General features: G+C 42.9%; 14 protein-coding genes across 19 annotated transcripts; 7 read left to right on the forward strand and 7 right to left on the reverse strand.

Moving 5' to 3' along the window:
* Positions 1 to 9257: 9257 nt before the first annotated feature.
* tnfsf14 (TNF superfamily member 14) lies at positions 9258 to 16328 on the reverse strand (the record flags this gene model as incomplete). Its single annotated transcript, XM_079233596.1, has 6 exons — positions 9258 to 9299; positions 14460 to 14593; positions 14728 to 14805; positions 14888 to 14921; positions 15930 to 16024; positions 16130 to 16328. 6 exons carry the CDS (start codon positions 16326 to 16328, stop codon positions 9258 to 9260), a joined length of 582 nt encoding a protein of 193 aa, XP_079089722.1.
* A 2782-nt stretch (positions 16329 to 19110) lies between these two features.
* On the forward strand, positions 19111 to 20879 carry tmed1a (transmembrane p24 trafficking protein 1a; the record flags this gene model as incomplete). Its single annotated transcript, XM_079233278.1, has 4 exons — positions 19111 to 19287; positions 20105 to 20202; positions 20366 to 20555; positions 20661 to 20879. The coding sequence occupies 4 exons, from the start codon at positions 19111 to 19113 to the stop codon at positions 20877 to 20879; spliced, it is 684 nt and encodes a 227-aa protein (XP_079089404.1).
* A 4715-nt stretch (positions 20880 to 25594) lies between these two features.
* On the reverse strand, positions 25595 to 50401 carry dnm2a (dynamin 2a; the record flags this gene model as incomplete). 6 transcript variants are annotated; one of them, XM_079233210.1, is made up of 22 exons in its annotated part: positions 25595 to 25712; positions 26030 to 26293; positions 26601 to 26824; positions 27733 to 27897; positions 28085 to 28196; positions 28410 to 28519; positions 30172 to 30282; positions 32469 to 32480; positions 33479 to 33530; positions 33881 to 33934; positions 35289 to 35359; positions 36089 to 36175; positions 38551 to 38689; positions 39298 to 39365; positions 39492 to 39627; positions 40521 to 40663; positions 40762 to 40922; positions 41003 to 41101; positions 41780 to 41983; positions 43020 to 43169; positions 43395 to 43468; positions 50241 to 50401. In XM_079233210.1, 22 exons carry the CDS (start codon positions 50399 to 50401, stop codon positions 25640 to 25642), a joined length of 2670 nt encoding a protein of 889 aa, XP_079089336.1. In that variant the 3' UTR covers positions 25595 to 25639. The 6 variants fall into 6 exon arrangements, with proteins under 6 accessions (XP_079089336.1, XP_079089341.1, XP_079089338.1 ...); XM_079233215.1 differs by lacking the exons at positions 33881 to 33934; positions 38551 to 38689 and adding an exon at positions 37766 to 37904; XM_079233212.1 differs by lacking the exons at positions 32469 to 32480; positions 33881 to 33934 and adding an exon at positions 32233 to 32265.
* Positions 50402 to 50939: 538 nt separating this feature from the next.
* On the forward strand, positions 50940 to 54531 carry qtrt1 (queuine tRNA-ribosyltransferase 1; the record flags this gene model as incomplete). Its single annotated transcript, XM_079233597.1, has 9 exons — positions 50940 to 51227; positions 51332 to 51400; positions 51520 to 51658; positions 51770 to 51964; positions 52385 to 52523; positions 52643 to 52718; positions 52814 to 52923; positions 53547 to 53631; positions 54379 to 54531. The coding sequence occupies 9 exons, from the start codon at positions 50940 to 50942 to the stop codon at positions 54529 to 54531; spliced, it is 1254 nt and encodes a 417-aa protein (XP_079089723.1).
* A 2063-nt stretch (positions 54532 to 56594) lies between these two features.
* On the forward strand, positions 56595 to 87601 carry kcnt2b (potassium sodium-activated channel subfamily T member 2b; the record flags this gene model as incomplete). The annotated part of the gene is made up of 28 exons (XM_079233598.1): positions 56595 to 56683; positions 66989 to 67068; positions 67858 to 67960; positions 69072 to 69120; positions 69532 to 69591; positions 70293 to 70367; positions 70547 to 70630; positions 71034 to 71128; positions 71603 to 71783; positions 74296 to 74460; positions 75162 to 75298; positions 75898 to 75961; positions 76978 to 77086; positions 80200 to 80308; positions 81675 to 81827; positions 81901 to 82154; positions 82556 to 82856; positions 82964 to 83069; positions 83149 to 83321; positions 83774 to 83845; positions 84035 to 84169; positions 84262 to 84373; positions 85084 to 85185; positions 85290 to 85373; positions 85441 to 85569; positions 86242 to 86587; positions 87309 to 87393; positions 87493 to 87601. The coding sequence occupies 28 exons, from the start codon at positions 56595 to 56597 to the stop codon at positions 87599 to 87601; spliced, it is 3561 nt and encodes a 1186-aa protein (XP_079089724.1).
* Positions 87602 to 91475: 3874 nt separating this feature from the next.
* LOC306749874 (C-signal-like) lies at positions 91476 to 97150 on the forward strand (the record flags this gene model as incomplete). Its single annotated transcript, XM_079233218.1, has 6 exons — positions 91476 to 91619; positions 93707 to 93761; positions 93931 to 94118; positions 94210 to 94371; positions 96141 to 96251; positions 97029 to 97150. The coding sequence occupies 6 exons, from the start codon at positions 91476 to 91478 to the stop codon at positions 97140 to 97142; spliced, it is 774 nt and encodes a 257-aa protein (XP_079089344.1). The 3' UTR covers positions 97143 to 97150.
* Positions 97151 to 104629: 7479 nt separating this feature from the next.
* On the forward strand, positions 104630 to 107957 carry LOC306749823 (C-signal-like; the record flags this gene model as incomplete). The annotated part of the gene is made up of 6 exons (XM_079233156.1): positions 104630 to 104773; positions 106204 to 106258; positions 106421 to 106608; positions 106700 to 106861; positions 106959 to 107069; positions 107844 to 107957. 6 exons carry the CDS (start codon positions 104630 to 104632, stop codon positions 107955 to 107957), a joined length of 774 nt encoding a protein of 257 aa, XP_079089282.1.
* A 139-nt stretch (positions 107958 to 108096) lies between these two features.
* LOC306750204 (E3 ubiquitin-protein ligase TRIM35-like) lies at positions 108097 to 110210 on the reverse strand (the record flags this gene model as incomplete). Its single annotated transcript, XM_079233599.1, has 5 exons — positions 108097 to 108675; positions 108817 to 108935; positions 109045 to 109067; positions 109139 to 109369; positions 110205 to 110210. 5 exons carry the CDS (start codon positions 110208 to 110210, stop codon positions 108116 to 108118), a joined length of 939 nt encoding a protein of 312 aa, XP_079089725.1. The 3' UTR covers positions 108097 to 108115.
* Positions 110211 to 111147: 937 nt separating this feature from the next.
* On the forward strand, positions 111148 to 113851 carry LOC306750406 (C-signal-like; the record flags this gene model as incomplete). Its single annotated transcript, XM_079233822.1, has 6 exons — positions 111148 to 111291; positions 111963 to 112017; positions 112180 to 112367; positions 112459 to 112620; positions 112718 to 112828; positions 113602 to 113851. The coding sequence occupies 6 exons, from the start codon at positions 111148 to 111150 to the stop codon at positions 113713 to 113715; spliced, it is 774 nt and encodes a 257-aa protein (XP_079089948.1). The 3' UTR covers positions 113716 to 113851.
* On the reverse strand, positions 113851 to 116355 carry LOC306750403 (E3 ubiquitin-protein ligase TRIM35-like; the record flags this gene model as incomplete). Its single annotated transcript, XM_079233819.1, has 6 exons — positions 113851 to 114433; positions 114574 to 114692; positions 114794 to 114816; positions 114888 to 115118; positions 115486 to 115581; positions 115810 to 116355. 6 exons carry the CDS (start codon positions 116353 to 116355, stop codon positions 113874 to 113876), a joined length of 1575 nt encoding a protein of 524 aa, XP_079089945.1. The 3' UTR covers positions 113851 to 113873.
* A 700-nt stretch (positions 116356 to 117055) lies between these two features.
* Positions 117056 to 120189, reverse strand: gipc1 (GIPC PDZ domain containing family, member 1; the record flags this gene model as incomplete). The annotated part of the gene is made up of 6 exons (XM_079232768.1): positions 117056 to 118717; positions 118812 to 118893; positions 118999 to 119111; positions 119231 to 119411; positions 119595 to 119780; positions 119890 to 120189. 6 exons carry the CDS (start codon positions 120187 to 120189, stop codon positions 118566 to 118568), a joined length of 1014 nt encoding a protein of 337 aa, XP_079088894.1. The 3' UTR covers positions 117056 to 118565.
* A 4368-nt stretch (positions 120190 to 124557) lies between these two features.
* dnajb1a (DnaJ heat shock protein family (Hsp40) member B1a) lies at positions 124558 to 126559 on the reverse strand (the record flags this gene model as incomplete). Its single annotated transcript, XM_079233639.1, has 3 exons — positions 124558 to 124788; positions 124914 to 125497; positions 126349 to 126559. The coding sequence occupies 3 exons, from the start codon at positions 126557 to 126559 to the stop codon at positions 124558 to 124560; spliced, it is 1026 nt and encodes a 341-aa protein (XP_079089765.1).
* Positions 126560 to 129773: 3214 nt separating this feature from the next.
* On the forward strand, positions 129774 to 135481 carry tecra (trans-2,3-enoyl-CoA reductase a). Its single transcript, XM_079233297.1, has 11 exons — positions 129774 to 130080; positions 130793 to 130844; positions 130952 to 130996; positions 131113 to 131216; positions 132560 to 132675; positions 132865 to 132970; positions 133113 to 133185; positions 133274 to 133317; positions 133427 to 133484; positions 133588 to 133676; positions 134177 to 135481. The coding sequence occupies exons 1-11, from the start codon at positions 129913 to 129915 to the stop codon at positions 134348 to 134350; spliced, it is 1029 nt and encodes a 342-aa protein (XP_079089423.1). The 5' UTR covers positions 129774 to 129912; the 3' UTR covers positions 134351 to 135481.
* Positions 135482 to 135780: 299 nt separating this feature from the next.
* samd1a (sterile alpha motif domain containing 1a) lies at positions 135781 to 143165 on the reverse strand. Its single transcript, XM_079233601.1, has 7 exons — positions 142766 to 143165; positions 139850 to 140225; positions 139394 to 139533; positions 139211 to 139289; positions 137966 to 138047; positions 137544 to 137658; positions 135781 to 136814 (listed from the first exon to the last, which is right to left on the reverse strand). Exons 1-7 carry the CDS (start codon positions 143126 to 143128, stop codon positions 136668 to 136670), a joined length of 1302 nt encoding a protein of 433 aa, XP_079089727.1. The 5' UTR covers positions 143129 to 143165; the 3' UTR covers positions 135781 to 136667.
* Between the last annotated feature and the right edge of the window lie 123 nt (positions 143166 to 143288).

Here is a 143288-nt window from a genome sequence, read left to right on the forward strand (position 1 = left end):
TGCTGTTTAACTGTCTGCCAATAAACCAGACAAATATAGACTAATAGACAATGACAAAACACAAGATGAACACAGACTTTGCACCGGGAAGCTATTTTTAAATTCTTAAAACCTTATCAAATGCCACAAATTTAATTTCTTAAGTAAATCAATCAATCAGCTGAATATGCTATTTGATTCCTCTGTGATTTTCTTCTACATTTGGAAGATCAGATCAAAGATGTCCAACTTTAAACTAACTTCAGGCCTGATGCCTTGCTCACTGTGTGTCGCAGACTGTGTGTAAGAGGTTTCCTGCCACCTGGTGTAAAGACAGAAGCACAGCTGCTTCTCAAAGGTTTCTCAGCATTTTGAAACTATGTTGTTGTTTGTCACACATAAGTTAGGGCTGCAACTGACAATTCTTTTCATTTTGGTTTATAAAATGGCAGAAGACAAGAAAAAAAAACATGTATCAGTTTCTGAGTTACATTTGACGCATTTTCACAAAATGTTTCTGCCATTATGAGGATACTTTGGCCATTATGAAACGTCTAGACATGGGCATTTGGTATTGGAGTGGAAAACAATGTTATTAAATGGCAATCTGAGAATTAAAGGGAATTACACCTTTCAATTAGAAACGAGTAAAGTTTAAATTCAAACTGGCAAATGCAAATAAAAAAGCACTGACTGAAGAAATTGAAAACTAGAATATATAGAATGGCATTCGTTTTCTCTTTAAATCTTCTTATCTGATTCTTTCATTTGTATCTCATGAGCTGTAAAATAGAAGGTGAGGCAAAGACCTTGAAGTCACTAATGTTCAGAGTTTGTCAGTCTCACAATCTTGGATTTACAGTTATTGTAACTCACCTTTTACAAAACGGTAAAGTCCATTCTTCCAGTGCAAAACTATTGCATTTGATTGCTATTGCTAATGTACAAGCAAAACGAGCACAACATAACCAAATATTTTTTTATTTTGGTGTACAGCTGATGGTGTATTGATAGAAAATGAAAAAGAGGAAGGGAAGTTAAGTGAAAAAGGCCACTTTGATATAATACAAGTACGTTTTGAGACAAACTAAAGACACATGTTCATGCAACAATAACATATGGGATGACAGAGTGGTGGTTGATTTTTCATGTACTTTTACGCCCCTTTTGGCAACATGTGTCTTTACCATAGCTGTATTTTTACCTGCGTCTTTTGTCTTTGGGGAAACTCTCGCTATGACAGTAAAACACCAGGTTCACATGTGTTTTAGCATCATACAGTGTGACAGTTGTACATTATGGTAAAGAGTGATACAGAATATTGGGATTAGTTTTGAACCATTTATGATGTGACTTTGTCTGTGTGTCTGTTTTTTTGCATTTACATCCACTAGATGGCTGTACATCATCATTTATAGGGCAGAAAGTCAGAGGAAGTAAACAGACTGTTCATCAGCAGTACTCACTGAGGATTGGAGGTAAAATGGCTGGAGTCCCAATGATTCCCCGCTCTACTGATCTAATTTCACTTTGTGATGTGTATTAAAGGACATAAGGTGTAGTAATGCATTGAATATCAGTTTTGTTTATTGCGGTCACTCTCAGTCAATGAGACTCTACATGTCGGTGTCATTGCCCTCATTCACGGCGGTGTCATTGCCCTCATTCTGAGTTAATTTTCCATCCTCCTTTGACATTATGTGTCACTGTTTCTATTAACCATTATCCTCACCCACTCCAATGTATGTATGAAAATATTGTTTTTAATTATGAATTTCTCTGGATTTCCTCTGTGCCTCTCAATGAAACTATTATTCATACAGGGATATGTCATTTGATCTAGTTTCTGTTGCAAAAGTATTCACCCGAAAATGCAGCAATTGAGCCACAAACATTGCTGAAACAATGTTATTTCCCTCGCCATTAATTAAGCTCACTTTTGTCATCACAGGCCAACAAATACTCAACAAATGTGCACGTGACTCTCAATAATTCACTGACTGCTGCTTTTCCTTTCCGATTCAAATGATGTGTTCTGTCTGCTTTTATTTAACTCAAATGCAACCCTGCTATTCTGCAGTGCCCATAAAGGCCTACAGCCACCGTGAATAAAGTCAGTAACAAGTCTGGGCAGGATTTTGTTATTGTGCTACTTGAACGTAATGGTATCCACTACCACAGGTACCATTGAGTTCTCTTTTCCATGTGATGACACATACCTGAACTAAAGCCCATCCTGTTTTGCTGTCATGAAACTTTCCCCAAGCAAAGTGCAAACGGTGAAAGTAAAACCACATTTACTGACCTTGACCACAGTTCAGGGGCAGGTGCGAATTTTCAAGAAGTAATTGTAAACAACATGTCATGACATTGGATGAGTTCCAGCATTTATTTTGATTGTGACATTTAGTTTGAGATTATGTAATTTTCCCATACTTTGTCTACAGTTCTCGCCTATATCCGCCTTTCACCAAAAGGTTTTAAAGGACTTTTTTTCTTTTTCAAAATCCCTGCTGTAAAGCTTCAATAATCAATGCCGAATTAATACAATTGATTCTGGTTGTATAGTTCAAATAAACCCTAATCACATACATATATATTTCCCTGCTCCATGGAAGTTTTAAGTATGTTAAACACTATTATCTACCACGTTTTATAAAGAGACACGTAGAGGAAAAAAGGGGAAGTAGGGCCCAAAAACAGCAAGCCAATGCACTTTCAATGTTGGCAAAAAAAACATATCGAAGGATGATACATCCACAACCACCATGCAACCACTCTTGATAAACTCTCATAAAAAAGGAACTGAATGATTCATTCTGGAATGAATTTACATCAAAGTGCTTCACTTCTCCTCCTAGAGTTGTGAGTTTCATTCCCCTGGCTTTTTGTGTGAATTGTGGTGAGTAGGAGTAAAGGGCCGGCCCCAAGATGCACAACCATTATCTGGCCCTTCTGTGTTTTCCTTGAGTAACATAGAGGGGAAAGTACCATCTAGATCCTCTTTGGTCTATAGATACTCGGGGCACTGCAGAACACCGTCAGACATCAAAACGTCCTCATCACATGCACATGCTCAGCTCAGGAAGCGAACAAACGCACTGCTTTGGTGCACAGCAGAGGAAACTCAGAACCTGTACAATCGTCTGCTCGTAACATCTGTCTTCCTCTGCAGTCGGACTGACGATGCCACAGCCTACCCAGCATTCCCTTATCCCTCTCCTCCTGTTGTGGCTCGCCATCCTGTCCGTTGTCCAGGTTGTGTTCATCATCTTTTTCTTCACAGCTGGACACCACGGCCTGGTAAGACCTCTTTAAATAATATCCTCAGATTTAATTGACAGAATGTCTTATGGGCGTTAATGGTCAGTTACAAACTCGTACATCAGTGTTACCGTAGCACAGCAGGACATTTGAATGAAGAAACAGAGTACATGATGACTTACAGTTGTGGCATGTTAAAACACCTTTGCAGTGCAGCTGCTCTTTCTTGTGGTTTTGGTAGCACATCTGGTGAGAAAGGCACCTCTGCATGTGGTCTGCAGCTGGTTACAGAGGCACCTATTATGACTCCCGAACAGTGGAACCTTTAGCATAACGTTCAAGGAGAAATGTTTATGTTTTAGATCAGTACACCATCACACACCAGAGGTAAAACAATGCAACACAACAAATGCAACCATAATGGAGCACAACTGGTCAAATTTAAAGGAAATATAAGTCTAGCATTGTTTAATGTTAGTGTAAATATTTGACAAGTTTGACGCTTTGCATTCAAAAATTGTATTTAGCATTGTCAAATTTAGCATTGCCCTTTAGTGAAATTGAAAAGGTTTGTATTGCACCGGGAGTTGGTCAACTTTCATCCACTGCCACTTTTATTATTCAGGATACCCTTGAACCATTTATCATGATCTATTTATTGTTCTGAGCATGTTTTGTGCTTTTATTTCCTTCTCCAGTCTCAGAAGAGTAGCGCTGTAGCACCAGAGCGCCCAATGCACTTCCAGGCAAACAACACACCTTCGGTAAGACAACCGCAGCTTCAGAGTGTGTGCTCCTCCTGTTGACCTCACTGTGGTGATTAAAATGTCATGCTATTGTTATTCTTTGTCATATGGTTTAGCAAATCACACTATTCCTGACGCACACATCTTGCAGACATGCTGTTCCTCAAATCACTTTACTTCTTGAGTTGCTTACGTCAGACAGTCTAACCGCTCCCCTCACTTGTTGGAGGAAGCACAGTTACGGGCTTACCACATTCGGAGAAATGCCACTGAACTTAAACAGTTGTCTGTTCTTGTTCCTTCTGGAGATAGAGTGTGATTTATTATGTTGTCACTTTAAAGATGGAGGTACTCTTCTCCACTTAAAAAAAAAAAAAACTCGCTGCTCTGTGTCACACACTTAATGTTGATGTTTTGAAATAACTGGATCTCTTCCTCTTTCAACAGCCCCCCTCTGAGCATGGGCTTCTGTTGGGCAAAGGTCAAATGCTCACCTTTCAGGCTACTCAAGGTAAAGCTATTTCAAGTACTTCCATATTCAGATGTATGACAAAGGCTACAACAATCTGTACACAATGCGTCAGATCACTATTCACAAGCTGTTGGAAATACAGACAACGGCCTGGTGAGAGGGAATGAGTAACTCCAGCAAATACGATTGCATCACATGTCATTTCCTCAATACACAGAACACAGAAATACACATTTGCTTGATGGGAAACTCACTACAGGATATTCAGAATGAAGTTTTAAGAAAACAAACCCACAGCTAACTGAAACTTTTCTCTCACCCACAGTCCACGGGCAAATGAAATGGTCGTCAAAGAATCCAGCTAAAGGCCTGGTTTCAGAAGAAGAAGGAGGAAGAGTTCTGAAAATAATGAAGGATGGATATTTCTTACTCAATCTTCAGGTGACACTGTCTTCATGTAATACAACAGGGGGATCGCAGCACACAGTCAGTATGAAGAGTGACAACAAAGTTATCCTGCAGGGTTGGATTAACACGCTCACATGCTGCACAGGCCTCCTCGGCAAGGTAGAGGAGCTGCCTGCTCAAAGCTCCCTGGAGGTCCACCTGCCAACCACTGAAGAACTCATTGAGGAATCTCTTACCCACCTGGACATCATCTACATGGACAAGCCTTAGATGAAGCTCTGATATATATTTATTCGAGATGGTGTGGTTAAGGGCAAAAGTGTACTTATTGTCTTTGCCTTTGGATCACCCAATCAGCAAATCCCTTCTTCCTGCATTCAGAGAGGTGACTGAAGAATGCATTTTACCCACATGCGTGGTAGAAACCCCTCCCCTTTAAATTATTTTTGACGTCCAATAATGTCAGCAAAGTAAAGCAGCTTCAGGATCAGTCTATGGTTGATGTCACTAAATATCTTATTCTCTGCTGTTGTGCTTCAGGAAAAACTTTTTCAAACTCAGCTGTGTTGTATGACAAAAGGAACATGATATATGTTGTTTGTTTGGGGGGATTTTTGTATCAGAAAAGCAAATTGCTCATTGCTCCACAAATGGCTGTGACCGAGGAGCACACTGTTAGTCAGTGAAACAGCACTTGATTGTTTTATTGTTAGGAGTCACTGGAATGTACAGTTTTTTCTTTATTATTTATTGAAATTATATCTAGCTAGAATTGTAAAAACTAGACAACATGGTTTGTTAGTATTTAAGAACAAAATATAGATAGGATTTATTTGTTTAGACATGGTGTTATGGAACATTATGGTGTTTACACAATCTGAAATAATTGTAAGAAACTGAATTGAACAATGTGTTTGTTATATTATATTATATTTTCATTTTAATATGAAAAGTGAAAGGACTTGACAGAACTAACCTCCAAATATCCTTCACCATCTGTATAACACATTATAATACGGGTAGATTAAATCAAGCATTCTGATTGGTTGAGGTGAGTCACAGAGCCATAAAGTACTGTACAGCCTGTTTACATTACATTTAGCTGACGCTTTTATCCAAAGCAACTTACATTTTTACTCTATACACTGCAACGGGGAGCAATTAGGGGTTAGGTGTCTTGCTCAAGGACACAACGACCTGGACTAGGGGGGCCGGGGCTCGAACCTCCAACCCTAACCATTTAGCCACAGTTGTTTACATGTAGAGCGTAGACCCATATCAGTGCGCACTTAAAATAACAGGTAGATTTAAATTGCGCGACCGTTAGTTGTCATTTCAAGCTTGACAGTTACCAAACATGTTTTGTGTAAACTTTGATATTTTGGGGGGAATGACTTTTGATGAGAATGTCAGCGGTGAATAATGTATTTGTGGTCCCTGTTCCTGCTGTACAGTCAAACGTTGATACGGCTCACAATCAGGAGAGCGGAGCAGATAACGCTCTGAGAGCAGACTAGTTAGCGGGGAGCGAGTGCATCAAACCGGAAACTAAGAGGAGGAATGAAAAGGGTTTGATCACAAAATCGTGATCATTTCCAGTGAGAGATAATTATGTCGGTAATTTCCCAACGCGAGGCAAGTTCTCTAAACATCATGGAGGAGAAAAATGACGGAGAAAAGACGGACAGAAGCAGCAAGAGCACTTCTTTACATCGATGGCTGAGTGTCATCCTCCACCCTGCTTTCAACCGGCCTTTCAACCTGCAGTCAGTTTTATAGTCCCGTATGTGCGGCAACGCCATACACATACGGGACGCACCTACACACATATTTTCTCTGTCGCTGAAATGCGATACACAACGTTTGGTGGCTACAACTATTTTGTGCTGAAAGGAAGCTTACTATTACTATTTATAAAGTCACAGGTAACCGTATTATAAACTCGAGGCAATACTGTATCGACAATAATGTACAGTTCAAGGGTTTGCCGGCCCTCCGCTGCATGTTGGGCCTAACAACACCCTTGAACAGTACATTATTGACGATACAGTACTGCCTCTCGTACCTTATTGCTTAATTATGACACATGAAATCTTGACTCGTGGTGGTTTATGTGTAAAGTTTCATTTCATGTTGTTGAAGGAAATGTTTGGTTTTGTCGAAGGTTTTCACTTATGTTTTACGCAGCAAGGAGCTGCTCGCAAACTCCGACGTTTAGTGTGAACATGCACATTAAAAAAAGCATTGCATTTATTCTGGGAACATTTAAACAATTGTGTCTTTACATCCGACAACAGCAACATACTGTAACTCCTGCTATGAAAACAGCTCCCTAATTAAAAACTATATTTTTGTCATACTGTTTACTACATTTTATGTGTTTAAAAGCCCCAATATGAAGCTCAACAAAGCAAATGAAATATCAATGAAATATCAAAGATGCGCTTTTGACTGTGAGTCATTTTCGAGACCCTGGAATGAAGTGAAAGTGAGAGGTTGTGAGTTAACAGCGGGACCCCGCAGATAATTAGTCACTAATAGAAAGAAACAGAGGGACCCTCCCTGCCATATGCTGTCGAAGAATATTCCCTCCAGAGTCTGACAGAGCAAAATAAACAGAAATCGGCACCTTACACAAACATCCAGCATCCTATCTGACAAAGCAATAAAGATGCAGTACACAAAAAGTCACTGGAACATGATGCTCGTCATCACCGGCAAGACAAACATTTTCCAAGTTTCTGAGGTTTCATCTAAAAACCGTTCCAATCCTCAGCCACAGAGTCCCATATCTGTAACTGCATTAGCTGTTGCCACCACAGCTTTCGATTACTGAGGAGGAAAGGTCCAAGTAGCTGAATTCAAATGTACATAACAGACCCATTTACCACCCACTCGGTGTCATTTATTAAAGGTCTCTGCATGGGTTGGTTGGTCGGTTCCCGCCTTTGCTTTCCACTCCCCGACGTCGAGTCGTCTATCCGCACAGAGACTTCTGTGAAAACCCTCATTTCCATCGTCAGCCACCCAAACAACACTGACAGCGTGTTTGTGGTGTGTGGTGCCAGTGTGTGGTGCCAGTCATGTTTTCAATGTGCAATCTGTGAATAACATGCTCTTTCAAGCTTGTTAGTAAAATATGTCACATATTATAATAATATATTTGCCAGAATTTAAGACATGTTTTTTTTTTGGAGAGAACAACATCATAAATCCAGCTACTGGACTTTTCCCTTGATCAAATATGGCATTTTATTTTGGGGTTATTTGGCTTAAATTTACATTACTAATTTATGTTGTTACAATACACTGTGGAAGATATATATATATATATATATATATATATATATATATATCTTATATATATTTTAGACGGAATGATTCCAGATTGTTATTGTTGCCTTGAAGAGTCAAGTTGTATTATTACTTTGAGTAATTATTATGTTATTAATTATAACACTTATAACACCCTTTAGAGTAAAATGTAGTTCCTAACATTGTGTCCAGGGGACAGGTGACAGGATGGAGAGTAACAAGTGCAACAGTTGAATGTAGTTGCTTGTTGACTGTCTTAAAAAGGCCAGAAGGACTGGGGAACACTACCAAAGAAAGTGGGGTTACAATATCACACGTGTCACCAGCAAAGTGCGTAATTTATTTTTCAAAGTGGTCCCTCACTGTAAGACATTTCAAGCCAGTTCAACTTGCAAACAAAAGTTTACCTGCTGCCTTGAGAAATCTAGTTGACTCAACTTGAAATTTCCTTTGATTCAACTGATAAATTAAAGTTTATAAGGTTGATGGAACTACAACGTGCTAGTTGTCTCAACATTATGAGTCAAGTTGTCAGAGTTGAGTGAACCATTTGTCCCTTGTTGTTTGAACTTGATCCACCAAGTTAAAACAAAGAGTGTTTTTACATTGTCAGTTTGAGAAAACTTTCCTGAGCTAGTCAAACAAACGCACATTTGTGCTTTTATGTAACTCACAGTTACAAGTTAAAATTACTTTACCATGTGTATACAACTTGCCATTTCAAGTTAAGAGGACTTACATTCCAAATTTGTTTCAACTTGCATATAAATGTTATTTTGACTGACTTTAATTTAAAGTTTGCTTGCTTTATAAAACAGAAATGACCAATAATTCTTACAAGGAACAGGTGGAAACACTGAGGGCAGCACAGGTGAAAGGAATGCACAATCAGGGAACAGGGCAGACAGACAATCACGGACAATCACAAGGGAGGAAGTGCAGGAACACAGAGGACACACAAGACAAGGACTTCACAATAAGACAGGACACCAGACAAACCAACATCGTGACACTTCTCTGCTACTACGTCGAAGACTTCCAAAGTGAATCATGCAGAATGCCTTCGCGTCTCATTAACAGTCCAACCTGCATTCATCCAGGGTTTCTCCATGAACCTGAAGACATATAAAGACATTCACATCTTAACTGACATCTCCAAAATAGTACTAGTTCAATGTTTTGAGAGTCCTCATTAAAAATCCCTAAAACAAAAAAGGTGAAGGAGACTCCATTGAAAAGGTATTTTGCAATTATGCAAAATCTCTATAAAAATGAGTACGGCTATGGGTAAAAAACTAATAAACACAAAACATGTTACATTGTTGCATTACAACCATTGAGTGTAGTACATGTGTAAATACAGTGTCTTACATACATCCTACATCTGGATTATGTCGGAGGAATCCTCTGAAAAATAGCATGGAAGACCAAGCAGGGCAGCTGTTCTTCGGCTCTGGTTTGTATCCTACAAAAACAGACAAGAGTAGATGAATGCAACACCAAAGGTATTTAAGTACAGAGAAGGCCTAAACACCACCGATGATGTCCATGATGCTGTTTATAATGATGGATTATTCTTCATTGTCCATTGACGAGAATGCACAAAACTTACATTTCCACATCACGTACTGGACAGTCTTGATGATATCTGTAAACAGAACAAAAACAAATGAATTGCACGATAAATTCAAATTTGTGTTTCAGAAAAATAAAACTCACATCTAATATTTTTATTTCATATATATATATACATATATTTATATATATGTATATATATGAAATAAAAATATTAGATGTGAGTTTTATTTATATATATAGTGCATAGGGGCATACAACTAAATATCAACACATAAATACATACATTTTGCCTACTGTCAGGTCAAAATAAAATACAAAGAGCAAGCAAAGCATGGGTAATGACTTAGCCGGTCAATATGAATCCCTCAGCCGTATGACTATACATTCAGACTGCTTAAAGTTCGTGTTAGCTAGCTAGCTAGCTAGCACGCGCTAGCTAGCTAGCTAGCTAACCGAACAAGATAGTTGGAGGGGGAAGGGTGTTGAGTGAAACACGTAATTTAAATGAAGCATGAAATAATGAAGGAAAATTGTGGTCACTTTAAAAAATGAACCAGCTTATACTTCTACATTAATTACGTTTTATCAACTGCAAGAGGGATAAAATAGGTCAACCATTTGTCTTAGAAGAAGTTCTAGCTAAACATTAAAGCCACAAAGTTAGCCTTTCCAGACCATTGACAAGCATGAGTTACATAACTGTTACATTACTAACGTTACACATGCTATTAATTAAGTAAGTTTAAGTTTAACTCACCTTCATGTGCCCAAGCAAAGCGAAAAGAATCCTCAGCGCGCTCCCTCCGCCGGTGGAAATAGTCCTTTCTTGTTTACCACAAAATCAAAATGCCTAAATTTTCATTGGAATTTAATTTAAGTATATGACTTATCTGCAGTGTTTAACCAGTAGATTATGGCCAGGCTTCAACCTGGCCATGGTTTAAAAAAGATAGTTTACCTAAAACACAAACATGACAGCATTTTTTTTTTAAACCCCACTCCCGCCTTTTCCAGTCTTTTCTTCTTCTTTTTTTCTGATAACTTAAAGAGTCAAGGCATTATTGTAAGTTTAACTAAGTTTTAACTTGAACAGTTAAGTTCAAATCTAAAACTTTGCTGAGCTCTTTGAGTTAAAGAGAAGAAGTAAGTGGACATAACTAAACAGGGCTGTGATGATTTACAGTGGTGCAATGTTCTCTACGTTAGTGATTCTTAACCATAGGGCCGCGGCCCCCCATTGGGCCGCGAGCGCCACCTAGAGCAGTGGTTCTCAAATCGGGGTGCGTGTACCCCTGGAAGTAACCCCAGGGGTTACGTGAGATTAAAATAATCTAAATAAAAATGTGCATCTATTCAAAAGTCCTTTTAAAATAGTTATTTAATAAATATTCAATGACATATAAGTGTAAATTCATAAACTGAATTGTATTGATTCTATATTAAATCAGACACTGATGGCACAGCAATGTCTGTGTATTACATCTTTTTTTCAACCAAACATGCTTTGCGCTGGTTAGGGGCTTGGCTGAACAAATATTTCACACGGGGTACATAACCGAAAGAAGGTTGAGAACCACTGACCTAGAGGGCCGCCAAAAACGTTATAGAGAAGTATTTAAAACGAAAACATGAAGACGAAAGTGCTGCTGAACAACCCCCCAAACGTCTAAATGTTTGTGCAAGTATAATCCTGACTTCACGACGTAGGGCTTTGTGAATAGAGGTAACGAGGCAGAGCCCTAAGCCTGTGTGGAGTGAGGGCTAACGCTAGCCTCGCTCGCTAACGCAGCGCTGAAGGCTTCAAAGCTAAAGCGATATCTAAAGACCAAACATCCAATGCTCGTGGCAAAGCCGGTGGGATTCTTCCAGATAAAGGACAATGTACTATAAATGAAGAAAAGGTTTGTCTGTCACTGACTGGCAACTCCAAATGTGCTGTGAAAGGCATCTGTCACATTTGAAGAGCAACTTCTGGTTCTGCAAACATAAAGACTGCTGAAGCATATATTCACATCATAAGGCTATATTTTAATTTGTAAATGGTATTTACAGTTTATTTAATTAGAAAATTATTATTTTGAATTGTGTGCACACTTGTCTGCACACTAATAGTTGCCCAATAATTGTGAACACACAGATATTCTCTTAAGAAAGTACAAACCTCACTTTTACTGTCTTAAACATTTAAGGTTTATTAACATGTTGTTAACCGAGAGCACTGTAGTTGTTCAATAATACAATTAATCCTAAAAAAAAATACTTTCCTAATAATTGTGCAGTGTATTTATCTTATTACCACACATTATTTATCAAATTTTTAAAAAAAATCTCCGTTTTTCTGAGAGTCTACCTTGAAAAATCAAATTATTAGTTATTTGTATGTTAATACACCTGACTTGAGCCTTTAAATGAGTTATTGTATTAGCTTGATTTGTTCCATGACTTGTTGTCTGTGCAGGTTTACATACACATGATCAATAAATGTCTTTGTGATGATCACATTGCATCATGTCATTTATTTTTTGCTTGTTGAACTGTAGGTAGATTTGAGTTAGTTATTCAATACAAATAGAGTGAGATCAATTAGTTAATAATCCAATACAGTGTTAATATTTGAGTGGGCCCCATATTTGAATGGTTTAAGAACCCCTGCTCTACAGGCCAACACAAGGGGACAGTATTTAGCTGTGGACTGTGTGCTGCATGACCTCCTTTCCGTTAGCGTCACACATTGTTCATTGTAGAGTCAAGGCTTCCAAGTGACGAATAGGTAGTGGTAGAACAAATGTTGAGTGTCTCCACAGATTGATATGTGATAACACAGACGTGCATTAACAATAGAACATGTTGGTTTCATCCATGGGAGTGTGAATAATTAGCTGGTTATCGTAATCAAATACAGAGTGTTGTCATCCCACATAAGTCCTTTATAAAAGTCATCTGTAGACTAAAGTTTAATCATGAGAGAAAACTCAACTGCATGAATCCCAACCACAGCTGACACGGTTCCCCCTCCTCTGCTACTACAGTCTCTCACACCGCACAGGTCCGCCAGCGCTGGAAGATGATGACTTACACACACATCAAGAGGCATTCATGAAATGAGACTTGCTTTAATAGATCATATGTTGACTTATGAATTCAGACTATATGTAGCAAAAGCCTTAACCGTAATTAGTCTCAACTCAGAGCGTTTTACCAATTTGAACAAAACTCGTAGTGCATGACTGAGGGAAAACAAATTAACCATCCACCTATACACACACGCACACACACACACACACGCACAGTCCTGCTAAATGTTCACCATCCACCGCTGTCTGGAAAGTGAGTCAGGCAATCTGCTGCTGATGTCCCCCCCCCCCCCCCCCCACACACACACACACACACACACACACACACACACACACCACTTCCTCTCCAGTTGACTAACATACAACTCTGCGGGTGTTTTCAAGAGCAGCTTCTTCGAATAGGGAAAGCGCAACTAGACACAAAAGAGAGATTCTTTCGTTTGTGCAAGGAAACATGCTTGTCACCAAGGGGATGGAGTGGAAATAATCATCTAAAGCATTACAGTAGAAAGGTATGCTGATCTAAATGTGTGGAAAACACATATTGGTGGCTCTCAACCCTCAAACTCAAGTACATTTGTCATATAAGTTATACTGCTATACTGAAAAAGCAATATTATGTGTCACAGTACTAGACTTTCTCTGCAGTGAAGTCGTGTGGTTGGACTGAGTGGTGAAACGTGTGCTACTGAGACATCGAAGCGTCGGCTCCTGCATGGCCTCATCTGACGCTGCAGGAAGAGAGTTCTCTTCAGCTACACGATGGCCTTGTTAAAAAAAATAAAAATAAGGCTTGAGAAAACCAACAAACAAGACTCTTTAAAAACATTATCTGTATATTTCAGTATTTTGTCAACATTATTGTACATAAATACAGCAGAAATAAAGCAATTATATAATTTATTCTACCACTGAAGCAATCAATAAATAGAGTGCATTATGTATTACAGCAAGAACGAAAATAAATGCAGACAGTTTATGTTTTTCATTTTAGCATGAAACATACGTTTATACTTAAAAGACAAAGAACAATGTACAAAGGTTTTAAAGGAGTCATTGGTCAACATTCAGACAAACACGATTTAAGTATAAAGGAAACATATAAAAATCCCTGATAAGAAAACATTCATTTTATAATGTAAAACATACTTTAAAATGTGAAGTTCAACCCCCCAATAGGAAAGCCCCCCGCATTGCCCTGGCCTTCATATCATGCAATGAGGTTTTTACACCCAACCCATCTTTCCGGTTATGGGCCTATTTTTTCTTCATAAAGAGAATCATTAAGAAGAATCAATCAAGCCTCATAACATTTATAGTTCACTTATATTTACTTACTTTCGGACTCATGGTGAAATATCAATGTGATATTTATATCATATATGCACCAAAGATGTTCTCATAAGCTTTGAATCGCGCAATGTGTGAGGTGTGGCTCACTTTCACAAAAAGAGCATCGTCTTTGGTGAGGTAAAACACTCCGGCCAGGTAACTGTTGGATTGGATGTTATTGGATCTCTTGGAGAATCTCCTGGACATCAGGAGGGGAATACTTTCCCCATAGTACCGTTCAGTTTTCCGATTAATAGAGTGGTAAAATACATCAATGTCAACGAAGGAAACCTTGGAATAGACATGGTAATAACCGCCCTTCTGAATAACGAGACTATTGTTTTGGTAACCCATTTCAAAGAGGAGAGGGTCGGCATTCATGCTCCATGCCATGATTTGTTTTCCGTGCACTACATCTTGTCCATCTGAGGAAAAAACAGCAACAATGTAAAGTCTGATTAATAATTATATTCATACAACGTCACCATAATGTATTCAGAATTTTAAAACAGGGTTTTAAATAATGAATAAATTATAGGAATATGATCACTGCTCTCACCTGTCAGATGAGCAACCGGTTTGGAAGGAGGAGGAATACCACGACTGGGAGTTTTAGGGGGAGAAGTAACGACTGGACCTGTGTGAGGACCAGACAAAGTGTCATTAATGTGGCTTAAGTAACTGAAGCGATATTTATAAGAATAAGTGCTGAGACATACCTGCGATGTGCTTAGAGAACGATGCTGAGGCGGCCTGCAATGGAAGGAAAAATGGTTTTACTCTTGGTTGACGTGCAATGACTGTAGTAGCTGACATGTGACTGAGCTCTAAGAATAGGATGTAAAAAAACTCAGAGCACATTAAATCATCAAATCTGAAATTAGTTTTTTTTGCGACTTATCTTTCTGCAGAACAATGTAGGACAGGCATGTCTTTCTGGTAATGAGCTGAACATAGATGACGATCATGCTACAGGAAATAGACCACTTTCTATTTTCCCTGTCCCTTGTTTGTACTCTTTGTACATAACCTTGTCCGTGCCCCTCTCCCCGGTGACTGCTGCCATCACACAGAGCATCAGAAGACGACAAGAAACTGAGTCAGCGAAAACTCTGACCATTCAACATTATGAGGAAACACGCACGCACGCCGCTGACACCCGGGTTCCTGTGAAGTTTTCAATAAAAAGGGCCGCACTTCTCCATACCCTCTTCCCCATAATAGTGAAATGATTTCTCCGTCAGCAGTTTAAGGAAAACAATCATTCATATGATTCAGTTTTGTTTCTAATCACGAGAGTCCTTTGCGTCACGAAACACGAACAACATTGCACACATACATGTTGAATAAAGAGTTGTATAAAGTGTAGCCCTTTTTTCTCCCAATATATTCTAATGATATTGCTTTTGTAAAATCTTACCATAACTCTATCATAACACGAGGGGGATATCTGCAACCGCAACTGTAACTCTTGGACAGCGGAAGTTTCCACTTTGGTTTCAGTGCGTTTGAGTTCCCCCACACGTAGCATGTGACTGCATACAGTATATTCAAAAGTGTGAACAATGGTAACTGATCTCACGTTTCAACTTTGTATTGCATATTTAATAAATGAAACTCACAATGTTGACATTAACTTAAAATAATTCCATTTGTGATTAAAAAAATACATTACAATATAAATACATAAGACTGAAGTGTTTAGAGGAAAATCAAGACGTTGCTGAGAAAAGGAGGATAATTCCCATTATGAATACTTACAAATACCAAAAAACTAAACCGCAAGAGTTTTGTGTCGAGGGTGAAAACAGTAAAAGAAAAATGAGTTAAGGAAAGGTGTTCCATCTGAATGAGATCTTATTTAGAGAAATGAGGTTCAGAAGAAAATTAATCAACGAAGCCGCAGTGTGACACTCAGCTGATAAGACATCCTAAAATACTCAGAGATTATAGGTTGATACTCACAGAGCCTGGACGGTAGAGGCGGTAGATGAAGCAGGCTTCTATGACCATGCCGCACAACGCCACGCTCACCAGCAGGATCAGCAGGGTCTGCGCCACCCCGACACTCCGTCTCCCCGGACTCAGCCTGGGTGGCACTTCAGGCCTGGTGGTGTAGGTGTCCACCACACACACAGAGGGATATCCACCCGTCGACATACCTACAGTGCTCTCTCACTCTGTCACTGAAAAACTAATCTGTGTGGAGAAGTTGTCAAGAGGGTGTTGCTTCAAAGGGGCCGCGGAAGACAAAGGGACTTGAGTGACGGAGAGGGGGTGACAAAGTAGCAAAAAGGGTGGGCTCACTTGTGGTTGGTTCAAGTGGAGATAGCTCACGTCACGGAGAATCAGATAAAGAACAGACAGAGATCTTGAGATGCATCACCAAAAGCACCTTAATGAGGCCGAGATACACCTGTCTGCACCGGACTGCAGACACTAAAATGATTCAGCTTTTATTTCCCCCGACGTAGCTGCAGAAGCTGCCAATCGATAAGTCACGAAGCCTCACGGCAGAAGGCTACGGTCGCTAAGTGGGAAGCCAAGCACAATGCATTTTAACCTGCGCTTCACACCCTCCCACTTTACTGTAAGAGCAATGTTAAAATATCTAAATTCACACTTCCTCTCTTGCACTCACTCTCTCTCTCTCTGGCTTGTGGTTGAGTCTGACAACAGATATTGACCTGAATAACGTTGAACATCAGGGTCTTATCCACTTGTCATGATGTTATCCACAGCAATAAATCTCTGTGCCGTGTCACAGAGGTGAGAACACAGCTGCAAGGCATGAAAATAAATAAATATCGAGGCCACTCACCAGACTCAGCAGGGGTGAGGTGAAGTGGCATGTTCAGACCAGGTATGTCATTGAAGATGCATTTTAAATGTTATTCATGGTCCTCTGGGTCACATCTATGAGGCAGTTTCATGTCTCAGCAGGAGTGAAGGCTTTGAAATGCTGCAGACTTTAGTAATGGATGGCCTTTGTTAGCATTGTTTCTCTGACCAGTGCGAGGGCACAAGGCAAAATAAACTCAATTAAAAACCTGATTAAGCATGATGTGATGTAAGGATGTGGAAAGCCATTCCAGCAGTGTGGTGGTGCACTGACGAGGACTGTTCCCTCCCTTCTGGCCTTCAAGCACATCTATTAAGTTGACTGTCTAATATTTCATTTAAATATTGCAACTGCCAGACGCTCTATCACAAAGGGAAATAAGAAACTATATAATTAGTAAGAACTGCAAGACTAGCATACAATATATTATATTATATAATATTATTACTATATTTTATAATTTTCAAATGCCAAAACTAGAGATTATATATATATAAAAAAAGATAGGCTCACTCTGTTATGGTGGTAGGGAGGTTGAATTGAACAAAAGGTGTGACAAAGCTGGTTCCAAGGAACAAAACGAAGGAAGACTGAATAAATCAAAGACAAAAAAAAACAATTACAAAACTAACAGATTAAACCAGTCCCCGGTTTTAGAAAGTAGGTTTAACAAACAATAAGTCTAACCCTGAAGTCTGAGTTATCTAAACCCGAGATAGGAAAACGTTTTTGGTTCCAGAACAGCTGATCAGAGTGTGTTCAACCAACTCTGAGTCTGTTCACTCCGAGTTAAGCTTGTGTGTGACACACACACACACACACACACACACACACACACACACACACACACACACACACACACACAAACAATCTGATCCAGTAATAATGTGATTGGTGATTTAAAAGTCAAAATACATTAAATACACAAAGAGAACAGGGTGATTAGACACAAGTCTCGATCACAAAGACATGAAGATAAATCAGACATGACGCATCAGGAGAGTGGATTTTTGAGTTAAGTACACCCGGATGCTGAATATGCCATTTTTATGCAACCACAGATGTTACAATTAAATTTCATGAACTGAAAACACATTGTAAAAAGTTGTTAGACTACCAGGTCACGGTAGCGACCTGTCAGACACCTCCTCAAGCCTAACACAAGCAAAACTGCTGCACGATTCATGATGACAATGCATCAAATAATGCGGGAAGCTAATTCCTTTAACTCCCCGTTAGGAAATGACCAAGTCACTGTGAATTTGCCCCCTCCTGATTTGTCAGTTGGCACTTGCTCGATTTTTTTTTGGTTTTAATACAACTTTCTCGACTGTAGCACACTTTTTTTCAACAACAGCAAAATGTGTAATAATTTAGTAAAATAAAAAACTCCTGGACAACCCTCTATCTTAGAAAAGGACAATTACAAGGACCAGTGGGCCATATGGCAACCTGCAGATTTTTTTTGTGACAGGAATTACTTCAGGCATTAAAACATAATAAATCATAGGTTCAGTCTGCATCCGTTCAGAATGTGTATTCCACCCTACTGAGTTTTCAGCAAGTTCTTCTCTTACCCATATCAGCTTCTTCTTAACACATCCATGATGTCAAGACTCTGTGGTGGGCTTTTTGTCTTTTACCATCAGCTCCCCCTACAGGATAGAAGAGGACATTACAAGCATGTTTGTTAGAAGCAAATAATAATGTAGGAAAACATATTTATATTCAACCAATACAAAAAATATGAAAAGTAATAAAAACAAAAGTAGTATCAAAAGTAAATCAAAATGTACCTTAACTAAGGAGCCTTCATACCCGAGGCCTCATCATGGATCACCAGGCTCATCATGTAATGTATTGCTGCACCTCGTCACTCCAACTCAGTTTTGCATGTGGCTGCAGTCCAGACTGCAGAGCGCTGGAGGCAGATAGTGGCTCCGCTCATTCAGCTCGGATCAAGTAACTCAATTGTGAGGCTTTTTTTTTTTCTCCAACTGTCGGAGTATGACAGTCAGCAATTGTGAACGTGTGACATAGAACAGAGTTGCTCAAAGTTGTTGAAAGTGGATTACATGGACTACGCACCGCGGACTGAGGATGATGAATGTGTCTGGAGAGCGCTGTTTGCTGGCATGTTTAATCCTGACTGTAGACTTGACTTTGGGTTTGGGGCCAAACAAAGATATGGAGTTTACATTTCTATTATCTGCTGCCACCACCGATTGTTTTTACCAAACTACAGCGAGGAACGACACCTTAGAAGTTGAATACCAGGTAAATATTGTTTTCTTTCTGTCCGTGTGTGTGTTTAAAGTTTGGAATAACTTCATTAATGATTTGAATAATGTCTAACTGAAAAACAAGTTAACGAGCCTTGGACTTTGGTCTTGCATGAGATAAGACAACTATCTACTGCTGTTGTTGAAGACACTTAACAATCCTGAGATAGAGAAAAGGGGAAGAAAAAGAATCCAAAACACATGTAAATGTACTTGACATGCTTTCTGAACAAGCACTTGGACTAGGACTTAACATGGTGACATCTTAAATGCATCCAAAATATATAGCCACCGTAATTAATATTGAATAAAAAGCATAAATACATATAGTCAAAGCACTGACCTGTCACTTTATGGCCGTGACCTGTTCTTTGCTTCACACCCTGAGACTGTACACATACTACAACAGCAGCTGCAGGGTACGTTGGCGTGAAGGGATTTCTGAGTGTGTAGTCAGGGAAGAGCCTGGCAGGATCACCGGATCATCTTCCTTGGAACAGATGCTCCTCAGGCTGCAGCATAACGCGTAGGTCCTGTTCGCCCATCTCGACTAACGTCATGACCTTGAGAAGGTCAACGAATCCCCATCAGGACTATCACTGTGTCGGACGCTGAGCTCTTCGTCCACGAGAGGGCAAAGCAAGAGACAGAATTTCCCTACACAAATAGCTCAACTGTCCACTTATTATCACTGTGGCATACTTTGTTGCTGCTCATACTTTAATTTGAATATCAGATAGAAGTCGATCAGCTCGCTGGGGAAAATGTGTGAGTTCTTGGATCAGGTATCAACCCCTCTGTGTCTTCTGCAGGTGATAGCTGGGTCGGGTCTGGATGTTGGCTTCGTCCTCATCTCGCCCAGCGGATACCGGCTGGTCTCTGACTTCAGGAGATCTGAAGCCATTCACATGTGGGTCACTTAAAAGCTTATGATGTGATGCTAAAAAACTCTAAGCACTTTCATCCAGTATTTTTTATTTGTTTTTGCTATCATGGTGGATGGTTTTCAACCATTTTTTTAGAAGCAAATGTCATCCGTTTCCAAAAGTTCACTCCTCATTTCTTTCCTGCAGGGTGGATCCCACAGAGGACGGAGACTACCGGCTGTGTTTCGACAACAGCTTCAGTAAACTGTCGGAGAAGATGGTATTCTTCCAGGTGATCCTAAATAGACTGAGCAGCAGCACATATGGAGGCCAAAATGAGTGGGAGGGCGTGGCCATGCCAGAGAGCCTGGTGGAGTACCAACTGGAGGACATCAGGGTGAGAGTCACTGCATCTGCTCTATGATTACCTTGATTCATCTTTTTTGATGTAACACACTAACGCACTGACTTTCATCCCCCCCATCTGTTCTGCGTCCTCCAGGTGACGTTGGACTCAGTGCACCAGCACCTGGAGAGGAGCCGTCAGATCCTGACAGTGCTGCGGACTCTGGAGGCGAGGGACCGCTACCTGCTGGAGGACAACCTGTGGCGGGTCTCCTTCTGGTCCTGCCTCAACATGTTCGTCATGCTCACCGTCGCCGTCACTCAAATCTACACCTTGCGCCGCCTCTTTGATGGCGGCAGGCGGGTGTGCACGTAGTCGCAACACAACTTTAAACGCCAGCCGCGGGAGCGCGCAGCACCTGCACGGGCTGACACCTGAAAGTTGAACCCGTAACCCTGAAGTGACTTTGAGCCTCGTGAGCTGGATTTAAAGGGACAGTTCACTCTTTTGGAAAATGGATTTAAAATGGATGTTTTGGGAAATTATAAATTATAGTCACATTGATGGAAATCCTATGCAGTCCTGTAATATGCACATACAGAAACAACTGATGAGCATACATAATATACATAAATAGAGTGAAGCAGGGATGACCTGTTTTTGTAGATCCCGGAAATTAGCGTCAGTTCCCTTGATTTAAAGATGAGCGTTGGATTTTGGATTATTGCAGAAAATAAACTGTGTGGCTAAGTTAATGTCTTCATCTTGTGTTAACCCAAACCCATTGACTTCGAGATGAAGGAAGCGAAAGTGCAATACTAGTAACTTTTTTCTGGGCTCCATGGGTTTTAGGGCTCAATACACACGTTTAACACTTTTATTAGCTAATAATGTCATTTGGTTAGCTATAAAATCACAGCTGTTGTTACTGGAATGTTTTATTCAGTTTCAGACTACATTTCACATGGACATTTATATATTTTAGGCTGCGTTTCATCGAAACAATAGTCAAAACAAACAAAAAATAATACCAGAAACCTCCAAATAGCCCACTTTTTTTTACTAAGCCCCAGGCTGTTTAAAAAAAGATCATACCTATATCTTCACTGTGATAAAACAAAACAAAAATACATTATAAAAAGTCAACAATCTCCCTGATCAGTTCGCCCATCTGGAGCTTAAATATGCAGAAATCACAAGGCATGCAGCTGGCAAGCTAGTTTTGGCTGAAACATTAATTTCTTTGCCATTATTTAGATGCATTGCAGTCATTTGGTTACAGTGGTAAAAACATAAATAATGCAATATGTAGTGTGCTTTTCGATCACTATACTGTAGTTTCATTATTGAAACCTTCGTTTATTTCTGCGTTTATTTTCATCAACATTACCTGTCATAAAGCATATTAAGTGGTCATGCTCCGCCACTAGGAAAGCATTTGTCTTAATACATGCTACAATTATAATTAAAAAAATCTGATCTTGAACCATCTTTATGACTAGGCACTGTACAGCATGTGATTAAAAGTGCACTTGTATTTTATCTCATTGTGTTTTGTTAAAATAAATGATTGACTGGGAGATTGTGTGGTATAAAGTAGGAAACATTAGATTTATGTGTTAAACTACATTTCACGCTATACAAACTTAGTTCTGTGGCAATACTCAAACATTTAGTGGTCAGAACTGTTTCAAACAACATTCACTAGAGAGAAAATACTTATCAATACTTACTAAGTTGGATGTCTCAATAACTAAAGTTAGCATGTTATGCTGACAGTACAGATTACTGTGGTTCTTTTCTGAGCTTTTCTTTTCTAATTAAATGAAAATAAGATATATAGTCCTTCTGTAGTCCTGCTGCTGTCATGGATTGGAGTCATTTCAAGGCCACCTCAGGCTGATCAAGGTCACCACTGGTTTCGACGGGGAGCCGGACGCCTGTTCAGGAACAATCAACCAACATTAATCTCTTGACCTTGAGACGTGAACTTTGACACGTAACACTGCAGGATCCAGTCTCTGCAACAGAACAGGCATTTGTAATGAGGGAATCTGTTAGCCAGAGGCCTTAAAGATCACCCTCTACTAATTAGAGAACATAACTTGTCAAATTAATTTCTGATTTATTAATGAATGCTCTTCCTCAAAAAAAGATGACTTCTGACAATTAGTTTTGCACAGACCGTCTCAAAAGATGTTTGTAAAAATCTTTATAATCAAGGTAGATTGTGCCTATACAATCATCCATATCCCCTTTGAAGTTTGAATGTTTTTTGTGTCTTACAACTGTAAATAGAATAGATCTACTTTCACTGCCTGCTAAGTGTAAAACACACACATTAAATCTACTTTTACGCAATGCTGTGAGACAAAACATTAAAACTTAAAAGGAGGTTGAATTAATTTACAGGCAGTGTAACGGTCAATGAATACAAAAGAGACACTTGACTAGGATTTTGTTGTTCGTCACTTTACATTTTGTGAACATGTATGTGTTGAGCGTGAAGAACAGTGACCATTGTTGAGCCTCTGTAAGGCTGCCAGCAGAGGGTTGCTATAGGAACATCTGCAAGCTTATGTCGGTCCATATTTGTTTAGATGGAGCGAGGGAGGAGAGGAAACCACTACGCCATTTGGAAAAAGAGAGAGAAAGAAGAGCAAGTGGATCACACAGGACAAAAGGAGACACCAACCACCAGAGCCAGTCCCTTTATTGTACACAACACCTCTTTATTTACTCTCCATCCTAAATCAGTTCATGTTGTTTATTCAAATCAATTAATTGCTACAGAGGCACTTGACAAGGGTTTGCCAAACAAAAAGAAAAAAGAGATTTTTACAGGTTTGGTTCCAACCCCTTCCACCAGATCCAGACAGGGGAGGGGAGGGAAAGCGGAAAGGAGGCAGGGCACATCCATTAGGAAGAAAGGCAGAATGACCACAACCTAATGAACGACAGGACATTATGGTCTGGGCTTCTCAAAGGCAGGCTGCAGTGACAGGCACAAGGGGAATTCAACAAACTTTGGCCAATAAGACATTTATCACATGTACTAACGTTTGAAGGGTTTGTGGAAGATTTCATGTGAAGGGTCTTCAATCTAAAAGACTGTTTTATAGGCTTACTCTAATCCTTCTGGCACTGTCACTGAAAGCCAGACCTGTAGAGAAATACAGGGGAAGAAAAAGCACACTCGGTCTCAAGAGGCTGTCAATTTGGACAGTTTAGAATTCTTTACAGTTTCTTTTGTCTTTGTTCCTGGCTAATTAAAGTGATCTCCTCAATGGCGAGAACAGAGGAAAGTCTAGACAGCTTCTGTAGACAGAGTGTGACTTCATATACACCACAACTCCCACCACCTGCTGCTCACAACCACTACCAATCAAACCTAAAATAGAAAACATTCTAGTAGCCCAACATCACTCCCCACATGACCATGTTTCCCATCAATTGGTTTTAAAATGGTCAAATACCATCAAAGAGCAATCAAAAGAAATTCATTATCAAATAATCACAGCTGTGTAGATGATGTTCAGACCCCAGGTGCCCTCCAAACATACAACACATTTAGACAGCAAATCCCTGTAGCAGAACCCCAAAATAAAAGTCCAGGAGAAGCTGGGGAGCTGAGTTGTACAAAGCTGATACAATTGCAACCAAAAACATGAAATGACAAATGCCCTGATTATAAATAACGCATCAGGAGATGACCGATCTCTTTTCCCCCACATCCAAGGCTAATCTATGAAATGGCAGTTAGTGCTTCCTGTAATCTGACCACTACAGTTGCTTTTTAACACGATGGTCGTCTTTGATTAGAATCAATAGCATGTTTTTGTCATCAACCCTGCAATAAATGAGATACAAGTGCTAACTCCCCAGTATAGGCCAGCTATATACAATATTTTTAATGCATGGAAGCAGAACTGATAGCAATATTAAATGTCCTTGACAACTGAGCCAAGAAAGAGATGTGCCAGCTCCTAAACGCTTAATACCATCTTTATACACTAAATCACGCCCTCGTGTACGACACATCCCACCACTTCACCGAGTTTGATCCTCTCCGAGAGGAAGCTGTACTGTGTGCTCTGCTCTATAAGAATCAGTTAATCCAGGAATGAACAAAGTCTACTCGAAGGCTGAAGGTCTCATTGGGGTTCAACGGAGACTAAAGGGATTATAATTCAAGGCTTTAAAAACTCAGAATTACTGGAGAGAAAGCATCTCACAAAGTGCAGACAGCCTTCCGCCTGTCCCTCTCCCTCTGCCGGGTTTCTGTGCATAGTGCTCTGGTCACGGAATAAAACATTCCTGTTATGAGTGGCTTGTTGTAAAGCTACATGGCTAGAAGTGCGTGGATTATAGCGGTCAATCTGGTTGAATCATTGTGGAAGGATAATTCACAGCGGGGGCTTTAGGCTACTCTCACAGTGTGATTCAACCCTGCACTGCGATTTCATTTTCTTTGCTTTTTCTGCGATTAGGATTTCACTTTTAAAGCTACATTTATGACGGTCATTATAAAACACAAATCCACTCAAATAAAATTACACAAGGGGGGGAAAAAGGTAAGTGACAGCACCAAAATAACCACAGAGATAATAAGCTATTGTTTTTCATTATGAATCAGTTATTAAATGAAAACCCAGTAAAACATTAACAACAGGTTAAGTGTGTGTATTGCAGAGAGCTCTAGACATGGGCCAATCGAAAAAGGTGGGAGGGGGGAGGAAAGCCAGCCTGCAACAGTTAAGAAGTTATTTAACGAGCTTCTGCTGGGAACCTTGCCAGAAGAAATAAACCAGTTATTATAATAAAAAAAGATCGAACTGAATTTGATACATCATCTCCGACCGATAGAAGCTAGATGCATCCCACAGATCAGCTGGGTTTGACTTTGTATTACGCAATTTCCACAGCAAGGGGCTTTCTGTCATTCATGTGCACTGATAAAGATGGTATTAGCAGCTTATTACATTGCTTGAAGAGACATGTTAATATGGCTGGACGATGCTCATTATGCACCGCTATCAGTCAGCCCCTCCCCTCGAGCCCCCGCCTCTGGCCTTTAAGTGTGCAGAATATACACACCCACACACAAACGCAAACACACACACTTGGCCACAGGTCTAGTCTAGGAGAGAGGGCTCGGCAGGGCGGATAATGGTGGGCCGATGTGAAGGAGCACCGGGGGGTCTTCGGCTGCAACGGGGAGAGAAGATACAGAACAAGGAGTGAGAAGTGCTCACGGAGAGACAGTGGAGAAACCAGAACAACCCGACAGAGAGAAAAAGGGGAAGGGGAGGAAAGTGGCAGTGAGAAGAGCATGACTGCCTGGAAATCATTGTAAATATCAAGCTGGGATAACTGGTGAGCCTGAGAAATGACAAACCATGCCTGTGACTCTTAAAAAAGAGAGGATGATGAAATGTTAGTGACATAACGTAAATAATGCAGCACAAAAAATTCTTAACATACACACAAATTATTTGCAAGCGCATTAGAGCAGGAAGACCTACCTGGGTACACCGGGCGGGACGCGGGCTGGCCGGGAGGGGATCAGTGGGGGTGCGCTGAAGGGATCCTGGTGGCTGTTGAAAGCGTTGATGGGTGGTCCTGGGCGAGAGGGGATTGGTGGTGCACCAAAGGCGGGAGAGGGGTTGAGTGGAACCCCAAAGGCAGGGGAAGGGTTCAAGGGTTGTCCTGGTGTCGGGCCCCGAGCCGCAGGCGGGCGGCTGGGGACCGGGGCAGCTGCAGGCGGCGGCTTGCGCTGAGCGGTTGGGCTGAAAGGGGGATAGGATTAAATTTAACTGACATTGTAATAATCACCTAAAATACCCCATTAATTCTCCTCTAGAGGTGGATGTGAGGGCATATTTTAGTGTGATGCTCCTAAGTAATATAAGATAGACTGTATAATGTGTGATTGCAAGATTGCAATCTTCTTTTTAAATTCAGCAAGGCAGGCATGATACTACCAGGTGAATGCGGTCTAATCTCATACAATTAGACAATGCTCACTGTGTGTTCATAGATGTTCCAGCTGTTATACCTGAAGCTCAACTAAATGCTAGTTAACCCTTATCTCACCTGGCTTCTGGGATCCAACTGTTATTTATGGGCGGTGGTACTGGGGTAGAGATGGTACCGGTGCTGATGTCGCCAATAATGAGCAGTGCCTCCTTAAGTGCATGATACATGCGCAACAGTTCGTCTCTGCGCTGGGCCTGGTCAGCCGATTCCTCCATGAGGCTGTTCTGGTCCCCAGACGAGTAGAGGTAGGCCAGCAGCTCCGAGTGGATGAAGTCCTTTGCCTGAATGGAAGTGAATAGTATCAAAACACAGAGGGTTGCAACTTACACTTCTAATAATAAGGAGAACGCATGTGTAGACGTGGGACAGCAGTAGCCAAAAGTGAAATGATCAGAAGGTTCTCGAATTGGAAAATATTGTTGAAAGAAGTGAAAGACGACGCTTAATCAATGTATCGATTGGAGATATCTAATGCTTAAATAAAATGTTAGAAAACCATGAGAAAGAAGTAGCCCAGTGGACTAAAAGTGCTGTTATTATGTGTGTGTGGCTGCTGGAAGCCATCAAATGAGCTCACCACAATAATAAAACCTAATAAATGGAAGGAGGACAAGTTGTGAGCATCGACCATAAATCCTGTTAATTAGTGTCTTCAAGTTTACGACCTTGTGTTCATGAAATACACGGCCGCTGTTGCTACTTAAATGAACAAGAAAGCGAAACGCTACTCTGCACAGCTCTTTGGTGCAATGACATTTAGGTCTAATTAAATAGCACTTTATTTGATCTCAGCTCAGATGACTGGTTTATGCCTTGAATACTTTTTTTTAAAGACACTTCATGTGGTATGTAGTATGTAGGATGAGCACCAAGAGAAGTACAATATGCACCCTTTAGGCCATAAATACAGCATTACAAAACTGGATACAGCTTTGTGTTTACAGCGTTTAGGTAGAGATGTAGCTACTCCCAGCATTCAGCACAGCACTCAAAGGGCTCGACACCTGTGTTGATCTTTACTCTCTCACTGTGCAAAGAGGTGCTCAATAGACGTACCCGTGAGTTAAATACAGCACACTGTTCAGGTAATAGACACAGAAGAGCCCTTTAATTTGGTTCCCGGATGTGCAGACACTCTGTCTGCACATCTGTTTGGCTTGTGTCTGCAGCTGAGGACTGTTGGACTCACACTGTTGATCATGAGATGCATGATGGTCTTGGGCACGAGGTCTCTAGTGGATTTGTTGATGATGCCAATGTACGAATCCACCAGGTTGCGGATGGTTTCCACCTGCCGCTCCAACTGAGGATCCATGGAGAATGTGTCCGCAGGGGCAGCATCTTCATTCTCCGTCTGTCAACAACAACACAAGCACACACAAACAAAGATGAGGTATGAATACACAATAAACACATCTTCATGGTTGCTCTCTGTAGAAATGATGAGCCAAAAGCAAAACACAGAGAAATACAGAGGTGCATGTATTATAGGACCAATGTAATATTAACAAATGTATAGAAACAACCACCCACTCACATACCTGGTCCTTCTCCGGATAAACTCCTGCCCTGAGGAAGGACGCTTTCCAGCTGTCCACATCCTCTTGAGAATCACAGGCCAGTTCTACCTGGCGAAGATCCTTGTACACGTTCCTGTACCGATAAACAAATTACAAGTGCCTGTGAGTGTGTAGGCTTAGCCAGTAAATACACATTTTAATACTCAGCTTCCAGTTTATTTGACCAATGACTGGGGATTTCTTCTATTCTTATTTAACTGTTTTTGTGGCAGGAGATTCCAAACTTTGGAATGGCAGTGTACATGCACACAAAAGGTAAAGCACATGCATTCCCACATGTTTTCACCTCTGTTCAGTGTTGAAGATTGCAAAGATGTGCTTTGTCGACATAAAGCCTTTCTCCAAATCTCTGAGCTTCAGGTTATCCAGGGGCAGCATATACTTCTTTTCTTTCTCCTAGCAAGAGACAGGCAGAAGAAATATGTACTTACAGCAGAACTGAAACCTGGAATACACAACATCCAACTTAAAAAAGTGAGTATTTGTATATGGTTTGATAATGGAGATGAACACAGTTCTCCATCAATGAGTAGACTTGATGGAATGCATATCGTCTGGTGTGGCCCATCACCAGAATGGTGAGATGGAGCAATGCATGATGGGGGAGAGGAGGAGGAAGAAAAGGAGGAGCATGAGGGAGTTCTAGGGGGATGGGGTGCCAGCGTTCACTGTTGAGCAGAGACATCTGGAAGCATTTACGTCTGCACTAACAGAGAGCGGCGCAAGCCCAACAGTTACGTCACTCACTGTTCCACACAATACCCCGCCCCCACCACACTCAGACCCACACATTCACACACGGCAAAAAACGTAACTGCATGTGAAAAGACAAACAAACATACATAAGCCTGAACTAATTGAATAAACGCATATTATGGGTTTTGGGTGCATAAAACATGCACTCATAGATACAACCAACTGGCCAAACTCTAAAAGATACAGAAGGAGTCATGTGTACAAGCGCCTACACACATGCACATTTGTACACACACAAAATCTCCCCCCCCCCCCCCCCCCCCGGCCCCTGTAACCCAGTACGATTTCCTGCAAATTCCAAAGTCAGATCCCGGCTGGAACATTTCAGCCCGCCTGCCACGTCAGTTTGCCTCCACCATCCTCCCGCTCTCGTTGCTTTTTCCCTAAAGGCGACCAACATAAAATGCACCGTTTCCAGTTGGCATTTTGGACACACCGAGGCCACAGAGATGGAGTTCATCCTCAGCCGTTGTATCTGTTAACTTTTTATTTTGCTAAAAGAATTATAAGATTGAGGCCTTGGGAAGAAGATCAAGTGGTGAGTAAAGCAAGTACGATGCTATTTGCACTCATCTCCATTGTAGACAGATGTTCTATTTAGTTAAATCAGTCTTTTAAATTTAGTTAAATTAGATCATTTGATTTCAGATCACGTAAACCATATTCATCTGTGCACTTAAAGTCACTTAAGAGTCCTTAAATGCAACATTTGAAAAGATCTATAATATAAATGAACTGTAGTGCAGAGTTTGCCGAGTGCGCACATGCTGTAGTTATTTAACCAGGAGGGAATGCAGTCCAGTCGTGTCTGGATTCATTTCAGTTGAAAGAAATGGCAGAAAAGGTTATAATTTTTCATGTTAAGCTCTATTTGATATACTATATGCTTAATAAGATTTAAAGTATTGTGGCGTTGTGGGTCCTGATTTCTCAGACTTTTCTCATATGCGTTATTGTTTCACTGGGGTAGTAATGTTTGCTTTCTGTGCCCTCTGTCCTACTGTCCTAGAGCAGCGACCTGCAGCCGCAATGACCTCGGGGTCCTTCCTCCCATCAGAGTCCTCCTCACCCCCCCGCCTGCCCAGTGTTCAGACTACCTGTTCATCCAGCTACAGCTGAACAGTAGTCTGCACATTGGTTAGGCTGGGCTGGGACGCACACACCTCCAGCCACCTTTGGCGATGACACCAAATCTCCACATACAGTATCTTCATCTTTATGTGTCATCTTATTTTAGCTATCCATGTTCCCCATATCCAGTGAAATGCAGCATTGGAACAGAAATGTCTCACCTCGTCATCTTTGTACCAGGACAGGGACTCTGCAGTCAGGATAAACCAGTACTCCTTGGAGCCTCCTTTCATGATGCTGATATTGAGGGTTAGCCAGCCTTTCCTGATCACCTGCACCGCGAGGAGAAGATGAAAAGGGTGGTAGGGAAAGAGGGAGACCAGGAGGACGGAGGAAAACAGCTTCGTCAATCAGGCTTATGTGACATGAGGGCCCTATAGGTGTTACTGGGATGTGAGTGACACTAATAAAAGCTTACCTACGTACCTGCTAGGTCACTCTAAATCTGGTTGTCTTGTATCTAATAGTATTATTAGTCAAATATATGCACTAAAACACAACAGTATAGATATGAATGTGAATCTTATTGAATGAATGAGATCCAAAAGGACTGTAATACATGCACAGGAATACATAATGTGTGCAATATGGCTAATTGTATGCAAAAGGATCAAATGGTTTAGTTGAAAACACTGAATAAGGATGTTTTTCACTCAACAGAAAAATAAATCCTTCAACATACAAACGGGACCAGATGGTGTCCAAACTATGCTAACATCGACACAGACAAAGACCATAAGTCGACGGTGGTTTGTCAGTGTCAGCGGGTCAGTAAAAGCTAGCCTGTTAGTGAAAAAAATAAAGCAGGGTTAGTGGGGTTAACTGGATGCGGATATACATGCCGATCTATTGGCGTTCATAGAGGGACAGACATCGAGACAGCGAAGTGAAAGTCTAAAGTGGAGAGATGGAGAGGGAGGAAATGCATCAGACTGAGGAAGAGTTGAGTAAATCACTGAGGAAAATAAGGATTCTTTTTAGAGGAGCCCTCTTAGCTACTATGTCTCTCCACTTTGTTTCTAAATTTCAAGTACAATGGTGGAAATCACTATGGATGGGACGTGTGCTCTTATTCTAAGTAAAGCAAAGAGGGAATGTCCATTACAAAGTCTGCTTTAGACCTCTTGTCTGCGCCCCCTCTCCCTCCAGCAGAGGACTGGAGTAGGTTATGGGGGGAAAAAGGTTAATTAGTACAAAAGCGCCAACATAAACATGGGTGAGGAAGCACGTGCATAGAGGCGTAACTTTAGTTTGCCTTGGTGGGGAAATAACTTAAACTTTTTAGAAACAAAGAGTTTTAAATCCCATATGTTAAAGTCAGTTGGAAATTGTATACGGTTATATAATGTTATAAAATATAAGTGGACACAAGAAAGAAGAAACAATGAGCTCTCAGCATGTCACATGAGACGCTACTACATTATTTGCCGTAGAAATGTTCAATCCATATTTTGTCAATTTAAGTGTTGCAAGTGGTTCATTAAAGATGTACGGTTACAGCTGAGATTACAGGATTCAAAAGGAAGGAAATAAGAATAATTAGAAAGAAACATGCCAATTTAAATTAGTCGAGATTGTCAGTAGATTATAAAAATGAAGGGATCTTAACAAGGAATGCTTTTCTTGAAACATTGGAAAACACCCCAACGCCATGACCAGTCACCACACAAAACGTTTTGATGAACTCTGAATATAGAAATAATAATTATAGACAGGTGGTCTTTTGGATACGCAAGACCTTTAAGTAGGAAAGTTTTTTAACATGCATTTAAAAAATAAATAATCAAAACCTTTACTGTGTTGCTGATTGAAATGGCTCCCGCTCCCTCCCCGTTTTGTCCCCATTGTCGTTTAGGATGATTCTCACAAGGCAAACTTTGTAGTCACAATGCATGAGGCAGCAGCAGAGGTATAAACGCAAAGACATGAGAACTGACGCCATTCCTCGGTCAGTGGTGGAAGAGTCTTTGTTGTTGTTTTAGGAAAACACACAGCATTGCAAAGTGCCAACATCTTTTGTGGGGGTAAAACAAGTCATGTCTTCTTTAAAATATTTGGTGGAGAAAAGGTGAAATGTTAGTAGGAACCCAAATGTGTGGAAATTAAAGACAATTACTGTCTACGAGCAAACCTGCCATGTGTTACTGTTGAGTCAGTTCCAAATTACTGGTAACTGACTAATGCCATGATTGATATCAATTTGATCAGTCTGGAGACTCTACCTTCTCCTCCTGGACTTCTCCCAGTCCGACAAGCTGCAGAGGGGTGGAACAACTCATTATGCTGATGTATCAACTCACGGATTTGTAGGAATCTGTTTCTGCTGTTATCGCACATCATTTGGTATTTTCCACCCTAACCACACTGGCTGACCTATGTGTGATGGCCTCAGTGCATCTGCATGGTCTACCCCTGCTGCCCTCTAGTAGGGTCCGGTTTAAATCTGCGGGGTACTTACCAGAATCTCACCCTGCAGTAATGGGAAGGGGGTGGGGTTGAAGCAAATGGGTGCAGTGTAAAACCAAAGCAGAAAGAAATGGGAAAGCAAGCAAGCAAAGATGAGGGAAAGATATGAGAGGAGGATGAGAAATAAAGAAGAGAGCAGAGAATGAAAATTCAAGAAAAAGTTGAAAGAAAAAGGGTGAAATAGGGGAGATGACAGGTTTGGAGGAAGGAAAAACAGCAGGAAACAGAAAGTAATAACCCATGAGACAACCAGAGAGAGAGAGAGAAAAATAGAGAGAGAGAGAAAAATAGAGAGAGAGACAGAGAGAGAGAGAAAGAGAGAGAGAGCAAGAAAGAGTTACATGCAATTAGAATTACTTCAAGTAGACCACAGTTTGGTTATGTTATATTGTTGCTCAGTTGATAGGTGCAAGGTCCATGCACAGTCTGAATTTCAATACAAAAGATGCTTGTGAGTTAATGGGAAGGTAACAAACCAACAGCATTCGGTAATTAACGGTTGCTTTGCTGTCGAGCAACATGCCTGGGTCACATGCAAACAGCAATTAATTATCAGCCATGGAAACAAACGCTTGTTTCAGAAAAGCAGGGAGGCAGATTCTTCTTTAAGCTCATTAAGGCAACTCTCCCCTCACTGAAACTGTCTCTCTGATGCTGATGAGCAGTATTATAATCACATTTCAGGATCTTACAAAACACACATTGAAATACAAACACACTTTGCGAGGTATCAGTTTGTATGAAACATTAAAGGGAGAAGGACCAGCTTTAAAACAGTGTGGACAGCGTATAAGGATATGAAATCAATGGGACCGGGTACAATTATGTACAGGGGAGTTGCTGTTCAGTTAGGTCAAAATAGATTAATGGCCTAGTGCTAAATCATTGCTGGAGTGAGATATATTCACATGGTTGACTTATAGGCTGGTAATGGGAGGCATTAGTCGAGGGAGATTAAATCTGGGACTAGTGAAAAGGCCTGCGCTGAGGGATAAAACATACCTGGTTGGGTATGGCCCTCTTCTTATTTGCAGCAGTGTTCCTCTGCTGGGCACTGTCATTACACAAAGATGGACAGAAAAGACAATACATATTGATGGCAACACACCAAACAACCTGTTGAAAATATACACAATACATATTCATGTATCACTTCTATTACAATAATATTATTTTCATTTACAATATTATGATACTTGTGTTTTAAAGCCTTTAGTCTCTTGTGTAAATGAACTGTCTGGTTTTAGTGCAAATCCTTTTTGAAGCAAATATATAACCCTACACACATACATGAAGGTGAAAGTGGCTTATGGAGGGATTTGGACAACATGGAGGGTCAAACTGTCTCTCATACACACACACACACACTGCACACTCAACCCTACATCCTTTCTGTGAGCCCACCTGTTGTTGCCGTACCCTGGGGAGCTACCATCTTCCAGCCTTCTGTAGTCAAGACTGAAAGTGATGTCATGAGAACCGTTAAACAGCCCCAGCTGACCTCCGATACATTACAGCAATCTTGCCATGCGTAGGCATGAACTCTCACACACGCAAACACGCACACACACACATCAGGGGGCTTGCTTTGTTACTCTGTCAACGGGTTGACCGACAGAGGAGGGGCGCTCCACTCAACTACATGCTACTGCTACACAAAGGGACGATGTTAATTTAACCCAAACTCTAAACCGCTGAGTGATGCACCGCAAAAAAACAGTAGCCGCGTTTCCATTCAATTGTCAAGTGAATTTAAGCAAACTTTTAAAATGTCATAAGAGAAATGTAAATTAGACAAGTTTCCTGGTTTGATGATAAACATGCTACAGATGAGTATAGGCTGCAATCCTATACTAGTAATCCGCCAGTAAACAGAGTAGAAAAAGAACTGGAAACAAAACAAGTCACCGTGGCCATTTAACCTTCTACGAGAGAAAAATTGAGATCTTTGATCTTTAGGAAGTTGTAATTTTTCGTGTTGCTCGTATCGGCCATATTTTATGCTGCCTGAAGACAATATAAAATACACGTCCAGAAAAATGCCGACAGCAGACACATCTGGCCAGTCATGCAAGTTAAATGTTCGCAGCGCCAGAAATTACTCGACAAAGGCGTTTCCATAAGCAGGCTGGAGAATCCATTAACGCATCAACTATTTTTCGACAAAAAACACCTGTGAGCGTGAAAACTTTTTTGTGCAACAAAAGAAATGTTATCAAATGTAATCGTTTCCATACAGCTTTTCTACTATGATACTTCAAAATGCACATCACAATATGGACATGTTTAACATGGTGAGTGCTTTGTAGTGAGTCTCCAGTGCACAACAGCAGCCACAAGCAAATCCAGTGAAATGTCAACACTGCTCTGTCCATTGTTACATTGCATTGTTGCATTCTTCAGCAGACAGGAAGTTTATCTATCAAGTAATCGAGCATGCTTCATTGACTTTGTTTGGAGGGGGGAGCGGTGTGTTGCATGCAGGGCAGAGGTGGGCAATTAATGCGACCTTGATCACTGTGGCATCCACCTCCCCCACTGGGAGACACATGCTCTGGTGTTGCTGGATCACTAATTGGCATGCTACATCACACTGAGGTGCCGCAGTTTACACCATGTGGCTAACAATAAGCAACGCTTCGATTCAGTAGCAGTGATGTGGCGGTGATTCTGTTAAGTTTCTGAAACGGCAGCAATTTTACAAATCTTTTCCTTCACAATGGAGATCACAATGCCTGTGCTTAGACTGGGGTCACGGACATCAAGCTGTAAGTTGGGCTTGAAAAGGTGGTGCCGGGGGGGATGTACATACTTGGCAAAGCCTATGAAGTCCTCATGATTGGTGTTGATGTAGGACAGCTCAATGTCAATCAGCAGCAGCACCTTGATAAGAGGCAGAAAATCATGATTAGGATGGAGAAGTCTCAATTAAACCCCACTTACAGAAGGCACACATGACAAAATGATAGGTTTCACTTCTGATACTTCACACTGGCATAAAAACAACTGTGAGAGAGATCACATCTGAAGATACATTTATACATTGCTTTGTAGTCAGACTGATATGATCATATGATGCTGCAAGTTGCAGATGTGATGGAGTTGACAATATGACACACAGGTTTCAATTTATGAACAAATCTAATCTGACTCACTTTGCTAGTGAGAGCTGCAACAAAAATCTCAAACTCTCATTAGTCATGTTATTAATAGAGTTGGGCCTAATGTGGTTCCCAAGGCTTCTCCAGCCTGACAAGAATAGAGTTCTGAAAACAACACTTCATTTATCATTGAGTGATCTTTTGTTTGAATTTCTAAAAACTTCCGTTCTGTCACCGGTGTCAATCGAGGTAACACTGACTAACACTAGAATACCTCATACAATAACAGCTTTTCCACCGTGATAAAGAATGGGGCATCCGGGGTTTACTTTTTTTGTTGATTTAAAAGAAGTTTTGAGTGGACCACTTCACCATGTCCCATTTGTGTGATAACTTGGGAGGGGTCACCAGCCTCTCAACATAATATTGGAGTATTTTTTCTACGAAAATGATAAGCATTCAAAGCCGGACCTGAGCGCACTTTGCATGCAGTCTATTTAAATCAACTCACCTGGTCCTTAGTCTTCCCTTCTCTTTCTCTGACGTGGGTTGTGACAATCCTCTCAGTCTCCTCTCTCAGTCTGGGATAGGAATTGAGCTGAAAGGCAACACAACACACAGCTGCAGCACTGAACAGGGATACACGCTAACACACACACACTTACATGTGAGCTTAGTAAGACTTACCAATAAGTATCAGAGAGAAACAGGAGTGAGAAGTGAGAATAAGTGGAGAACAAAGAAAAGGGAAATAGGTAGTCAAGTGACATGTCAGTGTCACACATATCAACAACTACAAACCAACATACACATGAAAACAGACTGAATACACAGCGATTGTCTGTTCTAAAAGGTGATACGGTGTTCACCATCAGCCAGGGAGGACCTCATGAATCAATGTAGTAATGCTAGTTGTTTGCCAATCATGCAATTTAGAAAAATATTTTAAACCCATAGAGTAATGTCCAAATTTACAATACATTCAGAACAATCATCTCTAGCTGATGGAGAGTATTCATATTAGTGAAGACTGGATAAGAAGGTAAAGTGACAGAATGGGGAGAGGCAGAGGGAAGGCTGGCTGGACTACTGCGTGTATATGGAATAATTTCATGATGTGTGTTGAATAATTTCATGATGTGCAGCCCCTTCCTCTGTCCACAAGATGGCAGCGGAGCATTGTTGCTATGGAAACACTCAGGCTGCCAGAGCACCCAGACACTTTTAGTATCACCCCCCCTCCCCATTTCACATCACTCCCCTTCCATTCGGTTCAGCCCATAGTGGAACGTCATCTGCCATGTGGGTCATCGAGGGAGCGTCTCCGGCTCTGTTCTCCCCAGACGGACAGAGAGAGAGGAAGTAATGTGGAGGTGTGTGGGGGGGGGGGGGAGGATGCTGTAATGAGCTGAAGTCAAATTTTAAGTTGTGCTTAAAATTTCTGATGTGAATTGTAAGTCAGTGCTAATTCTGAATGGTATGGAGACTCCCAGAGGTTGGATAAAAATAGGGATGGGACGATACACACGTTCGACGCAGTGGACACGGATGGAGATTACACTGATTTCACTAGGGTGACCATTTCACTGGGATGACAATGACAGACATTTGGAGAGGAATTAGAGATGCACCGAGTTACATTTTTTGACCAAACTCTGAACTGCCGATTCAGATTTTCTTTCTAAGAATTGATTAATATACAACAATTTATTTCATAATTCAATTGTATGTTCATGATAGAACCTTGACTTTAAAAAAGAATATATATCTAAAAGCTGCACCAAGTTATACGAGCTAACCTCAAGTTCACTCAAACAAACCTCAAAGTTGTTTCAAATGTTTTTAAGGTTGTTACTCCAAGATTTATTTGGGACATTACAAGCAATATTTCTTCTTTACTCACGCTAAAGAACTTCAATACCAGCGGCATGACGTGTGTGTGCGCATGTGTATGAACCGTGTGCTGTAGTGTGCTGCTGTGTGTGTGTGTGTGTGTGTCGTTTCGGTCGGTAAATTAAACAGTCTAAAATAAAAATTGGATATATGTCACTGACCAGGCAGTCAACGGTCATGGCCGACCAGCTGACAACCAGACGGTTTTGACCGGTGTCTGATTGATCGGTGCATCTCTAAGAGGAATGTCTTCTCTTTTCATGCCATCTTTACCAGCAAGTGTGTCCCTGGTTACCTTAACGGCACACTTCATGACGAGTGCGGTGAGTTCGGACACCACAAAGTCCACACATTTGAGGCTGGGCTCTTTGAGTTTGAGGATCTGCTTTTTGACTATCGCCTCGAAAGCCAGGTCAGGGGTGAAGAGCCCCGTTCTGAAAGGTCATGGGGTCAGATTGCATGTTGTTGTGGTGGTAGAGAGAGAAAAAGGGATAGGCAGAAAAAAGGGAAAAGAGAACAGCCAGGAAAGAGAAAGGAGAAATAAAAAGAGGAGTATTTGTTTAGTTAGTCATTTCTAGCTGTTGAGACAAATCAAGCATTGGAGAAGGACAAGCCACAGGTCTTTCACATCCTGACAAGCCAGTTCCTCTCAAACTCGGTCAATATTGTAAAGATGGACACGTCACCTCCAACTCAAGACCAAATTACAGCTTAAGACCTTCCCCTTGTTTTGCTGGCTGTGTACTGAGCCATGAGACCTGCAGCTTGTCCAGGCGAGACCAGAGATGCTCAGACAGTCCCCGAAACATCTCATATCCACGACGACACGTCACCCGTCACAACACTCCACAACACGACAGCGCTGCCTGCACACAGGGCCAAGGGGCCGGGCTGGGCAGAGGGCAAACCACACAGAAAGTTTTTTTTTTTTTTTAAAGACAAGAACTGAACTGATCTTTATCCGGGTATTGTTGGAATCTGCTGGCTAATATTCTGAGTCAGTGTACCCTCTGCCACACCCATGGTCGCCTCCAGCCCCATGCCTGGGCTGGGTCGGGAGATGCTGGACACCGGCAGTACCTTGTTGGTGCACTGCCTGACTGTGTTGATGAGCTCCTGAATGACCAGATCGATACATTTGAGACAGGGCGTTTTCAGCTTAACGATCTGCTTTTTCACGATGACCTCAAACGCCAGGTCAGGAGTGAACAGCCCCGTTCTGAGGATGCACAGAGAGACAGAGGCACAGCGGCAGACCGATGGGACAGTTAACAGACATGTAGGTCAACAAAACGAATGAATAGACAGATGATTGATTGACTGAAGAGATCTGAGGTTATGATAGAGAAACATAGAAACAGAAAATGCGTATACTGACAGTTACAACAGGGGGTGGAAAGATAAAACCGCAAAAAATAATAAAAATATGTAAATGTAATAACGCAGACAACCACAAATGCGATATGACAGACAGGAGCGTATCAGTGAACACATGGCAACATTATCGCAGCAGGGGATTAAGGTACATGTAACACAAAACCTCATAATAATTTAATGCCTCAGTAGACCGACACACACATTGAGTGGGTGGTGTTGCAGGGAGGAGAAAGGGGATTGGAAAAACAGCGAGGGACAGTAGAAACAAAGAAATACATTTCACATCCAACAGAAGAGGTACTGTTAGTCTGTGATGGAAAGGCTTGATTATGAATTACAGTAGACAGCTTGCATGAAGGAAAAGCGAAGCATGGGGGCACAGCAGTATTTTGTGTTGAAGCAGAATACAGGTGTTTATTGAGCTGTCTTTTTTGATTCCGCTCCACTTGCCTGACACCATGGACGTTCTTGATTGCGTGACTGATTTCTCGCCTCAGCTCCTTCTCATCAAACACAATCTGGGAGATGCGAGAAGATTCAAGAGATGCTTTAACAAATCCATTCTTTGCGAAGACCAAACATCATGACCATGACAACCATAACAATAACACTTAACATATCACTCCTGTTCATGGAGCACTAACCTTGACCAGTTCGAAGGGAAAGCGTTCATGGAAGAGGCGATTGATTTTGGCGCCACCCGAAAGCTCGTTTGTGTCCACCTGGTCCCCAGAGCCCTCAATGCACTTCTCAAAGTCCACACCAAACTGCTGCACCATCCTAATGAGGGTCAAGCACAAACATGGCACCGGTGTTAATGATCTCCTTGCAAGTACAGCGCGAGTCTTCCTGGAGATCCACTGCAAACATTACTCTTCATTAAAGTTACTATGAGGATTTTAACTGGTTATGAAACAGACTCAATGCAATGCTTGGGTTAGGGGCCAGAGGTGGGTCGCAAGAGATTTCATTAGGGTCTACAAATACATTTTCAGAATCCATATGCTTTTAAAACTACAGTACACCTTTGTGTCACTCTTTGTCCGTGTAGCTCTGATAAGTGTTGCCTAATTATAACATTGAATCTAATATGAAAGGTTAGCATACATTGTGTTAGTTTTACTGAGAGGAAAATACAAAAGCCTGGGAACTCGGCCTGAATACATTTAATTGGTCTAATTTATAAAAGAGTGTATGTTTTCAATAGCACGTGCATAAAACAAAGCTGTGACTTATCAAACATATATTTCAATTGTATTATTCAAGATAATATGATGTGGAAATGGCAATTCTTGCAAAAATTGCCTATGGTGAATTGGGTTGCGATGGGTTGTCATTTTCTAAAAGCGGGTCCCCAGAAACAACATAAACATTAAATACATTAATTTGTTTTAGCTTCATTAGTTTTTTTTTTTTATTATTATTACTAGTCAGCAAGTTATGCAAAGTAATTCATGTTCATATCACAACCTCTATGTACAAATCTAATACTATTATGTGAAAGAATGGATAAATGACGATATGAATTACATAATATCTGCTCTCGGGAGCAGCAGCCCCGTGCAGTGGGCATTCAATATGGCTGCCATAAGTTACATCACACAGGAGCTATCGACTATAAACATTTATTGTATGCTGCATTGTTACAAAAAGCAATATTCAGATGCACTCACTGCAACAAGGCCTTGGTCTTGCGTGTTGGGTCGTCTGGACGGAAGTTCTTGTACTCCTCCACCTCCTTCTCTAGCGAGAGGAGCTGGCTCTGCAGCTTACTGCGCAGACCAGGGAGAGTGTCTCTGATGTGGTTGGTCAATTGCTAGAGACGGACAGAGGTAGTACTGTTTTAGAGAATCAATGGTATGTCAGGGAGGAAATTACATTTTAGAATTTAAAAACAAACAATTGACAGCAGACCTGGTTGAGTAGCTTTTGTAGATGCGGTGTGCCCATACGCTCTGCCAGATGTCTGTAGCCAGGGTGGGACAGGAAGAACTTCCTCTCTGCAGCCAGAGCAGCACGAATGTCCTTCTTCCCATCAATGTCTTTCTGACTGCGGTTCACCACACCAATATAGCCTGCACACAAATAACACAAAGAGTCACTCTAGAATCTACATCAAAGTCTGTGAATGTGTTTTTGTGTGCATCATCCCCACCTCGACGCAGTGGCAGGAGTTTATTTTCTAGGATGTCCTTTGCATCCGTCCCTTCATCCATCAGGTCCAGTTTTGTTATTACACCAATGGTACGCAGACCTGCACAACATAAGGTGAAACCACATCAGTCCAGACACCCTTCCAGGATAATACAGAGAATACAGAATCATTTTGTCAGCGTCTTTGACCTTTTCTAGGGCTACAAAAATGTAGCAGATACAGAAATACAGACCAAATAGCTGTGGCAGAATTAATAAGAGGTAATGGATAAATATGCAATGTTTAATGTTATTTTTCTCACGGGATAGCAAAAGAAAACTAGAAATGCCACGGGCCAACCAGTCAAATAACAGTTCCCCTTCATCATTTTATCTTATTAGACATTTGTGTGAAATTATTATGGATTCTTGGCCAAAAACGTGTTTTGTGAGGTCACAGTGACTTTTGACCACCAAATTATAATCATGTCAACCTTAAAAGTGGATGTTTGTGCCAGATTTAATAAGAATTTCCCTCTAGGTGTTCTTGAGATATTGCTTTAATGAGAACGGGATGGCCATAAAGTTAAAGGGACCTTTAAACACCAAAAATCGAATCAGTTCATCCCGTCTGAGTGGACTTATATGCCAAATATGAAGAAACTCCCTCGAGGCGTTCCTGCGATACCGGGACGGATGGACAGACAACCAGTAAACATGGTTCTCCAGAACATCGAGTTGCATTGTGTTCGTCGGCCTGATCGTTGACCTCCGAATTACTAGCGCGCTACACGCTTACCCTGAGGGTCCACCTCCTTGGCGATCTTTAGAGCATCCGAGTTGGCCAGGTCCGTGTTGGCAGGTGTGACGGCCAGAATCAGACAGCTCTCCTTGGTGATGAACTGCATCAGCATCTCTCTGATCTGGTGCTCTATGTCGACAGGCTGGTCTCCGACGGCAACCTTAGTCATTCCCGGAAGGTCGATCAGGGTCAGGTTCAGCACTGAGCCACATGGACACAAGTAATACAAATGAGAATTGCAAATAAGATACTTTTCTATCAGCTGAGGTTACACATATCTGCAATTACTGTCAATCATTCAAGTAATATGATTCCATGTCTATTCCTTTTCTTAAAGCATTTGATCTAGTTTGATTTGAAATAATTTACTCGATACGTGTTTTGACTGAAAACCCAGAGAGTGATGGATGCGAGACAAACTAGTATTTGATTATTCAAAAGCTTTCTTAATAATAAAAAAAGGGCCATTTCCGTGCTAGGAAAACACACAGCTTATTCATAGTGTTGTTTGTACGTTATTTTTCATGGCAAGATAAATACAGTCTTGTGTTTTTTCAAGCACGTGTCAACTTCATTCTTCTCCCTTTTCATACAAACATCCAACAGACATCTACACCATCTGCCTCAATCTAACATTTTAATGGGTGTCTGGGGTGGTAGAGGAAGCTTTCATCTCGTGTACGAGACATTTGAGTAGGCAGACATTTGTTGTTGTAAACCTAACTGCAATTTGTTTTTTACTTCATGAAAACATTAATGCCTTCTGAGGTTATATTACTTCGAAATCAATTAAACACAAAATTATCAAATTTGATGTTGAATATCCCTCGACGTAAAAAACACATTAGATTAACACAAAAGCGACTTTCTTTTATCATGGTATAATAAATATGATATGTATTGGGATAAATACGAATTTCTCAAGAAATTCAACTGAGAAATTATTTATGGGTAAAATAACCAGATGTGAATGTCTGTTTGGTTTGTCTTATGAGGTTAAATTAAATACCAATATACGTCACCATATTGATTTGATACAATCCCATTATAATGTATACAACCAGAGATATATAAACAAACAAATACCACGGTATTAACAGTATGGCCAAATCTGTTTGGTTGACAAATTCATATCATCTCACGGTATATCTCGTCATATAACGTGCAAATGTACTTTACATAGAAGCAAACCGTGTTAAGAGTACTTGTGTTTGTCAATAAGACGTGAGTCCGTTACCATTTGGGGAGTAGACCCTCAGGTTAATTGGGATGGTAGAGATGCCTTTGTTGGAGCCTGTTATCCTTTCGGTCTCCGACTCAATTTCCAACCGCACTTCATCAAAATCCACAAACTTCTTCCCTTTGCAGTGCAGGAATTCAGCATATTCTACACACAGGGGCAGAAAGACATATACACAGGGGGAGGGTGGCGGGAGCGGAAAGGACAAAGAGAAAGACAGAGCCAGGAAGAAAGAGAAAAATAGAATATTAAATTATGGAGGCAGCAAATAGACAGTGAGCTTAGCTTGAGGCACTGTGGCAGTGAGGCCATGTGCAGGGCAGCGATGAAAGGAGAAGGGGATGCGTTTGTGCGCTGGACTGGGACACTCACCGGCTTTATTGTTGACCAGCTGCAAAATGAGAGGCCTACGGGTAACAATGCCTGATCCACGTGGAAGAAAGTCCCTGAGGAAGACAGACAGAATAAACATAAACACAGAGTAGCAAGGATGAAAAGAAGGGACATCAAACAGGAAACAGGGGAGGTTCAGGATCGAGAGAGAGACAGAGCAACAGAAAGAGAGAAGGAACGCTCAATTATTCATTACGCTCAATGTCCATTTCCTTGCAGCGTGGCCTCTGGTAAATTGATGGACGCAGGGGAATTTCACGCCTCCCAACTGGTCTCACAACAAATCAAATGTGACAAAGTCATTTTCTCTCATCATTAGGCCTTAAGAGATCAATTAATTAATTCCCACTCTCACTGTTATGGGGGAAAGCCACCCTGAAATAGAAGTCACAGATGTTATATTGAAACGGGCTGCAATTAAAATATCATTTAAGGACAAAACCTAGAGCTGCTCCACAGACAGGGAAAAATGGAACAACTCCTCCGGCACTATAGCAGCATCCGTGCTGATTTTACTGGGATATGAATACATTTTGCAATATACTTGTTTTAATGCAATGTTTCAAACATAATCTCGCAGACCGCAGATTTAGAATGTCAACATTTAGCCGTTTAAATTGTCGTAAACTTGGATTTATGTCGAATGTCAGACGATGACGTGATCATAAAGTAAGGATTTTGTTGCCGCAGCGCTGAAGCTCGGGAATGACTGCTGTGCTGATTAACATATATTGATGGATTGGGATTCAATAACTACTTCATACTCGCTCAGTTGTTTGACAACTAAACCACAAAATTATAGTGAATTTGGCTGCATTAAAACCCAGTATAGGTAGCCAGAGAGAACAGGAGGGATTGTCTGACTTTCTGTTCTCTAACTTTCTCTGTAATCACACATTGAAACGTCAATATAGCCGATCGTACAGCACAGCTGTGGTCATTGACCTGTGTTTATGTTGATTTTGTCAGACGACGTCCCGACCATGAAATGATGGATTTGGTCACCTGGGCTGTCTGTCCCATTCTTTACCAGATGTTGGCAGTGATGAGCAAGTTTTGCTGTTTGCCAACTAAAAAGAGGGCGAAGGAGAAGAGGTTTGCCCGATTTCATGACGCTCTGGTACGTCTATGAAAACAACCTGGAAACACTAATTTACAATTTGGGGGGAATGTTGTTTAGGTTTGTCAAAACATAGTCTGGTCAAAATCGTTGCAAAAACTACATATAAATTCAGTTTCAGGGTATATTTCCCCTTCGCGGGTGAGATTTTGTGATGTGGTGTTTTTCAAATTGATACACTTGTTCCCTGCTGCTCAATTTACTGCCTATTAAAAAGACAGGCAACACTTTTGGTTTCGGCTGGCCACTGGTCGCTTTTGTGTGAGCCCTGACCCTGGCTGTGTCAATACATGACACCTACAATAACGCCTTAACTAAACCAGCCTCGGGCCTGGGACTTGACATTCTCTTTCTAGAAACTTGCATCAGTGCCTTGCAAAGGTATTCACCCCCATTATTGTTTATCCAATTTTGTTGCATTACAACCTGGAAGATGAATAGATTTTTATTTGGATGACTTTTTGGGGAGAGTGAATGCTTTTGCAAGGCTCTATAATTACACACAGTAATGCATTGCGCAATGCATGAAATAACTGCAAACAAAAATGGTCAAATGCTATTTGCGCAACAATGCATTAATGAAACACTAATCTAGAAGGAAAAAATAGGAACTTTCTCACAATTGGCTTGTCTGTTTCCCTTAACGTGACAGGGTACCTGAAGAATTTCTAACTACATGAGTCATGACCAAAGTTGCCTAGACAGCCCTCAGATGACGCTCCTCTACCCAGTCTTCTGTACTCCCCTCACAATTATGACGGCCCCTCTGCTGCTCCGCAAACATACTACATCTGGAGGTAATCACCAGCCCTGGAACAATCATAGCAGAGCTTGTCACTAACTCATATTCTCCAATCCCTCCCTACTGCCAGACCTACAGGCATGAGGGGACTATTGCGGTGCTCAGCCTGCCTGCTGACTTCAGAGTGTTAGCAATGTGTCCGCCACAGAACGGGAGAAATGAGAGTAGGTGGGCTACTCTCAGACTGCAGTTCTGTGGGGAAACAGTGGGAACATTCTGGATGTTCCTTACATCAGCAAAAATCCACAGGTCTGTGCTTCAGCACTGGTGCTGTGTCCTGCACATAATGTGGAGCATGCAGGCATTTGTTCACACGACGGACAGTATAGAAAGCCCTGGATGAGGAATGTCAGCGAGGGAGACAGATAAATAACAATGCGACTATCAGCTGAGGGAAAGGAAATAATTAACAGACTGGATGTGATGAATGACGCTAAGATGCTGTCGAGCGTTCACAGCAGGAATGACCTCCTCAAGAAACTGCTAATGTACTGATGGATGTCTCCAGTTACAAGCAACTCTCACTGGATTCAAACACTGTCTCTTTGGCTCAACGGGTGGCCACTTGTGAAAGATTCACAGTAATAAAATGACGTATCAATCATGTTTACGTGAAAATACACAAACAATTTTTTTGTTCACAAATGCTCTTCTGAGAAGACGAAACACAAGTGCAGAATCGAACCAGTCAATCTTCAGAGACAGAATTGGATAAACGGCATATTGAAAAGAAGCAAGAGGTCAGGATTTCATTATTGATGCGCTGTAAATGATAGACGAGGCTGAGCAGATTGTGTATCATTTCATGCATTATGGATGGCCAAGCAAAGAGCATCAGTCTGTGAGCCTCCCTCACTCCCTCCTTCCCTCCCTCTACGACAAGCGAGGGAGCAAGAGAGAGTAGGGCAGGACAGATCGGAGAGCCAACTCCCCTCCCCCTGCCTGCAGGCCCCCACAGCCGCTTACAAACAGGGAGAGCAACTCTGAGGTTCTATAGTCCACAGCAGATCCAAGGCTTGTTTTCAAACATGGAAACCGGTGTGTGAAACTGAGGTCCTACTAAGCTCTCACGGGAGGGACAAGTACACAAAAACATGGTTGTGGTTTGGTTGGACTTATCGCATGGGTCTCTGGTGTGGCAACAGATATACAATTATGGCTACACGCATTCAGGCACCACAGTGTATCACTGTGGGTACCAAGAAGCCGCACTTGGCAGCCCATCGTTTTCCAGCACTACCTTAATCCAACTGCTTGGTGGGAAATCCCTTTGCTCTCTGCTGTTTGGATGTCTGTGCGTCTTCCTCACAGGGACGTCCACTGTGCTACACACGAGCATCTACAAATTTAAAATACTGTATATATATATCCATGCTGACGCCAAGTCTACTGCTATAAATCAAGAAATACATAGAACACCAACAGTCATCAAATAGGTTTTAATGATGCCAACAAGGTCAATTTCGGCCACATTCAATTATTTATAGAAGACAAACATATTGTTTTAATGAAGATTTAGTACAGTATTAAAAGGACAACTGTTACAATGCTTTAAAAACGCCTGGTTTCTCAGTTGTCTACTTGCCACAGATCTGATAACAACCTTCTCCACCCAGACCAGCTTGCTGTGATAGATATGACGTCTTTACTCCCTACTGGGCTAATGACGTCACAGCACAGCCAAAAATTGACGCATAGGGATGGGTATCGTTTTTTTTTTTTTTCCGATACCGGTGCTAAACCGATACTTTTAAAACGATACCGGTGCCTGAACCGATACTTTTTTATTGCCAAGGCAATTTTTTTTCTTCAAATTGAACAATATTATTAACTGTTTAAAGTATACTATACATATAAATAAATAAGTACATACAAAACACACTTCAAACTACAGCTTCAAACCTTTTAACTTCAAACTATAAAAATATATATTTAAAAAAAGAACAGACACAAGCATCAGGTGGCCTGATGGGACCGTGTGCAACAGAACTCAGACACTGTTGGATCCTAAAACTGCTGTTTTACTGGACTACACGTCATCATTAATATCAACTGGAGAGATTTGTTCCATCAAGCCGAGGACGGACGTTCAAAAGCTCGTGCTCGTGTCTCCAGCGATCTCTGTGTGCGCGCACTGTGTGTGAGAGCGCTGGAAGCCACGCCCCCTCGAGCCCCGCTCTGCATGCAGGCAGACAGAGAGCAGAGCAGCGAGTGTGCTCTGATCCGCGCTATTTTAATCGTTTTTAACGTGCGGGCACCGCGCTACCTTTTTAGTATCTATATACCGTGCAACTTTACAGAGTAGTGTAAAAAAAAAAAGTATTTAAATCGGCTCAGGTACCGGAAGGAAGCACCGAAATCTGCGTTGCTTTTCGGTCCGGTAGGTACCGGACGTGTTGGTTCTCGGTACCCAACCCTAATGACGCATGCATCAAACAAACAAAAGCCAGTAAATAAATAACACTGAAAAGGTTAAATAGGAAAGTGTTTGCATATACCGACTGGTCCCTTTCGTTTGTGAGTAAGCCATGCCAGTGAAGCAGCATGCACAATATCACACGTGAATGGAATGCAGCCATTATTATTGTTATTAAAATACACCTGCATCTGTCATGAAAAATGTGTCTTAGGCCTCAAATGTTACGGCTAAATGATTGTTACCATAATGTAACTGATTTTAGTCTATATAGGGCATGTCAAATTTACAGTCCATCAGTAAGTTACCTTGATGCATATCATAACATAACAGACACACGCACATGCTACCAAAAGACGGAAGCGTTAACAAATGCGTGAGGCTGTTGAGCCAGAGTGATTTGACCAGCTTCTGCCCAGCAAAGTATGCAGACCAGCCAGCCAATGTGTACTAGTCTCCACTAAACTTGGTGGGAACACAGGCACGAATCACATCAACAAAACAGGTGGCACAGCACAGCGAGCAATCTCACATTCACCTGACTGGCCTCGGCTTAAAATCAGGACTATGACAACTAAGAGAGTGTAACTACACATGATTTAGCTACAATTTACCTTCTCCATCTGATCATGATATCAGCATGGAGCTCAGGCAGGAGGCAGAAATCGGGGGTGCCTTTTACTTCCTAGCATTAAGTGACTCTGTTTCAATTGTCGTTGGTGCCTTAGAAAGAAGGATTGTTTGCATGCTTAGGGACGAAGCCAGTCTTTCGCACACAACATGCAACTCACCAAAGAAATAGACTGAGGAAACCATAGAGAGTTACTGGCAGCAACTTAGTGCTAATGGTTTAAGACTGTCATCACCACAGAGACTTTGCAAATCAATTATCATATCGGTCTAAAAACTATCATAGTCTTGTGCAACAGATATCTGTACATGGTATTTGGATTAGACATTGGCTGCTCCTGAGCTCAAACAAGCCCTTAGATCAACACTGAGTCATTTCTACATTAACCTGTTGCTATGGTGATATGCAGCACCTCCCAAGTACTTCCGGTTTGAAGTAAGACTCGACCTTGTAGCTACGATTCTTTCGTCTACTGTTCTACCTTGTCTGACCTCAAGTTCACCTGCACACCAGCAACAGGCATACAGAGTAGCTGCTGTACTTTTTATTATTTGAATAAAAAGATAGTGAACACTTAAGTGCACTGCTAACATACTTCAAAAGATGAGCATGTACACTTGTGCGAAGTGCTTGTGTAACTTTCATATATGGGTGTATGTTGGTTCTATCAACAGGCAGAAAGTCGATGTCCTGCACAGGCAGTAAAATTGAGGTCACCATGAAATGTCTCATGTTAATTACAGCCAATATGTGTCAAGTGCTCTTACAGTGCATAGTCCCACTCATCTGAATTAATGTGCACTCTGAGTGGCGAGAAAGAGAGAGAGAGAGAGTGTGAGTGAGTGAGTAAGTGAGTGAGTGAGTTTGCCTCAGAGCAGATAAGACATGCTCTTGCATGCGTTTATATCTAAATGCCTGTCTGCATGCCACCTTAACAGCCAATGGATTTCCTCTTCTATGCCTGCTGGCCTGCGTGAGTGTGTGCGATCCCTGTGTGGGTTGGGTTACACACACAAACAGTGAGAGTCTCTCAATGGGGTGGAAACCTGCTAAACAAGCTGCTTTAGAACAAACTTGTTTTGTTTCTTTATCTGTAGGGTGATCTCACTCACTGCTGATGTGGGAGAGGACAACAGGACCAGCCTGTTGAGTAGCAGTGCAGCATAACCTTCACACCACAGAGAATAGAGTGATGTCAAGTGTATTTCCTATGTTTGGCCAAAAAACAGTAACAAAAGAAGAGGAAGATGGTGAGGGAAGTTGTGTCTGCAGCAGATGTGAGCTTGTGCTGTTTGACAGAATTTCGATATCAGTAAATAAAGGTGGTGGTTCGCTCTGCCTCCAGTTTCACTTTTGCTGACCTTCTCAAAAACATGTTTGTACTCCCACATCAGAAAGAATAAACATACTAATCTAACTATACAATGTCATGTGTCTAAATAAAGCTTCCACCAAACAGACCAGATAATTAATGCAAAGCCAGAGGACTTTCTGGGTGTGGCTTACAGTCATAAATAGTGCCACAGGAAAAGTTCCCATTCAGAACTGAAGCTGAACACAGGGATATCAAAACAAGATAAACTACACTGTGCTTTACTGAAAATAAAGTGCCACAAAGTGCAATTTAAATACACAAACATTAATTGATGTCATTTTTTATTATAACAGTCTTAGTTTACAGCCAGTTTGCACTTGCAAGGCAGTTGTATGACTCAATATGAACGTCTGGTTCTGGTGGAGTGGCTAACAATAGCTGAGCTTGTTTGAGAACCAGAGACCACGCAATGAACATTGCATATACACTATTACTTGATTGACATGGCCAATTCAATTAACCATACACACGCGTAACCTACCTGCCAACAAAATTCTCCAAGACGGAGCTCTTCCCGGCGCTCTGTCCACCAACCACAGCAATCTGAGGAAGGTCCAAATTACAACTCTGGCCAATGGAGCTGAACGCGTCTTGAAGCTTGTTGATGAGGGGAATCAGGTCTTCCATGCCCCGGTTCCCCATGGCTTCGCTGGCTCGGAGAGCTCCTTTCTGCACAACACAAACCAAAGTCCCAACGCCAGCCGCGCTGACTAGCTCGGTAACGTTAGCTTAGCAGGAAGGAGCTCTCGGGTTACTCTGAAGTGAAACGGTGGAGCTCCTCCGCTTCAAACAGCTCCGGCTTTTATTCTCAGCTGGGACAGTTGAGCGGTTACCGGCAATGCAATTCACACGAATATCATTCCGTGCTCTTTTAAGCGCATTAACTTGATACCCGGTCAGTCGAAACGGACGGGAAAAAAACTCGCAAAACAAAACTTCCTCTCCACAAACACCATCCGGTCAGAGGAGACGACATCCGATCAAACCCGGCGAGCGTAGACCCGCCTCTTGTCTGTCAAACCGAGACGCCTATTGGTCCGTGTCGCCGTCCTTCCATCGAGCGAGCATTCTGATTGGACATCTAAAAGGCGTGTTCTTTGCGCTCAGCAAACTGCTCGTTTTTGATTGGTCAACGCAAATATCGGTTGGAGCCGCTTCATGTCACATGTCCACTGCCAACATGGCCGCCGCCACAGAGTGTGGAGCCGATGCAAGTACTTCAGAAAACAACATGTCTCTGAAGAAAGCTCTGTCTACGGCGTCTCCCCTCGCTCTGCGCGTCGTCGCTGAATGCCCAGTGACGAAAGCAAGAGCTTGTGATCTAATACTGCCTCACTGTGCCGTCAGCACCCCGGTGTTCATGCCTGTCGGTACTCAGGGGACTCTGAAAGGAATCACTGTGGATCAGCTGGAGGGTCTTGGCTGTCAGATTTGTCTTGGAAACACATACCACCTAGGCATGAGGCCGGTAGGTAACACTACAATCGTAGCTCTCGTGGCTGTATGAATTCATCACTACTTTTCTTTTCCAAATATGTTTTTTTTCTTCTATTTCAACTCCACTGCCTGCAGGGGCCTGATTTGATCGAGAAAGCCAATGGTTTACACGGGTTCATGAACTGGAAGAGGAATCTCTTAACTGTGAGTGCAGCTTTCCTAAATCAACCAGTCACATGGGATGAATACACATTCACAAAAGTACAAGAGTTGGTTGATGATGATGTGTTAAAATATTGTGGTTCACATTCCTCTGCTTCCAGGACAGCGGGGGGTTTCAGATGGTGTCTCTAGTGGAGCTCTCAGAGGTCACGGAGGAAGGCGTAAAGTTTAAGTCCCCCTATGATGGCAAAGAGATCCTCTTAAGTCCTGAGAAGTCCATCAGCATACAGAACAGTTTGGGTCTGCAAGGAGCAAAAATAATTCCAATCAGTATTAAATAACAAAGCCTTGGACCATCCTCTCTGTTTCCCCAGTAGCTAAAAGACAGTCTATCGCTCTCCTTTCTTTCAGGGTCGGACATCATGATGCAGCTGGACGATGTGGTCAGCAGTACCGTGACAGGACCTCGGGTGGAGGAGGCCATGCATCGATCCATTCGCTGGCTGGACCGCTGCATTGCAGCCAATAAAAATCCAGACAAACAGAACCTTTTTGCCATCATCCAGGGAGGGCTGAATGCAGAGCTGCGCAAGTCCTGTCTAGATGGTAATAATAAATCCTATTTATACTCTTGATCACCGTCTTCTGTCCTATAGAACTATAAAAAGTTCACGCCATATTTCTCTCCATTCTATTTTGTTCCATGTATGTTAATCAGCCTTTACATCTCGATCCGACGAGGACGTATGTGTGAATCAAACAGATGGCAGGTGGCTTTGACGGTAAAAGTCTTGTTCAAAGTGTCAGGACGTTAAAAGGCATCAAGATATTTGCTGTAAAATTGAATGTGCATAAATATAGTACAACGATATATGGGCAGCAGTTGTCATTTTGGCAAAGAAAACAGAAAATTCACCTTTACACTTGCATGTCGGGTCTAGTTATAAACTCGCCACTTCTCAACAGTTTGACACCGATGATGAGGGATCAAACCTGTGCTTTAAATATCTTATCCCCTTCCTGCAGAAATGACTCAACGCGATGTCCCCGGTTTTGCCATCGGCGGCCTGAGTGGAGGAGAGGAGAAGGATGACTTCTGGCGGATGGTCACCCTGAGCACCGACCACCTGCCAAGAGAAAAGCCTCGATACCTCATGGGTGTGGGGTACGTTTTTCGAATAAAGCATTGTGTTACATGCATCATTTCATGTTTATTCAGCACCCTGTGGGTGGTGTGTATGGGTTTTATGAATTGACAGTGTGTATGATCCCCATGATCTGCAGGTACGCTGTGGATTTGGTGGTGTGTGTTGCTCTGGGATGTGATATGTTCGACTGCGTGTTCCCCACCCGCACTGCAGTAAGAAATCTTTGCCTCACACACACATACATTTAGCAGTTTTGCATTCCACATCAAAATCCTGACTTCTGACATCATGTTTCATTTTTTCACAGAGGTTTGGCTCTGCATTGGTTCCTTGGGGATCGCTCCAGGTAAAACAGAAGCAGTATGCCAAGGACTTCCAGCCCATAGACCAAGAATGTCAGTGTCATACGTGCAAGACGTAAGTCAAGAACCAACTAAAACTAAATCATTGTGTTAGCCTCTGGGTTTTGGCTCGCATGATACGTTTTTCAAAGCATTTTTCTCCATGAGAACAGATATTGAAGTTTATTACGTGCACAAGAAAAGTCTGTTTGTTGGGTTTGCCCAAAGACATCTACTTCTCTTCGGTGTAAAGGTGGGATGTGTTGGCGATACAATACTTGTACATTCTCTGAAATAAAACTAGGGCTTCACAATAATCCAAATTTTATCGAAATCCAATATGGCCAAATGCAGGATGCGCAATGTTTTTTTTTTTTTAAGGCTAATCTGTACAAAGCTACATACAACCTAACTATCATCAGACTGAAGCCATCATAATGCTTTTCTGTCCAGCACTTATTATTTAATGCCTGTATGTGCATGCTTTTGTGAATACATGTTTGTAAAAACTGATTATTACGTTCTTATATCACAAATATCAGTCACAATAATCACAGTTAGATAGTTTTTCTAAATCGTTCAGCACTAAACAAAACACCACAATACTTTGATCTCATATTTTTTTAGGCAAATATTGACATTTTGTGCTTCGTGTATTTTGTATACTGATGTAAATAATAAGCCTGTCTTCTGTTTCAGACATAGTAGGGCTTACCTCCATGCTCTGTTTAAGAGTGACACTGCAGCCATGCATCACATCACCGTCCACAACATCGCCTACCAGGTCAGTATTGGAAATTACTCGTAATAGTTAACATCACATCCTAACTCGAGATGAAATCATGATTAAAGAACAAAAAAATGTTTTCGCTTCATAAAATATATTCCTTTTTAAAGAACATATATCTGCATACTGTATTAAGTGTGTTTAATCAGTTCATTCATGCCCTGCGTTAATCTGTTATCTCGCCAGAAAGCGATATCAAGAGCCACAAGTGTACATCATGTGTTTCAAGTCTTAATCGCTCTGTCAGAATTCTGACGAGAGATGTTGAACTTTATAAATGTATGCGACATGATTGAGATCATATCCTCACCTCGGCCCCAGTCATTTCATCCTTTCTCTGTACCTCAAAGTGGCACAAACTTGTTTTTGCTCCTCTGGCATTATCATCAAAACCACAGATGTGTCCCAAAGCATAATGTTCATGTTTAGAGAGTACAATGGATAATGTCTGATTATGCTTCATATTCATCTCTTGATTTATTTTGATTTTTTTTCATTTTCCCAGTTATGAAAGTTTTTAAGTCGACTCTAGGGCTCTCTATGTTGGTTGGCCTGTTGGGCCGCCACTCTACTGTGAAATGTCACAAGTATTTAACATTTACGTGTAAACCTCGAATGCTGCCGTGGTAAATGGTAGCATGTAACCGTTCTTTTTGCTGCAGACCCACGCTGAGACGATTTTCCACTGGGGGTTAATAATCGCATTATTTTTCTTTTTGAATCATCAAACGTTTCTCTTTGCAGCTCACCTTGATGCGCTCTGTGAGACAGAGCATTGTGGAAGGCTGCTTCCCTGAGTTCATACGGACGTTCATGAAGCGGCTGTATCCCTCCCGTCACCAGTACCCCGGCTGGGCTGTGGACGCGCTGGCCTCCGTCAACGTGACGTTCAAATAGAACCGTCGTGCTCGTTCAAACAGTGACTGAAGGATTTTATATATTTCTAAATGACTTTTTTTTATGGGTGATTGTTTGTTTTTTTTACTCTTTGTGTATATAAATTGCCAGCTTTGTATGTGATGAGGAAAAGGTTTTTTGATCTCAAGGGAAAAAGCCTGATTCTCTTTTTCTTCACTCAGCCTCTGCAAATTGTCTTCAGTGCACATTACGATGATGTGAGACTGAATGGGGTTTAAATGAGGTTTGAAACACATGAACTATCTCCTCTGATATACTCAGACACTTTTGGTTGTTACCATGGCTACAGAGCTAGGCCCACCCACTTGTAATGAAATGTTTTGCCTTTCCGTCAACCTGATATTTCGGTTTTCGCCAAAGGCATGAGATGAATAAATATACATGTATTCTGGTGTTTTAACTGGTGTCCTCACAAACTAGCAGCTGTCAGCTAACTGTTTGAACAGATAAATGAATGTAGCTCACTCCAGGTTGTGTGCTTGTGCCAGGATGACCACCAGAGGGCAAAGCAGACGCAACCAGAGCAAAAGGACTGTGAACCTGAATGAAATGCTATGACATTTTCCTAATAGAGTTAAAAGCAGTTCAGCTGTCTCAAAGTAAAAAATAACAGTGCGATATGAACTCAAATGTAGGAGGGCACGAAACATCCATGTCCAAATTATTCTCAAGCTTAAGTCAGCGTGCATTTACATATTTCAACTAATTTTTATCCATTGTTGTTCTGCATTGTGTCATCTGTTCAATGGTCAATAAGCCACGTTGACCCTTTGAGTGAAGGTTTTGTTTGGAGCTCCCTGAGGTGCTGCTTTATCATCTCTCGGTGGCAGATGATTAATATTTATCATTGGAAGTTGATTTGAATAACACCTGTTGTCTGTGGTTTTGAGTCAACAGTCCTCTTAAGCACCACATTTGAATTTCATTAGGGCTCCTGTTATGACCACGGGCTCTAGGAGATTGAACCTGTGACTTGTAATGAGTGTTAGGCAATCTAATATCTACAACCCTGGGATAAAGAAATGCTTTGGTTGAATAAGAAGTGTAGTTCACAAGTGTTGCACCCTTAAACACAAGTGTTTGTTAATTAGTTACAATGAGAAATGACAGAAATATTCATTTTATACTACAATAGCCCTCTGGAACTTTTGTACATAATGCTTGTATTGTTTTAAAATATATTGCCGGTTACTTTTCATGAGAAGGTGTGTTTTAGGATATATAGAATATCTTGATTTAACTGTGTATTTAATGTTTTATCTTTCATAGCATAGAGAACAACAACGTTTAGTTGACAAGCATGCACTAAATGCATTGTCTGTGTTCTCATGTATAGCCTACTTCAGCTAGACGTGACTCCTTACACTGCTTTTATTAAATATAGTCTAACATAAGAAGAAAAAAAATTAATTAATATACGTGATCGTCGCTCAGATGCTCGCAGGTGTCCACAGAAGTATATGAGTATACTATCTCGTGAATATGTGTGACAGTTTATCACTCAGTATTACAGAGGATGGCAGCTATTGTGTCATAATGCTGATGTTATCAGAACGCTTATTGTACAATATTATTGTTTATGTAATTGTTGCTATTTTGTCGTCCCTGAAATGAAAAGTCGCAACAGAACAGTAGTCCCCAGCGGCTGGTTACACATTTGCTGCCAGTGCATCCATGCGGTGCTCAGGCAGGGAGGATGCTGGTGTTGAGAGACAACCAGTTGCTCTCCAGCTGTCACTGTAAAAGTGGAGCCTCCCCCCGACGCACCGACGGATGAACATTCTCGACCTGTTGCCTCGGTGGCAAGAAAAGTAGAGCTGCGTATGGACGGATGCCAAAACACAAATAACTAGTTTTTTCTTTCTGTTTAGGAGGGAGGTGGAAAACGATGCCATGAGGTGTATCAATGAGTTCGTTATTAATGCATATTTTGAATAGCAGAAGGAAGAGGAACGGAGTTGGTTTTGGGGAGTCCACCTCTGTGTGGAGGTGCGGTTTGCGGTGATATTTGTCTCTATCTCTGGGCTCTGAGGAGGAGGACCATGGTCGAACTGGAAAAGGAGGTGCTCCCGCTGCCCCCGCGGTACCGGTTCCGAGACCTGTTGCTCGGGGACTGGCAGACCGACGACAGGTAAGGATGCTCGCATCGTTTACGCACGGCGCACTGAATCCGTTGCGCATCTGTGCGCCATAAGAGCATCATATTATCTCGTCTATAAAGTGCTCATTTGTCTGCAGTCAGTCTTTGTGATCTCGTTGATTGATTCAGGTGGATGCATGAGTTGGAGTTTACTACCAGCTGTGTAGCGCTGTTATTATGGGTGCAACAGGTTTACTCGTCGCGGAAACGACTGTTGCTAATGCGGCTAATTCTATATCATACCACCAAAAGCAAATGCACTCATCTCAAAGAAAAATACTCTCAGAAGAATGTAAGACTGATTCACTCAGGAATATGTATTTCTTTCTTTCACGTCATGCAGGTGGCACAACTATGCAGTTTATATTTGAAACAAGCTTTGCTGGCATCCACCAGGATGGAAATGAAGAACGAGCAGGGCAAACCTACAGCATGTTACCTTATTTATGTTCTCCCCTGTTATAATTCATGAAATTGTCAGTGGGCCATCTGCCACCTGGGGATTTCAAGTGGGTGCCCTTAGTTATTAACCTTTGATCCTCCTTTTGCATTGCAAAATATTTGAAATATGCTATTTGATATGCATTGCTTAATTTGGGTTATTTCTTTATGCCGTTTAATGGAAAGCCTTAAACCTCAATTTCATGCTTGGCATGTCTTGTTGCTATAGGTGGAAATGGGGGACCAAAACATTTGCTTGGGGACTTAAGTGGGTGTTTCGAATCAGATAATTGGGACAACTTGCTCTTTGAAGCATGAAGGTGTTCAATCTGGTTTCAGCCATTACCAGGCTTCACTACAGAGAAACTGCTGCTTAAATATATATGAATATCATATTATTGAAACTGTTTTGTGATCAATCATACTGTGTATCTGTATCCCTGAACTCTTAAAGGTCAAACTGGTCTTCTGTAATTTGTCAGCTCTTTCCCAAGGACTAATGTTTCTGAACCAGAGTGCAGCGTGACCTCAGTCACCTGATTTACAGGGGTTCAGTGAAAGGGGGATTCCTGCTTGTTACACAAAATTACTTTTTATAGTCAAGGCTCCTCATCCATAAAAGAGGCAAGAAAAAGATGGCAACATGGATAATTTCAGAGAGAAAATGTATAGTGACAGTGTGGTTGTGATTGATTTGGTCGGCTTGTGTGGGTTGTAATAATCTACACATGAGGTGTATGAGTGTGTTCAGGAAAAACCTGGTGTTGATCCCTTTAAGTGCTCTACAACGCACTGTGGATTAAATTAAACGTGTGTGGGCTGTGTATGTTACATTTATTATTGTCAAATTGCAAAGCTATATTGTCAAGTGTTTCAGTAGATCCTAATTATGAACCTTTGTGTCAACATTTAGTCCTTTGTATTTATTGTGTGCGTGTGTGTGTGTCTCTGAGCAGCCACTTTTTATATACGCCACTTGTGAGAGAACGAAGGAGTGATTGACAGAGGACCAAGATGTTGATCCCAATGCCCAGGGAGTATTAGCTGCTGTAAACTGGTCTGACTAGAAGGAAAGCCAGAGTTGTCATTGATGGTGACAGAAAGCTTAATTGGGGCTGGATCATACACAGTTTGTCTGCTGTGGTCTATTAATCCAGGACTTTAAGCGAACAGGTGGTCCCAATGGGCGCAGGTGCACAGATGGCTCCATACAGTATCAACGCATCCCGGCACAGACACTTACACACATCAAAATGTCAACATTGTGTAATTTATCTCTTTGACACATATGGTTGCACTCTACTCTGGGGAAACATTTCTAAACCTTATAATCCCTCTTCTGTCATCCTCTGTGGGCCATTTCGCTGTCGTCCTTTCCTCTCAGCTGGGTGTGTGTCCATGCTTCTCCCTCTTTTAACGTCTACCCCATCTGCAGACTGTCCCCCCGACATCTTAGTTCTAATTGATGCCTCCAATATACCATTTTCCCTTTTGAGAGCTCTCCTGTAACTCGGTGGAATACATTTAGTTGAAGCCATTGGAAGCCTCTCAGGTGCGGCAGTTTTCAGTGCAGACTTTAAAAGATAGGAATTGATTTAATTATTTAATTCACACTAGGATCTTCTGTGCCCCGAATGCTGACTGTTATTACCGAAACATCTTGTTTCTACCCCTGACAGTGTTTCTGTATTATTGTAAGAGTGAAATTGTATGATGTAAACTTAATTGTTGTTGTTGTTGTTGTTTATGGTTGTGAGTGAGTGGGTATATAGTCCCGCTGGCCTTCAAGTGTATATTCATACATATGTTATACTTTAGTTTGAACTGCAAACATGTTAGACATAGTAGACAACCCAACATTGTTTGCATATCAACTGCGTCAAATTAGAATAAACATAAATGAAAATGGACTCAGTTTACTCTGCACAGAAACAAGCCTTCCCTCCTAGACAGAATTTGATTCGGGCTCTGCTCTAAATTTGCACACAACTGCCAATTATCCTCATTCGAGTAGTTCCCAATCCATAACCTTAAACCTTAAACACGGTTGTGCCTGATAAAGTGAATGTGTCAAGATCAAAGTAGTAGGAACATTTTAGTGAAACCGTTCTTACTCTGACACCATTTACAGTTCCTGGCAGTGAGTCAGAGGCTTCAGATTTGAGGAAATGCCAGATGACTAAACAATTAAATCCAGAGCTTTTGCAAGCTGATAATTACGATTTTGCCAGTCTGTTTTTTTGCCTAAAATGAACACACACTATACTATACATAATATAAACACAATCAGGACTGCAAACACAGCTTGTATGCATCATCTGTTACAAGTGAAATGAAATACAGTACAGCAGAGTCACCATTGCTCTACAACAGAAAGCCTCAGCAGGAGCTTTCCTCAGAGTCCAGGATTATCATACAAATGACAGCCTTTTGTCATTAAAACAATGTCTTATTGGCTGTCACCTCCTCATCTTCTCTCGTTAAATCTATCTCGGTCTCTCCGCCATTAACCCCTAAACTACTCCCTTTGCCTCCTTAATTCTTCCAGGCAAGCCTTAATCTAGTAAAGCCAATGTAACGCATGATCCATCAAAACCGTCAATACCCATAACAGTTGTATATGCTTTGACTAGGCTTTGGATGCTGTTGTCTTTTCGTGAGCCTTTCAGTCACATTATTTACAAGGCAGTTTAGAAATCTGACAGTCAAGTCTGTCAAGGGTTTTGGAATCATAGATGTATTATGCATCATGTCTGCAGGGCTGGCATAGAGGGAGGTTATTAACAATGCTAATGATGGCAAGTATGATGAGTAAACGTCAAAAGTGAAGTTAACTTTAAAAAAAAACAGTTGCTAATGGGAATCTTTTGGAGGGCTCTGCATAGTCGATTAGAAGCTGAGGGGCCTAGAGTGAGGATGGCTAATAAAACCAAAGTCTGAGGCCTGATAAATGTTAATCTGAAACCGACAGCCTAATTAATACTGGCAGAAAGGTTGCCATAGGCCTGACCATTAAAGACAGGTCCGTCTTGAGAAGAAATGAGAGGGCGGAGGATGGAGGGCACATATACAGTACACCAACATGAGCCGCCGCTCTCTGAGGGAGAAAGCTGTGTACAGTACAGTGAAGGTAAGACGTTACCTTAAGGCAGAATGACAGACACCGTGGCTTGGTCGGAGTTCATTCACCATTTTATTCTTTGTTCTTTGTACTCCAGCAGCCTCTGTATCCTTTGAATATAGATCATTTAAGATATCTATGCAGTAAGAGATACGGACACATATTGTATATGTTTCGCTTTATTCTTTTTCATTGTTATCACTGATTAGGATGCTGAGAGAGTGCAGGGCGTGTGCCTGGTGGTCTTCTGTGGTTCTTTTTATTTTGAGGGATTCTTCTGCCACCCCAGGGATGTAATAAGCTACATATCGACTTCTCTAACCAGCATTTTGGTTAGACGAGCACTGTCGACACTTAAGAGCCGTCCTGCTGTGGATACTAACAGAGCCATGGGGCTGACTAGCATGAGTCGGAGCACTTCTGGGATCTATTGGTGTTCAATATTGCTGGAAGGCCTCGTGGCATCAGACTGGGGGCAGGGAGCTGCTGTGCCATGCTGTTGTGGGGCATCACAAACACAGTTGTCCACTGATCACAGCCCCCCTTTTCCCAACGGGTGTTAACTTAATACACCACAGGACATTTCAAATCCAAGCAGCCCCAGAGACACCAGAGACGGGCAATAGAGATGATTCCTCTTGTGTTTCTCGTGCATGTCATCGGCAAAGCGTTGGTTTGAAGACAACTTTGAAACCGATTGATATCTCACGGTGATTTGATCAAATGTTAAACGTCTGCGCACATCCGAAGCTAATGCAATGCGAAGGGATAGAATGTCATTGGATGGCTTATAATGGAATTGTGCATCACTTTGAGGCCATATTATGTTTCATGAGAGGGATGATTGCTGCTTTTTTTTCAGTGAGCAAATAATGGTATAATATATGGTGAATGATCATATCAGGAAAGGATGTGGCAAGGCTGGTTAAGTCAGGGAGCAGGGGTAGGAATGGCTGTAGCCCTTCCACTGATGATGTATGGAGAGTTTGAATGGGCTCTGAGTAAAAGCTACAGTGCATGCTTACTTACTGTCAATACACTGTGGGATGCATTACACATTTATTGTGAATGATGACTGTTGTTTTCTTTCCCCTGGCTAGTGGGGTAGAGGGAGTGACTGGAGCCCATAGAGATATGTACGTAGTAGACTATTAACAGATAAATCAGTCACAGCATAGACTGGTTGATTTGCTGCCTTAGTTATACAAAAAGGAGGAGAGAAAGGGACTCGTTAAAGGTCTCGGTCATCATTAAGTTATTATGAAAGTAATTTTTGTGGCAGGAGTGAATGCGATTGAAGAAATCAGTTCAGTCGGCATGAACTTGTGTTAAAAATTTGCTTTTTTTTATGCGGGGGATGTGAACGGATATTCTTGTTTTTCATTTATTTTCTTCCTTTATTCTTCTCCACCTGCCATCAGGACAGTCTGCTGAGTGTGGTGGCTTTGTATCTGGGTCAGGGACAAGCTGTCCTATCAACCAATGGTTGGATGAAGCAGAGTACACCTCGCCTCTCTTAAGCTGTTCGAGCAGTGGTGTTGTGGCGATGCACAACATGTTTCATCATGTCCCCCCTTTGCATTTCTCCTGACCTCTTTTGGAGTCTGTGTCCATTAATGTGTTTATTATTTCCCTTTTCCACATTATGCACTTTTAGGTCTGTCCTCTTTTCTCAAAGGATCCCCTATTTATACCCATTCATCTTAATTAAGCAAGGCACTAAAGTTGGAGCATATCTTTTTGCTCCACACGACACTCAACATTGTGACGGCTGAGCCGACAGATAGAGGCTAACGGTGCTAGAAGCCTCAACAGTGCATACAGCAGCAACAGTGTTAACCGGAGAGCGGGCGCTACCCTTCGATAACAATTACATTGTCATGAGCTGTTTCAGTCGTATTGAGTGCAGTGCACAATGGTGGCTGTAAGCGACCCATTGGAGCAAGCTCATGTGCACTAATACGCACTAAAAGGCCCGAGCAGCCAGCGTGGCTTTGTAAACAAAGCACACAGAGGCTCGGATAGTAACACACACACACACACACACACACACACACACACACACACACACACACACACACACACACACACACACACACACACAGGGAGGGACACTTCATTCTCTGCTCAGGCAGACATTACTCCACTATATCTTTACATAGCAAATAGTTGTTTGCTGCTCTATTATTGATAGGAATATTGTGTAGCCCTTTATTGTGTAAGTAACCATATGTGGTCATTTTACTCACTACCGCCTTCCTACTTGAGCCACAGACCCCCAAACAGTCTGTGGATGAGAGGTGATGGTTGCCTACAAAGGGAAGACAGCTGGCAACCTGAGGCAGTACATCAAAGACAAGCCACACAAGTGAGGTTTTAAGTTTTTTGCCAGGGCCTCTGAGGATGGCTCCATCCATTCATCCATTGAATTTCAAAGTATTTCAATGAGTGCTTTATACATGGATAAAGGTCCTTTTAGCAATACAGATGCTGAGTAAAGAAATAAACTTGAATCTGGTTTATGGCCATCAGGATTTCTCTATAGAATAGTGCTCATCAAGCTACAAGTTTCTTCCAATCAACGGAACAACTTCTTTAAAAAAAATATAATTTCCATTTATCGGTTAAAAATATTTGTATTCAACTCGAGACCTTTTCTGATTTATACATCTTATGAATGTGGGTGGCGCACCAAGACTGATATTGATATTGGATATCAGTCTAATACTGACTCGAATAGCTGGATTGGATATCGGTGACAATAGGGCAATCTGGAATTGGATACCATTGTTTTGATAAATATAATAACTTGTATCTATGTATTTGTTCCATTTTATATTACAATGTTAAGAAAGTGATGTTTAAGTCAGGCCTGCAGGTGCCTTACAGGTCACGTCCATACAGTGAGGCTTACAGCTTATTAATTATACACTGGTATCAGATCAGTACTCGGTTGATACTGAAATCTCGGATACAAGCGGCCGAAATGAGCTTCCTCCGCAGGGTGGCCGGGCTCACCCTTAGAGATAGGGTAAGGAGCTCAGACATCAGGGGGGAGCTTGGAGTCGAGTCGCTGCTCCTTCGTGTCGAAAGGAGTCAGCTGAGGTGGTTCGGGTATCTAGTCAGGATGCCTCCTGGACGCCTCCCATTAGAGGTTTTCCAGGCACGTCCAACTGGTAGGAGACCCCGGGGAAGACCGAGGACACGCTGGAGGGATTATATCTCCCGGCTGGCCTTGGAACGCCTCGGGATCCCCCAGAATGAGCTGGAAAGTGTTGCGGGTGAGAGGGAAGCCTGGGTCGGCCTGCTGAACCTGCTGCCACCGCGACCCGACCCCGGATTAGCGGCTGATAATGGATGGATGGATGGATGGTATCAGATCAGTACTCTGTTGATACTGAAAGTCCTGATGCCTGGTTTCCATATCTCTTCAATGCTAGACCTGACTGTCAACCTCCGCCTCACTTTGTATCCATATGATTTATTATTCTCTTTTAACTGTGGGCATTCAGATTCATTCTTTCTATTTCCTTACAGAATGTTTTAATATTTATTCTGAATCTTTTTAATTGATTGTTTTTATAAAGAGTTGCTCCAAATAGCATTTTCCCATTAATTAATTTACTGTTATTTTTTGACATTTTTTTCTTTTCTTGTTTGTGTTTTTTCTACTTCACTGTTATGAATACTATTTCTGAGTTGTTTGTGGAGGTTGTGATGAGCCAACGCTGTGCTGCCGTGCATGCAAATTTAGGTTCCTTTAGTCTCTTTCACTGTGTCATTAGATGACCAGTGCTGTGTCATTATGGAGCACAGGCATGGGTGGAAGCGAGGAGGTTCAGCTCTCTCCCTCTCAAAGATCCTCCTCTGCATGTCCCGCTCTGTCTTTCTGTCCATCTGTCTGTGTCTATTTCTCTCTCTGTGTCTCTCTCTTTCTGTCTCTCTCTCTCTCTGTCTCTCTTTCTCTGTCTCTGTCTCTCTCTGTCTCTCTTTCTCTCTCTTTCTCTCTGTGTGTGTGTGTGTGTGTGTGTGTGTGTGTGTGTGTGTGTGTGTGTCTTTTTACACTTCTACTCTGTACATGCAAATGGAGAAATACAAATGCTCTCCCTCGGCTCAGATTTTAAATGTTATGCCCCTTTTGTCGTGCTCTCTTGTTTCCAGCTGTTAAAGCTGCTGTTCTCTAAAGAATTGAAGCCCATGAGATGATCTTAGCTGCCTGACTCAAAATGATTAGTTTGATAAACCTATATTAATGAGGAGCCGAGAGGAAAGCGAGGTTGACCTCTTTGGGGGTTATTCTCTCATGATACAATGAAATGTCTGTTCTTTAATTCAGAAACATATGTTTTTCTTCTTCTGCCAGGTAGTTTTTCAGATCTAATCATTTATTTTTCCTTTTTTTTTCAAGGGCCTTGTGGGGATGCTATGTGGCTGTTGCCCTGAGGTGCCATCATGATGTGCTTGTTTTTTGAAATAATTCTCTTTATTAGTTTTTTTATGTGTTTTTCTCCCCCATCCTTCCCTTAGATTAAAGATCCTGACTCTCAATCTATCCCACAGCTCGACTCGTTATTACGCTATATTTCCACTAGACTTTTCATCCTCTATTGTACACTCGAGTGGAAAGAGAAACACGTCAAGGGCAAATATAACCTTTGAAATCATTCAGTTCTCCTGGGAAGTTTTCACAGCTTCTTCTCACAGAGTTTGAGGAGGCTTTAAGTACTTTGATGAATGAATGAAATGCACAGATGGCTGGATTTAGGAACGTATCTCCCCTTAAGTGTCTGAAGGCAATATGAAACTGGTAATAATATACTAGAGATTTGGCAAAGAATAGAAACACTGTGTCATGGCCGGGTGTGGAAGTGCAGTGTCTGATGGATTTGGTTGTATTCACTTGAGGTGGGCAATGATCTTATCTTGAATCTTAACTGAATGCAATTTTCTAATCATAATTTAATAATTGTGAATGTGTGCTAGACCACTGGATGACAGTTGATCAATAGTAATTCAACCATCATGATTACATCATTGTTGGAATAAACCAAGTTTTATTTAATTATTTTTAATAGTGTATGTGTAAGCATGAAAACAGAAAAAAGAGTGTGTGCGCCGTAGTTAAGTGTGTTTTCAATGGTTGTAGTCTGGCTTTGCATTGGATGTAAATCCTTTTCAGTCTTTTATTTCCACCCACATGTTTTCTTATCTGAGGAGAAAACAATAAGCCTGCCCCGAAGTTTAAGCTGCTTTTCATTTCATGTTATTTGCTATTCTTAGTCTTGTAACTGTTTATACAATCTCTCAAATTATGATTATAATCTATACAAATGCTCTATGATGAGTACAGTTACACTTATTTAACATAAAAGACATAATGTGTGTGTTTTTGTTACTTCACAACTTTTTTATACATGGATGAGAATTATTATTTGATCTAGCAACTTGTGTTAATAGTCGTTGTGCTCATTGCCACCATGGTATTGACTGATTGACTTATCTGTGCATGAAATAACTCCTGCAGTCATATGATTGCAGAGTGCTCCATCTATACAGCAATATAAGTAATTTTCTAATCCAAAGGTTCAATTACACACCCCTGAGGAGCTGTGCGTATCTGCATGTTCTTCTTCTGTTTCCCATCATGTGCTCAAAAGCCTTATTGTCAGCAGGCTGCTCAGAGCGAGGGGAGCCGCCAACAAGTTGGGGCGGGCTATCAGCTCAGATGGCTGAACACACTTCACAAGTATGTGTTTGCTCACATCTGCTGATGTGAGAGGGAGGGGAAAAGACAACGAAACCTGCGTTGCCATAGAAACAAAGAGGAAAGCCCCCCCCCCCCCACGCTCCACCAGCAAACGCTGCTCGGAAAGCAGCATTGGTTTTGGTCTGTGGGGGTCTGACCATGGGGTACTGGTGTAGCGTCACTCTGGATCCCTGGGAAGACAGCCCTCCTCCCTCTCCCCATCACTTCCTCTTCCTGCTGACTGAATAGATTGCAGTTGTTCTCTCTTTCATCTGTCTCGTGCGTTGTGAGGAGACCACCAGCGAGCCGGGCCTTTTTCATCCTCGACCTGAGTCATCCACACTTCCCTCCATAGGATGAAAGGAGAGCTACTGAGACTTCTCCCCTGAGGTGGTCAGACAGGAAATACAGTCACCGGCAGTCTGTCTGGTTATGTGCCTGCACACATGTGCGAGTGTCTCTTTGTCATTTTAATCATGTCTCTCAATGGGCGTCCATGTCAGAAGGTCTAATAATCCTAATGACCCCTTTGCAGGTGTGTATTTTAGGCCTGTGTGTGTCCCTCTAACAGGAGGGTGCCAGAATGGAAAGGGAGAAAGAACAGTAATTATGGCGTTCCATGTTCAACAGAAACATCACAGGGAAGTAATTTGTTGCTCTATATTTAATCAGTGGAGATAACGAGACTGGCTGCAGCTGTCTGGGCCTATGGGCAGGCGGACAGCAGGAACACTATTTCCTCCAAACCCCATCAGTTTTAATTCGGCTAGCCAGTGTCTTATTTCCTTCCCTTTCAGGGTTTAAATAATCATTCATTACCTTTGTAGCTCCAATTTGCTCCATTGTACACACAATCGTCTTCGCCTTTTATTATATTCTCTTTTTTTGTCCATTTGTTTCTTCTCCTCTGTTCATTGACTTTACTGCATAAAATAAGTAATTTGTTTTCTTGTCTTTGTCTTTGCCCATCTCTAAATCTCTCTCCTAGGGTGCAAGTAGAGTTCTATGTGAATGAGAACACTTTCAAGGAGCGCCTCAAGCTGTTCTTCATCAAAAACCAAAGATCCAGTGAGTTGAATTTTATTTGGGATCACATTTCTTCTGTCTGCATGGAGATTCTGCTCTTATTTTTGATTGAGGAGATGTCTTTCTCTTTAGTGTGTGTTGGGCTGTCGCTCTTGCTCTGCATTTCATCACCAGTTGTCCGCTCTTTGTGGCGGTTTTACACGTTTGTGGAGATTTAGGTTCTCTGTGTCCTTATTTATAGACATGTCATTCCTTTTGGATGGATAAAGACATTACACATATATACAACCTTAACTTGAGGTATAAAACACAGGCATATGTCTTAATCTAGGGTTAATAAATAATTAGGTAATACATCATTGTAGCTTTGGTCTGTTTTAATTAAAGGGTTAAATCCCTGCTGAAATAACAGACTGTTTTAGTGATATCCTCTGAGATCTTAGAGATACAATATTAACTTTCAGCAGACAAAATAAAACACCCCTTTTCAAGCATGGCTGCAAATGCTTTATTGAAAATGTGTGATGAATTGTGTATTGATGAATAATCTGAGGCACTGGTGGTGATGATAAATGGCTTCTGAGGTGCTGGTGGTTCCCCGGAGCTCTTCTGCTTTTGTTTATTTTCGTCCTCAATACCTTCGTTTTTATTAGGTAGAGCAAAGAATTGTACCGAGCTTTGTGAAGTGTCATATTCTTAAATTGTGCATGAAGAATATAACAAAAAAACAACATTTTAATCATAATTAAAGTCTAATAAAATGCGTCTTTATAAATTCAGCAGCTGATATATAATTATAATGACTGATTGTCTTCTTTTCTGCCATTTCAGGTCTGCGAGTGCGGATGTTTAACTTTGCTCTGAAAGTGCTGAGCTGCCTCCTCTACATTGTCAGAGTCCTGTTGGACAACCCGCAAGACGGAAGTCAGGACTGGTAAGAGATATGATGATAACAGACTGGCTTAATGAGGTGAAGCGATGTCTTTGTGAGTGTGGAGGCCTGATAGTAGGAACAAGTGCACCGGGTCAACAGATGAGATAACAGTGAGTGTATAGAGTATCCTTCAAAATGATTGGATGTGAGATGGTGCTGGGAGAGGAGAGTGGGTGGAGATGCAATCAGGCCAGTAAACTGATATTTGAACTGATCCGAGGATCCAGTTCTGGTGAGAGACGCTGGACAGTAATATACCTTTCTTTTTTGCAGCGTGAGCAGAGTAAACTGCACCAAACAGAACACATCATCCCGTCCCTGGAGTGAGTTTGACTGGTAAGCATGCAAGTCTCTAATTAGGAGTGATGGCTTCAACTTGCAGACAATGACCATGAAAGCGCACACCCTGGAGGACTGGCAACACTGGCCCACAAGGTCGGAAACGTTGTTTAATGCAATCAATGCGACTTTGTTTAACTGATGCAACTCACAATGCTGATATTGAGCATTACAGATCCACATCCATTTGTCACAATCTAACTGTATGGATTACCTGTCAGCATAATATGTATGTAGTGCATGTGCAGCCTAATCAACGGTGATCTAGTGGAGATAAAGCATGTAATATGCAGCAGGAGAGACGGGGAGGGAAAGCAAGAAGTGCGCATGGACCTGACGCTCTGCCATGTCTCCTGCTCAGGGATCTATTGATCTAATTGGTGGCTGGTGACACTGGCTAAGCTCTGGCTCCAAATGAATAAGGAGCCTGACAGGGTGAGCTCAGGCAAGGGATGGGCCGCCTCCTGCTCCAGGCAGCAGACTCACAGAGCAAATCAGAGCGCGGGCAGGCAAGCAGCCACGATAAGCCCCAGGGAGTCTTTAGGGGTGGGGGGCTTTCTCTCACAATAAGGCTGTACATTTCCATTTGACTGTGTGAATATTATTTCTCTCCGCCAATATGAGCACATTGGCAGCTGGGCACTCCATTGTTGTTCATAACTGAACAGTATAATTACATTTATTTTGTTCATTTTTAGTGCATTTTAGTTCATTTTTTGCCTCGTCTCTCTCCTTCCACTCTCTACTTCTTTCCTTTTCTTCCGCTCTGCAGGAAACTGATCATCTGGGTGGATAGACCTCTATCGCTGTGGGCACTGCAGGTCAGATAGATCACTAGATAGATCACTAGATCAACCTCAGTCTGTTAACACACACATCTGCATCCACAAACACACTCACACACAGGTGCATGTCTTAATTTCTGCATTCCTATTTATTGGTTGCTTTACGACGTACTTCAACACATGAAATCAGATCACCTTACCTGACACGTATTTACACTTGCAGCATGATTACACACACATATATGTGCACAACCAGCCACCAGACTGTCTCTTGCTTCACTTAAATCTGTTCCCTGTGAAGCTCAATCATCAGCACGCCTACTGATTCCACCCACACTTTCTTCCATCTCTACGACTCCTAATTTCTCTCTGCTCTGGACTCTCTCCAACTCCTCTCTGCGTCTACATCTCTCAATTCTTCTCTAACTCTCTCCCTCTCTTTTGCAGGTGCTCGTTGCTTTCATCAGCTTTTCAGAAACGATGCTGCTCGTGTATCTCAGCTACAAGGTGAGTAACTCATGGCCCCCAACAGCCATTCTGCAACCTTGTGTGATGTCTCTTTCTCTGATGTCTACATGTGTGCCGTGTGTGGGCGTGCATGCATTCATATGCTTGAGGTTAGTGTTTGTTCACTCCGCTAAACAGAGGTTTTCCTTCCTCCCCTGATGCTTCTCCTTTGCTCCTGCATTTGGACAGCCCCTCAGCAAGCCTTGAGGCTTCCTTATCATTATCCTGTTATTGACACATCAGAGAGACTCTAGGGGAGGCCCCTGTGTTGCTGTAGCGGGGGGCCGATCCATCAACGGGTTGCTCTGCGTTTGATGCACCTGACACTATAAGCCTATAAAGGGCTCACTCTGCAGATTACTCTGGAGGCAAGAGGCCTTAGCCTTTAGAGGTGACTGATTCCTGCCCTGTGCCTGTTCACCTACACTAGTGAGATTCAGTTCAGCCATATGCATATGGCAGACGCATAACAAATCCACGGCTGACATCTTAATTGAACGGAAAAAGCTCAGAGTAAAGCTTCTTCTTCTCTGGAGCGGCACAAGGGAGTTGTATAACCCGTATTCATCCCGAACAATTGTACGGTGATAAAGCCGGTCAATTTGTTCCCTTCCACGCAATCAAGCCTGTTATACGGTAATTCCCGAAGGTCGCCATGACAATGGAGTTTCCTGACCCGTGTGTGTGCTTTGCGTTTCCAGGGCAACGTTTGGGAGCAAGTGTTGCGTGTCCCCTTCATCCTGGAGATGATCAGCGCTATTCCCTTCATGATCACTGTGAGCGGAAGCACCGACAGCACTCACATGTTTAACACCTGCGACAGTAATACAGAAAGGAAATCACGACAGGCGGCATTCCCACACAACCCCTGTCCTTGAGAGAGATCTTGTGATTGTGTACAACATGTGGAAAAAATACGTGGTGAGACAGCCAAGACGCTTTCTCTTCTCTTCAGGTGATTTTGCCCTCCTTCAGAAACCTCTTCATCCCTGTGTTTCTCAATTGCTGGCTGGCCAAACACGCTTTGGAGAACATGATAGTGAGTGAAGCACTATCTCCCTATCCAATTGTTTCATTACTTTCATCTCAACATTGCTGTTACGTTATTCTGTTGGCATGCGATTGCCCCTCTCTGTCTGTGCCGTTTCAGCTCACCAGCTCTTTCTGCCATGAAGGTAAATCAGTCCCAAAACATTTAAACGTGCACCTTGGGCTTGGTATTTACGTTATTCACAGACCCGGCCTCCAGCAGTGCTATGACATCCAAGCGTTACATTTTTGAATAAGCTGTCTCCCTCTCTGCTCTATATTCCAACATTGCCATCTTTTCCACCATGTATCAACTGCATTTTATCCTTATTTCACACTTGAACAGTGCAGTATTTTGGTGCTGCTGTGGCTTCCATACATTAGCTCACATCTGTGTGTGTGTCTCTCTGCAGAATGATCTCCACAGGGCGATCCAGCGGACTCACTCAGCCATGTTTAACCAGGTGGTGATACTCATCAGCACGCTGGTCTGCCTCATGTTTACATGGTGGGTATTTTCACTGCTTCCACTGAATTTAAAGAGTGGCGACCAGGAAAGAAAAGATAGGCATGTTAATGAAGGTTGGACAGGAAGTGAAAGGTGTCATAGCTGTGGACAGGGTGAGGAAAGGAATAGTGTGATATTTTATAAAAAAGTAAATGCAGCTCCATCAAGCTAAAAGATAAAAAGGCAGAGAGGTAATTGGTAACATTGAAATACTGCTCTGAAATGACAGCTGGCTTCAGTGCAGTGGAGGATGTGTCAGCTTGCTGTATATCTGGTGTGAAAAGCCTGAGCTAATCCAGAACATCTTACATAGCATGATTTAAGCTCTCTGACCATTTCCTGGTCGACATTTACCCGATGACTCGTCTGTCCCTTAAAGAACTCGAACACCTATACTTCACTCAGCATGTGAAGTGTGACCCGTTGATCAATTCTTACTTTCTTCATCTCTCCCACCCTGCCGACCTCCATCAGCATCTGCGGTATCCAACACCTCGAACGAGCGGGCAACAACCTGACCCTGTTCGACTCGCTCTACTTCTGTGTGGTCACTTTCTCCACGGTGGGCTTTGGAGATGTCACCCCAAAAATCTGGCCCTCACAGCTCCTGGTTGTTATCATGATATTTGTGGCGCTCATCGTACTTCCCATACAGGTGAGAAACGATGGTGATAACCTCTAATGCAATCACAGACAAGAGATAAAAAAAAAAATATTGTGATTACTAGTAAAGTTTGAAAGTATTACAACAAACAAGATATGACTATAAAACACAAAGCTTTAAAAGAGGGATTTCACTAAGTCAAGGTGATATCGCCACAATCGTAGAGGATGCAGTCATTACATTTACAGGTGTGTAGTTGACATAGAAAGGAGGGTTGAGTTCGAAGCCAGGTGTTGTTAGAAGGGTTCCAGAGGACGGAGGGCAGGAATTATGAAAGGGCCATTGGCCTCCCCACTTTCCTACACCGGCCCAATTTGGCATCACTGATGGTGTGATCCCATCGGTGGGTGGGCTCATATTTTATTTCCAATTTAACATTTGGAGCAGCCAGGCTGTCCTCCAGATAATATGACGGTATGTAAAAAAATCTGAGTACAGACTTTTAAAGTGATCAGAAAAATCTTTAAATCATTCCTAAAATTGATAGATAGCATCGGCAAAAGCCAATTCATTACAGTCAGCTCATTACAGTAAAATTAATAATTCTTGATTTTCCTCTCTTGCACACAAATGTGATGACTCATTGCATCCTACGTAGATTTAAAGCTGCTATTTTTACTTGGAGAACAGCGAGAGTCTCTTCTTTATTCTCTCAATTCACATGCACACACATACTATTTCTGCAGGGACTATAGAAACACCTTGACAAACAGTTGCACTGTAATTATTGTTCATCATATTTGTCTACAGCTTTTATCCCTGAAGTAGCTGGCGTAACTGTGTGTTTCCCAAAAGATGCATAAGTGCTAATGGGATGTATTTCCTGTGTGTGTGTGTGTGTGTGTGTGTGTGTGTGTGTGTGTGTGTGTGTGTGTGTGTGTGTGTGTGTGTGTGTGTGAAAACAGTAAAACCAACTACTGTTTAGTTGTTGGTTTTACTGTGGCATTCTTGTTTTTATTTGCAAATTGGATTTTGTGATGACGCCACACCTCTTTGGTAGCTTTTCTTTGTTTGTCACATGTGTAGGGCTTGCATCCTACGCATGCATTATGGCTATCGAAACACGCACGCCCTGTTTTTTTTGTTGTTGTTGTGACCGGGCTGGTAGCAAATGTCTTCACAGAAACAAATGACACAAGCATGAAGAAACTTTCGCTTAACTTGCACTAACTGACTCGTATAGAAATGGCGATCTGTGCATGCCCAACATGGATGACATGTCCTCCTCCTCACTCCCTCTCCCCATCTTTCATCCATAAATACCCCTTGACATTTAGAAACTGACCCCCCTAAGCGCCAACCCCCCACCCTGTGCGTGTGCGTGTGTGTCCGCCTGTTTGAGTCCCGCCATGACCGGGCTCCAGGCTGCACGGGGAAGCCACAGAGCACATTAGGATTCAGCAAGTCTCTTTCTTACTGCTGCCTCGATTGGTTTTCCTGTCCTTATCCTTTTTTGTAATTATTGAGAAAAATTATGATTGGAAAATAGGAACAAAATTGGTGGCTGTATTTGGAGACTTTCCTTGAAATAAATCGATTGTAATCTCACAAATCTGCCACAGTTGGTGCAATCGAGAACTGGCTGCACACAAAAGATGGCTGGATAAAACACTATCGTAATATGGTAAAATGTGGCCTGATGCTGTTTTGCAACATCAACTGACATGATCTCAGCTCAAAACCGATCCGATTAAAATGCACACAAATTAACTCAGTCTGTTGAATTCTGTGGACGTGTCTGAGGTGTATGTTTAGAAACATTAGCAGCCGTTCATTGCTACTGTTGCTGCTCAATAGCATCAATAACATCCTCCATTATAGCTGGCAGAGGGCTCAATAAATCAGCTCGTCACCTGTTTAGTATCGACTTCATGTCACTTGAATTAAGAAGATGCTTGACAGGAAGGGTTTGAGAATGAAGGATGAGTACCCTCTACCACTAACTGTTTCAGTTTGTATTGGTATTTCATTTTTAATCCAGGAAAAAAAAACATGACACGTATATTGGGTTTAATATGATGCTTTTGCAAAGGGTATTGAAAAATACCCTTTGCAAAAGCTAAAGTAACTGGCAGCTGCGTTTGTCTTCATGCTTACTTTACAGATCTGTGAATATGTTTTAATGGACGTGCTCGCTGTAAAATATCTGGCTATTTTCAGTGGAAATGTCTAAAAAACTAAACAGTCTCTTGACATCTGTTAATTCCCACCATCCAACTACACACTCGGCCCTCCACACACACAGAGAAACATCCATGCAATTCTGCACAGGCTAATTGATATCTCCATAACCTTCCTGTTGATGTCCGCTATCATGTTCCATTCCGCCACCGAATGTCCACTTTTCTTTATTCTCCCAAACACTCTCCCTAATCAAACAAAAACACTACTCCATGTAAGGCATTGTTGTTTTTTCTTCAGCCACCTGGTTCCTACCTGTAATTTCATCTAACTTAATCCAATTTCCATCTGTTGAATGTGATGGATGTCGTCCTGGATGTAGTTCGAGCAGCTGGCCTTTCTGTGGATGGAGCGGCAGAAGTCCGGGGGCAACTACAGCCGCTACAGGGCGCAGACGGAGAAACACGTGGTGTTGTGTGTCAGCTGTCTCAAGATCGACCTCCTCATGGACTTCCTCAATGAGTTCTTTGCTCACCCCCGACTGCAGGTCTGCTAAAAATGGTTTTAAGCAGGAAAAGAAAGTGTTTGGGGTCTTGTGTGTGTTGTCCGTAATTCTCATCAGGAGCCTGAACAGCTGAGGTTAAAGCAGAGGATTAATTCAGCGATAGCACAGATCAAACTGCTGTCTTATTCATGTCAGAGCAGTGTGTGTGTGTGTGTGTGTGTGTGTGTGTGTGTGTGTGTGTGTGTGTGTGTGTTTGCCTGAGGGTGCATCCTTGTGTGCTCATCTCTTTGTTCAATAATGCTGTCTGATTTGATTTGTCCACGGCACTTCAAAGGGTTATGAGGAGAATCAAGTTCAGATGAAGTTAGTCCTCCACTCAAATATTGTGTTTTGTTTGCATATAGTTCCTTCATGTTGGATGTTTGGCCTCTAATGAGCACAATAATGAACTTGCAGCGTGACACCAGAATGAATCCGTTAAGGGGGGAAATCTTTAAGGTGTAAGTTTAAGTTTAAGGTGTGTTAAAAGTGCATATACATTGAGGACGGGCTTCTCGCATTTCTCTCTGCTGTACTCTGCATACGCAACCGTCCTCGTCTCTACAGTCCCCTCTGGCAGGATCCTATTACTAAACATCCTGTAAACATTGGCAACAAATACATGATAACCTGTGACCGTGTCTTGCTTGTAGCTAAATAACCGTCAGCCACAATACAAATTGTGTGTGTATGTTTGTGTGTAGGACTACTATGTGGTGATTCTATGCCCAGCAGAGATGGATGTCCAGGTTAGGAGGGTCCTACATGTCCCTCTTTGGGCCCAGAGAGTCATCTACCTGCAAGGTTCTGCCCTGAAAGACCAGGACCTGATGAGGGCCAAGTGAGTCACTGTGTCCAAAAACCACAAAGCCTGATTTTATGGATGTGTTTATTTTCATATCTATCTATTGATCTGGAGAAGCATTGTTGTCACTGAATAATTCTGCAACAATCGAGCCCTGAAAAAGCGCAGAACAGACCTGAGAGCCTTGAAATGAAAGCCCTCACATGCAGAAGCTTGAGCTCATAATTAATAATACATAAAGCACCTACAACCTTCAAGTAACAGCTGTAATTGCAATTTGAGTCATAATCCTATTTGTGTACCCCTGGCTTTTGATAATAAAGCCACAGCACCTTAAACTGGCTTTGTCACAGGAAAAGAAAAGGAGAAAAAAACAGTTTTTTAAAATCTCCCCCTCTCCTCGCCTTCTCCTATCTCAACCCTGAATAGCGTGGGCTTGAAAGACATATTGGTTCATTTTTTGTAGTTCTATTGTCCTCCTTTTTTTCTCTTTTGTCCTCTCCCTCAATAACATGACAACACCCTCCTTCCCATGTCTTCTCTCCTCATCGCTTCCCCGATTCTCTGTCTCTCTCTCTCTCTGTTTCTCTATCTCTCTCGCTCCCATGGCCACATGCTCTACTAACTGCCTGCAGGATGGACGATGCTGAGGCCTGCTTTATCCTCAGTAACCGGTTTGAAGTGGACCGCATTGCTGCTGTACGTTCCTCACTGCTTCCCTGTATCGCCACTACTCCTCACACTGCAAAATATCTACATTAAGACTGCTTGCCTGATGATGATGATGATAATGATGATGATGATATGGAGCCTTAAACTATAGTCATTCTAAAAACAAATGCAAATTTCTTGTAATTTGTTTTTAGTTTCTCAAAAAGAAATCCTCAAAGCAGCTTTGGAAACAATTCAACTCTCTGCATTGGCTGAAGAATTGTGCTTGTTGTTTTATGGTTGGGGCTTTTCCCACCAAAACACTAATCACACAGTAAGAATAACTGAAGCTGAGAATAAACACAAACAGAAAAAAGCATTATACATAGGCATATCCGCACAACGAAAGAAAACAATGTACTCTATAGGCGCCGTGTTACACAACACTGCGTGCCGTGATAGTGAGTTGATAACACTGTTTAATCAACACCTGCTTTTTACACTGAATGATTTGGCGGCTGAATTACTTACAATTAATTATTTTTGAGATCCTTTAATTTGGTCTCTAATACATCACAATTATTAGTTCTTCAAATACCTACAAAACGTTGTATTTAGTGCAGATGTGACCATGGTAAACAGAGCTGCACGTCAGCATGTCGTCCATGAGAGCATGTTAGCATGCTGATGTTAGCTTTTCAGTCTCACAGTGTCAGCCTGGCTGTAAACTCTTAGTCGTGTTTTTCCTTGGCGGAATTTTCGGCAACCGTCTCATGACCAGTTTTACTCAGTTTACTTGTCCGGGCTTCGCCACATGTTCTGTGCAGCGTTGAATACTTCTGTGTAGAAATATATGTCAGAATCGCATTACTCTGAAATGTTGCAAGGGCCATTTGATTGCACTGAGCAGTCAGTGGTTTAGGGGATTATTAAGCGAGGAGCTGCAATCTGATGCCTCTAAAGGTGGGTTTCTACCTCTCTCTCTCTCTCTCTCCCCCAATTCCCCCTCCTTCCCTTCTTTTCCCTCCATCCATCTCAATACACTCCGTCTCCAATTTTCTCAGGATCATCAGACCATCCTCCGAGCCTGGGCAGTGAAAGACTTTGCTCCAAATTGCCCCCTCTACGTCCAGATTCTCAAGCCGGAGAACAAGTTCCACGTCAAATTTGCAGGTGGGTATCGAGGCAGTGTGAAATCACATCCCCTGACAGTGACTGGAGCTGTGCAAGTCTGTGTGTTCGTTCTTGTTCTGACGCAACTACGCTTGTTTGAGAATGGGATGACACCTCCTAAAAAATACATGTCCTGGCGCAGTTTGTGACCTGAGCTGTGTGTTGATGGGTGATTAGGGAAACATTTTTATTTTGCTAATGCTGGGTTGCATTACGACAACATCGAAGGAAACTGAGCTGTCCTGTCCTCGCTTTTATTTTGTCGTGTTCCTTTCTCTACCTGAGTTTGTCTGCTTGATTTGTCAGCCTGAAAAATGGTCTTTTCTATCAGCGTGGATTTACAGCACACAGCTCTCTGTCCTCTGAGCTCTGAGGAAGTGCTGGGCAGATTGGTCTTGGCTTGGCTGAAAGCCCTCTGAAGGATTTTGGGAGTTTTTACATTGCCTTTTGGAGAGAGACCTTTCTTCTCCTTGCTCAACAGAAGACGGCATCAATCATCCCAGAGTGAAAGAAGAGGAACCAAACTCTCTCTCTCATCCTTTCCTCACACATGCCTACCGCCCTGGAGAACTCAATTCTAGCTTGCCGCCCTCATCCCAGCTGTCTCTATTAATGATTAACATTTTAACTTTGCTGCCTTGGCAAAGAAAATCCCCTTCTTTTGAGTACTGCTGTTGTGCTAACCCGGCAGATGAGCTCCTGCAACGCTGTTTAAACACATCACTGTCACAGCCAGACTGAGGCCTTGGTTGTGAGTCTGGCAGGAGTTGTAAGGTAGAAAGATCATGTTAATTCATGATTTACACCCGTTCTGTATTATGTGATCATCTGCTGGCGCAGTAGGGTGAACCTCCCGCTCCTGTGCTTGGAGTCAGACAGCTCTATCACACATTGCTTTGTGTTATCTCACATTGACATGGTGTTGCACATGTTCCGATATCCTCCTCATTCATTTCTCAAATCGACAAAAGTCATGCCCTCTTGACATAGCAGCCACTCAGTGAATGATAAACTCCCTGCAGGATTATCGTAAAAAAAGTAAAGGACCTCTTTCAGAACACGAAACCCAAAGTTCATGATCCTCATGAGAATAACGTCCCTCTAACCATGAAATCACAAGGTAGACTCAGGGAGCAAGTCAGTATATACAGACACAAGGACATCACTGTTAAGTACAGATCCCATGTTTTGACATCACTTGCAATAAACCCACTAAGTGCCAGTGTGGTGGGAGGCATTAATGAGCAAGAGACACAAGATTTGATTTGATCCAAAGCTTAATAACAGCGTAGCGTTCATTAGAAAATATCTGCCGGTATGATGCTGCAGCAGGGCAGGAAGTCACGGGGTGCTGGAGAAACAACACATAATTTGGTGCAGAGCGTCGATTGATTATCTCCCCAGTGTATGTTTTGAACAACAATAGGTGGCCCCCCTTCTGAGCTTGGCTCATTGTAGCTGCATGGAGTTGAGAGCAGCGCACTCATCCAAACAATAATGGCTTACTGATTTAATTAGCTCAACCGGTGGTCAGGTCGTAATTTCACTCCTGCAGAAGGTGCAAATAACTGCACACACATATCTGCACACAGATTTGACACCAGTCTGTGAATGAAATCAAGCAATGTACAAAGACCCTGATCTTCTAAGCGAGGCTGACAGAAAGAGAACATTTTGTGCATGTGTGTGTGTGTGTGTACACAGTGTGTCAAGGTCTGTAATTGGTTTCTCTCCTGGTCTGGGTCCAGACACCTGAAGGATGGAAGGCCGTGGTGAAAAATAAACAGACAAGACGAAGAGACGTGAAGGGATCAAGAAGGATGTTAGAAATTTGATATTGGAGAAAAGTCTCAATTTGTGTGTGTGTGTGTGTGTGTGTGAGAGAGAGAGACACACAGACAGACATGAACACAATGACAGACAGACCAGAACACAATGTAACAATAATGTAATGTTGTTACTCCATAGAAGAAGGAACATCAATGTTTTTGTCTTTTACTCTGCAGGCTTTCAGATACCCGTTGCTCTGTGAAAGCTTCCGTTTTGAAACAAAATCACCGATTGAATAGCAAGAGCCCCTCTGTGTGTTTGCGTGTGAGCTGCATTATGATGCACTGTTCTGAGCCAGAAGAACATTGGTACTTCAAAAGAAAGAAGATCCACAATCAGTAGTTTTAATTGTCACTCACCTGCTCAGCCTCAGGCACACATAGACCTGACTAATTTATTAAAAACTGCATTTACATCTAAACTGGCTCATCTGTTGCTCAGTCTGCCAGCTGATTGAGACTCATGCTTCTTGCCAGGCTCTGACGTTCAGCCACAATTATTGACTAATACAGAGCACATATTGTGCTTTTAGGACCTAGCTCAACATTGATGGTAAACAAGGCAGCCCTAATATGCCTGTGTGCTCATCACTGAAAATAATGCAATCAAGAATTACACAGCAGGGGAAATGGACGCTCCCTGCGCCAGATTCACTGATTGGCTTACGACAAGCATGAAGCGCTCAATTGGTTTTTCCTTTCAAAGAGGAGGTCGAGCGGCAACAGGTGAACGAGAGGAGGGTCATGTTTGTTTGATCAGTTTGGCTCAAGGCTGCATTAAGTCATGGATGATTTATTGGAAAGCTGTTTAATAAGACAGAACATTGCCCCCATGGGATAAACAGGGAGCTGGTGCAAGAGGATGATGAAGGGTTTTTTGACATGGCTGTCTGCTTGACTCATTTGTGTTCGATCAAGTGACACAATTAAACATGTCGCAATTTAATGTTGGAAACTGAGTGTGGGCTTGTGCCTTTGAGTAGCAAGATGCCGCCATGTTTTACACGCTAATCATGGAAATGCATGAATGATTATGTGTGTTTGCAAGAGCCATACAACAACAACCGTTTTCATTGGAATAGTAGTAGTTCCAGTGAAAACTGTTCATTGTGTTTTATATTGGGTAACTAACCAGGATACTGTTTTCAGAAAGACCGTTAGCAACTTTTCTTTGAGATTGGGATTAAACATTCAGTCAGTTAAGTGATAGTTGCCTGCAGCAGAACCCTGATCAATATACTTCTCAAATGAATTGCCAAAAAGTGTTGTTGTTGTTGTCTGCAGACCATGTGGTGTGTGAAGAAGAGTTTAAATACGCCATGCTGGCCTTAAACTGTGTGTGCCCCGGTACCTCGACACTCATCACTCTATTGATCCACTCCTCCAGAGGACAGTAAGTTCACGTTCCTTCTCTCTCCCAGTCCCTCTTGCTGTTTGGATGCTCACTGTTCAGTCTTGACAGTGAAATATACAGTATATATATTGAATAGAAGCTTTTAGTCTCCTCACCATCATTCAACTTTGATTTGTTTACAGAACGGCACCCCAAGAGGCCTTCAAGCAACGTGTAGGAGCCTTTCAAGCTCTCAACAGGTACGATTCATCTGATCTGCATTCACACCACAGGAGTACTGTAGTGCATTTGTGCACGATATTCATCCAAATGCTCTGTCAACCTCCATTGTCTGCACGCTGAGCTGTGTGAGTTTATGAGGACATTTCGTTGAAGGAAGGGAATCTTGTTATTTAGAAACAGCGTTTGTTTCTTTGCTTGTTAGATTCAGTTTATCACTGAATACAGAAGTGACTGTGAAAAGCATCCGAGTGTTGTTTGGGTAGAAAGATACTTTCTACTTTGTATCATTAAGGCATTAAAGCAGAACTATACCAGTTTTGTTTCTGTGAACAATAAATGTGCTTATTTGTGTTAGATACCCTGATGAAGACCTACTGTGTTCAAATCTTGTTGCCTCTTTTAATAATTTAGCCACTATAACGTCGACTTTCTCATATTTTCTTTCTTGGATCCTGAATGGCCTTCCTGTTTATTTAACACTTATTTTTTCCTGTACCTTTTCTTTGAGTTACATCTTGATATTTATATGATTTTCATCTTAAAGCCACACTTTGTGATCCTAACGTTAACAACAGGGTTTTCACACAAATATATTAAATGCCAAAAATCACAATTGTGAAAAGACAAAGACATAATAATACTCTATGGCTTGTGTCTGACGAGTGCAACATTTAAAAGCAGGGTGTTTGATAAGTACGCTTCTATATCTGGACTTGATGCCATTTGGTTTATTGGCCGTGACAATGCTACATGATTCGTCCTCCTCCTCCCTTGCCCGACACTTAGTTCGTGTAAACTGCAAATTTGCTATAACACTTAATTATATAATGCAGTCTTTGTCACAGGCCACCCACATTCACACTGCCTCCACACCCTTGCTTCATGCATCACCTTTTTATCCTCTGTGTCTCAAGCCATATCCCCCAGAGAAAAATGCTGTCTACTTAGCTGTGTTGTGTGAGTTTGTACACCTGGGACCGGCTGTGTGTCCTTGTGTACATCCGTGTGCTGATTGAAGTATTGATCAGCAACTCTCCGACAGAGATGTAAGATGTTACCTCTGGAACCTGAAGCGGAAAATCTTTTTGTGTGGCCCTGCTGCTGAGCTGCAAGCTTTGTGTTGCATTTTCTAAAGGTCAGTCTTTCCCCACATGCCCGATGAATCCTGCTTTTTCCGTCCCAGGGAGGGAGGCGGATGTTCAGCAGACCAATGGCACCGAACCTACCGGCGCTGCTCAGCCAATGAGGTGCATCACATCCGCCTGGAGGAAAGTAAATTCTTCGGGGAATACCAGGGCAAGAGCTTCACCTTTGCCTCCTTTCATGCTCACAAAAAGTAAGTCATAATGTGAAAAAGCCAAGAAGTGAGAACCTGCGCTTCACAGCTGACCCTGTCTTTGCTGCTGCAGGTATGGAGTGTGTTTGATCGGAGTGCGCAGATTGGAAACCACCAACATCCTGCTTAACCCTGGTCCCTGCCACATCATGGGGGCCTCTGACACGTGCTTTTACATCAATATCTCCAAAGAGGAGAACTCAGCATTTGTCAGGGGCCGCAGGGAGCCATCGTGGGGCACCACGGGGGGAAATACCAGGGGAGTGCACCAATCAATCTACCATGGACTCACCCGCCTGCCAGTCCACAGTATCATCGCCAGCATGGGTCAGTCAAGATGTGCACGTCACAAAGACTGTAACATTCCTGCACTGACCTTCTGTTTGCAGTTTCTGTGTTGGTCAAACATGCAAATCTGTCATTAACCGGTTTTAGAAAGCAACATCGTAAGAGCTGTCAAAATTATGCAGCTCTCACATTTGAAAGTACTCTGGGTGTTTTAAAAATATGCATAGCTTTTCTGAGGAATTAACATTTATCTGATTATACAGTAAGTCACACTTTATAAGAGTAACTGCCAAATGAACTGAAATGTTTTACAAACACACCACCTGGTGGACAATAGTGAACGTGTATTAACAGAGGGCTGCGCAAACTGTGTGTGTGTGTGTGTGTGTGTGTGTGTGTGTGTGTGTGTGTGTGTGTGTGTGTGTGTGTGTGTTTTACAGGCACAGTGGCCATCGACCTGCAGGACTCCAGTGACAGCAGCCCAGAGGGCCAGGACCCGGGGAGCACTGTGCTGAGCAGCGGGAGAGGAAGCAGGAGCAGCTCCAGGACGGAGATGGGTGGCGCGAACACTTTGGCCCTGCCTGCCATGGGAGAGTCAGCCGAGGAGAGGAGGCACAGCATTGCCCCGGTCCTGGAGCTGGTGGACGGCGTCAACAACCCCACCTTCGACCTGCTCGCAGACCAGTCGGAGGATGAGGGGGGAGACGAGGGCAAGGAGGACAGAGACGAGAGCGCCCTTTGGTGGGGTCGACACTGCGAGTAAGTCATGAGGATGCTGTCTGAATTTTCATTCATGGGTATATGGAAGTGTAAACTTGTTCAGAGGTAACTGTGGGCTTGTGCGACAGGTGGGTGAAGGGATACCCGCTGAACTCTCCATACATCGGCAGCTCGCCTGCGCTGTGCCACCTTCTTCAAGAAAAGATGCCTTTCTGCTGCCTGCGTATGGACAAAGTATGTATGGGATTCAAATGGCTTCAATCTTGACTTCACATTGCTGTAATCCTCCGTGACCACTGTGCATCTCCCCTAGGCTTGTCACCACACCCTTTTTGAGGACGCCCGCTCCTACGGCTTCAAAAACAAATTGATCATTGTGTCTGCGGAGAGTGCCGGAAACGGCCTGTACAACTTCATTGTCCCTCTCCGAGCCTACTACCGACCCAGGAAGGAGCTCAACCCCATCGTGTTGCTGCTGGAGAGCATGTGAGGACGCATTATTTGGTCATGATCGTGGACATGGCTTTGAACTAGAATAGGTTGCATGTTAGTGTTGCCCAAATTGTTTGCTGGGTTGCGCAGTCAATTTAATTCCTCCTTGAATAGCCAGTGGAGGAGAAACACTGAGCTATTTAAGGTCACCGTAACCATGATTTGTGAAACGCCGAACACCTTTAGGACAATGCGCACCACAATCCTGTGTTGTGTATTTGTGGCTGATACACAAAAGCAGTCAGCCAAATGAGGGTGTAATTCAATAAAAAGGCAATAAAATGCTGAGTCACTCCAGTGTAGTGCTGTTATTTTCAGCTTTCTCTGCAGGCAGCTTGGCTGCATTGTATTTCTCCATCTCCGTGGGGACGTTCGCTCCTCATCATGGCAAATATGAATCTCTACTGGTCATAATCTCAAGTGTATTTGTTGTTTGATTGTTTCAGACCTGAAGCAGATTTCCTGGAGGCAATCTGTTGGTTCCCCATGGTGTTCTACACAGTGGGCTCCATCGACAAGTAAGAGAGACCAACAGCTCCACGCTGGTTTCGTCATGTGTCTTTTCCATCTTCTACTATTTCCTGAAGCTTTATTCATGTAAATGTGCTTTTGCACCTCTCAAATGGCATACGCTTTGATTTATTTTTGCCCTTCATCACTGATCTTAACCCCTCCCGACTTGTCCCTCTCTCTCACAATATCATCAGTCTGGACAGTTTGTTGCGATGTGGAGTCACCTTCGCCGACACCATGGTGGTGGTGGACAAAGAGAGCTCCATGATCGCAGAGGAGGACTACATGGCTGATGCAAAGACCATCGTCAATGTCCAGACCCTCTTCAGGTCTGCTTTGCCCAAACTTGCTCTGCAATATCACACTCCATCTTTAACTGCATGTGTTTAATTTGGTACCCATTATTCTCTCTGTGTCCCAGACTTTTCCCAGCTCTTAGTATCATCACAGAGCTCACCCACCCAGCCAACATGCGTTTTATGCAGTTCAAAGTCAAAGACCACTACTCTCTGGCTCTGTCCAAACTGGAAAAGGTAAAAGCTTCATAGCCTCAAACCCTCCACTTTCTCTCTCTCTCTCATTTTCCTCAACCCAGACTCATAATGAGAAAAACAATGACAGACAGCAGATTTTTTTTCATCATGATAGCCATCTTTTATTTAGTATTCTCAGTGATATTAGAAATGCATCCACTGTCAAATTTTGCAGTGAACATTTGTAAATGATTATAGCCGTTGTTGTTGTTAATGTTGCTCCCCGTGTGGCAGCTTATGAGTTCTCCCCTCGAGCATCGATAGCATTTATTAACAAATAAGTAAATTTGTCACTCTTGACGTTACATATTAAAATGTATGTCAATCTGGGATTAAAATAGTTATGATGATTTTGAAATTTCTAGCAGTGTTGCCTCACAGCAGGGAGGACTTCTGATGGCTTCCTTGTTTTAGCAATGCACGTTTGTGCATATTTTTCTTGGGCTTCTAGTTAAATCCCTCTTTACAAAATGATGCAAGTAGTTCTCGGTCCAATGAATGCTGAATGGATGCTTTAAAATAAATAAGAAAGAAAAGAAAAAAGGTTTTATGGTTGCAGGTCCAACGATGATGCTGGATTTTAGAAACTGCCATTACATCCCTTCATGTCTACCAAGACTAGTGTAATCGGGGGTGTGTGTGTGTGTGTGTGTGTGTGTGTGTGTGTGTGTGTGTGTGTGTGTGTGTGTGTGTGTGTGTTTGCTCTGCAGAAGGAAAGGGAGAAGGGATCCAACCTGGTGTTTATGTTTCGCCTGCCCTTCTCTGCTGGGAAGGTGTTCAGCGTCAGCATGCTGGACACTCTCCTCTACCAGGTATCTTGAGCACAAACTCTTCACTCTCACTGAAAAACAAAATTTGTCAAAATGCCAAATATGGTCTGTTTCTGTTGACTTTTTATACCGTGCTCTCCTGCCAGTCATTTGTGAAGGACTACATGATCTCCATCACCAGGCTGCTGCTGGGTCTAGACTCCATGCCTGGCTCAGGTTTCCTCTGTGCTGTGAGTACCCGGACACACACTGTTGGGACTGTGAAGTGGCTCCGAGGCTGATTATTGTCTTTTCTAGATGAAAATCACAGAGGATGACTTGTGGATCCGCACCTACGGCAGACTCTACCAGAAGCTGTGCTCCTCCACTGGAGACATCCCCATCGGCATCTATCGGACCGAGGCGCATAAGCTTCCGGTCTCTGAGGTGTGCGGCTGCTGTTACTAGTTTTATGGCCACTTAAATTAACAAGCTTCCACTCTAAAGTCCTGCTAACGGCCCCTAGAGGCCGTAATGTTCATTACATCCAACAATAAAAAAAAGAGTAATGGATAACGAGATAGTATTCGTGAAGCTACTTTTTTTTTTTTTAATTTTCTGTTTTCTAAAGATTTTGGGGATTTTAAAACCTCACTCTTTTGCTTTCAGTTACTACAATGTCATTATTTATTTTATTAATTACAAAAAGCTATTGATACAAAAAGGTGAAGCATTTTACTTTAAAGTTAATTTAAGTAGATCTATCCAAATGCTTATTCAATTTATATGCCATTTGCCAACAAATGAAAGCAGAGTTGTGGAGACGTACTCAGATATGAAAACATTCTTGCATAACTCATTTGCTTAAGTCTGATAGACAATTTTTTTTTAAGAAAAACTGGGGGCGTTGGGGATATGGTGGTTTCACAAAAGATGCTTAAGAATGTTGTATTATTCATTAAATGCAACAAAGTTTATCGTATTCATCATTCATCTAAAGAATGATGAGAATGCGTTAAATGTTTTCCTTAAATCAGAGACATCACTGGTGAAATTAAAGGTGCGTGTGCGTGCGTGTGCGTGCGTGTGCGTGCGTGTGCGTGTGTGTGCGCGTTACAGTCCCAGGTATCCATCACAGTGGAGGACTACGAGGACACCAGAGAACCCAGGGAGCCCCTGCTGTCCCGGACCAGTGCTCACCGTAACAGCACCTCCTCTGAGCCCATCTCCACCTCCTCTCACTCCTCAGACCACCCGCTGCTCCGGAGGAAAAGCATGCAGTGGGCACGGCGGCTGAGCAGGAAGGGGGGGCGGGGCTCCAGCGGGGCCAAGGGGGGTCCGGGCAGTGCGGCGGAGAGGATCAACCAGCAGAGACTGACCCTGTTCAGACGCTCTGAGAGGCAGGAACTCAACGCGCTGGTGAAAACGAGGATGAAACACTTGGGCCTTTCTCCAACGGGATTCAGTACGTCGATATGTAGTGGTTGATGAAAGCGTGCTTCTATTAATCTCAATTTTACTAGTGGTTGAGTGCAACTAAGGACTCATGTGCTGTACTCAAGTACAATTTTTATCTATATTTGAGTATTTCCCTTTTTGTGACCGAATACTTCTACATTTCAGAAGTAAACATTGGGATTTTACTCCCCTATATTAATTTGACAGCTACAGCATTTAGTTACTTTACAAATGATTGACATAAATAAATAAATTAAGGATAAGCTTGTAAAATACAATGCAACTTCTTTAGCTTGTGACACTTTACAGTAGGTAACACTAGCTCCACCTCAACCAGCTACAACAACATGCACATTAATGTATTGATATAAAAAATCTAACAATGTTATTTAAACTTGTATTGAACCTTTTTGCATCGGTAATACTTTTGATACTTTAGGTAGACTTTGCTGATAATATTTAACTGTCATTTTACTGTTCTCCTACTGTACTTTTAAATAATCAGGATTTTAAAAGCTGTATATTTTCCGTAATTGACATATTTTTACATTGCTGTATTGTGCTTCTTCCACCTCTGTTGCTGCCGTCCATTTTTATCTCAATGTGTCTTCCTGTCTTGTGACTCACAGTAACGAATCCTCTATTATGTACGGATGTTGCGCAGCCTGCTGTGTATCCTGTGCCTATTTTGTTTACTGCATCACTTTTCTCTTTTCTTCCTGCGCCAGACGGGATGACAGATCAAGGGAACAGACTGTCTTATATCCTCATCAACCCTTCTCCAGACACCAGACTAGAGCTGCACGATGTCGTGTGAGTACACAACACCAAATGTAATTGATGGCACTGTAAAATGAACACGGCATGAAAACTATGACAGGATTTGCCGCCCCTGTCTGTGCCCCATTGCAGGTACCTGATCAGGCCAGACCCCCTCTCTCTGGTACCCAGCAGCAGGAAGTGCAGCGCCGGGATCTCAGAGAGCCACAGGTTTGATACGCAGGACAGCACCCATCTGTGAGAGACAAAAATGAATAAAACGTACTGTCAGAACACTGCCAGTGAGAGGAGACACAACAACAGACTCAGAGATGAGGAGATGGAAAGGGATGCAGCCAGATGGCACACGGCCCTCTTTACTCCATATCCAGTCAGGGTGAACTGAGAGTTGCCGGTCTTGCATGGACCTTTTCTATATAACGATGGGAATGTTTCGTTTATGCACCTTTCTATTTTCAAAGTGGAGAGCTGCGGACACAGAAGTGCATTTAATGAATAACTATATGTATTTATAACTGTGTATGTGCATGTTATGTACTGCATCTTGCGCGCGTGTGTGTGTGTGTGTGTGTGTGTGTGTGTGTGTGTGTGTGTGTGTGTGTGTGTGTGTGTGTGTGTGTGTGTGTGTGTGTGCGCGGGGGGGGGGGATCAAGAGCAAGACACTGCCAATTTGATCAGGATAGCGAAATTACTCTTCTGCCAAATGAAAGTCAAGGGATGTATTTTTGTGTGCTTCTCCGTGTCGTAGGTGTGTTTTGTCAGACTTAATGTTGTTTAACGTATTTCAAAGTGACACTACAGTGCACATATCCCTTTTTTTTACTTTTTACTTGTTGCTTACACAGTCAAACGCATACATTTGTTTGTCACTCACCAGCAGCGGAGGAATCCAAAGAGCACCAGTCTCTCGATAATCGACACAAGTAGACAGCAGCATGCATCGTCATGGAGGGCATTCAGTGTCATCACTGTCAGACGTATGTTACCGTTTCCAGTTATGTGAGTTCTCTCAGAACAAGCCTGTTTGTGAGTTCACTGTTCGCCTGTTTTTTAAAGCCTCGCCCTCTCTGCTTCTGTCAGTTAGTGTGAGCCGTCCTGCCACCAGCTTGCTTTTTCTGACATGCATGTTAGAGATGCAGCGGACGGACAAAATAACAGAAACACATACCAAAACACAACGCCATCCAGTACAATAGCCCTGCAATAAATACTACCTTTGTGAAGCTTATAATGAAATGGTTTTGATTCAGCTCTGTTTGATGGACGGTTTATAAACTTGAGAATTACACAGTTCCTGTATTTATTGCATAATAAATATCCACTTTAACAAGTAATTAAAAATCAAGAATTACATTTTCAGCCAGAAAAAAGTATCTAATTTCTCTGAAATGAAGTGAAAATTTGGCTGTAGAGTGAGATAATTCTTATTCAATATATGTTCAGTTGTTTTATGAAACAGGAGATATTAATCTGTTATATGAAAGTGGATTACCTTTTTTTGCAAACCTCTGTACAACTTGTCAGAAAGTCTGAATGTGCTGTTTCACACTGAAACGGTGCAGCCACGTGGTGGGAATGCTAACCTGCAACCCTGCCGACACCACTGCTGTAGCTGTATATGCCAATGTATCAGATAAAAATATGTATATATTAAAGTCAGTCATTATAGCTTGCCATTGCTTTGTTGTCTTTGTAGTGTCAATTTGTGCAGCTTTAACCAGTATCTCTTCGGATGATTAGAATCATATGTAAAACCGTCAATATAGTCACATTATTTTCTATAAAAAAGTTTTTGATTCATATTTTTATTTATAAACTAATCACTTGATTGTCTATTGTGTGTTTTGACAAGTTCACGCTCAAGCTATTTTTGCCACGATACTCGTTTATGACTCACACTAAATGAAAGACCACACAGTACTACATAAGATAAGAGGAGAAAAGAAGGCCGCCCAGTTCCAGCCGGTTACAGTTCAGCTGCAGAGAGTGAAGCCTAGTTTATGATTCTCCGTCAGGTCGACGCAGACCCCTACGCCGAAGCCTGATGCGCACCTCCAAAAAATCCTAACTACGTTGACGCGGACCGCAAGCGCTGTGATTGGTCCGCTCAGAACGTAATTTCCGGCAGTTGCTTTTTCCCAGCCTCGACCGGTTTAGTGGTCGTACAGAGCACCTCCGCAAACGTCTTCTCTGTCGCCTGCGCTTCAACATTTGCAATATAAGCATTTGCTCTTCAATATTGATGAGCTCCAACTTGGTCACCATTGTTTACTGTGACCGGAATTCGGCTATAACCCCTGTAACCACACAACCACACAGACACACCCCCTGGCGGCATGGCGGTTAATTGCAGAGCAACGCGGTCCCTCGACGCAGAACTTCGAATGCTCAACGACGACGTCACGGAGAACCATAAACTAGGCTTTAGGCCCAATCCCAATGTGCACCCTAAACCCTCAAACCCTGAACCCTCAGGGACTTACTGACGTCAGCTGGTAAGTGGCTGAGTGTGAGAGGCTTTAGGCCTTGAACTGGTGTGAATATGAATGGGACAGCACTTTGCTGAGACATATCACGTGACTACATAAAAAAATATTGTGTACAATTGTGTATTTATTTTATACTTTTTATTCACTGATTTGAACGTCTTCCTCACGAGATGAGAAGTCATTTTAAATTATCTATTTACTCATTTTTGTCAAAACGAAATGTTTGAATGTAAAAAAAAAATATTATATGTATTTTCTGCTTGCATTCCTCTGATTTCATGTGTTTTTATGTTCAATCTATAATCCGTACTGTTGTAGTGTAAATGTATTTTATCGGCCTAAACACCCACGTGTCTCTTTGTTTACCTTTCTTTCTTTTTTTTACGTCTTCATGCTTCCAATTCCCTTAGGCAAAGTCAGCATCTAATGTTGACTTACGGAAAGGGTTCATAATAGTGATGGCGAGATGAAGCTTCCTGAAGCATTGAAGCTTTCCATCCAATTGGTTCGCTCATGTACCGGAGCTTCATGGAGCTTCATTTGCTCTACTGCGCCACAAGCGGACAATACATGTAAAACAGGCAGAGTGATCAAAACGACACCATGGCTTTGGTGTGTGAAGCTTTAAATTGAATAAATTATGTTTGTGATGCCAATACATCAGTTATTAACTTATTAATATTGTGTCTATCTTTATGATATATTGGCGGGGTCAAAATCAAAACTCGAAACAAATTGGGAGAAGGCTGTGATGTGACTGTGGGTCAGTGGTTAGAATATCCGACTTTAAGTCAGAGGATTGGTGTTTCGAGCCTTGCCTCCGCTAGTTCATGTTAATGTGTCCAATTTAAGTAAAAATAAGAACTTTTCCACAGTGCTGGGCTTTTTGAGACTATTTTGCCTGCTTTATAAAATACCCTTTCACAGGCACACATGAAGCTGGGTACAGAGAGGAAGGGGGAAATCCATTGAGTTTCTCTGCCTCTTATATTTCAAATCGCATGGCAAACCCACGAACCATTTTCTGAATCGGTCACGTGGTACGGCCGGCTCGCCAGGCTTCGAACGTCACCGCATACGTTATCGACACAAGCCTCGATACGCGCTTCACCAAAATCTACCTGGATTACTCGACACGCGCATCGAAGCCTCGACACGAAAGGACACATCACTAGTTCATAAAGGGCTCAAAATGTCTGCCAGAGAGCCCTCAAGCACTCTACGATGTGAGAATGGGACACCCCTAAACCCTCAAGGACTTCACGGGAGCGCGCCTCGAAGTCTGTGAGTCTGTCAGGGTGAAGATTGAGATTGGCCCTCAGAGTAGAGTAGAGTGGCCAATTCAGGGAACAGGTGCCGGGATGAGGGATAATCAGCCTCAGCTGTGTGCAATTTATGTGTGTCTCTTCCTTTTAAAAGACAGTTGGCGTGGGAGAAGAGGGGGTTGGAGCTGAGACGATGTTGTCTAACCGGCTGATTGCCAGAAGCAGAGACAGATCTGCACATTCCTGACTTTTCTGTGGTGGGGCTCTACACTTTGTGACATAGAATGTGGGTGTGGCCAAGCTAATGTTCAGACATTAAACAGAGCTTTACTGCAAGAGCTCAGACAGAATTGCAGAGGAAATGGCAGCTCCAGCAGTCAGCGTGCTTATCACAGGGGCCAACAGAGGCCTGGGCCTGGAAATGGTTAAGCAAATGGCGGAGGCCTCCCGTCCACTGAGGAAGCTGTTCGCCTGCTGCAGGGACCCAGATGGACCCAAAGCTGAGGTGAGTCTCCTGTTTGACTCATTGTGCTCTTCCGTATGGAGCAGAACAATAAATGAGAGAATGGTTTGCAAACTACAATGTTGCATAACTCAGAAGAAGCAAGAATCCTGCATAGATGAAAGCAGTGGTGGAAGATGTACTCAGATCTTTTACTTTGGTAAAAATAAAGCAAAACTCCTATTACTATCAACAATTGCCAAAAATATAGAGTGCCCTTGCTCCCCCCCCTCCCCCCCACTAGACAGACTGTGCCTGTCCTGTTCCACAGTAGCGCAGTGCTCCCGCTGAAGCTTATTGGTAGGACACCAGGAATCGCACCTACCGCTCAATCGAAGAGAGCCGTACTAGCGAAGAGAGCCGTACTAGCGAAGAGAGTGCTCTAGAAAGAGCTAGAAGCGCTCCCTTCACACTAGACGGACTGTGTCTGACCTGTTTCCAGGACTTGTTTCCACAGTAGCAGAGTGTTCTCGATTGGCTTACTACTAGGACACCAGTAATTACCGCTACCATACTAGGGAGGAGAGTGTCCTCACTCCCTGTCTCTTAGTGTTCCCTGCCTTATCTCTTGCAGTCAGCAGAGCGTCCCGCTCAGACTGACTTCGTAATCCACATCGATTAGTGGGGCAGGGTCCCCTCAGACTCGCGCAACCTTGCCGGCTGTGTCTGTCGACTTGAAGGATGCCTATTTTTAGGTGCCCATTGTGCCTAGCCACAGATGGTTCCTTCATTGGCCTGCCAATCTACCTTCTTTATGCTTTCCCCCCCATTTCCTCTGATCTGCCAAAGCTCCTCAGCGTTATTCAACAGGACCACAGACTGGTGTGGATGGCCTCCTTAGGGCCAGCCAGGACTTGTTTTCCTCTGTTGCACAGACTCTGCTGCGGGACGCCGTGGCGCCTCCCTCATAGGAGACACCTCCTATTGCAGCTAGTTCGTCGGATCTAGCATTCCGATCCCAGCCGTCGTCAACTATGGGCCGTTGCCGGGCCCGACCGGCCGCCGAGCGGCTGCACAGAGCCAGTCAAGAGGACTATTCTGAAGGCCAGAGCGCCATCTACAGAACGAGGACTCAGTACAGTGCCCTGTGTCTACTGTACTAGAGTTTCTGCAGTCCCTCCTAGAGGAGGGCTGACCTCCCTCTACCCTGAGGAGGTACATAGCTGCTATTTCATGGCAGCATGCTAAGGTCAACAATGACAGGGTATTGAGCCACAGGCTGGTGTCCCTCTCCTTAGACGGGGCTCAGCCGGGGCAAACCTGTCTGAGTTCCACCTCAGACGGGTTTCACTGGCCTAACTGTGGCCTAATGCCGCGTTTTCCCCCAGGGGTGTGGGAACACTTGTATCTCAACCAGCCTATCCAGCTGGCACAGTCAGCGCTTCTGTGCCCGGTGCGGGTCTTCGAAACCTAGATCGAAGCCACTGCATGCATACGGTGGTTGGGGCAGTTTTGTTGTCTTAGGACGGGCCTAAGAAGGGCTGTGCCCTTTCTAGACAGCGCCTGTCCCACTGGATAGTGGAGACCAGAGCCTGTGCATATAGAGCGAACGGCCGTGCTCTGCCATCCGGGGTAGGGTGCCATTCTACCAGGAGTGTCTCCACATCAGGGGCAACCCTGAGAGGTGTGCCCGTGGAGGATGTATGTGCTGCAGCCTACGGGGCATCACCCAGCACATTCAACAGATACTACAGAGTGAACGTTGCCACCCCTCACCCTCTGGGTGTGGTTCTTGGCCCAGATTCCTCTGCTTGAGCCATATGAGGTAGTTCATGCGTGACTTTATTGTTATAAATACTGCGCAAGCACGATACTGAATCTATCCAGTGCGAAACACTGCATTTTTTCTTTTAATGCTTTTTTCATGCTGAATGACCTGAACAAGATTTGAAGTGGTGCTTTTGTGTTTTTCTTTGTGGTAAAACTGCAGATTAAATTGATTAATTGATCAGTTGCCATGTTAGTTGACGAATCATTCATTTGGTCGAGGACAGCTGAACTTTCCACCGCCGGATCAAAGTGAGTACAAGTGATCAACAGTGTGTGGGCTTCTCTGCTGGATTACAAACGTATCTTCTCTGTATTTCCAGGCCTTGCAAATACTGGCAAAGAAGCATCCCAACGTCATCACTGTGGTCCGTCTGGGTACAAGCTCTCTCTTGTGTTATATTCTGTTAAACCCTCCGTCCTGCTCCCATGGCCTGGCACGCACTGACCACTGACCTTGACTATGAATAGCTCAGGGCTCTGATATTTATCTGACTGTCTGCTATTGACCACCGCTGATGCTCCGCTCTCTTTCTCTCTCTGTCAGACGCCACTGACCTTTGTAGCATCAAACAGTGTGCCGTGCAGGTGGGCTCTGTGGTCGGGAAAGGGGGTCTCAACCTGCTGATTAACAACGCAGGTGTGCTGGCTAAAGGCACGTTGCAGGAAACCAGCTCTGAAGACATGCAGTACACCTTCAACACCAATGTCATGGGCCCCATGAACATCATTAAAGTAGGGAGAGGAAGAGCGGACACAATAACTCCAACACTGTTCACTGAATGTTTCCTCTTGCTGACTCTTTCTTGCTGGTGGTCATCATTAGGAGTTCCTGCCTCACCTTCGTGCAGCAGCTAAGGCCAGTGGGACGCCAGGGATGTCCAGCAGCAAAGCGGCCGTCGTCAACATCTCCTCATTTCTGGCTTCAATGGAAACTGTAAAACAGTCATATGGCTTCTTGCCTGCCATCTCCTACCGCATCAGCAAAGTGAGTGACCACCTGTTAAGAGTCAAGATGTTTTTACTGTCATATGCACAGATAACAGAGTTATTCTATACAATGAAATGCTTATTTTGCTGGGTCCTCCTAACACACAGAATTAGAATAAACTTAAGGTAACACGGGCACAAAATATAAAAGATATAACAGTATTGCACAAAAAAATAAATAATTGTAATACTATAATTATAATAATTAATTAATATAATAATAATAATATATTTATAAATATATATTATATAAATGTGAACTATAATAATAATTGATATCATGATAATTAATACAATAAATATGGTATTAGTATTGTTCAGTGTATAAAGTGCACTATGCATTGCTACAATGTCCAATGTTCACCAGTCTGATGGCCTGCGGGTAGAAACTGTTCGTCAGCCTCGTGGTTCTGGACTTCAGACTCCGTAACGTCCTGGAGCGAGAAGAGTCTGTGCTGGGGGTGTGTTGTGTCCCTGATGTGGTGTGCTCTCCTGGTTACTCTGGAGTAAATGTCCTGAAGTGAGGGGAAGGCTACTCTTGAGATGTACTGTGCCGTTTTCATCACACGCTGGAGTGCCTTCCTGTCCTGGGCAGTGCAGCTTCCATACCACACTGTGATGGAGCTGGTAAGGACTCTCTCTACCGTACATCTGTAGAAGTTGCTGAGAATTTTGGGTGGCATGCCAAATTTCCTCAGCCTTCTTCGAAAATACAGTCGCTGCTGGGCCTTTTTGATATTCTGCAGTGCGTTGTGAGACCATGTGCGTTCCAAGGAATTTAAAGGTTTTCACCCTTTCCACCTCTGTCCCACCTATGCAAAGTGGTGTGTGCTGCACCCTCTTCCTCCTTGGGTCGATAATCATCTCCTTGGTCTTGTCTGCGTTCAAGGAGAGATTATTATTCCGACACCAGGCCACAAGTTCCTCCACCTCTTCTGTACACCGTCTCAGCTCCACCAGTGATCATTCCATTGACCGCCGTATCATCCGCAAACTTGATGATGCTGGTGTTTTCCTGGGAGGCCAGTCGTATGTGAAGATGGTGTACGGCAGGGGACTTGGCACACAGCCCTTGGGGGTCGCTGTGCTCACAGGTCTTGTGTCAGATGTGCGGTTGCCAACTCTGACTGATTGTGGTCTGCCTGAGAGGAAGTTCAGCACCCAGTTGCACAGAGCAGGTGTCAGACCAAGAGTGAGGGGTTTTTCAGAGTTTGTGTGGGATAACTGTATTGCGTGAGGGTTGTGTGGATGACATTGTTGACTGCATCGTCAGTGGACCGGTTCTGGCGATACGCAAACTGCAGCAGATCTACGTTTTCTGGGATGGTCTTCTTGATGTGGGTCATGACTATTCTCTTGAAACATTTCATCACTATTTGGGTGAGTGCCACGGGGCGATAGTCATTCAGGCAAGTCACTGTTTTTTCATTGGGAGGGGCACGATGGTGGTGGACTTGAAGCAGGTGGGCACACAAGCTTGTGCTAATGACAGGTTGTAAATGTCAGCAAGCACATCAGCTAGCTCTGATGAGCAGACCCTGAAGGCACGCCCACAGATGTTATCTGGGCCAGCTGCCTTCTGTGGGGTTATTCTCCTCAGAACCGTACGCACCTCTGTTGTTGTCACAGTGAGTGGTGAGTCCTGTATGCACTTCATCGTCAGGAGCCCTCCCTGTGGGTTGGTGTTAACACGGTGACCAGCGACTCAAAGTTTCATCTTACATTCAAGTGCAGCTGTTCACCTCTCTTGCTTTATCTGCCCCTCAGGCGGGGTTGAATATGTTGGCACTGTGTGCTGCAGAGGAGCTGAAGAAGGATGAGATCCTGTTTTCCCTGCTACACCCTGGCTGCGTGCGCACCGACATGGGTGGAGACAAGGTGAGTCGACAGCTTTCACATAGGAAACAATGTCGAGGAAGCTCTGTATGATATTTGACTTTATTAACTGAGAAGCACAACATTAACATCACGTCGTAAAGAACAATGTTTTTTTTGTTTTGTTGACTCGATACATTCCACAGATGAATAACTCAAACAAATTGTTTTACAGAGAAGCCTCATTCAAATTTCAGGATTTTGGTACTCTGAGTTTAGACACTTTCCAATATCTGAAACCACACTGAGCAAGCGAAACAATAACATAAGACATCAAACAAAGCTGATGTAGCAAGTGAGACGGACATGTGATGCAGCACAGGCTTGTTGTATTCATGCATTTCACTTATTTAATTTGTTAAGCCTTTAAACATTGCAAATTTGTTGCACTCTGTTCTTCCTGTGACCATACATAGCTGTGGCTTTTTTTTTTTAATACATCACTTTAAAGAAATGTGCAACATCTTATGGTCCCTCGAGTGAACCCACATGATTATACAGATGTTCTGCATGCTTTCACTTGCCAACATAAGAGTGACATAGAAATAAGTAAAGTGTCCCAGCCGTTCAGAAATGAAAAAGGCAGATTGGGTATGTTTTTTAGTTTTTACTGTTAACACTGACATTGAAAGCAGTCACATTTGAGGGGAAACAACCGATTTCAACCACTTATAGGTAGAGTACGTAACTGGTCCGTGAGTAGAAACATTAGATTCTTAACTTAGGAGAGACGACCTCCTGTGCGTTGCTTCATGTTAACCGTGTGTTTCCGACCACCAGGGGGAGATTGATGCACCGGAGAGCGTGCAGGGGATGCTCAGTGTGATGGCCTCCCTGACTGAGAAGCAGAACGGAGCCTTCCTGGACTATAAGGGCAACTCCCTCCCGTGGTAGCTTTAGACAACTGCTTCATCAATAAATGAACCCAAGTGAAATAAACCAATACTTGTGCTCTTTATTTTGCTTATATCATGTTAATTTTATGCATAGGCATGCACTTAGATGAGTTGAGACACTCTTTGGTGATTTCCTAATTTTGAAATGCACTTCTGTGAGGTTTTTTTAAATCACCATGTGGCACTGTTCCACACAGCCACCTTGGCGGGGCAGATCTTAAGCGGGTTGGGGTTGTTCCCGTTGATGTTGGCTCCAGGGCAGAAAAAGGGGTACATCTTCTCACTGAAGAAGTCGGCGACGGTGTAGATGGGCGTCATGCTGACAGGGTTGGAAAAGGTCACACCTTCGCAGTCGTAGTCCAGCTGCACCCTGACTCGGGTCAGCTCACCTTGAGGATGCAAATTTTGCATCCTCAAGGTTGTCAAAATGCCGTGCTCTATATACCGTGCTCTCCTGCCAGTCATTTGTGAAGGACTACATGATCTCCATCACCAGGCTGCTGCTGGGTCTAGACTCCATGCCTGGCTCAGGTTTCCTCTGTGCTGTGAGTACCCGGACACAAACGGCTTGAACTGAAGTGGCTCCGAGGCTGATTATTGTCTTTTCTAGATGGAAATCACAGAGGATGACTTGTGGATCCGCACCTACGGCAGACTCTACCAGAAGCTGTGCTCCTCCACTGGAGACATCCCCATCGGCATCTATCGGACCGAGGCGCATAAGCTTCCCGTCTCTGAGGTGTGCGGCTGCTGTTGCTAGTTTTATGGCCACTTAAATTAACAAGCTTCCACTCTAAAGTCCTGCTAGCGGCCCCTAGAGGCCGTAATGTTCATTACAGTTGGAGGAATAAATATATCACATTCAATAAATAAAATATAATGGATAACGAGATGGTATTCATGAAGCTACTTTTTTTTAAACATTTTCTGTTTCATAAAGATTTTGGGGATTTTAAAACCTCACTCTTTTGCTTTCAGTTACTACAATGTCATTATTTCTCTTAATTACAAAAAGCTATAAAAAGGTGAACCATTTTAGTAAGGTTTAAATAAAGCTATACAAATGCTGATTCAATTTCTACGCCATTTGCCAACAAATGAAAGCAGAGTTGAGATGCACTCGGATATGAAAACCTTCTTGCATAACTCATTTGCTTAAGTCTGATATACTTTTTTTTTTTTTTTTAAGAAAAACTGGGGGCATTAGGCATATGGTGGTTACACAAAAGATGCTTAAGAATGTTGTATTATTCATTAAATGCAACAGTGTATCGTGTTCATCATTCATCTAAAGATTGATAAGAATGTGTTAAATGTTTTCCTTAAATCAGAGATATCACTGGTGAAAAGTATTCGTAGAACCCCGTGTGCTCATGGCAGAGAAGAAATACAGGAAAATCAAAGAGTTATTAACGGTTTAAAGTTCAAATGGTGATACAGTGTACATATACTCAGCTGAGGGTCTCCGAGCTTCCGCTCCACAGATCGTTTCTGTCTCGCTTCAACTCAAAAGACCTCGAACAGGAATCTACAATCTGGTTTTAACATCCCAGCTCATTCGCCTCATTGGTTCAAATCTACGGCATGTGATTGGCTAAAAGTCCCACAGGGGCGTAGTCTCTCTTTGGCACGGGTTTTGAAAATGGCTCCATAACATTCATGTTTTCCGGTACCTGAAGTCCTCACTCCGCCCTCCTGTGTTTGCTAACGCAATATTTGACCTAGAAGGAATTGTTATTCAGTTCTATATGTTACAACTTATGAGAATTTTACGACAGCCTACAGTCATCCTTCCCCAGAAACCTTTCATCTCGGCTGGCTCGAATCCCCCTCCAGTTCCTTTTCTCGTGTCATAAACCACAGGACGAACCACAGGTGGTCCATTCTCTTTGTTCCTCAAGACCAAATGCTCCTTTGTAAAACACTCAACGACTGTCTGTGTGCAAATGACCTCTGCACTCTGCAGCATAGAGTTCATGTGACCTCAGCAAACTAGTGACTCTGTGACCTGATAGACAATAATCTATCTTAAGCATTGCAATGTACACATGGACATCATTACACAGTAATAAAAATGACCTTAATATGCATACAATCACAAATCCTTCATAATAATATCCCTTATTAATTATCATATTTCATGCATTGTAATCTACACATAAACAACTCATTTTACAAAGATGTGCAAGTCCACACGTGACAAACTAAGCTTTAAAAAACACTAAACTGGTGAAGAACTGACTCAGTGTGATTGGAAGGAAATTAAAGGTGTGTGTGTGTGTGTGTGTGTGCGTGCGTGCGCGTGCGCGTGCGCGTTACAGTCCCAGGTATCCTTCACAGTGGAGGACTACGAGGACACCAGAGAACCCAGGGAGCCCTGCTGTCCCGGACCAGTGCTCACCGTAACAGCACCTCCTCTGAGCCCATCTCCACCTCCTCTCACTCCTCAGACCACCCGCTGCTCCGGAGGAAAAGCATGCAGTGGGCACGGCGGCTGAGCAGGAAGGGGGGAGGGGGGGGTCCGGGCAGTGCGGCGGAGAGGATCAACCAGCAGAGATTGACCCTGTTCAGACGCTCTGAGAGGCAGGAACTCAACGCGCTGGTGAAAACGAGGATGAAACACTTGGGCCTTTCTCCAACGGGATTCAGTACGTCGATATGTAGTGGTTGATGAAAGCGTGCTTCTATTAATCTCAAGTTTACTAGTGGTTGAGTGCAACTAAGGACGTTCACTCATGTACTGTACTCGAGTACAATTTTGATCTACATTATATTTGAGTATTTCCCTTTATGCGACCGAATCCTTCTACATTTCAGAAGAATGCTGAGAATTTTGGCTGGCATGCCAAATTTCCTCAGCCTTTTTAGGAAATAGTCGCTGCTGGGCCTTTTTGATGTTCTGCAGTGCGTTGTGAGACCAGGTGAGATCCTCGCTGATGTGCGTTCTGAGGAATTTAAAGGTTTTCACCCTTTCCACCTCTGTCCCACCTATGCAAAGTGGTGTGTGCTGCACCCTCTTCCTCCTTGGGTCGATAATCATCTCCTTGGTCTTGTCTGCGTTCAAGAAGAGATTATTATTCCGACACCAGGCCACAAGTTCCTCCACCTCTCTTCTGTACGCCGTCTCAGCTCCACCAGTGATCATTCCAATGACCGTCGCATCATCCGCAAATTTGATGATGCTGGTGTTTTCCTGGGAGGCCACAGTCATATGTGAAGAGGATGTACAGCAGGGGACTCAGCCTTGGAGAAAGGCCGAAGTGTATATTTGAGTATTTCCCTTTTTGCGAACGAATACTTCTACATTTCAGAAGTAAACATTGGGATTTTACTCCTCTATATTAATCTGACAGCTATAGTATTGAGTTACTTTACAAATGACAAATGATTGACATAAATAAATTAAGGATAAGCTTGTAAAATACAATGCAACTTCTTTAGCTTGTGACACCTTACAATAGGTAACACTAGCTCCACCTCAAACAGCTACAACAACATGCACATTTATATATTGACATAAAAAAAATCTAACAATGTTATTTACACTTGTATTGAACCTTTTTGCATCGTTTATACTTTTGATACTTTAGGTAGACTTTGCTGATAATATTTAACTGTCATTTTACTGTTCTCCTTCTGTACTTTTAAATAATCAGGATTTTAAAATCTGTATATTTTCCTGTATTAACATATGTTTACATTGCATTCTTCCACCTCTGTTGCTGCCGTCCATTTTTATCTCAATGTGTCTTCCTGTCTTGTGACTCACAGTAACGAAGCCTCTATTATGTACGGATGTTGCGCAGCCTGCTGCGTATCCTGTGCCTATTTTGTTTACTGCATCACTTTTCTCTTTTCTTCCTGCGCCAGATGGGATGACAGATCAAGGGAACAGACTGTCTTATATCCTCATCAACCCTTCTCCAGACACCAGACTAGAGCTGCACGATGTCGTGTGAGTACACAACACCAAATGTAATTGAAGGCACTGTAAAATGAACATGGCATGAAAACTATGACAGGATTTGCCGCCCCTGTCTGTGCCCCATTGCAGGTACCTGATCAGGCCAGACCCCCTCTCTTTGGTACCTAGCAGCAGGAAGTGCAGCGCCGGGATCTCAGAGAGCCACAGGTTTGATACGCAGGACAGCACCCATCTGTGAGAGACACAGAAAAATAAAACGTACTGTCAGAACACTGCCAGCGAGAGGAGACACAACAACAGACTCAGAGATGAGGAGATGGAAAGGGATGCAGCCAGATGGCACACGGCCCTCTTTTCTCCATATCCAGTCAGGGTGAACTGAGAGTTGCCGGTCTTGCATGGACCTTTTCTATATAACGATGGGAATGTTTTGTTTATGCACCTTTCTATTTTCAAAGTGGAGAGCTGCGGACACAGAAGTGCATTTTATGAATAACTGTATGTATTTATAACTGTGTGTGTGTGTGTGTGGATCAAGAGCAAGACACTGCCAATTTTATCAGTACAGCGAAAGGACTGCCAAATGAAAGTCAAGGGATGTATTTTGATGCGCTTCTCCATGTCGTAGGTGTGTTTTGTCAGACTTAATGTTGTTTGACATATTTCAGAATCAGAAACCGTTTATTGCCAGGAATGTTTACACAATCGAGGAATTTTTCTAGGTGGAAGGTGCATACATTAGACTTGAATGAATGAATATATACTTTTTAATCCCCAAGGGGAAATTTTTTTGTCGTCATCAGTCAGTAGCGCCTTACAATTGAAGATACAAACACACAAGATAAAAGATCAAATATATAAAGAAGCAACAGGGATGAAAGATATATACAAATTAAAATAAAGTCATATATATATTTAAATATACACAATAGAATAGAATACAACTAACTGGAGAATATATTTATATTTACAGCCGCAGAGTGTATTCATTAATTAAGTAAATTAGATAAACAGTAGAAAGTGCAAAAAGCAAAGTATGTATGGTACAGTGATGAGTTAATCCACAGAGGAACTAGCAAGCGGTGACTTGTTATAAAGCCGTATTGCTGTCGGCAGGAATGTTCTCCTGTAACGGTCCTTATTGCAGCGGAGCGTGAGGAATCTCTTCGAGAAAGTGCTCCTCTTGACGTGAGACGTTAGACGAGACCAATAACAACCAACAATCAACGACAACAACAGTGCAATGATATTAAATCAAGTACAAGATAAAGTGGTCAGATAAACAGATCACGTTAATGTAAGTGTATGTTAAAGTGACGGGTGTTTAAGTTAAAGTGTATGTTGAGTGGCATGGGTGATTAAATATGAAGTGTTTTGAATATGAAGTGTGCAGGGGAGTGACTGGTAAGAAGAAAGAAAAGAAGGGAAGAAGAGGAAAGAAAAGAATGAAAAAATAGTCCTGGGAGTGAGAAAGTTTTCCGAAAAATATCCGAAAATAGTCCTGGGGGTGAAAAAAATAGTCCGAGAAGTAGTCTTGGAGGTGACAGAATCAGTCAGTGGGGGACCTGGGCTCTGTTGGTGAGCCCGACTACCTCTAGCCAGAAGGAAGGGACTAAAACAGGTTGTGTCCAGGGTGAGAGGGGTCAGCTACGATCTTCCTAGCTTGCTTCAGAGTCCTGGAAGCGAACAAGTCCTGGAGGGACGGCAAATTGCAGCCAATCACCCTCTTAGCAGAGCGGATGATGCGCTGCAGCCTGCCCTTGTCCTTGGCAGTGGCTGCAGCATGCCAGACGGAGATGGAGGAGCAGAGGATGGACTCAACGATGGCAGTGTAGAATTGCATCATCACTTTCTTTGGCAGGTTGAATTTCTTCAGCTGCCTCAGGAAGTACATCCTCTGCTGGGCCTTCTTTGTGATGTAGCTGATGTTCAGCTCCCACTTGAGATCCTGGGTTAGGATGGAGCCCAGGAAGCGGAAGGACTCCACAGCGTCGACGGGGGAGTCACACAGGATGAGAGCGGCGGGTGGGGCTGCATTCTTTCTGAAGTCCACAACCATCTCCACTGTCTTCAGGGCGTTGAGCTCCAGGTTGTTCTGGCTGCAGCAGGTCTCCAGGTGGTCAGTCTCCCACCTGTAGGCGGACTCGTCCCCACCAGAGATGAGTCCAATGAGGGTGGTGTAATCCGCAAACTTCAGGAGCTTAACGGACTGGTGACTGGAGGTGCAGCTGTTGGTGTACAGGGAGAAGAGCACTGTATTTCAAAGTGACACTACAGTGCACACATCCCTATTTTTGTCTTCATGAAGCCTTTTTAAAAAGTTTTTACCGGTTGCTTACACAGTCAAACGCACACATTTGTTTGTCACTCACCAGCAGCAGAGGAATCCAAAGAGCACCAGTCTCTCGATAATCGACACAAGTAGACAGCAGCATGCATCGTCATGGAGGGCATTCAGTGTCATCACTGTCATACGTATGTTACCGTTTCCAGTTATGTGAGTTCTCTCAGAACAAGCCTGTTTGTGAGTTTACTGTTCGCCTGTTTTTTAAAGCCTCGCCCTCTCTGCTTCTGTCAGTTAGTGTGAGCCGTCCTGCCACCAGCTTGCTTTTTCTGACATGCATGTTAGAGATGCAGCGGACGGACAAAATAACAGAAACACATACCAAAACACAACGCCATCCAGTACAATAGCCCTGCAATAAATACTACCTTTGTGAAGCTTATAATGAAATGGTTTTGATTCAGCTCTGTTTGATGGACGGTTTATAAACTTGAGAATTACACAGTTCCTGTATTTATTGCATGTTAAAGTGGACGACACCACTGCTGTAGCTGTATATGCCAATGTATCAGATACAAATATGTATATATTAAAGTCAGTCATTATAGCTTGCCATTGCTCTGTTGTCTTTGTAGTGTTAATTTGTGCAGCTTTAACCAGTATCTCTTCGGATGATTAGAATCATATGTACAACCGTCAATGTAGTCACATTGTTTTCTCTCTATTTAAAAACAAAAAAGTTTTTGATTCATATTTTTATTTATTCATAATTAATCATTTGATTGTCTTTTGTGTGTTTTTTGCAAGTTCACGTTCAAGCTATTTTTAAGTCTGCTGGACTTGCCACCTGACTGGAGAAGTCGAAGAACTAGACTCTCACAGTGCTCGAGAGGTCAGGAAGGTGACACCAGCAGTTGGTTGATCCTGCTTGACTTGAAACTTCCTGTATGTACTGGTGGGTTAATTTTGTTTGGACTACATGGAGGGTATGTCTTTCACTAGAAGTCCTTTGCTCTATTGTTGAATAGGATTGAAAAGCAAACATGAACGACACTCCTTTACCTGGCCTTTTGTTTGCCTACTGGAGGTCTTGCTATCGCTTATTGCATATTCTCTCAGTACGTGAGCTCTACACATTCCTGACTTAGTGAGTCACCCACTTTTCTGTGGTGGGGCTCTAAACTCTTATTGACATAATAATGTGGGTGTGGCCAGGCTACTGTCCAAACGTTAAACAGAGCTTTTCTGCAAAAGCTCAGACAGAATTGCAGAGGAAATGGCAGCTCCAGCAGTCAGCGTGCTTATCACAGGGGCCAACAGAGGCCTGGGCCTGGAAATGGTTAAGCAAATGGCGGAGGCCTCCCGTCCACTGAGGAAGCTGTTCGCCTGCTGCAGGGACCCAGATGGACCCAGAGCTGAGGTGAGTCTCCTGTTTGACTCGTTGTGCTTTTCCATATGGAGCAGAACAATAAATAAGAGAAAGGTTTGCAAACTACCATGTTGCATGACTCAGAAGAAGCAAGAATCCTGCATAGATGAAACCAGTGGTGGAAGATGTACTCAGATCTTTTACTTTGGTAAAAGAAGCCATGTTGTAAAAATAAACCTATTACTATCAACAAATGCCAAAAAATAAAGGTGTTCATGTAGAATGGACTTTAATAATAATAATAATTAATGAATTTATTTCTGGATTATAGTTTGTGATTCATTATATGTGCATCACTTTAATTCTACAGTTGGTAAAGCTGGCGCTAACTTAAATGACTTGTATACCGCTTGATAACTCAACCTATTATAATTAGGGATGGGTATCGTTTGGGTTTTTTCCGATACCGGTGCTAAACCGATACTTTTAAAACGATACCGGTGCCTAAACGGTGCCTGAACCGATACTTTTTTATTGCCAAAGCAATTTTTTTTCTTCAAATTGAACAATATTATGAACTGTTTAAAGTATACCATAGATACAAATAAATAAGTACATATAAAACACTTGACTTAAAACTACAGCTTCAAACCTTTTAACTTCAAACTATAAACAATATATATATTTAAAAAAGAACAGACACAAGCATCAGGTGTTCTGATGGGACCGTGTGCAACAGAACTCAGAAACCGTTGGATTCTACAAACTGCTGCTTTACTGGACTCCACGTCACCATTAATATCAACTTGAGAGATTTGTTCCATCAAGCCGAGGACGGACGTTCAAAAGCTCGTGCTCGTGTCTCCAGCGATCTCTGTGTGCGCGCGCTGTGTGTGTGTGTGTGAGCGCTGGAAGCCCCGCCCCCTCGAGCCCCGCTCTCCATGCAGGCAGACAGAGAGCAGAGCAGCGAGTGTGCTCTGATCCGCGCTATTTTAATAATCGTTTTTAGCGTACGGGTACCGCGCTACCTTTTTAGTATCTATATACCGTGCAACTTTACAGAGTAGTGTAAAAAAAAAAAGTATTTAAATCGGCTCAGGTACCGGAAGGAAGCACCGAAATCTGAGTTGCTTTTCGGTCCGGTAGGTACCGGACGTGTCGGTACCCAACCCTAATTGTAATACATCATTATTTATTAGTTGATTTATGTTTTGTATTCATTTGAATCTGCAACTAGTAACTAGTAGTTAAAGTTAGGAAATAAATGTGGTGACGTAGAAAAAAAAAGTAAAATACAAGTATCCCAAAACAGTACTCGAGTATGTACTTCATTACTTTCCACTAAGGCACTTCATAAATTTGTTCATTAATTGTTAGTTTTAGATTTTTATAGTCCACCGCCGGATCAAAGTGAGTACAAGTGATCAACAGTGTGTGGGCTTCCCTGCTGGATTACAAACGTATCTTCTCTGTATTTCCAGGCCTTGCAAACACTGGCAAAGAAGCATCCCAATGTCATCACTGTGGTCCGTCTGGGTACAAGCTCTCTCTTGTGTTATATTCTGTTAAACCCTCCGTCCTGCTCCCATGGCCTGGCACGCACTGACCTTGACTATGAATAGCTCAGGGCTCTGATATTTATCTGACTGTCTGCTATTGACCACCGCTGATGCTCCACTCTCTTTCTCTCTCTGTCAGACGCCACTGACCTTTGTAGCATCAAACAGTGTGCCGCGCAGGTGGGCTCTGTGGTCGGGAAAGGGGGTCTCAACCTGCTGATTAACAACGCAGGTGTGCTGGCTAAAGGCACGTTGCAGGAAACCAGCTCTGAAGACATGCAGAACACCTTCAACACCAATGTCATGGGCCCCATGAACATCATTAAAGTAGGGAGAGGAAGAGCGGACACAATAACTCCAACACTGTTCACTGAATGTTTCCTCTTGCTGACTCTTTCTTGCTGGTGGTCATCATTAGGAGTTCCTGCCTCACCTTCGTGCAGCAGTGAAGGCCAGTGGGACGCCAGGGATGTCCAGCAGCAAAGCAGCCGTCGTCAGCATCTCCTCATTTCTGGCTTCAATGGAAACTGTAAAACAGTTATATGGCTTCTTCCCTGCCGTCTCCTACCGCATCAGCAAAGTGAGTGACCACCTGTTAACACGGTGCCCAGCAGCTGAAGGTTTCATCTTACATTCAAGTGCAGCTGTTCACCTCTCTTGCTTCATCTGCCCCTCAGGCGGGGTTGAATATGTTGACACGGTGCGCTGCAGAGGAGCTGAAGAAGGATGAGATCCTATTTTCCCTGCTCAACCCTGGCTGGGTGCGCACCGACATGGGTGGAGAAGAGGTGATTCAACAGTTTTCACACAGGAAACAATGAAACAATGTCGAGGAAGCTCTGAATGATATTTGACTTTATTAACTGAGAAGCACAACATTAACATCATGTCGTAAAGAACAATGTTTTTTTTGTTTTGTTGAATCGATACATTCCACAGATGAAAAACTCAGACAAATTGTTTTACAGAGAAGCCTCATTCAAATTTCAGGATTTTGGTACTCTGAGTTTACACACTTTCCAATATCTGAAACCACACTGAGCAAGCGAAACAATTACATAAGACATCAAACAAAGCTGATGTAGCAAGTGAGACGGACATGTGATGCAGTTGTATTCATGCATTTCACTTTTATTGAATGTTTTAAGCCTTTAAACATTGCAAATTCGTTGCACTCTGTTCTTCCTGTGACCATACATAGGCGTGGCTTTTTTTTAATACATCACTTTAAAGAAATGTGCAACATCTTATGGTCCCTCGAGTGAACCCACATGATTATACAGATGTTCTGCATGCTTTCACTTGCCAACATAAGAGTGACATAGAAATAAGTAAAGTGTCCCAGCCGTTCAGAAATGAAAAAGGCAGATTGGGTATGTTTTTTAGTTTTTACTGTTAACACTGACATTGACAGCAGTCACATTTGAGGGGAAACAACCAATTTCAACCACTTATAGGTAGAGTACGTAACTGGTCCGTGAGTAGAAACATTAGATTCTTCACTTAGGAGAGACGACCTCCTGTGCGTTGCTTCATGTTAACCGTGTGTTTCCGACCACCAGGGGGAGATTGATGCACCGGAGAGCGTGCAGGGGATGCTCAGTGTGATGGCCTCCCTGACTGAGAAGCAGAACGGAGCCTTCCTGGACTATAAGGGCAAGTCCCTCCCGTGGTAGCTTTAGACAACTGCTTCATCAATAAATGAACCCAAGTGAAATAAACCAATACTTGTGCTCTTTATTTTGCTTATATCATGTTAATTTTACGCATAGGCATGCACTTAGATGAGTTGAGACACCACACTTCTGTGGTCTCTGAGTTTTTATTTTTGTAATCACCATGTGGCACTGTTCCACACAGCCACCTTGGCGGGGCAGATCTTAAGCGGGTTGGGGTTGTTCCCGTTGATGTTGGCTCCAGGGCAGAAAAAGGGGTACATCTTCTCACTGAAGAAGTCGGCGAAGGTGTAGATGGGCGTCATGCTGACAGGGTTGGAGAAGGTCACCTCTCCGCAGTCGTAGTCCAGCTGAACCCTGACTCGGGTCAGCTCACCTTGAGGATGCAGCGGGGTGCTGGGCCTCGTCATGGCCGAGTACTCGCCCTCGTAGTGCGAGATCATCCAAAACCCGCCCTCGGGACACCCAGAGATCCGGCCTTTCCTGTCGATGGACTCCTTGACGACTCCGAGCATCCAGTCCGCCTTGTCGCCCACCTCCACCTCCCAGGCGTGGCGGCCCGAAGTGAAGCCCTCTGAGCCGAGCAGGAACACAAAGTGGCTGAAACGTTCGGGATTGTCCGGGAGCTTCTGGAGGCATCCACTGTTGATGACACAGGTCAGGTCTGGAGAGAGGGACAACCAGGAGTAGGCGGTGTTGGGGTCCAGGCTGATGGGTGCTGAAAGCAAAAGAAACACAGTGATGGTTCAAATAGGAAACATTTAAAAACATCCTTCACTGACAAGCCTACACACTGGTCTTCCTCAAGGTGAAACTATTGATTGAGTAGTAATTTTAACATGTCACCAAATGTGCTTACTGTACTTAACCAGCTCCGCCATCTTCTCCCACACGTGGTACTTGAGGGAACCGACATGCTTGGCCACATTAATAAGAGCAGCCGACACTTTTTCTGACTCATTCTGTGCGATCTGCGCTCTGTGAGAAGAATCACACACAGTAGGAATCTATGAAAACTGAACAACTAGTACACTTAAGCTGGTTTACAGGACAGGTGCAGGAGATATTTATAATTTAAAGTTGTTACCTTTTCTTTGTGTTGGTATAATTCTGAAATCAAGAGAAAAATAGTTTTACAAACTGTTTGCATGGTTAGATGAGAAACATTTACCAACACTTACCTTAAGGAAGAGAGCATCACCGGAAGAAATCTCATTCTCAATGGCGATGACGGCATGCGAGAAGGTGAGGATACCTCTGGTGATGTTCTCGGACTTCTTCCTCACCAGCTCTTTCTTCTCCTCATCCTCCTGCTGCAGGGCAGCCAGTCGTGCCCTCTCTTCCTTCTGCAGAAACTCCCGCAGCTGCTCAAACTCCTCTTTGATCTGATTTTCTGTGGCCTGAGTCTGGCTCTAACACACACGGAAGTAAGGCTCAATGCAGAAAAACAGCAAATGTACAATAATGTGACTGATAAGAGTTGTAGTCAACTTGTCTTATCTTGCATCTCAAAGAAATAATTACCTTTACATGGACCTTTACTTGTACCCTAAAGGACAAAAGTTGGCTTTTATAACACTTTGGCTGACATGTTTACACACTAACAGTCAACTTCAGTTACGTCAGCACAGTCACACAGGATGAGAGCGGCGGGTGGGGCTGCATTCTTTCTGAAATCCACAACCATCTCCACTGTCTTCAGGGCGTTGAGCTCCAGGTTGTTCTGGCTGCAGCAGGTCTCCAGGTGGTCAGTCTCCCACCTGTAGGCGGACTCGTCCCCATCAGAGATGAGTCCAATGAGGGTGGTGTAATCCGCAAACTTCAGGAGCTTAACGGACTGGTGACTGGAGGTGCAGCTGTTGGTGTGCAGGGAGAAGAGCACTGTATTTCAAAGTGACACTACAGTGCACACATCCCTTTTTTTTGTCTCCATGAAGCATTTTTAAAAGGTTTTTACCGGTTGCTTACACAGTCAAACGCACACATTTGTTTGTCCCTCACCAGCAGCGGAGGAATCCAAAGAGCACCAGTCTCTCGATAATCGACACAAGTAGACAGCAGCATGCATCGTCATGGAGGGCATTCAGTGTCATCACTGTCGGACGTATGTTGCCGTTTCCAGTTATGTGAATTCTCTCAGATCAAGCCTGTTTGTGAGTTCACTGTTCGCCTGTTTTTTAAAGCCTCGCCCTCTCTGCTTCTGTCAGTTAGTGTGAGCCGTCCTGCCACCAGCTTGCTTTTTCTGACATGCATGTTAGAGATGCAGCGGACGGACAAAATAATAGAAACACATACCAAAACACAACGCCATCCAGTACAATAGCCCTGCAATAAATACTACCTTTGTGAAGCTTATAATGAAATGGTTTTGATTCAGCTCTGTTTGATGGACGGTTTATAAACTTGAGAATTACACAGTTCCTGTATTTATTGCATGTTAAAGTGGCCGACACCACTGCTGTAGCTGTATATGCCAATGTATCAGATACAAATATGTATATATTAAAGTCAGTCATTATAGCTTGCCATTGCTCTGTTGTCTTTGTAGTGTTAATTTGTGCAGCTTTAACCAGTATCTCTTCGGATGATTAGAATCATATGTACAACCGTCAATGTAGTCACATTGTTTTCTCTCTATTTAAAAACAAAAAAAGTTTTTGATTAATATTTTTATTTAGTCATAATTAATCATTTGATTGTCTTTTGTGTGTTTTTTGCAAGTTCACGTTCAAGCTATTTTTAAGTCTGCTGGACTTGCCACCTGACTGGAGAAGTCGAAGAACTAGACTCTCACAGTGCTCGAGAGGTCAGGAAGGTGACACCAGCAGTTGGTTGATCCTGCTTGACTTGAAACTTCCTGTATGTACTGGTGGGTTAATTTTGTTTGGACTACATGGAGGGTATGTCTTTCACTAGAAGTCCTTTGCTCTATTGTTGAATAGGATTGAAAAGCAAACATGAACGACACTCCTTTACCTGGCCTTTTGTTTGCCTACTGGAGGTCTTGCTATCGCTTATTGCATATTCTCTCAGTACGTGAGCTCTACACATTCCTGACTTAGTGAGTCACCCACTTTTCTGTGGTGGGGCTCTAAAGTCTTATTGACATAATAATGTGGGTGTGGCCAGGCTACTGTCCAAACGTTAAACAGAGCTTTTCTGCAAAAGCTCAGACAGAATTGCAGAGGAAATGGCAGCTCCAGCAGTCAGCGTGCTTATCACAGGGGCCAACAGAGGCCTGGGCCTGGAAATGGTTAAGCAAATGGCGGAGGCCTCCCGTCCACTGAGGAAGCTGTTCGCCTGCTGCAGGGACCCAGATGGACCCAGAGCTGAGGTGAGTCTCCTGTTTGACTCATTGTGCTCTTCCGTATGGAGCAGAACAATAAATAAGAGAACGGTTTGCAAACTACAATGTTGCATGACTCAGAAGAAGCAAGAATCCTGCATAGATGAAACCAGTGGTGGAAGATGTACTCAGATCTTTTACTTTGGTAAAAGAAGCCATGTTGTAAAAATAAACCTGTTACTATCAACAAATGCCAAAAAATAAAGGTGTTCATGTAGAATGGACTTTAATAATAATAATAATTAATGAATTCATTTCTGGATTATAGTTTGTGATTCATTATATGTGCATCACTTTAATTCTGCAGTTGGTAAAGCTGGCGCTAACTTAAATGACTTGTATACCGCTTGATAACTCAACCTATTACAATACATCATTATTTATTAGTTGATTTATGTTTTGTATTCATTTGAATCTGCAACTAGTAACCAGTAGTTAAAGTTAGGAAATAAATGTGGTGACGTAGTAAAATACAAGTATCCCAAAACAGTACTCGAGTATGTACTTCATTACTTTCCACTAAGGCACTTCATAAATTTGTTCATTAATTGTTAGTTTTAGATTTTTATAGTCCACCGCCGGATCAAAGTGAGTACAAGTGATCAACAGTGTGTGGGCTTCTCTGCTGGATTACAAACGTATCTTCTCTGTATTTCCAGGCCTTGCAAACACTGGCAAAGAAGCATCCCAACGTCATCACTGTGATCCGTCTGGGTACAAGCTCTCTCTTGTGTTATATTCTGTTAAACCCTCCGTCCTGCTCCCATGGCCTGGCACGCACTGACCTCGCCTATGAATAGCTCAGGGTTCTGATATTTATCTGACTGTCTGCTATTGACCACCGCTGATACTCCACTCTCTTTCTCTCTCTGTCAGACGCCACTGACCTTTGTAGCATCAAACAGTGTGCCGCGCAGGTGGGCTCTGTGGTCGGGAAAGGGGGTCTCAACCTGCTGATTAACAATGCAGGTGTGCTGGCTAAAGCCACGTTGCAGGAAGCCACCTCTGAAGACATGCAGAACTCCTTCAACACCAATGTCATGGGCCCCATGAACATCATTAAAGTAGGGAGAGGAAGAGCGGACACAATAACTCCAACACTGTTCACTGAATGTTTCCTCTTGCTGACTCTTTCTTGCTGGTGGTCATCATTAGGAGTTCCTGCCTCACCTTCGTGCAGCAGTGAAGGCCAGTGGGACGCCAGGGATGTCCAGCAGCAAAGCAGCCGTCGTCAACATCTCCTCAATTCTGGCTTCAATGGAAACTGTAAAACAGTTATATGGCTTCTTCCCTGCCGTCTCCTACCGCATCAGCAAAGTGAGTGACCACCTGTTAACACGGTGCCCAGCAGCTGAAGGTTTCATCTTGCATTCAAGTGCAGCTGTTCACCTCAATTGCTTCATCTGCCCCTCAGGCGGGGTTGAATATGTTGACACGGTGCGCTGCAGAGGAGCTGAAGAAGGATGAGATCCTATTTTCCCTGCTCCACCCTGGCTGGGTGCGCACCGACATGGGTGGAGAAGAGGTGATTCAACAGTTTTCACACAGGAAACAATGAAACAATGTCGAGGAAGCTCTGAATGATATTTGACTTTATTAACTGAGAAGCACAACATTAACATCATGTCGTAAAGAACAATGTTTTTTTGTTTTGTTGAATCGATACATTCCACAGATGAAAAACTCAGACAAATTGTTTTACAGAGAAGCCTCATTCAAATTTCAGGATTTTGGTACTCTGAGTTTACACACTTTCCAATATCTGAAACCACACTGAGCAAGCGAAACAATTACATAAGACATCAAACAAAGCTGATGTAGCAAGTGAGACGGACATGTGATGCAGTTGTATTCATGCATTTCACTTTTATTGAATTTTTTAAGCCTTTAAACATTGCAAATTCATTGCACTCTGTTCTTCCTGTGACCATACATAGGTGTGGCTTTTTTTTAATACATCACTTTAAAGAAATGTGCAACATCTTATGGTCCCTCGAGTGAACCCACATGATTATACAGATGTTCTGCATGCTTTCACTTGCCAACATAAGAGTGACATAGAAATAAGTAAAGTGTCCCAGCCGTTCAGAAATGAAAAAGGCAGATTGGGTATGTTTTTTAGTTTTTACTGTTAACACTGACATTGACAGCAGTCACATTTGAGGGGAAACAACCAATTTCAACCACTTATAGGTAGAGTACGTAACTGGTCCGTGAGTAGAAACATTAGATTCTTAACTTAGGAGAGACGACCTCCTGTGCGTTGCTTCATGTTAACCGTGTGTTTCCGACCACCAGGGGGAGATTGATGCACCGGAGAGCGTGCAGGGGATGCTCAGTGTGATGGCCTCCCTGACTGAGAAGCAGAACGGAGCCTTCCTGGACTATAAGGGCAACTCCCTCCCGTGGTAGCTTTAGACAACTGCTTCATCAATAAATGAACCCAAGTGAAATAAACCAATACTTGTGCTCTTTATTTTGCTTATATCATGTTAATTTTACGCATAGGCATGCACTTAGATGAGTTGAGACACCACACTTCTGTGGTCTCTGAGTTTTTATTTTTGTAATCACCATGTGGCACTGTTCCACACAGCCACCTTGGCGGGGCAGATCTTAAGCGGGTTGGGGTTGTTCCCGTTGATGTTGGCTCCAGGGCAGAAAAAGGGGTACATCTTCTCACTGAAGAAGTCGGCGAAGGTGTAGATGGGCGTCATGCTGACAGGGTTGGAGAAGGTCACCTCTCCGCAGTCGTAGTCCAGCTGAACCCTGACTCGGGTCAGCTCACCTTGAGGATGCAGCGGGGTGCTTGGCCTCGTCATGGCCGAGTACTCGCCCTCGTAGTGCGAGATCATCCAAAACCCGCCCTCGGGACACCCAGAGATCCGGCCTTTCCTGTCGATGGACTCCTTGACGACTCCGAGCATCCAGTCCGCCTTGTCGCCCACCTCCACCTCCCAGGCGTGGCGGCCCGAAGTGAAGCCCTCTGAGCCGAGCAGGAACACAAAGTGGCTGAAACGTTCGGGATTGTCCGGGAGCTTCTGGAGGCATCCACTGTTGATGACACAGGTCAGGTCTGGAGAGAGGGACAACCAGGAGTAGGCGGTGTTGGGGTCCAGGCTGATGGGTGCTGAAAGCAAAAGAAACACAGTGATGGTTCAAATAGGAAACATTTAAAAACATCCTTCACTGACAAGCCTACACACTGGTCTTCCTCAAGGTGAAACTATTGATTGAGTAGAATTTTAACATGTCACCAAATGTGCTTACTGTACTTAACCAGCTCCGCCATCTTCTCCCACACGTGGTACTTGAGGGAACCGACATGCTTGGCCACATTAATAAGAGCAGCCGACACTTTTTCTGGCTCATTCTGTGCGATCTGCGCTCTGTGAGAAGAATCACACACAGTAGGAATCTATGAAAACTGAACAACTAGTACGCTTAACCTGGTTTACAGGACAGGTGCAGGAGATATCAAAGTTGTTACCTTTTCTTTGTGTTGGTATAATTCTGAAATCAAGGGAAAAATAGTTTTACAAACTGTTTGCATGGTTAGATGAGAAACATTTACCAACACTTACCTTAAGGAAGAGAGCATCACTGGAAGAAATCTCATTCTCAATGGCGATGACGGCATGCGAGAAGGTGAGGATACCTCTGGTGATGTTCTCGGATTTCTTCCTCACCAGCTCTTTCTTCTCCTCATCCTCCTGCTGCAGGGCAGCCAGTCGTGCCCTCTCTTCCTTCTGCAGAAACTCCCGCAGCTGCTCAAACTCCTCTTTGATCTGATTTTCTGTGGCCTGAGTCTGGCTCTAACACACACGGAAGTAAGGCTCAATGCAGAAAAACAGCAAATGTACAATAATGTGACTGATAAGAGTTGTAGTCAACTTGTCTTATCTTACATCTCAAAGAAATAATTACCTTTACATGGATGTAACTTGGCTGTGTACATCTTATTTCATATACTAGTTTAATATACTAAATAATAGCGCTGCTCTAGTTCTGAATTCATCAATCCTGATTTAAAAAAAGAGAATTTGTGTCTTTCCGACCCTATCGGAGAACTTGTACCCTAAAGGACAAAAGGTGGCTTTTATAACACTTTGGCTGACATGTTTACACACTAACAGTCAACTTCAGTCACGTCAGCAGGCATGCTGGTGCTCTTGTTGATACCTTGATGTGCACAGTTGTGTCATCACACTCCTGCTTGGCTTCATACAGGCCACGCAGGTGTTTCTTCAGAGGGATCAGATCTGTCTTCAGCTCTGTCTGAAAGGGTGAGGGGGAGACATGAAGCGTGTAATCAAGTGTGGTCGCTGAAAAGGATCATTTTAAAAAAACTAAAAACTAAAACTAATGTTTCTGACTTTGCACAGACGGGAGGTCAGGAAAAACTACTGTTCTCAATTTCACTACAGTGAAATGTGACAAAGGTGATTGCAAGCACAGTCCTTTATAAAAACATTAAGAAGCTGCAGCTAAACAAGAACACATCACCTTAAAGTCCTGCGCTCCCTCCTCTATGGGACACACTCTGTGTCCCTGATGCTTCTTGGAGGTGTGACACACACAGCAGAGGGCTTCAAAGTCGTCCAGGCAGAAGAGCTTGAGAACTTCCCCGTGTGTGACGCACTTCACCTCCAGCAGCCCTTCTCGCTCCCCTGTACCGCTGGCTCCTTCCCCTGTTCCAGATGCGGGCGTCCTGCGGTCCTGCTCCCTCAGGAAGGTGTCGGCCACGTTCTTCAGTGCCAGGCTGACTGTGGGCTCCGTCAGCGAGCACTTCCTCCTGCAGATGGGACACTCGCGTCTGGCCTTCTTCTTGTTCCAGAACTGCTGCAGACAGGCTCTGCAGAAGCTGTGGCTGCATTTGAGCACCACAGGGTCCTTGAAGATCTCACAGCAGACGGCACAAGACAGATCCTCCTCCAGCATGGAGCTTGAACGTGAGGATACGGCCCGCGGTCGAAGGGCTGAAGCCACCTTGGGGCTCTGGAAGAAGGAAAGTATTCCAGGCTGAGAGGACGCGCGTGGGCGCAGCGCCATGGTCGGTTCCTGTTGGCAGGGAGGCTGTTTTTATAGCTGCAGTTGCTTTTTTTTTGCAGAGAATGCACTGTTAGGAAGAAGTGCTCCTCTCTGAATGCAGCGCCCACAGAGTGATCTGGATCCTGTTTATGAGCAACCACAGTTATAGATCAACAGGGACTTGAGGAACAGGTTTACTTCACTTGTAGTAAATAAAGGTCACGTAACCACCCCTCATTGTTCAGCCACAACAGGGCTGTCTCAAGCTGAGTCAAAAAGGCATGTTTCTTTTCTTCACAGAAAACCAAAATGTTACTGAAAGTGCTCTATTTGTGTGTGAAAAGAACAAACATAGAAATTATGATGGTTGGACACCAGTGATTTTAGAAAGTAAACAGAACTCAAAACTACATTTATAATCTAAACATACAGCAAAAGGTATTTAGTGTTGAACTGGGACAACGGCCTGGAGGTGACCCCGCTGAGCTTGGCCAGCATTATCAAGTTTACTAAGGTGTATCTTTTTACATTACCTCTAACGACCTGCTGACACTCCAAGTGATTTCTAGTTAAATGTCATATATATTTCAGGAGGACACAGGTTAGAAGAAACAAACACACCCGGGGGTGATTTCTGTGAACATTGGAAAAAACAGCACTGTCTCTCCTTTTTATACAGCACAAACAGCCAACAGTGTCAGATATTCTGATCTATGTGAACATGTTTTACACACCATGCCAGTGTGAAGTCTTAATGAACTTTTAGCTTAAAACTGCAGAGCTCTGTGTTGAGTTTAGGAACGACCATACAGAAGGAAAACTGCCATGTCGATGTTATTATTGCATTATAATTGGAAATTGACAACAGTGTAATACAAAGCCATCAAAATAACATGTTCTTCTTAGTGTTACAGTATTATAGCATCAGTTTCATTACATTTAGATATTTATCACCTGAAGAATGAAACAAAACTACAAAATAGCTTCATACATTTGGATATATGGAAAAGGTTAACACCAAAATGCTTTTAAGACGTGTTTACCTACGCTGAGTAGTGGGTGCAACATTGCCTGTTTTTTCTCTTTGAACAACACAAGTCACTGCAACACATGATGGAAGTAGTTTGGTATCATTCTGCTCCAATGACAGGATACTTTACTTTGCAGCAACGTGCATCGGTATTCATACTTATATAACATATAAAATGCATGGAAATGAAAAGAAATGAAGGCATTTTGTTCAGATTCCTTTTCCTTTTTACACACCAACTCCATCTCATGACTTTCTCTTTTTTAATACTGCTTTCTGTAATGCTTCAAAATAAAGTGGTTGCAACACAAGAGAAAAGTATTCATCCATTACACAAACCCTGTTTTAAAATAGGACTTCACATCACTTTATATAAAAACACTAGCTATTTAAAAAAAAAAAGTCGATACAACTCACAAACCTAGAACCACTCTGCTCCTCATTCTCACCTTCAAAAAAGGTCAATTAACACAGATTTCCCTACAACACTGTTAAATGTATGAAAGCTAACTTCCTTACAACATGGAGTGTATTGAAGGTAAATAAACACCACTGATCTTTTAGTCAGCGAGCTACATGTTACTATGAGTTTTGCAACTACTATTTTTTTATTTTACAAAAAGAGAAAAAAAAAAACACAACCAGCAGAATTCATAATGAAGATAAAAATATAAACAGCACATGCTTGTAAAACTGATCCATAACAGTAACAGCGAGTGGTTCAAGGCGCCACCGTGACTCAGGGAGGCCGATGCCTGTGCAGTAACAGTGCGATCTCTGTTCATGTCTGTAGTTGTTTTACAGAGCAAAATCTTTAATGATTTACTTTGTGTTGTCTTTCATTGCTCCCATATTAGAGACTTGTGCTCTTCTTGTTCCACTGCCAACTACAACAATGACATGCAGGTTCACGTGATGCGGCGGTCAAAGGGAAAGCTCATCAGCGTGCTTGTAGTTTCTGGAAAAAGCCAGAAGACAAATAAAAGCACTTTGGAAGTCATCAGTCATCTTCTTCTCCCATTAACTGCCATTATCCTCTTTGTCGAGGCAGAGGCTCCCAAAAGGGTACACTCTAAATTAAAAATAGTAGGAGTATACACTGGAATAAAAACAAACTCATGACAGTAGTGTGGTGTTTTCTAGTAGTGCTGAAAGTTGTGGGTGCCACACATGGGTTGTTCTGCTCCGACAGTGTCAGTAGTTACACTCGTCCAACCTTAGCATCGCCGATGGCGCCCCAGACATCAAAAACAAATTCGTCTGGGAAGGCAAAGTCCCCGAGGGTTTGATCTAAAGCCTCTGCAAACTCATCAGGGTTCTTCTTGTCCTTTCCCAGCTCCACCATTGTGGCCGCTGAGGAGACGGAGAGAGAGCAGAGGGAATTTAGTGAACATGAAACAGCAAGAGACACAACTTTACCGCCTGGAGAGCCAACAGTCACACTTACCCAGCTCGCTGTCTCTGATGCCCATGTAGCTCTCAAGCAGGTCATCCACCTTCTCAATTGCCTTTTCCTCAAATGCAGAGGGCTGGAGAGAAGAAGGAAAAAAAATGAGAAGAATCACAACAGGATTGTGTTTTCTAAACAATGCAGCGACCTGTATTTAATCCGCAGGTGTTATACAAACACTCACCAGTTCCTCCACTGTGGCAGGACCTTTAGAGCGCAGCCGCAGAGTTCCTCTGCCGGTCCCCAGCTGAACCCCTGATGCGGACCTGGACCCTCCGGACCGCTGGCCGATCATATCTATGCAGAATAATAAAACAGAGATCCCTAAACACAATCCTAAAAAAGCCAGTTTCCTCCTGTTATTCTATAGTTTTCACTGTGCATCCCTGAGAACCACAATAAAAAGGTACACCCACCAAAGGCCTTGAGAGGCTCCACCAGCTTGATGGTGAACTCCTTCCCTTTGGGCAGCTCCTTCAGCATCTTGGCCACCTCATAGTGTCGACACCCAATCAGGCGATGGCCATTGATCGACTCAATCAGATCACCCACATTGATGACCTGGATCTGGTGGATGACGCTCCCCTCGCGGATTCTCTGAAAACAGCAAAACTCAAATAAATAATCCACTATGCAGCTTATCACTCTATCCCTGCCACGTGTAATCTATTCACATCTGTGTGGAAATTAGTCCTTAATATAGTTCGGTGTCATGACTTTCAATGTGGATCCTTGAGTCAAAGAATATTAATAAATCTAGGCCATGCTATTATTTCTCACCTTGATGAAAGCATAGCCAGCTCCATTATCAGTGATCGTCAACCCTAGTGCGTCCTCTCCTTTATACACCTCTATTTCCTTTCGCTGTCCTTTAATGTGGGCAAAAATAAAGTCCTCCAGCCCAATCTGACCTCCCAACAGTTTATCCATGTCCACCTTGTGAGTGTTCAGTGTGCAAAACATAACCTGTGGAGGGACACAACAAACACGTACGATTTACAGCAATGTCTTCTTCCCTGGTACACTCGAGCAAACCTATTTATCCTCACATCCATCACAACCAGCAGTGACTCACCTCGGACGGTGGTATCCCAAAGGCCTCACCAATCTTGGCATAGAGCTCCCTCACATTACTGAAACCCTCTATACGGCCTGTGGGGCTGCCGTGGGCGAGCTGAGTGTGGAAGATGAGCCGAGGTCGCATGTTGCTGGGTGGAGGAGGCAGACCTTCAGAGGCGGCGCCTTCTCCGAGCCCAACAACACCTCCATCGAGGCCATCCATACCTGGCACATTGAGACCTGCGCGGATAGGCTCCGCTTCCTCGTTCTCGACCAACGGGGAAGCCTTCTTCCTTCTTCCCAAACCCAGAGGCATCGTAGTTCTACTAGGGGAGCAGATGGACAGGAGTGGAGGCGGCTGCTCAGGGGACTTATGATTTGATCAGACCCACATACACCTGTTCAGCTCAATCAGCTGCAGGTGTGTTGGATGTTTATGTCACAGTGATAGTGTGGTCCTCCAGAACAGCTTGAAAGCCGTCTCAACCAGGTGCTGAATGGATATAGAAGTCCACACATCAGAGCAGTTTACATAGCTGGATCCTTCACGTCCAGCACCCTGCAGTGGGTGGTCCTCAGCTGTAACACAGAGGCACACCTCCGTTCATGTTCATGCATTCACCAAAGTAGTGACATCTCGGTTATAACAGCAGTTTAAACACGCCAACTGTTATGTCGTTTCATCTCCTCCAGATAGAGAAGAGCTAATTAGAAACCCAACGTTATGGCATTTAGTTATACCTTAGCTTGGACAGTCAGGACAACAAATACAGCTAATGTTAGCTGCTATTAAGGCACATCTTCCACACGCCTTTCACTTCGAGAGACACAAGCACTGACAACAAAGCCTGTCGCTTCTACAACCGGAAGCGAGTTAAACCAGTGACTGTTAATCCCCAAATTAAAAGTGTGACGGTTTCTGGCGTGGTCGAGCAGCTGAGAGGAGAGAGCTAATTAGTTAGCTAAGCTATCTTGACTATGTTCGCTGAATGTGAACAGTAGGGAGTAAACATGGCCGGTGATTCTTACCGGGGAGCAGGAGTTGTAGCTCTTCCTGCTAGCTTAGCCGGCTAACGGTGCTGCTGTGAGTTGTCAGAAATAAATGTAAAAACAACGTTTCGCTTTGCAAACTAAGAAAGTCCAGTATGTGTAGCTGCTCTGCTCCTGTCAGGTCGACCCGGTCCGGCCTGATTGTAATGAGTCCGGTGCCTGTGGAGGCTGCCGCTGTAGGTTAGCTTTCAGCCCAGCAGGGTGGAACTGTGATGCCTTCACGTGTCCTCGTAAACTCCACTTTCACGATTGAGCGACTGTTCTAAAGTCTAAATATAACTGGGGCAACAACTGCAGTCTTTTGGTGTCTGCTGTATTACTCTAGATTTCATCTGCACTTTGTGCTTCAGAACTAAAATGAAGAAGGGGTAAAAATAGAGGCGTGTGTGTGCAGTTCTAAAGCACTATTTATGTATGTGTGTTTGTGTGAGAGGTGGCGTTAAGTTAGCTCAGGTGTTGTGTCAAATGCACAAATACTATATTTTCATTACAGGAATGAACGTAACAATTTGCTCTGGCGCTGGAGAGTCTTGTTTTCAACATGAGTAGGAGTGAAGGTACACTGCCCTCTGGTGGTCTCGATGTATAACTACAGGAAGGTGGCGCGCGAGCGATATTATATTGTCCTGATTTTCTCTCCAAATAAATAATTCATACAAAAAAGATGCTACAATACAGACATCCAATTGATTATTTGTATCTCTTTTAACACTAGAACAGGAGTGTTACAGCACGAAATGAAAGGAAACAAGAGCACTTAAGAAAGATATTTCAGTTTGTATTCAGTCGGAGTTCCACTGAAAAAGATAAACTAACATCAGGTGACTTTCATTTGGGACATTTTCATTTTTCTGACATGATACTGAGAGTTCAAAAATCTCAGTGCAGAAATGTTTTCTTTAGAAAGTTAAATTAATGTAGAAGACAACAAGCCACAGTGAACATTACTGTAAGAAACAACCAATCAGAGAGCCTCCAAGTATTAATGAAGTTGAGCTTTGTAGTTGAGTTGCTGGATAATTAATTTGATTCAGTGCACTTTTGGATGAATTTTGGACCGATCCAGTAGCTATAGTGAGTCTTGTCTCATTACATTGTTTTGTTGAAGCAACAACATCTACAGACTTATACACTGGCCCAGGCACTGATTTTGTGAATGAGAAGTAGTTCATCTCAGCTTTATGGTTCAGTGAAAACCAATGACTGAATCCAAACATGATGTTAAACTGTGGGATCAAATCCTCCCCTCCACTCGTCAACGCGTTCAGTGTATCTCTTGTCATCATTGTAAACAAGATAAATAATGAACACCTCATTTCTGAACAGAGAAACAGTTCAGCAATTGAAAAATAAATAAAACAGATAAAATCCTGGCTCCCTTGTCACACTAAAAAAATTAAAAAATAGGGGACGTGGACAACCTGGGCTCAGTGAAGCAACTATGTCCTCCTCAGTTTTGGTCTGGAAAAAATATGATACATTTTGTTTTAAAGCTGTCTCATTCTGCTCCAAGATCATGTTGCATACAACAATTAGACAATTTTAAGCTCAACCTAAATTTAATTTAAACAAATTTCACAAGATATTGCAGACGACCATGATATTTGCTTGAATGTCCTCAATAACTCAAACATGTAGCACATGATATTTGCCAGTCTCTTTAATGTGGAAATGCAAATCATCACAGCATAGGAAGAATCTATTAAAAATGTCATATCAATTCGTAAAAGCTTTGTTGTTAAAAATCAAAATATCTTCAATCCTAACCTGAGGCATTTCAAAACAACAAACAGCTGAAACCAGATCATACTTGCACCCTTTTCCCTTAAAAAAGGAAAACATTTGCACAAAGAAAAAAAAGAAAGGCAATATACATGTTCTTTTTTTAAAACAAAATTTTTTTACACATTACAGAGATTACACATCTCTACATGTCATGTTAAACCACATGTTAGAAAATTAAAACTCCAGCAGGAGCAGTCAAAAACCTAAAATACTTAAAACTGACCAAAGCGAACTATCATCACTATGGCCAAAGGTGCACAAAGCTGAACATGAATACGAGTTAAATATATATTTTAGGATTCCTTTACTTTACTGTGGAACTACACATTTCCGGAGAGAATTTGTGTCGGGTAAGAGCAAGAAGACAAAAGAAACAAAAATATATTCTGTCGGCCTTTTTTTCTTTTTTACATCTCAGTCTATGCAATATTGCCATTTACCATGTTGGGCAAAAAAACGTACTGGCTTTAAGCAGTCAAACAGACAGAGTAATAGGGAACTGGAAGATTACACTAATTGTACATTAAGCACCCTCAAAAGGGTTAGAATGCTAAGGGTCATAAATAGCTTTTGGTAGTTTGTAAGACACACACACACAACAGGATACATCCATGCTCTCAACATACTCGTAGACACACACACTATTATATAGGGGCAATTATTTGGCACGAAAAGTCTCCCGACAGTTATTTTACACAAGTAATAAGCTGTGTACTCCTAGATAAAAAGGTTTTGTAAAAGTAAACATTTTTACAAGGTGTGTCATCTTAAACACCAGGGGTAAACCAATCTGCAATTCTATACATAAACTCAGAAATCTGACGACACAAAGTACTTCAATGCTCTCTTCCTAAATGAATTATCTGGAACTCACAGGAATCATTCTTACGATAATCGTAACTCAATATCTTCTCTGAATTATAACTGGAGACGGTCACTATTTTTAGGCGTGTGCATATTGTAAATTATATTCTTCGAGTCAGTTTGGGAGACTCTGGCCCTAAAAACTGGCAGATAGCTGTGACTATGAGTGTAGATAACTGAAACACTGAATTGACAAGGAAAGTATATTAAACGTCGGCCAGAAACATCTGGCAGATGATGATCCGCTTCATAACCGCTTCATAACACATCAGACAGATCCAATGTTTTCACCTCTCAGGATCTACACTGTAGAAGAAAAAATAATCACGTCCTGTTGTGTAACGTAGTTAAAACTACATTCAAGCATGCGTCACTGCACCTGAGGTACTGTTAATTAGCTGGCTGCGTACTCTCTTAAAGAGTCCTCAAAAACTGCTGCTGCAAAAACAAATCCCCAGTTACTATATTACATTTCAAAGTGAACCTAAAAATACTCTGGTTCTCCCTCTTGATTGCAGCTAAGCCATCACATGACCTTGTATCATTATCTATATACACACGCAACAAACATTACACTATTTACTTGTCCTCCTTCAATCTGACAATTTATTTAGCAGGCTGTACTCAGTTTCAGAGTCTTAAGTCAGTCATCCAACTGACTAGATGTTGGGTAAGAAAACTTCTTCAGAAGGTAAAATTAAACTCAGCTGGAACCAAATCTGCCCTGAGCCTCAAATCGTCCAGAAGAGTGTGTTGCTGCAAGTGTATTCAGGTATAGTGTGAAGGATTTGGCGGCATCTAGTGGTGAGGGTGCAGATTGCAACCAACTGAAACTTCTCACAAGAACATGAATGTCCCTATAAAGCCATTCATGTTTAGTGATTATGCACTAAAAAAAAAAAAACCTTTTGCCAATAGATCCCCTGAAATGCTACACACTGTTCCTTCAACTTTTAGATTTTTGGGGCAAATTTATTGCTTCAAGTCACGGTGGAAGGATCTGCTTGAGTGCATCTCGTGTGCTTTGGCCCAGTTTTTCAGGAAATTTCACCGTGAAGTCCAGGATCATGTCGCCCCTCTTGTCTGGGCACTTGGATATCGGGAGCCCTTCTCCAGAAATTCGCTTTTTCATTCCAGGTTTGACAACGTCTCTGGAGGTCACAGTGATGGTGCGGCCGTCTAATGTCGGGGCGTTGACTGTGCATCCACACAACGCCTGGAGAGAGGCAGAGATAGAATGGATGAACAACAACATCCTTACTCAAATAGTATTGGAACAAGCTATATTTAATAGAAAAATGTATGTCTGAGTGATATTTACTGACGTCAGTGTTCACTTACTTCTCTGAGTGATATCTTTGCAGGATAGATTATATCCGAGCCCTCTCTTCTGAACACTGGGTGGGGTTTATCTTTAACTACAAACACCACGTCTGCAGGAATGTTGCTGGGAGTTTCATCTCCCTCCTTGGGAAAGGTGATTTTCGTCCCCTCCTTCCAGCCGCGCTTTATGTCGACTGTTAAAATCTTGTCTTCGTTGCGCATTGTGCAGCCGTCCGGGTTCAGTCTCTTGCGGGAAATCTTCATCTTCTTGGTGCAGCCGGAGAAAACCTCCTCCAGGCTCACCTTCAGTTCGTGCATCACAGGCGGGTCCTTCTTCCTCTCGCGTGCTCTGTGAGGTGCTCCTGGGTGGGATTTAAAGGACCTTTGAAACCCACCCATGCCACCCATTCGTCCCATGCCAAATGGTGAAAAGGGGTCGTTGTTGTCCATGTTCTCCTCCCCATTTTGTGCAAAGAAATGATCAAAAGGGCTGCGGCCACCAAAGAACTCCGCAAACATTGCATGAGGGTCTCCATGGAAGGTGTAGTTGTAGCTTTGACCACTGTGTCCTCCACCTCCTCCACCGGCTGAACCCTTTAATCCTGCAGCAATCAGAGCACAGAAGGAAATATATCATTAGCTGATAGGCAACAAGAAATTGCACAGTGCATTGTTCACAATTCTCAAAAAGGGATTGCATTAAAAAAATGATCACTGGATAAAACAATGTTATGTAATGACTGTCTAAACTTTATTAAAACAATAAAATTGTACTCTGTAAGTGTTTAAATGAGTCGACAGTGATCCGTTTTGACAACAATTTGTGTTGTTGCTGGTTTCAAGTCAGAACTTTACAGATACAAATATTAATGTGCTTGAATATGTTTAATTTGTACCGTAAATTATTGATCATATATATATATATATATATATATATATATACACACACACATCGATGGTGAAAGTATTTATGAGTTGCAAGATTAGTAATGATCAGCCTGCAAGCAATGAAAGTGTATAGATATAGTTAGTGTTTTTGTTTTTTAACGCCAAAAAGTCACATTTCCGTCTCTGCCTCGGCCCATGAGGACGTCCACAGTGACACTGCAGCCTCACGGCACAAATAAGTGCATCTTTGAGATGGTTAAACCACAATCATCATTCCAATGGCAGACAAACAGGACAGCCCACTCGTTGTTTCCAGTAGGTTCTCCGGCTGCACCTATTGTAACCTGCCACACACTAACATCTCCTCTTTGTCTGGTTACGTGTAGAGATATGCTAGAAACAGTCTGACCGATGAGGAAGACTCCTCAGCGTCTGACGTTACGTAGCTAGCAGCTAAACAAACTCAAGTTGCAAATGCATGTTTCTTTTGCTAAATATTGTGACGTCACACGTTGTAAAAGCTACAACATGCACGTTGTGCGGAGAGGCGCTCGGTCGACGTTACCTTCTTCCCCAAAGCGGTCATAAATGTCCTTCTTCTTGGCATCACTGAGGACATCGTAGGCTTCAGCGATCTCTTTGAATTTGTCTTCTGCTCCCGGCGACTTGTTTTTGTCGGGATGAAAGCGCAAGGCCTGTTTTCTGTACGCCTTCTTTACCTCCTCTTCAGAGGCACCTTTAGCTATTCCTAGCACTTTGTAGTAATCTTTACCCATGTCAACAACTCTCACTTCTTCTGCTTCATACAGACATTGTCGGGCTCATTGACGGTTCAGTTCCTGCTCCGTGCCAACAGCAACACAGCCCGCATGTCCAGTGGGCACGTCAGCGGGTAACTGGCTGGCTAACGGTCAAGGTTAGCTTCCCTCACGTGTCACAGTCCGCTTGACAACGTCCTACTGCTCTCTGGGCTGAGGGGAGAAACTGTAATTTAACTTAAACTGCACAGTACACGAAGACGAGTTCATACTCCAGTGACCGTGTGATGCCGCTGAGCTGAAAACCGTGCGAAGAAACTTCTGGAAGGAGCTACTGCTGCTGCTGTGTCATAACAAATGAGTCAAGAGGAGTCCCTGCGAACAACTTCCGGTTTCGCTTCAAGCGCAGCAGTGGTCAAGAAGTGGCAAGATCTCTCTTTACATTAAAAGCCTAAAAATATCTGAAGCACTAAGCAGCACCGCATCTGGGGGAGAAATGGTATTGTTTTGATTGCTGCTATGAATTAGCTTTTTATATCAGCCATCGGCCCTTTCAATAATATTGTGATGTGAGTACGCATGCGCAGGTGCTGTCATTCTTGCCGTTTTGCCTGCCCAAACGTCAGGCTTCATATTAATAAACAATGGAGGCTAACATCAGTAGTGGTGCAATATAATTAAGTAGGACTACCATTCAGAAGTAGGCCCTGTTTATTTTGAATAATTTCATAATACTTTATACTTCTACTTCACTACATTTCATTATTAGTTGTAGTTAAAGTTACTTTGTAGATTCAGGTTATTGATAACACATAAATCAACTCAACAATTATAATATAATATACTATAAAAGGTCAAGCTGCCCAGCAGTAGTAACAATTAGCTCTACCTTTACCAGCTGTAACATTAAAGTGAAGTACACAATAATGCATCACTAATTATAATACAGTAATATAATATACTCCTGAAATGGGCCATACTGCATACTAAATACTTATACTATTAATGTTTTGATGCTAATACTTTTGTACTTTTGCTCATGTAATAGTTTGATTGAAGGATTTTTACTGAACAGGTTATGTTTACACCGATAGCCTATACTTTAACTAAAGGGAAAGGTCTGAGTACCTCTTCCATCACCGGAAATAAGTTATAAATAGATCAAAGTCATTATACCGAGAATCAACTTTATAGTTTTCATTCAAATACGTAAGGCCTGCCATAAATCCTACCTTGGTGAAGGTTAGTTATATAGTTATTTTATGTTATCCCCCTGGACAAAACAGCTCTCGCAACTGCGTATCTGTTGACACATACAAGTAACTTGACTCTAGTTTCCAGTGGCTCTCAGTACAAATACACAGTAACAAGAAGGTGTACACATGAAGAAATGTAGAGGAAGGAACGTTTGTGCATGATTTGTGCTGTGTATTTTCATTTGCATTGCAGTGCAAGGTATTCTGGAATAAATATTGTATGACTAATGTAATAGTTAATGTATATATGTACAGAGTTCATGTGAATATGTTGAAGAAGAATATACAATCTTGCTTAGTGGAGGGATTTCATGTGCACGTCAATGTCAGTGCCTATAAATAATCTGTGACCGCAGTGGAGTGGTTTGGTGTTGTGGGTTATTGCACAGGTGGCTAAATGAACTGTTCATGGGTGCGTTGGTTTGTGGAATGAGACTTCTCATAGTTGTTCACTGGTTGTACTGGTTGTAAAGTGCTCTGTAGCGCCCACCACAGGGGGCAAGTTGAAATAAGTTATATCAAGAGTGAGGTGATGAGTGAGTATGATGAACTCAGCCTCCTGGCTCAGGACGTGTGCTGCAGGGTGGGCCAGTTGGCACCAATTATTTTCTGATTATTTTATTGATCAGACCTAAAATGTGCATATGTAAAATCAAAAGTTTTCTTCGCAGAGCTACTATCTTTTCTAGGACAAATGTGTTTATATTGTACACGCCTTCGCTGTTACTGTGTCCAGCAGATGCAGAGGCAACTTTAAAAATATATAATCCCCAATTAAAATTAAGAGATAGAAACCGAAGATGGTAAATTCAAAGACATACAGCCAAAACTTCTTAGATTACGTTGATCTGTTCTTGTCATGTCAAATCTTCAATTACATTAGGAATACGGCCATGTTTTTAAGAATGTGAAAATGTTGCAACAAGAGAGTAAAATTGAATGACACTGATGACAAGTGATCCCTGGAGTCCCATGTCACAGCATTCCTCTCACGTCAGAGTCAAGTGTTGCCGCCTTTGAAAAAGAAGTAGGTCCAGTTGAGTATACAATAGATTTGAGATAGTGTGTTCCCCCATACACTGCTGTCTTTCTGTTCATCAGTGTAAAAATGATTAGGGTTATTAATTAAGGTTTTTAACACTCAAAAACAGTCTTGGAATGCAAACAGTGATACGGCCACTTGCTGCTGGCTTGAACTGCTGGCTTGAACTGCTGGCTTGAATTGCTCCTGCTTTGTATAAATAGACCAGAGAATATAGATTTGCCATGTGCAACCAGAGGCATGTTTGATCTTCTCCCAATCAGCATGTTCTGTGCCCTCCTCCCACTACAAACCTCCTTGAAGTATTTTAGAAACAATGCTGTTCATTCAGCCCGCAAACCTTGAACCACGCAGTCCTGGAAATAAACCGGTCCGTCTTTGTCATGGAGGTCAAAAAGAGAAAAGAATATCAGCCACACAGGTGGTCTGGGGGAGGGGGGAGTGTTGGCTTTCAGCCCATGGATCAGGCTTTTAATGGGGGCTCGTCACCGCGCAACCAAACGAGGAGCAGAGCAGACAGGAGATGTGTCTTATAGGTCTAATGAGAGCGCATTGGCATCTGTCACTGGGTAGGGCTGTGTGTGGCTGCCCAAGGTTACCGAGCCGGTGCAGAGCAAATCAGGCGACTTATATTTAGCCTTGCAAATGGCGCGCTATGGATTATGTCTTGGGGCTCTCTGGTTTCGTCTTCAGTGCGTTTTGTAGCATGAAGGGGGGGCTGTGGATCATGAAGAGGCTATTCAGGTGAGAAGCAGGTTCATTTCATCTTCTTCGAGCAGCTCTCCTTCCACTTCTTCTCACTTTCTTCCCCGGTCGCTGGCCTCCACTCTGTCACATACAGACACCCCATCTGGGAGGGGAAACTTGTTTATGGTCTCGCATACTTCTTCCGGAGGTGAAGGGCTATTCAGAGAGTCCAAAAGGCACCAAAGAAGACACGCGTGAGTTGTACTGACAGTTGTGTGAAGGGGTAGCAGGGAGTTGTGTCCCATACCAGCAGAGGACATCCAGTGTGATTGGACATATCACAGATTATTCCACTGGGCTGCTGACATTGGGGAGGGAACAGTATCATGGATGTACTCGCCGCAGAGGCCAAGAGTGTAAATGGATCAGAAACCGAGAAGAAGTCTTCATCGAGGCCAAAGCCGAAACCTCCCAAAAAGGCCAAACGGATTGTTTACTTTGAGGTGGAGATCGTGGACTTGAAGACTAAAGAGAAACTGCTGCTGCTGGATAAGGTGAGTGTGCGGGACGATGGAGGGTTTCTGATTGCACTCGCCTTTTATATTGAGCGTAATGATTTTAGAAGACTTTAACTGGTGCATGACGATCACACATATTTAGGTCCTAAATACAAAAGGCACAAAGAATGCTCGAGAGCTCGCACGCCATAGATTGTATAATCAATTAGTGCAGTTTATCACCTCCCAGTGCATTCCTTTTCACATTTCGTGATCTAAACGTCTCATGGTCGTGCTAAAAGTAGCACAGGCCGACCCTGTGATCACTTCAGCAGTGAAGTCAGAGGAAACATGTTTGTCATGTTCACAGTCGGCCATGTCAAGTGCAGCCATTATCAGTTAGGTTTCTATTGCGCGAGAGTGAGAATTCACTCTTCATCTGACTGGACTTTTCTGTTCCAGAGTACAGTACATGCCTGTGCTGCCCCGGGCCAACCGGCAAGCGGGCACACACACACTTGATTAGTTGTGTCAAAAAAAACGTGAGGGATCACATTGCTCATGAAAATGGCAAAATGCAAGTGTGACAAATTCCAAATAAAAATGAAAACTTTTGCAGTAAAGACAGTCATAGAGATTTTACTTTTGTATTTGTAGTACTCCATGTCTTGTAAATTGACTTATAAATCTCCACATGGCAGTCTGCACACTAGTGGTGCTGATGATGATAATATTTAAAGTATGGCTTATTTCTATAATTTGATTGCAGGTGGAGCCAACGGCCACTGTTTTGGATATCAAAGCTTTATTTCACAAATCATGTAAGTAAGTTTCAGACAACGACATTTTAATTTCCCATTTATACCTTCAGTTTCAATAGATAATTGGTTGAGCATGCCAAGAGTAAAGTTCCTCTACATTTCGACAGATCCAAAGTGGTATCCAGCCAGACAGTCCCTGCGTTTGGATCCAAGTGCGTCTGCTTTTTTTTTTACAGCAAATACTGCATTTAGACTCAGTTATTTGATAGGTATTGTGACGAAGCAATGTCATGTTGTCTGGTCTTATCTCGGCTGTCATGTTGTTTAGAGTCAAAGTGTCTCAGGGATGAAGAAATTCTGCAGACACTTCCTGTGGGAACCACAGCCAGCTTTTACTTCAGGGATCTAGGACCCCAGCTCACATGGGGAACGGTGAGTCCACACCTGCACAGACCAACAATATTCAGGAGCATACACAGATGTTGCATTTTTAAGTCCTGCATGGTACTTCAAACGAGTTTCTAACCTACTATACAACTTGTTTTAAGACTGATTCCCACCTTCCACCTTCCTTTGGCATCTCTTGATAAAACAATCTAATTAAAAAGATTTGCCTGCAACCTTTTGAATGCAAGAAATGATTAAATTCACACGTTTTTTTCCCAGTCTAAGTTTGCATGCTTGTCTTCTGGATGTGTGTGTGTGTGTGTGTGTTTGTGTGTGTGTGTGTGTGTGTGTGTGTGTGTGTGTGTGTGTGTGTGTGTGTGTGTGTGTGTGTGTGTGTGTGTGGCTTATGGATGCTCACGGTCAGGGAAAGAGGCTTGCTATGTGTAATGGATTACAAAGTGTACACCATTCAGACTTAATAGGCTGAAACATTCAAAACCTCTGGTATGACCTTTTAAGATTCTTGTACATTAAATATAAACAGACACTCTCTCACCCACTCAATAACTCATGAATATAAATATCAACCCACAGTCACAGACAGAGGTGATTTCCTCGAGTTCGTTTTTCTCTCACCTCCTGCACTGCCTGTCCTCTGTCCTAGGACATGTAATCTCACAGCCCCATTTCTCCCAAAGGTGTTTATCCCCCTGACCTCTCGCTCGCCTTTAACTGGGCCTCTTTACTCACCCTTGCCCACCAAGTCTCGACATTCCCTGTCCTTACCAACCTTGTCACAACCCCCTGCACCCTGCCAGGCTGCAGACTGATGCCACTGCGGGTGCAGGAGCATGAAGTGCCACCGCAGAGATCACAGTAGCGATTGGCCAGGCATGCCGACTGAGCCGGGGCTCTGCTGGAGGTGATGATTCAGGGATCGATTTCACTGTCGTCCGCGCTGCTACGCTTGATCATATCATTTGTGGAAAGCTGGTATTACAAGCTGCCTTAGTGTCTCATGTGCCACATGTTGAACACTATTAGTGTTACACTTGAGTGGTTGTAGAACTTGTTGGACTGTTTTTTGTTTGAAGATGGATTTGTCAAGTGGGTTATTAGAGGAGGACGAGCCATACCGGTGTCAGTTGCACGCTCTTCCCTTTGGCAGAGGGTTTAGACTGACTAAGTGCTTATCTAACAGCATGAACGTATTCTATTTCCTATGAGAAACGTTGATCATGAGATATGTTAATGCTGTTAATGTTGTAATGCTTTTCATGTATGTACGTTTGTGCTATTTTTGCACTTCTTCTTGTGCATCTGATTGCAAACCAGAAGAAAAAAAAACTAAAACGAACGCATTTCTGTCTTTTCTTTGCTCACTTCAGGTGTTCCTGACAGAGTGTGTAGGCCCACTGGTCATCTACTTAATGTTCTACTTCCACCTTCCCTTCATCTACTCTCCGAAATATGACTTCACCAGCAGCAAGCACTGGGTCGTACAGTGAGTGTCAGCTTTCCTATGTTTTTCGGGGATCTGTTGCAATGTCCAGGCTTTGCACAGATGCCCCCTCAACATGGCAAACACCAGTGAAGCATATTGCTATGGTGACACTGAGTCAGGGCCAAGTGTAATGGACTGCATATGCAAGTAAGTGCTTGTGCGTGTGTGTGTGTGTGTGTCCTGTTGCAGCTTGGCCTGCATATGTCACTCCTTTCACTACATCAAGAGGATCCTGGAAACACTGCTAGTCCATCGCATTTCCCATGGGACCATGCCTCTCAAAAACATATTCAAGGTGAGAGAGCTGCATCATTTTGACCTTTTGAATATGATATACGGTATATTATTATTTTGTGCTGTGTTCTCGTTCTCGGAAATCTGAACCAAACGTGTGTGGAGCACAGTGTGACCTATTACAGTCTCTTTTTCTATTTCAGAACTGTGGCTATTACTGGTGCTCTGCCGCTTGGATGGCGTACTACATTAACCACCCTCTCTATACCACACCCTGTAAGTGCAGACCTCTGCGATTCTCCATATAACTCATCAGTTGTAGTTGACTTACATCTTAATTACGTTTTCTGTGACGCATCGACAGATTACGGGCAGATGCAGGTGAATACAGGACTTTACGTTTTCCTGGTAAGAGATCTATGTGTGTATTTATGGCGCAGGGAAGGAATCTTCCAGACATTAAACCGAACAATCTATTCTTGTAGTTGATAACCCCTGGATGTCTTTATTCCCGCAGTTCTGTCAAGTTGGGAATTTTTCCATCCATGTTGCTCTCCGTAACCTCAAACCACCAGGTGAACATTTTCCAACAAGGCATATAGTGTTAGCATTCACATTTTTTTTTAAACCGCCAACAGTACAATACAGTGTTTTAATAATTTGTACCCATCATCTCAGGTTCAAAAGTAAAGAAAATTCCTTACCCTACAAAAAATCCCTTCACATGGGTGTTCTGGCTTGTGTCTTGTCCGAACTACACATATGAGGTAAGCAGATACTTGAGTCCCTTTTCTCGAGATAGGAAAAGACAATACTGTATGGAAAACATAAAAAGGAAATGTTATACTAAAAAGTATTTAGTCGATACTCACTTGTTCATATGGCCATCTGCCTATTGTCTTGAGACAGACTAGACACAACCTATCTTTTCATGTTAAATTAAATTGTTTTCTTAATTAATGTTCTATTCCTTATGAATAAGAATATCTTTGTAAGAAGAATATGTCTTTCAAGGGATTTGTTGTCTCTTATCAGTTTGGTTATTGTTTTGTAATAAATACCATTCCACATTCCAACACTGACATACTGAAAGCAATGTTGTGTGCATGCGTGTGCAACACAGTAGCAGTAAACAGTACTTATATTTCATCGCTGCAACATGAGATGCACGATTGCTGCCATCTGCTGGTTACGTCCTACACATGTATCGCACGTCTCAATGCACTGTGTTTGTTTGTGTGTGTATGTGCATACTTCCTGCTCACAGGTGGGCTCCTGGATCGGCTTCACGGTGATGACGCAGTGTGTGCCCGTGGCTTTCTTCACCCTCGTGGCCTTCATCCAGATGACTGTGTGGGCCAAAGGCAAACACGGCAGCTACTTAAAGGAGTTCAGAGATTATCCGACCCTGCGCTCCTCCATACTCCCCTTCATCCTGTAGACCCCGGCAGAGAAAACCATGTGTGATGCCCTCGTCCATCCCCTCACTGATCAGGTTTTTTTTTAAAGGCCTTTCCACACTGGATGTTAGAAAGCGTGTGCTGAAGTCAACAGCATGGATGGATTTTGGTCGTATGGACCCCATGTATCATTTTGTTACATAAAACTCCATAACAAGGATTGTTGGACTGTTGAGAGGCGGCGGAAGCGATCAGAGTTAAATACAGCAAAGTCTTAATATAATGTTGTATGTGATCTTGAAAAGCTAGAGGATGAAAACAATATTTTGCTACTTTTGAAAAATACATATGAAACTATGTACTTTGCTTTCCTGTTGCATTGAGAATGCCGTTTAGATTTTTTGTGTGGTTTCCCTCAGAGCTGTGCTACCAAGAGGCTAATTTGCTTTGTCAAACTAGTGTGCGGCCTGAAGCTGACCACTTTGTGGCCCCATGTAGTGCTCTACTGATCCAAGTGACATTTACACTACAGCCGTGCTCGTGCTATCTGGATCAGAAATCGTCTGCCGATTCCTACCAAGGGTGTGGAACAATGTTTTCCTTTCGTCTGTATATGGATCAAAAGTATTTCTAGGATAGGAAAAACAAATAAATAAATAAACTGAATAAACATGTACTAAACACAAGATGATTATGGTGCAAAAAGAGTTCAACAAAAAAAATTAAAAGAACAAGTGAAAACCATCAGCATAGCGTTAAATATATAGTACATTTGACTAATCTGAAGAGTTGTGAAGATACAAACGCAGACTGAAACTTTGTTGAATTGTGCTTTCCAGGATTGGATAAGGACATTGCCAATACACATGCAAAATAGTTTATTCTTTGCTATTCCATTTTCACTGAATGTGCGTTTCACAGAACGCTCCATCGACTGAACCTTAACATGAAATAAAGGATGCTTTATTTTATTTAATAACATGTCCTGCTATAATTTTTGCTAGGAGAGCATTCAGTGGAGCACGAAACCTTTACCTGAAGTGAAAAAAGTTTGTTTACAATATTTGATTAAGACTGAAGAGGGACCCTCACTCCCTTTCAAGGCAACTCTGACCCACTGAAACAATTGTTTTTAGACAAGTTATTAATACGAGTTAAATAAACAGAAAATAAGTGACTGAACGGAGAGACGTGAGCTTTATTTGTGACTCTGGAAGAAGTGTCAATGTACAGATAAAAATGGAGATACGTTGGAGATGTAGACGTCATATGGAATGTTACAATTCAAGAGGCTGGATTACATTAAAAAGAGACACTGGACAAATTATAAATGGACGATAACATAAAATATTGCATTTGATCAAGATATCTGCTGTGTAAACACTGAGCAGCTGTATTACATTTACAACAAAATATTCAGTATTACAATAACATTTCCCAAAGTGTATGACTTTATTTTGCTTATGTATGAAAGCAAATTCCATTAGGCTGCACAATTTCCTCGTCACATCCATCTGCAATTGTTCCCCAAAATGCAACTGCATTAAGTTGGACCAAAGTCAGATCTAAATACGATTACAAGAAAAAAACAACAACAACATATTGCCTTACCAGCAGGTAGTAGTATATTATATGTGTGGTCTGTGTTACAGAGACACTGAAGACATAATTAAACATCAGCAGCTATTGGTGGCATAATAAGTCAGGAATCATACTTGTGATGCAGATATGTAGAATGTCGGACTTCCCCAGCACTTTGATGACATTTAATTAAACGTAACGTAAGGAAAACTAACAACAGATGGGCTTTATGTTTATCTGTGTGATTTACAAAGAGGCTCTGGACCAACAGAAGGTACCGTAATTGAGCGAGCGAGGAATTGCAGAGACATTTTAGAGCCACAGCCAAACCAACAATGTCTGGTGGACCAACACTTTGCTCACGGCACTACGCAGTGCAGCAGGTCTCTGTGGGTACATCAGCTCAGAGGTGGTCCACTTGATGCAAGGCTCAGTCCCCTTCAATGGCTGAATTATCCATATTTTACTCTTGCAAAAAGGCCATCGCTCCTCCACTCAGAACATCCTCTGAACGTACCAGTCAGTACAGTTCAATCGAATCGACACATGGATGAAATGAAAACCAAGATGAGAGGTAGGATGACTGTTTTTCAGTTTCTGGTCAGTTTCTGGTCATTCTCACAGTGAAAGTTAATTCCACCGCAGCGTCCCCCGACCCCCGCTCACCCTCCACATACTCTGTATATGAAGGTGGCGGGCAGGATCTTGATGGGAGAGGGCACTGCATGCACATGTTGGTCAACGCAGCATCGTCTGTCTGCCGTGTGAATCACCGCTTCAGAGGTCTTCGTATTCCAGGAAGTGGGTCCTCTGAAGCACCTTTACATGGCGCTCGTAGATTTTGAGAGCAGGGCCGAGTCGGATGGACAAACCAGTCAACACGTCACTGCGCTGCATTAGGAGGAGGGACTTCCCATCAATTTCCTGTTGGGGAAAACTCTGTTAGTGTTCATGGGCACCATAGGGCTTAACATCTTTTGATGAAACTAATGACTTACATTTATCATTGGCCACCAGGACACACCGTGTGGAAAGTTAAATTAGCTACTGAAACATAAAATCAGGTTTACATTTTTTTCCTGATTTTCAAGCTCACCTCAAGACAGTTTTTTCTCTCCAGTAGTTAGCCTAGCTGCCAGCTGTTATCACGCAGCTTGGTGTGCACAAACAAATTGATCCTGGTCACAGGACACACTCATTTTAGAATACTACAGGAGTCAGGCATGTTCTTACCAATACAACTCCATGCCTTTTCCACTACTTTGTGGCAAATTATCATGACTATATATTCTCTGAAACACATTGAAATTTAAGAATAAAAATCTATCTCAAAATTGACCTGAAAAAGATGGCTTCTGTCTTCACATGACTTATAGGGCTTAACTTTAAGTGTTTTGGACCAGAAAAGGTCCCTTTGGTTGTTGAGGGACGAGAGTGAAGCTCTGCTATTGGCAAGTTTGTCAACGGGTTGAAAAAGCCGGTGACGGAGTTGAGAGTTGATTTGCATGCAGACTACTGCTGCTAAGCATCCTTGTCTTTCTCCAAATGAAGACATCTGCATATCCTGGCGTCCTCTAAACATCCAGTGGTACAAGTGTGGTTTTAGGTGTACGTATAACGCCCTCTATGGCAGTTTTGAGGTGGTGCACTAACCTGTGTTCGGAACGCCACGGCCTGCTCTGGAAAGCCTGCAGCTGAGAAGTAACTGGCCACATCTGCCACAGTCCACACCATTAAGTTCTGGCTCATTATCTCCTTCTTCACAGAGCTGGAGGAGGATCAGATAGAAAGGAGTGAGAGGCATGACCACAGAGTGACATTTCTTCAGCAGGTTTTCTCTCACTTTGTTGTTGTTGTTGTTTTGTCAAGCCTTCTGTGTGGTCAGTAATTACTACCATGAGTTTGTGCCTCAGAAATATGTAAATGAATTATTCAAGACAATAACTGGGAAATAAAAGTCAACAGTGTATCATTGTATCATGTACCATTGTAGAAAGGGATCGGACATGATTTTCAGGAATCAGCTGAAATGCATTTCTAGTAGAGAATGTCCTTTTTAATAACAGGATACTCACACTTCATCCCCTTTATCGCCGTTCAGAAGACTGTCTTCGTCTGCTGTGAAGGACGATATATCTATGTTGTTCTTTAATGTACCTGTGAACAAAATATAAACAAAATTATTATAAATGTTCTACAAACGTTGCCTTAATAAAACACTGATTTAATAGATAAAATGTCATGCTCTGATAGAAACCTTGACTGAATGCTGTCTGCAATATGTCTTTAACGACCACTAAAACACAATGCAGAGTTGATTTCACTGGTTTCTTTTGGTGACAGTTGAGTCCTGTTAAAATGGAAGTGATGCTTTTTCTGTGGTACTAGTATGCCACAGTGAGGTCTCTACTGCCACGGTACAGTACGTTTTCCCATTAGAGTTTGTTCACGGTTCAGTACAGTGAGGGTACAGGGAATGGGTGTTGATACAGCACCCATTCGATGCAGGACTTGCCCACTGTCACAAGATGATGGCACTGGTCTGTCTTCATGCATGTCATGCATGAAGACAGACGTGCCTCATTTTTAGGGGATTACTGCCCCTTCTAGCCAAACCATTTCCAGGGAAAGTATACTGTGGCACTTGCAGTGTTAAAACACAGTCACGTGTTGTATACTTATGTGATAATGTTAGTTACGTTTTTGGAAGCATCCTGGCAATGGCCACCAGAAAGCCACATTTCATCAAACTTTGCGGCCAAACACAATCCATCGCGTTTGTTGGCAGACAAAAGCGAGCTTGAGGGGCCTCTATTGGGAATCAACCCATGTGTCTCTTCGGTGGTGCTTGGGAACATTATTTTTTTATCAAGTCCACACAAAAATAATTGTTTCCATCACCTGACTTACAAACACAAATAACAAACAATCTAATAATAAAAGATACAAACCATCTGTAAGCACACGTTATTTACCAAACAGCAATTTAAAGACGTTTGTCTGACAGCTTTTAGAAAACCCTCTGCAGCTCTATGCTTATTAGACGGTCTCATCAAAGTGAGCAGCACCTGGAGTGACAGGTAGTAGGACAAGCTTGTGAAGCATTTAAAATGCTTGAGCCAGCCTCAAGGCAAACACAAGTAAAATAAGCCAAAAGGGTAAACAGAATGGCATGTGTAACGTAAGCTGTCGTTACCTAACTCCTTTAACATGTGTGTGTTCTCTCAGAAAACCCTTTCTCAAAACGAGAGCGCGGACTAGGGATAAATTGGTTCTCTGCAAAACAAGGATAGCTTTTAAAAAAGAGAGACTATACTCACTTTTGTCAGATGGCAAAGGCAGTCCCTGTGGTCTTACTTCAGATACATGCTTGCTCTCATCCTGTTGCCCAAACAACAAAACACAAATATTTAACACGAAAATGTTGAGTGTGAAGCAGAGAGATCAAAGAAGCAGGAGACATACAGGTGGTGCTTGTCACAAAGGTATTACAGGCAAATTACCAGCCCTGCCGCATAGTCTGGTACCAACTGGTCCGACAAAAGGCCACTATCCACCATCTTGCCTCCATCTTCTTTCTTCACCCGGTTCTTTAAAGTGCAGGGGCTAGTCGTTGCAGAGTGGATTGCTGGCTTCATGGCTGCTGCTAACAGAGGGGGAACCATTTACATTACATGCAGATATAATCCATGCTGTCACACGCAACTTTATTCTTGACAAACTCTAGTGCTAATCAAAAACGACTGCAGCTGAAAATTATTTAACTGTTCATTAAACCTGAGTAACCTGTACAAATAAGCCAATGGATTTTTTTAGACATTTCTACTGTCAACAACCATGTCAACCCTCCAGCTTCCACTGATATTATATCCAATGCATAAAGCTTGCACACGCAACAATATTTGAGTCCTCCATAATGCTGGGTGTGCATATTAGACTGTGGTTAGCAGCGTGAATACCTTTGTCTCTCTGCATTCCTGGGTGCTGGCGCTCCACTGGGCAGACGGCAGGATGATAGGGCCAGTCATTGTGTGCGAGGGCTCTGGGGCTGGAGGGGGGCAAGGAGCTGGGCCTCTCACCAACCTTCTGGATAGAGGCACAGTCCAGACCGGAACCGGGGCCACAGCCGGGGCCCGGGCCGGGGCCATGCCGAGTGCCAGAGGGGGAGCAGGGAGCAGAGACGGCTCGCACAGAGACACAGTGCACGGTGGCACAGTGCACAGCGGCATCCTCAAACGTGCGGCCGGGAGAGGGTCCGTCCTGGCCGTCCCGGCTCTCATCGGCCCCTTCCTCATCTGCATTACTGTCCGTGTCCATGACCATCGAGGTGTCAGCCTGCAAAACCAAAGCATATAGGTCCCATTGTATTCGATAGCTGTAAATCCCAGCAAATTATATAATATTCATAAAATCTAGAAGGTGGGTGCAGAATTAAAACAAGTCAAGTCTTTTATACTCTTTGCTTGGATCAGTGGGGACAATTGGCTTGAGGGGGTGTGATTGATACATTTAACTCAGTGGAAGCATTATCAACTATTAAGTTAATTATTAAACAAACAACTTAAAAATCCTGCAACGTTGTGGGGGTTGTTTTCATGACTGAGTAATTGCAGGCTGAGCGTGTCACATGAACGCACGCTAGTACAGATGTCGCAATGTGACCGCTGTGGTGGTGAATTATTGCCTTTGAATGCTTTGTCCCTTCCCACGGCGTGGTGTTCCGCCCGCACACGGGACCGCTTCCACCGCAGCCGCGTTTTCTACGCAATCAAACATTTCAATGTAATGTTGTGCGATCGCACACAAGTAGTTGCGGTTTTGTCGACGGCGCCCCGAGTGAAGGAAAAAAAAAAAAAGATATACCTTGTGTGCGACTGCGTGTCTCAGACCCAGCAGCCGAGCACAAGAGCGCGCGAGAGCCCGCCCCGCGCCTGAGCGGAGAGCCGCTTGTACGGCATTCACCCCATCGCACTGCATTTCGCACAAGTTTCAGAGATACGGTCATGAAAACAAAAAAACAAACAAAAAAACACCGTGCCCCCCCCCAGAGGATCTCGATCCTGCACGATTCCCCCCATCGGCTCACATTGCGGCGGCCGACGTGCCCGCTGCGTCCCGCTTCTTTGCGGGCCTGCTTGATTGATATTTCTAACACACGGGGGAGTACAGAAGGGGCCGATGGGAGGCGTTTTAGGTTTTCCTCAAATTCCCTCTAAAGTGCGCATGGAGTTACGAGCCGCGGCAAAGACCTCGCCATTGTGTCTGTGGTCTCTGCGGAGCGCTTCCCGTGGCCGAGACACGGCAGAGCAGAAATAAGAGATTAAGAAAAGAAAGAGAAAAAAACGAGCTTTAACTCGACGGGCAGATCAACGAGCATCAGGCGCCTCGTTTACTAGCCTACTTTGACTTTGCACCGGGTCAACGATTTACAGCGCAAGGCACCGAAACACAGGGAGCGTAACGCAAAAATGAGTCCGTTATCGGACACGTCGCTGTCTACATCTGACCCCCACCGTATTCAAGTGAAATCTGGGGGAGACAAGCCCCGAGAAGCATCGCGTTCAAAGTCATCAAACGCATATTCGTGTTTTTTTTTTTGTGGCCACACACACGCCTTTTTCTGAGAACAAAGTCAATTTGATCTCGGCTTAACCCAAATCGGAGAGGGCACATCCAGCAGCTAGCGCCGGACGGAACAGTTTGCGGTCGCTTCACGTTAGTTCGGGTCTCACGTTGCGACCGGCTCTTACGCATTTCATAACTTTGCGGCGTATGTGGCTCATCTTAAAAGAACAAAACACGTGCCCGAGCACGTAGAGAAGTGATGCAATTGCTGTGTGGGACGAGAGGCCGTGACAACAGCCAACACCAAGCATTAGACGTGACCGGGCTCGGCTGCGTGTCCGACAATGGATCCAGGGGGTTCCACTTTATGCACTGCGTCGGCAATCGTTTATCACTCGAACTACAGACGCAGTTGGCACAATTTGGACTGAATATTCCTTTTATTACGAGTACTTAGGCTCCGATGAGACTATAATGTGTTGCTGTTTTACGGGACAAAAACACAGTGACGGGCACATCTTAAAGTCCAGGCGGAAAGACATGTCGTCATGGGCAGACATGGTGGGTGTCAGGACGTGATAGTTGTTCCCGTCAACAACCCCACCATGGCCCAGCGTCCCCCCATCAGGCTACTACATCCGCGGTGTTTGAGACTTTTTTCTCTCTCCCCCCCTTCACCCACTCCCACATGTACAAGCCAGTGAGAAAGAAAACATCAATTTCCAGCTCAGGCTTCCAAAATAAAAAAACAACAGTCAATGCGTATTCTGACGCTCTTATTTTGAAAGGGGGATTGCTCAACTTCCAGGCGACGTGTCCCCTTCTCGCGCTAGCTTGGCAGAGTCCTCCCCCCCCTTCGCTCAACGCCGACTTTGGGGCTCGAAAAGCGCTTTCTGCTGCCGATAATGGTGGCTCGGGTTGCGGGCGGGCAGGACGGCGCAACTTTTCCTGCCTTCTCTCTGTGCGGTTGAAGTGCTTTTCAACCGGCGCCGTTTAAAATACACCTCCTCACTCTGACTACACGCGCACCTTCTGGGTTTTTTTTTTTTTCCTCTCTCGGCAGCGCTCGAGCGAGGTATAACCGCCGCTCCCCGTCTGCGGCAGTTTAGGGTGCACTTGCAAATCACTCCCCTCCCCACTCCCCGTGTAGCGACACAAAATACGTTGTTTTATTTCTCTCCCTCTCCCAAACAATACAGCGTTCAAATCCACGGCTTTTCTTTCACCTCCACCTGTTAATTAGACAAGACGTGCTATGACAACGAGAGAAGACTCGTCCAACGTGCCTCCTCGCATCAGCCGCCACATACCTCCAGGTCCTCCTCGTCCGGGTCCACGGGACCGAAAGCGCTGTCCCCGTTGCTCAAGTCCGAATGACTGGCTTCTTCCACCGCGCTCCTTCTCGCAGCCGTCGTTAACGTTACATCGTCCTTTTTTCTGCTTCTCCGCTGAACCTTGGCGGCGTTTCGGTACGAAATGGAGCCCTTGTAATTAACTTTTAGCACGGTCTGTTCCTGAATCAGTTTCTCCAGTTCTGCGCAGGTTCGGTCGGGCTCGGACCCGTGTCGCCTCCGGACCATTCGGCAGATCCTCTCCAAGTCCGGCCGAGCTTTCCGCGACCGCAGCGAGTCGATAGTGTCCAGGATCCACTCGCGGTACTTGGTTTCAGACATTTTTCTTGCTCGGTTGGTTCGCTTTTCTTCTACCTTTTTTTTTTTTCTTACCTTGGTGCGTCAACCTTGTACACGGTGTTTTTCATGAGCCGCGGTCCGAGTCCAACCGAGAAGCGGAAACCTCGCCGTACGCCTCCTGCGTTTGCGTGTGCGCTTAAGG

Source organism: Taurulus bubalis, assembly GCF_910589615.1.
Source record: "Taurulus bubalis genome assembly, chromosome: 17".
NCBI classification, from domain to species: Eukaryota; Metazoa; Chordata; class Actinopteri; order Perciformes; family Cottidae; genus Taurulus; species Taurulus bubalis.

Bases quoted from the DNA above. Each gene is read 5' to 3' on its own strand.
- tecra (XM_079233297.1), top strand. From the start codon at position 129,913: ATGGATGTACTCGCCGCAGAGGCCAAGAGTGTAAATGGATCAGAAACC. The intron at 130,081-130,792 runs GTGAGTGTGCGG...ATTTGATTGCAG, and splicing joins AACTGCTGCTGCTGGATAAG to GTGGAGCCAACGGCCACTGT. The intron at 133,186-133,273 runs GTAAGTGCAGAC...ACGCATCGACAG, and splicing joins CCCTCTCTATACCACACCCT to ATTACGGGCAGATGCAGGTG.
- samd1a (XM_079233601.1), bottom strand. From the start codon at position 143,128: ATGTCTGAAACCAAGTACCGCGAGTGGATCCTGGACACTATCGACTCG. The intron at 140,226-142,765 runs GTATGTGGCGGC...TTGGTTTTGCAG, and splicing joins CGGACGAGGAGGACCTGGAG to GCTGACACCTCGATGGTCAT. The intron at 139,534-139,849 runs GTATTCACGCTG...CTCTGTTAGCAG, and splicing joins AGGAATGCAGAGAGACAAAG to CAGCCATGAAGCCAGCAATC.